This window comes from Pseudorca crassidens, chromosome 6, assembly GCF_039906515.1.
Source record: "Pseudorca crassidens isolate mPseCra1 chromosome 6, mPseCra1.hap1, whole genome shotgun sequence".
Taxonomy (NCBI): Eukaryota; Metazoa; Chordata; class Mammalia; order Artiodactyla; family Delphinidae; genus Pseudorca; species Pseudorca crassidens.
Window position 1 is genome coordinate 5,597,641 of NC_090301.1, and position 143,521 is coordinate 5,741,161.

The following is a 143,521-nucleotide window of genomic DNA, read 5'->3' on the forward strand; positions in this document are numbered from 1 at the left end:
GGAACTCTGAAGACTTGGTGCCTTGGTCACATTCTCCCAGAACCTGAGAGCTGGGCAGCTCCACAGTGCCCTTAATCCAGCCACACGGGGAGAAGGACCGACTGTCCAGACTCAAAATTGCTGAGGGGTCCACACCTCGTGCTCTTCAAGCGTCTTCCCCACGTCGTTGGGGCTTGACAGCAGCTCCCTGAGTAAGATAAAATGAGTTGAGGTTTACCTGGAACAAATCCATTCTAATGAGAAAGAAGAGAATCGGACAACTCTAGTAAGAGTGTTTGGGATCCATTGGCTGTTTGGCTGGAGAGAAGGAAGCAGGCTGGAGCTGGCAGAGGGGAAACAGACTGAGGACGGGGGCGGCCAGTGGCCTCAACGGGGCCATGGGGTCGGGAGCTGAGTGGGAACTGATAGTTTCTTAATTGTGAAAATGGGAACCAACACCTCTACGTTACTTTTCCAAAGATAAAATAAGCATCTATGTGAATGATTAGTAAGAGAATCCCGTGTCCTTCATTTCGCTGTTTCTAAGGTGCGAATAATTTCCCCCTGGGGGCCTTTTTGAGAGAGGGGTCTGGGACACAGGGCCACTCAGTGACAAAACCCTGCCTTCACAGCACTCCAAACTCAACCGTTATCCCCCTCTGTGCTCCGTGGATGTGTAAACGTTACTGCTGCCATGGTCACTAGCTGGAGTCCATCCCTGTGCCCCTCACCATTCCAACAGGGACTCTGTATTGGAATCCCCTCAAACCAGTAGATGCCAGAAACTGGTAAAAAAACAAAATACACCAAATTCCAAAACATGTCCTTGATCAGGACCTGTAGCTCAAGAGAGTTTCTCGCGGCAGGGGACGGAAATGCCTGCCTTGTAGTCGTTCTACGCGCTCCCCGTGGGGGAGGGGTGGGTGTGGCAGCAGTCACAACAGTGTTTCTCAAGTCTTTCTTTCCTACAAAGTCCCGCGGGGGATTTTCAACATTTTTCACAAAGATACCTGGATTACTAAGAAGATTTTTTACATTGTTTTCCTTTTAAAAAATCTTTCGGTAGCAGTGCCTCATAGCTCTGAAAATACCAACCACATTGCTCTATGTCACTGTTTAGTGGGGACAGGGTTCCCGAGGCGCAGACTAACTTGTGCTCATCCCAAGAGTCAGACAGATTTGGGCATGTCTCTGTGGCCTCTGGGCTGATGGCATCAAGGTCATGTTTGTTGAGAGCCTTGGAGCTTCCTGGGAGGTAAGTCATCTGAAGGGGAAGAGCACAGGGTGACCCAAAGCCAACTCGGGAGGGGAGGGGCCATTGTGATCCAGGACAGTGTCTATTCCACAAACTGCTCATGGCCCAACCCATACAGACTCAGGCCTGTGTCTTAGAAATAGGATCTGGAAATTAAGAAGTGAGCTAGGACTGAACAGACTTAATGTTCCACTAAACTTCTCCCATTCTGCAGTGTGGACCATGACAGGGACAGGATGTAGAATGGGTGGCTTTGTACCCTGTCCATCAGTGAGCTGGAATCAGGGGCTGACATCTCATACCTACCTGTGGCTCAGAATGTGGAGACCATTCCTAGGAGCTGTGCATGGAATGGTTTCTGCATCAGGCAGTTCAAAGGGCTTGAGGAGAAGGGCAAGCCAAGGAACAGACCAGAGATGATCAAGACCCAGCAAGGAGACCTGGCAAGGAGGCAGGGAGATGAATCATGGAGGAATCCCTTGACTTGAAAACTAAACAACAAATAACATCAACCAACTAAAACAGACGGCTCTCATTTCTCAGCTGTCGAAGTGGCAAAGGTAATTTAAAATGATCATTCCAAGGGGCAGCTAAAACCATTAGGGGAAGAGTTGACAGGCTGACAAGAGCTGATGCCTTTCATCTACCTTAATGTTGCCAAAAGTGGGGAAGCTAGACATCGTGTACCCCCTGAAGCTCTGCAATAGGAAGGTCTCAGACCCACCTGAGAAGTACTATTGCTGATAGATTGAACCTGAACCCAGTCAAGCCTTTAGACCTAGCTGCCCATTCACAGCAAATGGGAAGTTGAGAAGAGATTTAAACGATGCCCCAATGCGTCAGCCAGCCAAAGCCAGAAGTGAGACATTCTGTTGCACAAGTGACCCGGAAAACGGTCAGATTGTTTCTAAGAAATAACTGGCATGGAAAAACCAGAAGAGGAGGTAAACTGTTAAGATTACAGAAGAATTAAGAGTCATATTATCTGAAAGCAAAGAGTAGGGCAAGTGAACCATAAAGGCACTTCTGAGACAGTCAGGAAAATTAAAGGTAGAGTGGTTATCAGGCAATATAAAGAAATTATTGCTAATCTTTTGGGTGTAATAATGGTATCATGTGTGTGTGTTTAGCCTTGATCAACTATTTGGTAGAGGTGAACACTGCAGTATTTATGAGTGGAATGATATGCTATCTGAGATTTGTTTTCAATACTCCAGAGTTTTTTAAAAAGCTTTAAGAGGTCAAATGAAACACAAAGAGTAGAATTTGGGTGAAACGTTGACGTGAGTGATGAGCTCAGGGAGTTCATCATACTCTTTTCTATACTTTTGTGTATGTTTGAGATATTTTCATATTAAAAGATAAAAAGAAATTAGTTCCTCTGGATTGGCAAAGGCGTGGAGAATTTTTTTTTTGCGGTACGCGGGCCTCTCACCTTTGCGGCCTCTCCTGTTGTGGAGCACAGGCTCCGGACGCGCAGGCTCAGCGGCCATGGCTCACGGGCCCAGCCGCTCCGCGGCATGTGGGATCTTCCCGGACCGGGGCACGAACCCGCATCCCCTGCATCGGCAGGCGGACGCTCAACCACTGCGCCACCAGGGAAGCCCTATTTCAGATCTGTATTATCCAGCTTATCAGTTTCCTTTGGTCTTATCTTCTATTTCTCTCTTCATTATGTTCTTATTTTCCTTAAAATTCTTAAGCATATTTATAACAACTGTTTTAAAGTCCTTCTCTGCTAATTCCATCATTTCTTCATCATCTACATCATTTCTGGGTCTGTCTCCATGACTGATCTTTATCACGGTGATGTGTCACATTTTTTCACACCTCTGCATGTAGTGAATTTTGACTGGATATTGGACACTGTGACTATTGCATTATTGAATGTCCAGTTTTTTGGGGATTTCTTTGGTCTTCCTTTAAATAGTATTGCAGGGTTTTTCGGCAGTCTGTTAAGTTATTTTTGAATCAGATTGATATTTTTGAGTCTTGCTGTTAAGTTTTGAATGCCAGGTTTAGAGTAGCCTTTACTGTTGGGCTAGTTTTATCTATGACTAATGCACGACCTTCCCGAGCTCTTTTCTGAATGCCTTGTACATTCTGTGAGTTCTCTCCACTTGACTGGTTGGCACTGTGTGAGGTCTGGAAATGGTTAACCTTACAAACCCCCTAATGGTTGTTTCCCTGACCTTGGAGAGTTGGTCCTATGCAGGCACGTTATGATTTTCCCCCAGAGACTCAAGGGCAAAGAGCGTTTTTTTCTGTGTAGCTCATTCCACTCCAGTACTCTGCTCCACAAATTCTGGCCTCCTCGGCCTCTCTGAACTCCAATCCCTGATGCTCAAGTCAGCGAGATCTCTACGACCTGCTTGGATTCCCTCTCCCTCTGCTGTGGTCCAGAAGGTGCCCCCCGGTGGAAAACTGGGGCCATGGTGGCATTCACCTCCTTTGTTTTCCTTCTCTCAGTATCCTGCACTGACACACCGCTTTGGTCCAGTGTCTGAAAGCTGCCGTTTCCTGTATTTCGTCCAGTTTTCTCGTTGTTTATGGTAGGTAGGCAAGTTCAGAGCTGGTTACACCTCCTGGCTAGAAACAAGAGTCCAACTTTATCATTTCTTTTAAAAAAGTCATATAACCAAAAAAAAAGTCATATAACCAGTCTAGAAGCTTCTTCTACAAAATGAACCAAGACAGAAATGAGATCTAGTCAAAAATAGAATCAGTGTTTTATGTCCAATATGAGGGACACTGAAGGGAAGAAGTGACCATGACTCATTATTTCTTCATGTGTTGTCTTTAGAGGAAGAAAAAAAAAAAGTGGACGAAACGAAACAACAATAAACCAGAATAGGAGAGGGAATCAGTTCCTATATGCCTGAAAGACTTTTCAAGAATTCCATCCTTAGAATGAATAATCAACAAGCTCACTGGTTAAAAACAAAACCAAAAATAGAAACAGACGTACCCTTTGCTCTCCAGCCACTGACCAAGAGCAAGTCTGGAAGACTTGGTCTACTGCCCACATATGATAGTGTCTGGATTCAATACATTGCAAACTTGCATTGATCTCCAGGGCAGGCACAGAGGGCTTTGAATTTCCAACAACAGTGCTTGAGTGGAGAGGTGCTGGTACAAAACCACTTTTACTAAGAGTGTGAATTCAAAACCAATGAACCTGTTCGAGAGCAATCAACAAGAAGGGAGGATGAACAGCAAAATGCCCACTCATTTTCTCTTTAGGAAACTCCCCACTCTCCTCTCTCTCTCTCTCTCTCTCTCAAGTGCTCAGGTGCAGGGCAAAGCAGGCTTCTCTAAGTGCTGGGAGAGTGGCTGGCCTGGTGGAGATCACATCTGATCTTCCACGGTGGAAGTGGGTTTTCTAGAATGTGGTTCAGGCCAGCCAGAGGGATACGAGCTAGCCACAGCCACCCATGTTCGCAGCTGCAGCTGTATCTCCAACATTCTGAGCCGACCTCCTCATGGACTTCCACTTGTAACACAAAGAATCAAGTGTTTTCCCTGATGTGAGGTTCAGGTTGACTTTGCAGAACTCAGGCAACATTTTGTCTTTCTTCATTTAACACTGGATGTGTATGGATAACTCAGGAGGAAAAAGCAGCAGTGGAAAATATTTGTTTTGCACAGCCAAAGGCTGGTAAGAGCAGTTAAAGTTCCTAAGTTTTTCCAGAAGACTAAAAGGAACTTCAGCTGAGCTCCTGTTGGTCTATGGCAGCCCCTCTATTTTGGTGAAGTTGAGCTGTAAAGTCACAGGCAATGGTATTCAAACCAGACGCCTGTAGGCAATTTTCAGAAACGTGCCGTACATTCAGGTCTCTGGGTGTAAAATTATTTTTATAAAACGTGATGGCGGTTTCGTTCCTTTAAGCAACTCTAGGCACGACAGACGGAAGCTGCTTGAAAGCGACATTAAAAATGGTGCAGGAGCCGCAAGGAGGTTGGCCGAGTTCTCCAAATGAGGGAAATTCTTGCTCTCCGGCTGGCAGCGGCTGGCTGTCTGCCTTTGGATATAATCAAAGCACGCAGCCAAATTAATTCTGTGTTCAGCTCCAATTTTGAGCTCCGTAGGGGCTGTCAGACCAGACCATCCGTGCGGGAATTCGGGTGGCTCAGCAATGTGACCCCACCCCCGACCACCGCCCCACCCTGTCCTGTCCCCAGTAGCCCTCTCCCCTTCCCTTCCTTTCTTCCTCCACAAGTGTTTATTGTGCAGCCAGGGCTGCAGTGGGGAGCAGAGCCCCGAGTCTCATGGGGGTGCGGACGTCACGGAAACAATCATATTAGAGAAGGTGTAATTACAAAGTGAGATCAGTTCTCTGGAGGAAAGGGTCATGGGTCTAACAACGGAAGCAACCAAGGCCAGGGATGGAAGAGCATCTCTAGGACACGCTGGGGAAGAAGCTCCCTGGGGGCGGGGCAGGAAGGAGACGATGGAGAGAGACCTGTCTGCAAGGAGGGGACCCCATGCATGCCAAGGAGGCGTCAGGGAACCGAGAGCAGCTCCCAGATGTGATTTTTCAGGTCTCAAATGTGACCCTCTGTTCATCCTGTCCCCAAAGAGTTCTCTAAGGTATAGCACTCTATGGCCTGACAATGCGTTATTTTGGTCCTCCTGAGTCTGTCCAGATAAGGAAATTCTGACTGTCTCTCATCGGAGAGACCGGAGCACCTTGAGGAGAAGCTGTACCAGACACCCAGCACATGTTCGTGGGCTGACTTCGCCCATGGCACTCACGGCGCCTACATTTTTTTCTCGTGTGCAGCTCCCACTGGGACATTTTAAAGATTCACAAGCTGTCGTAGAATGCTTCGAAATACTCTTAAAGCATCAGACTACATGAAATCTACCTCTACAAAAATATTTTAGAGCCGTGATAAACAAAGAATATTTATGTTAAAGAAACAGGGATTTAAATTTATCCTCAGAAACTAAATGAAAGGCCTGACATTTCCCAAAATTACAGCTTTTGAATTACCTTACAGTTATTCCTTTGGGTGTAGAGAAAACATAAATCAAAGGTACTTCGGAAGACTTAAAACATACCAGCATGTGTCACCATGAAAGAGAAGCTATGACCTGAATTCGTTCTCCAATAATCTCTCTAAAAGGCTGAGCAAGTATCCATGTATTTTGAGTTTTCTCTTCTGGAAACAAAGACAATCTTACTCTTTTTTCTTAAGCTGTGGGTACTTCTGTAAGGATATTACACTCGGTATTTTTTCCCTCATGTATTATATTTTGATCCAGACACATCTACCATGTTCAGGACAACTATTATATAGTCATAAACAGGAGGGAAAATTTGAACACTGTATTTTCCAGTAGCATCTCTTTAAAATACAAGGTTTTCAAATGTAAAGCAAATGGAAGTTTCCCAAGGGAGAGAATGCTTTCAAGTTTATATTCATACTTAGTTTCTGGTGAAATGCTACCATTAATTAGTGGGTGCTTGGCCTTTGGAGAAACACCACATTGCAAAAGTTTCTTAACAAAACGTCCCCCAAAACAGAGAGAGAGACGGGCAATGGTAGGTGTGATCCCAGGAGGCTGGCTGTTATCCTGTGCGGAGAATGCTTTTAGTTAGAATTCCAGGCATCATCACAATAATAATGTCAGTATTATTTCCTTCAACTCAAATTCTATATCACTGTCTGAACAGTCACTCTCCGTGCATTTATACGCCCGTTTGGTCATTTGGTCCAAGACCTACATCTCATCACTCCCGGCACCCACTTTTCTTCCATCAAAATTCCTCGCGGGTGATCCACCGTCATTGCCGGCCCGAGCCCCAGGCGGAGGGTCCTAGCTCGGAGGCTCATGACATCTTTTGTTGATAACAGAGGTGCCCTGGAGAGTCTGCGCAGAATTGGAACTTTGGCTGAATCAGGCACAGGTGGTTGCTTCATTTACTCTTTTCTTGTAAGTCTTTTTTTGTTTTGTTTTTTTTTTTTTTGGCGGTACGCGGGCCTCTCACTGTTGCGGCCTCTCCCGTTGCGGAGCACAGGCTCCGGACGCGCAGGCTCAGCGGCCATGGCTCACGGGCCCAGCCGCTCCGCGGCACGTGGGATCTTCCCGGACCAGGGCACGAACCCGTGTCCCCTGCATCGGCAGGCGGACTCTCAACCACTGCGCCACCAGGGAAGCCCTGTAGGTCATTTTTATTAAAATGTATTTTCCATTAAACTTATAAGCTTAACTCGCTAAACTCATAAACCTTCAACTTAGACGGTGCTGTACGTCAATTATATCTCAATAAAACTGAAAAAGAAATGCAGTTTGCTTCCATCAGGAATTTTTCACCACGTCCCAAGCTGTGTCTTGCACTTTTGTTGGAGTTACATTGGAATAGTTTAAAATCATATGATATTCAGCTTTGACTCTAATGGCATTAATGGACGCAGGTCTGTAAGTTACAGCCCCAGGCTGTACTTTCACAATGAAAGTATGAGGCCGGTTTTCAGGCCCAACTGACCGAATAATGCATGCTTGCTACTTCACGGTGCAGGAATAGGTCCAGACACACACGCTCCCGTGCATATGTACGGGCTCCACTTGGGGTCGTGCAATTGGCACTGGTCCCTATTCCTCCATCCTATAACAGGATTTCTAGTTGGTTTATGGTTACACGACAACCAGTTAGTGAACAGAATGCTCCCCGCACCAGGCTCCCTTATAGCTGGGCGGGGGGCTGTTTGAGTGTGCGATAATGAAACACAAAGGAATTCTACTGAGTGCAGTTGCCAGGAAGGTTCTTGTTTCCCTTGCGAGAAAAAGACAACCGGCAGATCCCATACCCTTTGCCCTCTCCCCCTCTTGCTGACTGGAAAATGGACCTGGTACCCAGAGATGCAGCATGAAGCCACAGCCTAAGGATGGCTGTGAAGGGAGATGAAAGTCTAGTTCCCTGAGCTTGTGCATCAGCCCTGGACCGTGCACTCAGCCTGGGAACTGGTCAGGTTAGAAAAATAAACCCCTTCTTCGGCATAGCCGCTTTCCACCAGGTTTCAGCTGCATTCAGTCGAAAGTGGTCCCGGCAGACTGATCGAATGATGCATGTCATATATGTGATGTGCACGAGATGCACTTGCTAGAAACATCCGGGAAGGGCGTGCCCTGGGCGTGGGTGGGCTTCATTTGACCAAGGCCAGTACCTATGAGTCCCTCTCATACTCATTAATGCTCTGCATACGAGAGTCTTTTAAAAGGACATCGCCTTTTTTTCACAGCCTCTAGGCTAGTGGTTGTTGAACTTTGGAGGTCATGAACCTGTGTGAGAATCTAAAAAAGAAAACCTCCGACATCCTCCTCGGAGGACACACAGACCAAAGTAAAGAAAAAATAAGCGCACCATTTGAGGGTTTCAGAGAACTTCCTAAAACCCATCGAGGGGTGCTGGCTGCAAACGTTCTGTTCTGTTCAATCAGTTTTGATGATCCCTCTCTAAAGGCTGACCGTGCTAATTAACAGGATGCTAATTAGGTACTTGTCTGATTTTTAATTTTGCAAATTGGGGTATTCGTTTTATTCCTTGCAATTTACTAATTCTAAATTATTCTCATTTCATAAATCATTATCTATAGCAAAAAAGAAAAAAAATCACTGGTACAGCGTAGGAAATCAAATGGCACAAAAACATATACAATGAAAACTGAGTTCTTCCCCCAAAGGCAGGACTCCAGGCCCTAGCAACCCCATGACGGAGCTCCTTGGGTGTCATTCCAGGAATGTTTTGTGTGTAACTTCCATAAATGGGAGATTTTATAGTCACTGTTCTATTTTGTTTTCCCCTTAGTATATCTTGGAGATCCTTTCACACTAACTATTATAGATCTGCCTATTCCTTTTAATGGTCGAACAGTATTCCATTGTGTAAGCGTACTGTGATCTATTTAACCACCTTGGTACTAATGGACATTTCTGTTGAGGCAGATTTTAAAATCACTCTTGGTTCAGCAGGCTCTGTGCTGTCTCCATGCCAGCCATGGAAATATGTGGAGAGAATACAAACTAATTACATCTGCTTAACCGAAGGAAATTAAAAACAAAAAGCCTGTTACAAACCCCTCCCCACTTTTCATCACGTCCATGTAGAACATTCTGAAGTCAGAAATACAATTTTTGCTCTTTACCACTTTCAGTTATGCAAGTCCCCGTTTCCTCCTCTTGCTGGGGTTTTTGTCTCACAGGAAAACATCACCTGGGTATGGTAGGAATGGGGTTCAGCAAAGACCTTGGAGCTAGACTGCCTGGGTTTGAATCTCAGCTCCACACTTTGTAGCTATGTGACCTTGGGAAAGTTACTTAACCTCTCTGTGCCTTACTTTCTCATCTGTAAATGTGGATAATAATTTTACCGGTTGCACAGGGGTGTCAAGAGGATCAAATGAGTTACAATCTCTGAAGTTCTTAGGACTGTGACACACAGAGAAAGCGCTAAGTGTTGGCTGTTACTTGTCTAGGTGGCCGTGGAATAAAACTGAGGGGTCAGTGGCTTCTGCAGTGGTGGTGTTGCCCACGGTAAGGAATGCCTGGAGCCTGTCTCAGAAGCCTCCTTGACCACTGGCGCAGAGGCCCACATGTGTGCTTGCACACTTGTGCACACACAAGTACACCCCACACACACCGCCGAGGCCCATCCGAGGTCTATTGAGCCAGGGATGGTGTGCAGGAGGGAGGGACTTCTGCAAAGTCCTCCTGGGGACCAGCATTAACCAAATGAGAGACTGTGCGTCTGCCTGCACGGTGCCTCCCACGGGGACGGGAAATCCCTACAGCCCTGGACATTAGCCCCTGAATGCAGAACACGGGGTAAGGCCCAAACCCCGGCCTGGCCTGGGGGGCACAGTGACCAGCGGGGAGAAACATCACTGCCCCTGATGAATAGGAGGTCTGAGAAGGCCCATGGCTGAGCACTGCCCCATTTATTCCTCCCATCGGGGACAGTCCAACAAGCCCTAGAGACATCGTTCGTATCAGAGAAGCCTCCCTGAAAATAACTGCCTGGATTTTAATTAAGGTTCAGCAGGAGGTGACTGAAAAGTGGGCCAGTGAGGAGAAGCCAGGATGCCCAGGAGAGGAGTCTGGAGCCAAAGCTGGGAAATATTTAGAAATCACAAAGCGAAATCCATACCCATCCCCTCCTACTCAGATATCATTTACATTTCTTTTCTGTCTACTGTTTTACCATGAAATGAAAAACTGAGCTTGTCCTCATGCTTCAGAGCACCCAAGAATCAGATGGAAAGCTTGGTAAATACAGATTTCCTGCACAGGTCCCACAGCATCTGACTCAAAAGCCCTGCGAAATCTTGGAATCTGCATTTTTAATACAGATGAAAATGCCTGCTGGAGAGGCCTATTCAGGTGGTCCGTGGATCACACATAAAAAATCAAGCCAGAGCTTCCCTGGTGGCGCAGTGGTTGAGGGTCCGCCTGCCGATGCAGCAGACACGGGTTCGTGCCCCGGTCCGGGAAGATCCCACATGCCGCGGAGCGGCTGGGCCCGTGAGCCATGGCCGCTGAGCCTGCGCGTCCGGAGCCTGTGCTCCGCAACGGGAGAGACCACAGCAGTGAGAGGCCCGTGTACCGCGGGGAAAAAAAAAAAAAAAATCAGGTCAGTGGTCACAGCAATTACGTTTTTAAAAATGTCCTTAAATAGTGGAGTTATTTCATTTTCTCAAGGTTACCAAGCTGGTACCCACTTCACTTCCTCCCAGAGTTGTGGATCCAAACCTATGGGAATCCCAAATAATAAGGATATTTTAGCTAGAGCTCTGTTCTGATCTGATTGACTTGCAAAATACCCAAATAAGAGTAAATATTATAAACCTTTGAATAATGTATATATTTTGAAGGCATTTTGAGAATACTTATACTACTAAACCACCTTGTTTGAAGTGAAATATATGAGTACTGTGCAAAGTTATTTCTTTCAGGGACAGAGTGCTGCCTGACACATCCAAGGTATCCAATCATACTTCCAGCAGAATTTTGGAATATATCACGTCACAAACAGAAAATGGAGTCGCTCTTACTTGGATATGAATTTCGGAATGCAAAACCAATTTATTTTTGTTTTGACAGTTTTAGATACATTGTGCATGGCGTCGTGACACCAGCCATCAGGACATCTCTACGCGTTTTCCACAAAGCTAATATTTGAAAAATGATCACTGTCGCCCAGGTCCTGGGAAAAATACATAAACCTCCAAGGTCTGTGTAAATTATTTCTAACTAGGTCAAGTGCCCTGAGTCCCTCAAGACACATTCAGCACCTTTTCTGTCTTTAATTTCTCAACTCATCTACCACCTAGAAAATGTGATAATTAGAAATATGTAAAGGTGTTTTGAAAAATGACTTGCAGAACTGGAATATGATTTTCCAAATTATTTTAACCCATAATTGTTTTCCTATTAATTCGCTAGTGGCACAAAGAATACACCTTCATACAGCGCTTCCCTCTACACGCAGGAGGTCGCATTTGTACATTTCAATCTCACGTGTCATTAAGCTGACTTGGCAGCGAGGATTTTACTATACATTCTGCAGATGTTGATTCTGACCAGGCTCAGGGTCAAAAATGAAAGTGACTCGGTTCTCCAGACCCCTTCTCTTCTAGGATTCCTTAGAGTCGCCAGGCAACCACCCTGCCTGCCTGACTCAGGTGACCGTCCAGGGAGGCCTGTGACACCAGGACAGCTCACCTGAGGCTGCAGGTGTTGGCCTTGTGTACCCACGCCTGCTATTCTCACCTAGGTGTGACCATCCACACCTTGGGTGTGAACTGAATTTGTGCTTGGCGTGTAGAAAAATAGGCTGTTGTGTGAAAGATAAAACAAACACTCTTTTTTTTTTGTCCTAAAGTGTGAGCTTCTGCTGAGCTGAACATATGTAATGTTATAGTGGAAAGACCAGTGAACTAAAACAAGTAGAGATAGAACTTTCTAGAATAAAATCCAAAATGGACTCGCCCCAAAACTTACATTTGTTTGATTTTTAAACATCATCACAATGACACACAGACCTGTTCAGGCACTTGGTACTTGGCCTCCATCCTCCCAAGAGAATCGGTCAGCAGTGGTCATTGGGAAGTTGTTTATTCAACAAGCCATTCATCTAAGAATGTATTGAGTGTGAGTGTGCGTTTCTCGAGCGTGAGCTGGACACTGTCGCATCTTCCTTGCCCAGTTTACAGTCTGTGAGGGCACAACAAGCAAACACACGGCTCTAACATGGACAGATTCGGGTTATATTTGTGGTAAGGGCAGAGGGCTGGCACGTGGGCTTGCGTTTTCTGGGTTCCACGCAGAGCAAGCGTGTCCTCAAGAGGAGGGCAAACGGACCACCTGGAAAGCATAATAAAGCCGCTAGCTCAGTGAGGTCGAAACAGCCACAAGAGCAAAGAGCCAAGGAAACATAGTTCACCTTGTATCTCCCTTATTTGTCCAACGATAGGAGTTGTGAGCGACGCACGGGTGTTTGTCATCAGCCAACATTGTACTTTGCCAAGAAAGGCATTAAAACAACGACGACAATTTACTGTCTTTATCAGTTGCCCAAGTAAAGGACACGTTAACACTAAAAGGCTTAATCTCAGGATCAGGGAGCGTGATCTGCTCTCTGTAAATCTGGCTTTCATGACAGCCCTCCGGGCACTGTCCTCATTCCTCTCATTTTGGGGGGACAGGTGGAAGCGTAGCAGGGCCAACAAGAACCTGTGCGCCAGCATCTGGGAGACACCCCTTCGTCGGCCCGCAAGGGTGGGGGTTATGGGCATGGGTTTCTAGTTCACAAGGACCATGCTGGCGCCCGGGTGGAGGATGAGCTCAGGGGGCGCGGCTGGAGTTGCAGGTACACGGAGAGGTGATGGTGGCCAGGACCAAGGTGGAGCCCCGGAGAGAGAGGAGAGGAAATGAGGGGGCACGACACAGAAGCCTTAGAGGTCCATGTGATGGCGCGGGTGTTGAGAGGGGAAGCCCTGTGGAGGGTGTCCGTTCAGGTTTCCACACTGTCTGCTCCAGCTTCTCACTGGCTTTTTTGGTCTAAAATATCTCAGTGACGCCTTCCATTCTTCTGTTTGGAGCCTAGAACTGCTCACCCCTCACTGCTCCCCACGACAGCCACGTCCTCCACAGCTTCCCTCCCCGACCACGATGCTTAACCAACCCCTCCCCACTTCCCAGTGAAGCCAGTCGTCAACGCCTGGGACCCCCCAGTCCTGACCCGCCGTGTTCTCAGACGCCCCTCTTGGCCTCACTGCGCAATCAAAAGCCACACCGAGTCCATCTCCCCCTTCCGTCGCCCACACCCTCCGGCCCCTGACATCCAGGGCAGTGCAGGGGCTTTGGGACCCCCGGCTTCTCCGCGGCTAACCCGACCCACACCTCCTGTCCGGGTCTGTCACCTCCTCACCCCAGTCCCCCAAAGCCTTCCCTTCCCTCTGGGTCTAACCTGGCATTAAGCCTGCACACGACCCTTCGTAGAGCAGCGTAAACCCCAGCGCCTCTGAACCCCTCATTGTCCCCGGACTTTGCCTCTTCAGAGGCCTTCCAGGCCGTCCTGATCTACACCCGCTCCTTCCCCTAAGGTCACGGTTTTCTCAGTGTCCCTCATAGCGCTTAACCTCCACCTGACCTCACACTGAACATTGATCTAGTTTACCGGCTGTTTCCCCACTAGCGCGTGGGCTCCATGGGGACACGGATTACACCCCCAGGGCCAGTGCCGGGCAACAGAAGGTACTCAACCAGCATCTCTTAGTAACCCCCTTCCCCTGCCCCTCCAGAATCTTCTCAGGATTTCCCCTCCACCTTGGGGTTTCTTCTCAGAACCCCCAAATATACAGCCACACTCTCATTCAAAGCCCCGTCACCCAACAGGCTCCCCGCTCCCTGGAATTCTTTCTTGGTCCACTCTCATGACAGTGCCTCAATCTCCCTTGAGTGTTGAATATTTGCCCCTGCTCTGGGTTACAAACCCCTGGAAGCCCAGGAACTACTCCTCTCCCTTGATGGGTCGCCCTTGAGCCTCTGCGTGCCCATGACGGCACCCAGACCACATATACTGATGAGCAGCCTGCCAGCCCTTCTGCCAAGCTGCCTGTATCCCGCTGAGGTCCATGCTGCTCCCTCAGTTTTGGTGGTTCTTTTGCTGTCCCCAAACTGGAAATTGCCTTGAAAATTGTACCATATACATATGACATGAACATAGATATTCTTGTATTGATAAAAAGTAAACCAATTGAAATAGAAAGTTGAGAAAAATGACTTGAGATATTAAAAAAGTCATAGACACAACCAGCTAATTTCTTCCAGTTTTTCTTCTCCCCTGTTAGGTACGCTATTGGCTCAGAGAAGCAAAGCTTTAAAAAGACTATTCTTGCCAACCTGGAGCAGAAAATATTAATACAAGCAATTCAAACAACAGGTATAGCAAATCTTGGTGATTCACTTTCCTTAGGAGGAGTTTTTTTTTTTTTAAATAAGGGAAAAAATTGCATCTTTATTTTCATGAACTTTTAACTGAACATGAGCATTTCCTTCAAGTATGCATGGAGGCAACGAACCTCTGTAACATTAGAAATTCCTGTGATTTTGTAAACAACTGCTAAATCTCAGATATTTTTATGCCCATTAATGTTTTTGCAGCTATTGAAATCCTCATCACTACCTGGAGCTTATGGGGGTACGAGACCTGCTACTAGACAGTGCTATTTGGTGTGTAAAGCACATCACAATTTAAAAAAACCTTTGGGTAACTGGATGTAAGGATAATTGCTTTCATTTGTGATCCCAGGTCACGAATGCACATCACTTGATGCATTTATGTGATTCTGAGGTGTCTACAGACTTCAACACACTGTCAAGGGGGTCATGGCACAAAAAGAGTTAAGAGCCCTGAATCTCACTCCCTAGTTTTCATAACCAGACCCTGGGGGTGCAGGGAACTGGAGCTATAACTTTTTTCTTTCACATTAAAAAAATTGTGGTAGGGCTTCCCTAGTGGCGCAGTGGTTGAGGGTCCGCCTGCCGGTGCAGGGGACACGGGTTCGTGCCCCGGTCCGGGAAGATCCCACATGCCGCGGAGCGGCGGGGCCCGTGAGCCATGGCCGCTGAGTCTGCGCGTCCGGAGCCAGTGCTCCACAACGGGAGAGGCCACAGCGGTGAGAGGCCCGCGTACCGCAAAAAAAAAAAAAAAAAAAAATTGTGGTAAAATGAACATAAATTTACCATCTTCCTGATTTTTAAGTGGTTCCCCCAGTCAACAGCGTCAAGCACACGCATATTGCTGTGTAACCCACCAAGGACGAGCTCTTGGGTGGAAATGACTGGGTCTTAAAAAGGAAAACTTTGTCTGTATGTTCACTGTACCTCAATAAAGCTAAAATTCCAAAAACAAACCCAAAAGGGAAAACTTTGGCTAAGTGCAAATATTTTAAATACTCCTGATTTTAGGGAAACGGCCACAAAATAGTGATGCCCAGCGTGCACACACATCCCGCCAGAGATCTGTGAGGGCAGAGTGGAGACACCCGTCTAACCCTGACCCACAGCCAGGCTGTCAGTGAAACTGCCCCGGCTCTGGCTTTGGGCATTTGCTTCTCAAGCAATGGCCTTTACGCCGTTTCCTGCTTCTGATGTGGCACGGCTGGGGGTGGACAGAGCTGGGCGTTGGCCACTGGGCCAGCTGGGCCTGTTCGCTTTCCCTGAGTCTCAGGGTTCCCATTTGTGAAACCAAGGTGGTCCGGGGGGTTAAAGAGAACCAACCCTTCATAGAGCACTGGCGCTAAGCAAAGCCTGGGCACTTGGCATTCCCTTTTGCCCCAACATTCAGGTTACTTGACTATTTAGGATGAGGTCATTTCACTCTATTCTATGTAAAACTCAATTTTTATTACAGCAAAAACCAAGGTCCAAATATACGTTGCCCTTGTGCCAGGAAATGAATCATTAGGGCGTGTCATTGCTGTTGGTGTGCACTCCATTGAGTTCCATCCCTGCCATGCTTTTCCCTTTGAACTCTTTTTATTTATTTATTTATTTTGCGGTACGCGGGCCTCTCACTGTTGTGGCCCCTCCCGTTGCGGAGCACAGGCTCCGGACGCACAGGCTCAGCGGCCATGGCTCACGGGCCCAGCCGCTCCGCGGCATGTGGGATCTTCCCGGACCGGGGCACGAACCCGTGTCCCCTGCATTGGGAACGCGGAGTCTTAACCACTGGACCACCAGGGAAGTCCCTGAACTCTTTTTAAAATATGAGCTGGGTTTGATGCCTTCACTGCTGGACAAGTTCCACTTATTGCTAACACTGGTTGTAAACCCAACACAAAGCCCATCCTACGCACTCCAGTAGCCAAAGTCATCCACATTCTGAGATGCATTCTTATGGCAGAGATACGGGTAGTTCCCTCATGCAACACTCATTTATTGCACAAAGCTCTGGGGACTCAGAGACGAGTTTAGACACGGTCACTGCCCCAAGGAGCTCAGTGTGGCTGATGAAGGAAGGACAGGTGTTTCACCTCAAAAAGAGCCCAGGCAAAAGCAGGGAGCTCTGAGAAGGGGAGATAGTCAAGGGACCTCTGCAACTGGGGGTGGGGAAACCCAGAGCTGACTGCACAACGGGCACTAGGAGTGTCTCTGGGTCTTCCTTTGTATCCCATGGAGGGGGCAGGAGCCTGGGCAGGTGGACTTAGGTGAGAGGGTGCTGGAGTAGCTTGGCCATAAAAAGGAATGAGAGCAGAGACACAAGGCAGAGGTCGTTAAGTCCAGGCATGGCAGTAGGGATGGTTGGAGGACCAACTATGGGCTGCGGGGATCTGCAGACCAGACCCCTGGAGGGGAGGGTCCCAGGACTAAAACGGGGCTTGGTGACTGTGGCCAGGTGACCGGAGACTACCTGAGGGGTGAGGTCTTGGTGACCACAAAGCAAACGATCTGGTGCACGCCCCGTCTGACGTGACTGCTCGACAGTCAGACGAAGGCCAGGGCAGGAACTGACCATGCGCAAAATGGCCCTTTTCCTGGGAAACCAGAGCACAGCTTTTTTCAACGAAGTCTTTCTTCTGAATATGTGGTCCTCAAAAACACCTACAAATACCATAACTGTATATGCCAATTATTACCATTATCAATGTCAAAATCAACATCAATAAAGGACTGGAAATTTTAACCAAGCTTCTTGGAGTAGCCTAGAGAATATTCAGAACAAGTAGAAAAGTCGTTCACGTTCAGACTAGTAGTGGCCAATTCCGGACGTGCGCAAGCCAAGGAAAGCTAGTGTGACTAAGTTCTCTTCATCTTTACCTGACATCATCCAGGTGTGAGCGGGATGTCTCCCTTTTAAGAGCAAACCCGTCACCCTTCCAGCTTTCCCGTTTACAGCAGTGATCTGGGAATACCGGGACCTGAGATTAAAGGGATGCCGGCCGCCATAACGCCACAGCCTCCGGGGCCTGGAGGTAAACTCTGGTTGCTGCAAGGAAAGCCTTCAAAGGGGTCATTCGGGGACCTGGGCTTTGCTGCCTGACTCTTCCTCACCTTTAGGTCCCTGGAATTCCTTCTGTTCAATTGGGACAGTGGAGGGCTGCCCGGAAGGTTCTATGGGACCGGCCTGATGGCGCCTGTATCACCAACACTCATGTGCCACTCGCTGAGTCACTCGGCCACACTTACTTGCAAGGGAAGTTGGAAAACACTTGAGCTGTTTGCTCAGGAAGAAAGTAGGTTTGGTGACCTAGCCAGTCCCATCCCAAGTAGTTTCCCCTTTTAAAGATTTACCTTCCTCTGCCCCTCTGACTTTTGCATTAACCTGGGCAGAGACCTCCAGATACTTCCAGCTGGATTCCTTCCCTACCTTCCCCCAAGCAAGCCACATGCAAAGGCCTTGGAGAAGGAGGCGGGGCTGTGAGTTGAATTCTGTCCTTCAAGATCTGTTGGAGGTCCCATCCCCCCAACCTGTGAATGTGACCTTATTTGGAAATAGTGTCTTTGTAGAAGTAATCAAGTTAAGATGAGGTCACACTCAATTCAGGTGGGCCCTCATCCATGACTGGGGTCCTTAAGAAAAGAGAGGTTTGGATGCAGACACAGGGCAGACGGCCAAGCGATGCCTTGATCTTGGATTTCTGGCCATCGGAACCTCAAGAAAATAAATTTGTTATTTTACGCCACCCGGTATGTGGCACTTTGAGACAGCAGCTCTGGATTAAAACCTCCACTTCTGCCACTGGCCGTGCAAGTCAGTCAACTGCAAAATGGGTGTCAGGATACGGCTGGCGGGGCTGGAACTGAGAAGCACGGAGGATACAGGTCCACCCCGAGGTTCTTGCTTGTACAACACGCCCCAGGCCCATGGTGGGGAGGAGGTGAGCCTTTTGTGGTCCCTGTACTCTCTCGGTGCTGCAGACACCCTGTTCCCCAGGTCTGGCCTGGCCTTGGGCTCACTGGTGCCTACTCAGCCTTTGGCCTTGGATTCAAGTTACTTCTCAAGGGGGCTCTCCTTAGCCCTACTCCTCCCTGCCACCTGCAGGTGGGGCTGGTCTCCATCAGTTGTCCCCCTACCCTCATCCTGTTCTCTCCCTGGGCTTGGTGAGCGCAGGGCCCGTGGGAGTCCGGCCTGTTGTAACCTGATGAAGATGCCCGGCCCTGCCCGGCCCTCAGCTGTGGATTTTGGGTTTGGGATTGGCCAGTTCCAGGTACCCAGGACCAAGAAAAAGGAAAGCCACCCACTTGAACCCTTTGGGTGCTCTAGGCAACACTGATTCCCATTAGTTAGTTGATGACTGAGATCCCTATATTTCAAGAACAATTAAATCAATAGCAAGAAAACAGATACCCACTAAACCAACTGTCACACTGTCACCTAGGGGAGACCGGGTTGGGACGGAGCCATGGTTCTATGCACAGACACTTACGCTAGGTTTTGTGTTTTATTAAAAGTCTGGGTGCGTACGGAAAAAAAACACACACACTTATGTTAAAATATCCAAAGAAAATTTACTGCAACTTTCGTAGAATTGAATTTGTGCTACAAGACATGTTGCATAGGAAACTATTTAAAGCCCCTGAGGAAAAAAATCTCAGTATTTAAGGTGCGACTGGTTTTGTTTCTTCTTTGGGGAAGAGTGAGAGACGCTCTCTGGGAAGACTGAAGGCAGAGAGTGAAGAACCAGTACGTAAGGTGATTTCGTGTGATGATTTGGGGGAATTGTGTATCTTGGTTCTTGCAGCATAAAACGTGTAGTGTTTTTTTTTTATTGTTGTTTTCTAGTCAGTTGGCCTTCCGTATTTGAATCAATAGATATATAAGAATGTTTTAGCCCAGTAAGGGATTTACATTGATTATACTAAGTAATTAGCATGTTTCCAGAAAGCAGATTTAGAGAATGAGAGGCCAGAACCCCAGATGGCCCAGTATCACTCACGTAAGCACAGCACATATCCTGGCCCCTTCCTGGGGATCAGCTCTATTGATCTGCCAGTATTTCTTCCTCCCTGTCCCTCACTCCCTTCCGAGATGCACGCACAACACAACTGTAGAATTCAGCGCAAGTTGATCTCCGACCATCAAGGTTATCAATGCAACAGTCCGCCAAGTCCCAGATTTTATGTGGGAAACATTTTCAGACGACATTCATCCGGCACAGATAATCTTCATATTGTTTAAAAAAAAGAGATTCCTCTATGCTATTTATTTCCAAAGAGAGACGGGCACACCAGGAGGGGAGAGGGGTTACGTTTTAGGTGGAATGAAGTAGAGAGTTTGGCAAATGGCAGCAGGAACCTCTGGACATCAGCGTAGGGTGTGCTTGTGGTGACGTTTTCTTCGTGCCCAGAGGAGAGGCTTCGAGCTCTGCAGCGAGCACTCCCCTGTCCCCGGGGAGAAGCAGGACCTCTCAGAGCTGCAGGGGCTGCCTCTCTCCACGTGGCGTATCTCTTTTTTTGGATTAAGGGCGCACAGGCAGGGGCCATAGAGAATGCCACCTGCCCGCCGCCTTCTCATCTCAAGCGCACCCAATCGCTCCTGCTGGATTTCACTCCTCCTGCTAAAGCTCAAAAACGCTTCCCCTGTGCTGTGACCGTTCCTCTACTGCAACACGAGGCCACGGTACAGAAGGTAATAAAAATCACAGGGAATCGCAGGCCTAGGACAGCCTCAGGGAGAAGGCGCACGGACCACACTCATTGACTGAAACACCACGTTTCCTATTTGATTTCTTTCTTTTTTACAAGTACAGAGGCAAAAAGGTCCAACATCTGAACGAGTGTCTTTCCGTGCTAAGTGTTGAAATGCAAAGAGAATCCGGCGATCAGAAATGCCCCCATGACCCTTAAATACATATATACATCTGTAACATAATTTAAAAAGGTCTTTATAGAACATAAAAACCTCAACAGTATCTGCCCCTATGAAGTATTTTCTTTTTCTTTTTTTTTTTTTACCTTTATGGTCCATTAAAAAATTAGATACCACCTTTCTCATATGCCCCCCCCCATACTTTAAAAAAAAGTTATTTAAATTTATACTTAACAAATAGAAAGCTATTTGATTGGCAACAACCTGCAGCAGAAATTCCCTCCAGGTCTCTCCCGTGACAGAGGAGGCGGGTGGAACATCGCGTGTGCTCGGTCCTGGGTGTGGGTCCAGCCAGGAGGGACCCTGGGTCTGTCTGAGCTGACCTTCCCTCCCTCCCCAGTTCTAAGTGCCCGCCTGGGCATCCGGGGCAGACAGAGGGCACGCACCCCGGGGCAGCCCTCTGGGAGGGCGTCAGAAGGTCGCAGACCCATTCAAATCACGAGGTCGTCGTGGTCCACGGGACTGAAAGCGGCCGCTCGCAGGATGTCCAGGGAGTTGACCATGATCAGGGTCCCTGTGAGGTGTTTCCAGCGCTTGGTGATGGGGTTTTTCATCTTATCCAGGCCAGTGTGCAGCTCCTGGATGACATCCCGGTAGCTGTCCCCGACCTGGTGGCTCCAGGTGAGTAGAAAGTCGTACGCAGGCTTCCACATGGCCTGGGTAGTGGAGTTGTCCAAAACCAAAAGAGAGAGAAAAGATTAGGGGACACTGAGAGACTGGGTCCTAGAACCTCTCCTAGTACCAGTGTCTCTGTTCATCACTGACACAACTTTTTTTTTTCCAGTATGCGGGCCTCTCACTGTTGTGGCCTCTCCCGTTGCGGAGCACAGGCTCCGGACGCGCAGGCTCAGCGGCCATGGCTCACGGGCCCAGCCGCTCCGCGGCATGTGGGATCCTCCTGGCCCGGGGCACGAACCCGCATCCCCTGCGTTGGCAGGCGGACTCTCAACCACTGCGCCACCAGGGAAGCCCCACTGATGCTACTTTTTAAAAGTTTATTTATTTTATTTTATTTATTTTTGTTTTGCGATACGCGGGCCTCTCACTGCTGTGGCCTCTCCCGCTGCGGAGCACAGGCTCCGGACGTGCAGGCTCAGCGGCCATGGCTCACGGGCCCAGCTGCTCTGCGGCATGTGGGATCCTGCCGGACGTGGGCACGAACCCGCGTCCCCTGCATTGGCAGGCGGACCCTCAACCACTGCGCCACCAGGGAAGCCCCCTGATGCTACTTTTTAAAGAGTGAAATGAACCCAAAGAAGCCGCCTCCGTCCCGGGCCAGCACATTTCAGAGGGAAGAACCACATGCCTTGTGTGAGAGCAGGTGTTTAGTACCAAGCAGTGACCGCACAGATAGAAAGGTTTCTCTCTCCTTCCAACCTCCCGCAGCACTTTCCGTTTATTTAGAAACTCCTCACATCCATCAAGGATGCCCTTATTCTTGGGACTCCAGCTTCCGAGGTCCTGCAAGCCTGACCGTCTTTCCAGAAACTTAAAGTGACCACCACTAGACAAGTGAGAAAACAAAGACTCCCTGAGCAGGAACCCAACCAGCCTTGGCCGAAGCTGACAGCGTCCCAGGTATGCATTTCACACCGTGTGGGGTGGAGCCCCAACCAGAACTGATCACGAAGGGCTCCGTCAAGCACCATCGGGCGGAAGGTAATTTAAGATCAGGACCAGGGACGGATGGGCAGCTCCGAGGATGCTGTTCCAATGCCCCACTTGACGGGATAGTGGCCTTGCCGCCGCCAGGGCCCGGGCTCACAACTAAGGATCCCGGGAAGGATGAGACTTGCTCCCGCTCGGCGAGAGCCTGCTATGTGCCCAGCACCTGCCTTCACGTTTTACCTATGTTGTCCTCGTAAAAACGCTGTACAGTAGACATGGTCCTCACTGCATTTTACAGGTGGAGGGAAGGGCAGCCCCACTCACCTCGCTGTCCACCACCCCATTCCTGTCCCGGTGGGGAGACTCGTATGCGTCCATCTGCTGCTTGGACACCTTGGCGAGCTTCTCGGCCAGCTCCCTCCAGCGCTGGGCCACCTCGACCGCCGTGGTCAGAAGCACGAAGTCCTGGATGAGTCTGACCACCAGGCCCTGGCAGTCCATCTTCAGTAAGGCCTAAGGAGGAAGGAGCAGGCATGAGGCAAGACACAGGGCAGGCTCTGGTTTCACGGGAAGCCTGCACCGCAGAGACCACGAGCCAGCACCCTCAACACTGCAAGGCCTGAGCGCCAGCACTGCCGGGACTCCCAGGTGCAGGAAAAACCATGATCTGTGGGAGGTACTGGGTCCCCCGCCCACAAATTCTCGTCCTCCTGGAACCTCCCAACGTGACCGAATGTCAAAGTAGGGATCTTTGCAGATGTAATTAGCTAACATGAGGCCCCATTGGACTAGGGTGGGTCCCTCGTCCAATGACTGGTGTCCTCATAAAGAGAGAAACAGACATGCAGAGACAGAGAGAAGCAGTCCACGTAAAGATGGAGGGAGACATGGGGTGATGCAGCCACGTCACTGGAGCCACCAGGAGCTGGGAGAGGGGCACGGGCCAGACCCCCTCAGAGCCTCCAGGAGGAGCCAGCCCTGCCGACACCTCCAGACCTGTCACAGGATAAACCTCTGCGGCTCAGAGCCTCCCAGCTTGCGGTACTTGGTCGCAGCAGCCCCGGGACGCTGACAGGCAGGGTGAGTGGGATGACAGCTGTTCATCTGTTCCCTCCCCGACTGGGGCACCTGGAGAGGTGATGCCCTTTGCCCAGACAGCCAGCTCGGCATGGCCTGGGGCTCAGGGCAGGACAAGCTGACGTCTGCAGGTGGGGAGCCCCAACGGGCAGGAGAGGTGCAGGTGAGGGCTCAGACCCAGGCCCCTCACGTTCTCGAGACACACGAAGGCCTCGCGTGGGGGGGAGGCTAACAGGACCATCAAGAAAGTCTCCAGGATTGATGGGACTGTTCCCTCGGCAAAGCTGCGAGAGCCTTCTAGTGTCTCTAGGATGGGGATCACTAACTATGGAGGGACAGGGGCTCAGGAGGGAAACAAACGCCCGTCAGCCAGGAAGGAGGCAACGGCCAGAGCCTTGCCCAAGTCCCGGCACAGCCCGAGCAGCACAGGGCCACCTTGGACTCGATCTCCCATCCAGGAAAGGGGCTGGTCAGTCAGGTGGGCTTCCAGCACAGCGCTCGACGTCCTGCGGGTTCTGAGTGGCCCCAGGCTGGAGGCTGTGTCACATTAGCATTTCTGGCTCAAGGAAACAAAGCCACATAAGCAGCACAGACCCGCAGCCCTCCTGTCCGCACGCATCACCCCAAGCTACTAGCTGCACGGACGGCTGCTGCGTGTTGGGCTGCGGGTCCGGTGAGAGCCGGTACAGTGAGTGTGCAGCTTTGGGCGGCCAGGATGGAGCCCCAGGCAGGGGGAGAAGGCGCGGTGAGAACCAGACCCTCATCTGCAGAGCCTCTGCCGTCCAGCACATCCTCGGGCTACAGCCTGACACCTGCAGAAGCGGACGTCGAGGATGCAACCAAAGAGATGCTGCTACCAGTCACCGGGCCCGGCCTTCTTTCTGTCCCTCTATGCTCTGTCCAAGCACCTGACGTCACTTCAAGGCTCCGAAGAGAAAGTGTTAAAAACAGCAACTGACCAAGCAGCAAGGCCCTCCCCAGCTGAGCCAAACGCACGGCTCACGCGCTCCCTCCAACATCCCGTGAGGACGCAGGCGGCCTGGCGTCTGCACAGCATCAGTCTGCGGGGCTGCTACTTGAAAGAACGCCGCTATTTCTGAGTATTCTCACCTGTGTTTTATGTTTATTTGGGGGGAACTTAACAAATGAAGAAATGGTGACTTTTGGGGGAGTCCCTGAATGCAGAGGCTGATGCCCCAGCATCTCAATCTTTGCCTTTAAAACATAGGATCAATCTGAGGCCGTCCTGGGTCCGAGGGGGCCATAAAGGTGGGAAGGCAGAAGGGAGCTTGAGGACCACATGGTCCTTTTCTGATTTTTGTTTTTGATTTTAAATAAACTACCTTCATTGAGTTTTTCCAGTGAGCCGGGTGCAGGGCACATCTACCTCTCAGAACCCCCATGAAGGGAAGCCAAGCTCACCCCAATTTGCAGGTAAAATCGGAGGGAAAGGGAGGGGCTCCCATACCTGGTGAGGGGCTCCAGGCAGCCTGTCCCCAGCTGCTACCCACCATGTGGGTTGCACGGTGTCTGTTTTATAGACCCCGAAGAGGCTGAGTGGCTTGTCCAGGGTCCCACAGCTCGAGGGCACAGAAGTGGAGGCAGGCCCAGACCTCCCGGCGCTCAGGCCAATGGCCTTTCCAACTGTGTGGGCACCGCGTGACATCAGGAACCGAGCACGAGGCGTCATCTCAACGATTTACAGACTTCAGAAAATGGTCTCTGAACTTTGGTATCTTCAAGTGAAATTGTTTGAAAGAACTTAAATGTTTACTAGATTTGTGCTGCGGAAGATGTGAAGAGTATACAGGGGTGTGTGTGTGGTATGGGGGAGACGTGTGATAAACTGGTAGAATTCTGGATTGAAATTCTTTTGCCTGAATAAAAAACAACAACAAGGTCCTACTTATAGCACAGGGAACTACATTCAATATCCTGTGATAAACCATAACAGAAAAGAATATGAAAGCAATGTATATATATGCATAACCGAGCCCCTTTGCTGTACAGCAGAAATTAACACAACAATGTAATTCAACTCTACTTAAACAAATTAAAAAAAAAAAGTTTAAAAAAAATTCTTTTGGCGTGGTGTGGTTTGAGCCCAGACACACAGGAGAGGCAGGGTGCCCTCCAGCCACGCCTGGTGTCCTGAGAAGGTGTCTGGCCAACCTCCCGTGACAATGGTCCCACCCAGGCTTCCTGACAGTGTCCCAGCAGTGTCTGTGTGCTCAGTTACCAGGCTCCGCAGGTGGCCTTGTTTTCTAGGTAACAGAACACTTCAGAGTCACCTGCTTCTGATTCGGGTATCCCTGGCGGGGGCGATCAAAGCTGCTCTCTCCCAGGACACTGGGTGCAGGCACAAAGGTCCTGAGAAACTCAAACCCTCTCTCTGGCCCCGAGCGGTCACAGCTGGGGCAGAGCGCTGCCCACACCACCGCCAAGGGGTAGTTCATGCCTTTTTTTTGTCTGAACGGCACATTCTGGGTGCCCACCAAGTCTCAGCAATAGAAAATTTCTCAGGGGCAGGGATACGGTGCTGGAACCTTTTCCCTGTAGCATCCTCTTTGATTTCTGCACACACACCGGTATACACAGGTGATACCAGAAATAAAGCACAAGGCTGGTTCCAGCTGGACTCTCGCGAGCTGGAGTGACCCATGACTTAAGTCAGGGTGGCCAAGTCTGTTCCAAGGGCAAGACAGGACCTATTTTTGGCTTTGTGGGCATGGCGTCTCTGCCTCAGCCCCTCGACTCTGCCAGTGGGGCGTGAGAACAGCACGACAACACTTGAACGAGTGGGCAGGGCTGCGTTCCAGTAGAATTTCATTTACAAAAGCAGGTGGCCCGCGGGCCAGTGTGTCAATCCCTGTTTGAAGAGACATTCTTATGAAAATACAACAAAACATCACTTTGCTGTATGTTCACTTCACCCCAGCCGTGCTCCCATTCCTGAGATGCTGAAACACCAGAAGGGCAGTCACCATGGCAACCCTGCTCCTCCCTGTAGTAGCAGCCTTGGGCTGTGGGACCACCTGGCAGGAAGTCCCCAGGAACCTCCCTAAGTGCACAGCAGGTAGTTAACTGTGTCCTCTTCTGAAGGATAAAGAGATTTTGCTCCTGATTCAGAGAATCCCTCCACACTGTCCTCTCCAGCCCTAGCTCTCCCCGATCTCAATCCCCCCTTATTTCCATTAGTTTTCAAGGTTCTCAGTGTTGATTTCACCCCGCACCTCACTCCTAAAGCAACCACCCACCTTGACTTATATCCTACAGTAACTTTCCCTTTTTCAGAGAAACTTCTCTGAGAGCCCAGACAATCCATCCATCCTTCCTTCCTTCCTTCCTTCCTTCCTTCCTTCCTTCCTTCCTTCCTTCCCTCCCTCCCTCCCTCCCGGCCAGAAGGACAGACACTGTGCCTCTCGTAATCCCCAAAGTTGGGAATAATCTCTTACACTGAAAGCGTGTTGTTGAACAAAAATACTTCCAGTTCAAGGAGAGCTGGGTTCCTCAGGGTTCTGTCTGCCACCCTCCACACACACACACACACGAGATGGCCATCACCCAAATCCACGCAGCTCTACAGCACGAGCCAAATCCTCCTCTCTCCTCAGTGCTGAGTGTTGTCATTAAGTCCTGGTACAAACACATAGCAATGTCTTCTGCTTGGGCTTTCGACCACGCTCAGAAAACCCTTCCCCAAACCCACAAAGTGTATGAGAAGCAACATTAATGCCCTAAAAACAGAGGAACGTACTCTGTCGTTTCTTGCCTTCATGAAACAAAACAAAAACCGACATCGAAACCCAAGGCTCAGAGAGGGGAGGAGAGTTATACACACACCAGCAGGGCTATTCAGTCTGGTCGCTGCAGTGATAGCTCTTGACACCAGCAGGGCTGTTAAGGCATCCCCTGTCATTCTCAGGCCTTGCACGCCCCGAAGTGACACCCACTGCCACGCGCCAACGCTGGCTCCTCCTGTCTCGGGAGGGCTCCTACAGCTCGCAGAACGTTGTCACGGAACGGACAGGGACAAGCGTGCAGAGCCACGGGGCCGGGACCCGGCTTGGAGCAGAGCTGGTAATGGTGAGACCAGGCACCGCTGCCCTACCGGAGACCGAGGACCAGAGCACCTGCCCGGCTGCGGGGCGCGCAGGCTCCACGCAGACACAGAGCCGCTTGTACATGCTCTCCGAGCGTGTACAGGATGCAGAATATGGACAGCGCAGGGCAAACTCCGGGGACTGAGGAATATCGGCAGTGTCTACACTGCAGACCACTAACACGGGCCGCCTCTGGGAGACGGGCCGGGCACTTCTGCTGCTGGCCCTCAGGACAGGCAAACAGCACCGCAGAAAGCAGCATCTGCTGTTTTCACAAACAGAAAAGTCAATGAGGATGATCTTCATTCCGGAAAAAAGCAAAACCCGGGGTGAGCCACGGCAGCGGGGCCGACCCCAGGACCCCAGGGGTTCTGACGGTCAGTACGCGTGCACGTGGCCTGGGAACTGCCGCAACCCAGACCCAGGGCCGTCGGCCATCCAATCCCCACCCGCCAGGGCAGGATGCAAGAACACCCCGGGCTACGGCACAGGGCGCCCTCTTGCTAAGGTCGGCCAGGTCTGAAGGCAGATGTGGGTAAAAGCCAAGGGATCCAGGCACAAGCGTGTGAGGGGCTCCCCGCCTCGCAGCACTTCCGTTTGACCTGTACTTTCCATCTCTGACCTCTGCTAAAAATGACCCGCCCACTCATTGCCTTAACAAGAGGAGAATCCAGGGGTGTGTGTGAAAATTAGATCCTCCACTGCCAGGTGTCCCGGTATTCTGAAAGAATGACACTCAGAGGGTGTGTGGGGGGGAGGGGGAGACTGGCTGTCACCTGAGTGGCTCTGAGACTAGAAGGCAGCAAGGAGCAACACACCTGGGTAGATCCCCAAGGAGCAGGGACACACCTGGATCCCCAAGGAGCAGGGACACACCTGGATCCCCAAGGGGCAGGGACACACCTGGATCCCCAAGGAGAAGGACACACCTGGATCCCCAAGGAGCAGGGACACACCTGGATCTCCAAGGAGCAGGACACACCTGGATCCCCAAGGGGCAGGGACACACCTGGATCCCCAAGGAGCAGGGACACACCTGGATCCCCAAGGAGCAGGACATACCTGGATCCCCAAGGGGCAGGGACACACCTGGATCCCCAAGGCGCAGGGACACACCTGGATCCCCAAGGCGCAGGGACACACCTGGATCCACCTGGCTCCCCTTCACGTCCCCTAAACACTTAACACCCCCCTCCCCAATGCCCACAGAATAAAGCACAAGCATTATCCAGCCCAGGTGGCTGCGTGCCTCCCTCCCATCCCCCCATGTATCATCATCTTGATTCAACCCAGCCTCCGGCCTCTCCCAGCCTCTGGTTCTACCCCATCCCGTTCCTCTGCACCCTTGGCCCTTGCCCATACTGTACTTTCAACCCGACAGCCCCTCCCTGTTGGATGGGATTCTGCACACCCCTCCCTCAGTCAGGGGGGATGTTTGCCTTTCCCTGGTCCACCCATGCCAAGGGGATCTTTTCTTCGGGGCCCATTACGAGTCTGTCTTGCACTCCTGTGGTTGTTCACTCGGCATCTCCCTCAGGGGAAGGCCCAGCACCCAGCACCCGCACTGAGCACACAGTAGGCACCCAAGAAATGCTGAATGAGTTTGGGGCACAGACACCTGCCTGGCTGGCGGCGACGGCTCTTCCGAGCTCCGTCAGAAGCTGCAGCCTTACACCCGTCACCCGTTCTCGCTGTGCCCATTCCAACCCACAAGTCCCCCCAGCTAAGAGATCCCCAGGGGTTCATTCAATGACCTCTAATGCCTGGGGACTCTGGGAGCCCTGTCCACCCTGGTCACTCTTTGGGGTCAGCCCAGCATCATGCCTCCCCCCATTTTCATTATAGTCGGGGGGGCATCATCGGTGTTGGATGGCCATCCTCTGTCACAGACATGCATGGCTTCTACTGGAGAGCTGGGCGGACCGGGGACAGAGGGGCATTTTCCACGGTGGTCACACCATGCGGGTGAGCAACGCAGCAGAGGCACAGCAGGAGGTCACACGGGTACATAAGGTGCCCCTGGACCAGCTCTGAGATTGAAAACATGCACTAAAACAACAGAAAGAGGGGACGGAACCAGAGCACAGGAACATGTCTGACCTCACGAGACTGCGTCCAGATCAGATTCTTAGCCTGCATCCGTTCATTCATTCACTCATTCATTCACTCATCAACCATCTGGTTGTTTCCTATGGGCCAGCATCCCTTCCCTCGTGGAGTTCATATCCAGTTAGGGTAATGACAAGAACCATGAATACAAGTAAACAAGACCGTTTCGGATTCGAGAAAGCACCATGAAGACAATGCTACAGTAACACAGACGGTCAGTGACCCAGAGACACAAGGTTGCTTTATCCAGGGTTGCAGGAAAGGTCTGACAAGAGGACATTTGAGCTGGAATCTGAAGGACGATAAAAAGCCACGACGTGAAACTGGGGGAAGAGAATTCCAGGCAGAGGGAACAGCACGTGCAAAGGCCTGGGGCAGGGCAGCTGGGTGTGTCCAAGATACAGAGAAAAGGCCAGAGTGGCCGGTGTGCAGGGGCAGGGAGGGGCCCCCGGGCTGTGATAGGCGGCGCTGGGTCTTACAGGGCCTGTGGGGCAGAGGAAGGGGCTGGACCTTGTGCTGAGAGCAGTGGAGGGAGGGACAACTCAGTTCTTGATTCTTTCTTCCTTCCCATCTCCCCGCAAATTTACCATCCAAAACCTTCACCCCTTCTAATTCGTTCAATCACTGCTTCCAAACCAAGGAGCCATACTAAACAGAAAACTACCTTCAGAACGAGAGCGGTGGGGAAGAGGTGGTCTGGCTGCGACACGGCCGGAGCGGGGGCGGGTTAGATCAGTGGCTGAGGCCCCAGGAAGCCCGAGTGCTCAGTGGTTTGTTACGTCCCTGGAAAAAAAACACCTGGTTTCCAGTGACTCCTGAGACATGCTGGGATAAATCAGCCTGTGGTTTCTAGAAGTCTGGCCAACCATTCAAATCTGCCAGCCCACAAGATGAAGAGATAGGAGAGGGGGTGGTGGGGTGGGGGGTGGGGGGGGGAATGCTGCAAAACCGGTTTCACTTCTGTACCGCAAATCTAACCTGTCTCAGGGCCACGTTCCTGCCAAGGTCAAGGTTCATTTCCTCCTCTCTGGGAGTCCTGGTGGCTGTGGGCCTGGCGGGGGGTGGGGGTGGGGGGAGGGGGGGCAGGGAGATGGTCTTGGACGCACACAGACCCCCGTCCTCACACACAGTAACCCAAGGAAGCCACCTGAAAAACCTGCTCTCAGGGAAAGTTCTCCAAGTTGAATAAAACAAGATGGAAAGAAATGAGCAGGAAATGGAAGTGAGAGCCGCCTCTGTGCCGCCCAGGTTGAGGCATCCTGCACCTCTGCCGGTTGCAGGTGAGCATCTTCTAGCTGTGACGAAGGAACGGTCGATACCCTTTATGTTCCATGAATGCACATCATTCCACCATCCACGGAGGATCCCGGCTGGACGCTCACCCCGGCCCGCTGTGCGAGGTCCATCGCGAGGGCACCGGGCAGCTTGGGCTGCAAGCAAGCTCCGGGAATCGATCTCACAGGTGGGCCAGCGAGGCGAGCCCCTGAGGGGAGGGTCCTGGGTCCCAGCTGTGCAGGAGCCCCATCCAGCGCAGGGGTAGCCTCCTCTGCTGCCCATCCCTACCCCCGCCTCACCCCTCCCCATTGCCATGACAGCCGGCTTCCTCCCCACCTCCCCCAGCTGGAGCTGCCATCGCGACCCGTCAGCGACGGATGCCCCCAACGACCCCCTGGATGCCACCTCCAGTTCCCGTCTCCCTCCTCCGGGCAACGTCAGGTTCTCGCCTTGCTCCACGCATCTGGCACTTTCTAGTATCTTGGGGCCACCGACAAGGGGTCTTTCTTCATGCCCCGATCCCTTGCCGGACTGCAATGCATACTCCCTGCAGCAGGGGCCATGCCACCGTGGACCGTATTCCCTTCTGTCCCCCCAGCCCCACGGGGCAGTCCAGGACGTGCATGCAGTGATGACCCTCGGCTGTACACCTCTGCCCACGCGTGCATCCTCACTCACGCAGACACGCCTGGCCCATCCGTTCCAACAGGCATTCACTCAGGATGGCAAGTGCTGGGGGGAAGGAGGGGAGTTGAAGCGGCAGAAGTTCAGGGGCGCTGGGAGTCACACCTCACAGAGATAAGGAGGCGAAAAGGACTGTGTGGGGTCGGAGGAACATGAGAGAAGAGCCTGTGACTGAGGCCCGGGGGTTTCCCGTGGGAACAAAAACTAGGGGCGTGTCCACATCACGAGGACCAGGGAGAGACCCGAGTCGGCTTCTATCACAGAAAGAAGTCGACAGAGAATGTCCGGCACAGATCTGACTAGGGATGCCCAGAGGACATTAGGCTTCTCCCAGGTATAACTCCTCCAAGGCCACCACAGCCGAACTGTGGTGAACAGTTAAGAGTGGACTACCTGAGGGCGTCATGACCGGCGCAGAGCCCAAGCCTGTTGGAGGCCGTGATCGGGTCCAGAAAGCTTCCCATTTGGCTTGCGGGCCGGCTGTGCCCAGCAGTGGGACTCCCCCCTCTTTACTTCTTAGGGTCCAAGTTCCCAGTTGTGCTGGCAAAACAGCGGCCGTCCTCACCCCAACTCCAACACACGCAAGAAGGAGGAAGAGGAAATGACACAGAGAGAGGGAAGAAACTTCAAGTAAGGCCTGGAGAGAAAATCTCACAACAAGATAAAGTCAGACTTTGGGGCGAGTCACAGGTCCCGCTGGGAATCTGATGAAAGGATGGATCTTGTCCCAAGAGATCTAAACAGGGGCAGGTGGCGCACAGGGTCCCCCCTTGCGTCCCCAACCGGGCAGGCAGAGATGCATGCCGGACCTCCAGAGGAGCTCACAAATCCAGCAGGAGGAGACCTGGACGACCCTCGCCGCAGTGGCTCCGAGCTGTTTGGGGGCCCCTACCGGTCCCACGTCAATGCCTATCCCCAGCCGTGTGTGAGTTTCAGGGAGCAGAACGGGGGCCCAGACCCCGGCCCACTGACTCCCGACACCACACCCGTTCGCACACGCGCAAGGGCAAGGCTGAGGCTGGACCGAGCCCCATCCTCTAGGAACCCAAGCCCCACCGGGCACTTACCATCATGAGCTCCTTCTGGAAGGATTTCCGGTCTTTGTTCTCCGTGCTGTTGCAGTCCTCCTTCAGCTTCTCCAGGACGGACGCCACCCGCTCGGGCTCGCTGTCCAGCTCGGCCCGGCAGAAGAAGGTGAGCGGCAGGTTCCCGTAGCCCAGGGCGTCGGCGAAGGAACGCCAGCTGCTGATGTTCTCCATGAGCAGCGTGCGGACGGAGGCGTAGATGTAGGTGAGGAACTTGCACGGGCGCAGGATCTGTTCCAGCAGCAGCGACGTGCTCAGCTCGGGCCCGGAGAGGAGGCTGGGCCGCGCCTTGCCCACCACCAGCACGTTCTTGGCGTGCACGAGGCCGACCCTGCCCTGGTGGTAGCCGATGTACCACTCCTTGGTCCACAGCTGCCCCTTCAGCCGGATCTTCTCCTCGCTGAGCAGGGCGATGGCGTCCCCCTTCTTGTACTCCAGCAGGTAGTGGTTCTTGCTCTGCCGCACCACCGTCTTGAGTAACTTGCCGAACTTGAGGCTGGACACAGGGCGGTCCTGAAAAGTCGGGTACTTGGTGGTGGCAGCAAACGGGGACAGGATGATCTTCCCGACCTCGTTCTTCTTGAGGAACCGTCTCTGCCCGGATGGCTTGACGGCACTTTTCGGGGGTGGCTGTGGGGTCTGGACGCAAAACTGGGTCAGGATGGCCTCCTGGTCGTCTTTCACCTGGACCCGCAAGGTGAAGTCGGAGAGCTCGCTGGCGTTGTGGCAGCTGATGGAGAAGATGAGGCGGCTTACCTTGCCCAGCTTCACCTGGAAGCCTCTCACGGCCTTGGCCTGCTCGCTGGCTTTGACCTCGTAGTTGGTCATGTTGGAAAACATGCAGACTCGGAGATCCTGGGGCCTGGACAAGACGAACTGGTGCTTGCCCCAGAGCTGCAGTGCCACTGGGGCCGGGCTCGGGGCCTGGCGGGTGACCTCGCTGACCAGTAGGGTCTTGGGGGCACAATCATGCCCGAAAATGGTCACCACCGTCTTGAAGGATGGGTGGATGTGTTTGGGGCCATAGAGACCCACGGTGACTTTCTTATTGATGAAGTCCCAGACCGTGGAAGGGTAGAGGATGTTCGGGCCGTGGGCAACGATGGCCAGGTACATACAGGGCTCCAGGTCGTCCAGCTGGGCCTGGACCGTGTCCCCATAGCTGTAGGTGTGTGGGATGGGGACATAGGGCCCCTCCTTTGAGTCGCTCCTCAGGCACTGGAGGCCCACTGTGCTTTTGCTGAAAATGTCACTTTTCACCTCAGCTGAAACCTTCATCTCCAAGACGATGTGGGTTTTCACCTCCAGGGTGCTCAGCTTCACCTCCAGCACCGGGCTGATGCAGCTGCACCTGTCGCTGTTGAGCTCCAGCGGGGGGTCCAGCAGAGCCTTCATGGAGATCTGCTGCGTCTCCCCTGGAGCCACGTGGCCTTCGGGCACGTGGATGCTGATGCTGGTGTCGGGAAGCTGCACGGCGCCCCCCGAACTCTCCAGCTTGCACACGATGTTCGTCTCCACCGCTTGGGTCTGGCCCCAGCCGGGACTTTGGCCCAGCAAGTCCAGGTCGTGGCAAGACCGGGCCAGCTTCCGGTGGCTCAGCCAGGCAGCCCGGAAGTCCTCCCGGCTCTGGAACTGCTCGGGGGCCGGCGATTTCAAGCCCGTGAAAAACCCCGAGGATGCGGGAGTGTCGGACTTGGCTTGGAGGACGGAGAGTTCCGAGAGGCTGTAGGAACGCTTGCTCCGGAAGAAAGGGTTGTCCCGCCTGACCGTCGGCTCCGCGTGAAGGCGGCTGGTGGCCGGCAGCTCGTCGAAGATGTTGGTTGTCGCTGAGCTGGACTCAGTGAACGAAGATGTGCCCGTATCAAAGAGCAGCAAGTCCACGGTGCTTTGGGGAGTCGGTAGGTCCACGCTGGGCAGCGCTGGCACATTCCCATTGAGAAACGGGTTTGTCTGGACACCGTTCCAGAAAGGATTATTACTGTAGGTTTTGCTCGACTCCCTCCTGTCATCTGTCCATCCTCCGAGCAAATCTAACTCCTTGGCTACTTCGTCCGGGCTGTCTGGAAGATTGTCGATCATCCCACTGTCACTTAAGGTGGAGTTCCGGTAGTTTAAGGGCTGCACGTAAGAGGAAGGGATGTAGCCCATCTCCGTGGTGTTGTGTGCGTACCACCACTCCCCGCCTGACGTATCCAGGACGTAGAGGTGGTCGCCCTTGGAGAACTTGAGGGTGGTGAAGTTGGTTGGGCAGTAGTCCTTGATGGCGATCACTTCCTTTGCATTTCCAAAGGGCGTGGGATTGTCTACTAGCAAGGCACTGGGAGAAGGCACTGCGTAAACACAAAGAACAGGAGGTGAGGGCGGGCCCTCAGGGCGAGGCAGAGCATCGTCAAAACCAGGGAGAAGAGAGGTCTGGAAAACCATCACTCCCGACAGGGAGACAACGTGTCCGGCAAGGAAACGACAGAAACAAACCAAAGTAAAATCTGGTGGGCGATTCACCTGACAGACAGCCTAAATCGAGCGTTGTCTCCCCAGATTCTATCACATCCCAACGCACGGTCTGAGTCAGGTGGAAAGGCCACAGAGAGTCTCTCCACCATCCACAGAAACATGAATCAGCATAATGGGATTATCAATTATGTCCCAGGTTTTAAACATCTCATTTTGACCCAACTTTTCTTTACTGTTACTAACTTACCGGGACTGCTGCTAGGTCGAAAGAGAAGCTGAATGTGATTTACTTAGAAAACACAGTGATGCTGCGTTAAGTGACCCACTGCATGTAACCAGGGACTGGAAAAGACCTGCAACAGAATCTCTCGATGTCTAAGAGCTGATTCCATGTCCTGCCTTCAGCATAAAATACATAAACCAAGCGGAAGGTTCCCTTGACTATCAGGCCCGTTTCCTAGTTTCCAAGTTGAACCCATTCTTCATCAAACTGTTTATATGAAATAAGATTTTTGAGGTTGGTCTCTTTCAACCTCTTTTTTTTTTTTTCTTCTGTATGCAGGCCTCTCACTGCTGTGGCCTCTCCCGTTGCGGAGCACAGGCTCCGGATGCGCAGGCTCAGCGGCCATGGCTCACGGGCCCAGCCGCTCCACGGCATGGGGGATCTTCCCGGACCGGGGCACGAACCCGTGTCCCCTGCATCGGCAGGCGGACTCTCAACCGCTGCGCCACCAGGGAAGCCCTATTTCAACCTCTTTTAAACGATCATTCAGAACAACATGGAAATGGTCTCTCTGTTACCCCTTGAAAATCAAAGGTTTAGGTCTGGTTGTAATTCACATTCTTTTTGAACAACTCTTTAAGCAATCTGAAAAATGCCAACACTTTAAACAGCGACTCAAGCTAATTTATGGTTCTTGGCGTTCAACTGCGTGTTACCAAGGTAGACAGCAATTGGAACAGCAAAAAAAAAAAAAAAAAAAAAAAAGTCATCTAAACAAGTAGGGTGTGTTTTGAAAAATAACAGATAATTAGAAATCTAAGTGTTTTCTCTCCCTCCCATACATAACAAAGTACATATACTCAGAGGATGAAGAAACTTCTTTCTGATGGAAATAAGCCCATATATTTCTCTCCAACCGCCCCATCCCAACTGTCCCTTGTTTTACAGTGTTTGCTGCCTTCCTGTAACAAACAAATGAAAGTAAACTTTTTTTAATTGCTTATGTAAACAAGCAAAGAAAGGACTACATTTTTAGTGGAACAACACCTACATCTTGTCTAATATATGATTAAGTCAACAGACATCCTATTCTACCAAATTGGTCCTCCTCCCCCCAAAAAAATCATTTGCCAGTTTCCTTTTCCTTTAAAAGGAAACAATGAGGGGACTTCCCTGGTGGTCCAGTGGTTAAGACTTGGCCTTCTAATGCAGAGGTTGTGCGTTTGACCCCTGGTGGGGTAGCTAAGATCCCCCCCCCCCACAAAACCCAAAACATAAAACAGAAGCAATATTGTAACAAATTCAAGAAACACTTAAAAAAATAAAAAAGGTCCACATTAAAAAAAGATCTTTAAAATTCAATAAAAGGAAATAATGAAAATTAAATTGCACGTCCTCAGCAAAGTCTCAGGCAATAGAGTAGGAAGCTTCTATTTATTTACACGAACTAAATTACAGAGATATGCTTCTTAGCAGGGTGTGAACCTGGGCCTCGAAGGCTGTCACCTACCACCCTGTCTGGGGTGTCGGGGAGAAGCTGGTACTGGGATCACCAGACCTGGGATTTGAATCCACACCCTTAGCAGCGGTGTGATCTCTGGAGCCTGACATTCTTCACGGTGGATGAACCAACCACCTTCCCTCGACGGGCTCTGGCAAGGATTAAGCAAGACGATGGTGATGACGTGATTAGCACAGCGATGCTTAGTACAAGGTAAAGACTCACACAATGTTATGTTTAAAGAGACATCTCCGGCCCCCTCCTAATTTAATTTTTCTCCACAGCATTGGTCATGAACCAATATAAAATGTACCATACACATCTGTGTTGGTTTTGCCGGGGAGGGCGCCATTGCCCCACTAGGGGGTAGGCTCTGTTCAGGTATGTTTTGCTCGCAGTGGTGTCCTTGGAACAGGGCCTGTGTCACGTAGCAGGTGCCCAATAAACACCCGTGGAATGAATGCTCATCCTGTGCGCTTACAACAGAGACGCCATATCCGTGTCACTGGGACAAGGTGTTGTCCAAAGGCTAAGTTAGAATCCCCCTGGGCTGTGCCCTTCTGCTATAAAATCACACTTGACCCTGAAGGGGGGCAGTGACTAAGAACAGCCAAGTCAGAGATAATGGCTTCGAGGGGAGGTGGCAGAAGGCAGATGGGTCAGCTGGGGTCAGGGGATAATATAAGATTCCCCCCCCCCACTTTGTTTTCCAGTCACAGGCTCCAGTTTCCTGGACACATCTCATGAAAATGTCACGTCAAAATTAAAACCAAATGAAAGTCAAAGAAAGCTGGCCAGCTACTAAAATCTTGTTAGAATTCCTCAAAAGTTATATCCCTATTGTGTTCCTCCAGAATAGTTCCCTTACAGTAATATTTTTTAAATTAAAAACCAAAGCTATTAGGCAGGCTGTGTACATAACCTGAGAAAACGTATCAGTGCCAATGATCACTTTAGTCTTCTTACCAGACCAGAGAATAAAACTGGTTTTACTCAAAATTGCAAGCACTCTCCTTAGGAGAGGAGCAGTAATAGATATGTCACTCAAGGATGAGGCTTGTCTGATGGGAGACGGCGCCCCTTCCTGTTGGGCCCCCCGTGGGAGTGGACCGCGGCGTGAGCTCCCTTCCAAGACCAGCCCTCTGTCAGACAAGGGCCGCACAGACATCTGGGGTGTACACAAGGCTGGGGCTTCCGGCCAATCAAATGCAGGAAAATCCGTATCGAATTCCATCTTAATGAATTCTGAGAGTGTTGCCAGATTCCCAGGTACCTTGATTTTAATACAAGAAAAATATGCCTGGGTGTCAGGAGGTTCAGTTCGCTGAATAATACATTTCCTACCCTCTGCCTCGGGTCTTATGCAGGAAAAACACTCATTAGGGCAGAAGATTCTGCAGCAGATATTCTGGTTGGAACAGATTCCCACCTTGAAGCCGTTTCTACCGTCGGCACGTGTGGGGAGCAGCTGGGCCGAAATGCTGCCTGGGCCACAGCCTGCCCCTCGGCAGTGGAGTCAGGGGGTCTCTCTCCCCCCCTCTGACCCCCCCCCAAGCTAACCAGCCCCTCCTCAGCCTTCCTCCCCCAGCTGCAGTGTTCTTTGAGGAATGACAGCTCCTCCTAGATCAACATCATCATCTTTTAAAATCCAGCTCTCTGCCCCTCGTTTCAAAATCCCAGCCCAAACGGCATGACTTGAGCTCCCAGTTTCCCACTTCAACCATGACTAGCTGGGTTACAAAGTAAGAAAACAATGCCCGTCACCAGACTGCGAAAAACAAACGGCGCGATTATTCACAGCAACACCCAGCAGGTCCGCTGCTCTTATTAATAAAACCTCATGATTCCCTTGCTAGGCTTTTGTTTAAAAGAACATTTTAAGCGATGCTCAGGGCCACAAGCCTAAAGGACAGACAGGAAAGAAGGGGAAGTTGAGGATAACTGGAAGAGAGGAGAAGAAGGGCAGAAGCAGGCACGGTATGATTTCAGTACATCGGGGTCGTGCATCATGATTTTATCTGGGAGGCAGCAGATTAGCTCCGGAAATATTTATTTAGCACCGATTTTGTGCCAGGGGCTAACGATACAAAGGTAAAGCGAAAGCTCTTGCCGTTGAGCTGTCTGTGGGCAGCGCAATGGATCATTTCAACAGAATTCGGTGAACGCGGTGGGAAAGTCAACTGACGGTGGTGATGGTGATGAGGGTGACGAAGTACAAGATGCCAGGAAGCTCAGGGGAGACACTGACCGTGGCCAGTGAGGGCAGGATGGACTCTAGAAGGAAAATGACCCGCTGGCATCCACCTCGGTGTCCAAAAGATAGGCTTTATCACCAGCCCAGTTTTACGCGGCTGTTAGGGAAACCCCGGGGCCACCTCTAAACCAGGGGTTGGCAAACTCTGGCCCCCGGGCCAAATTCAGCCGGCCGTTTCTGTAAAGTTCCGCTGGAACACAGCCATGCCCGTGACTGCTTTCTCGTTACAATCTCGGAGTTGAATAGCTGTGACAGAGGCCGTAGGGCCTACACAGATTCAAGTATTCACTCTCTGACCTTCTGCAGAGAAAGCGTGCTGACCCCTGTCCCCGGACCCCCTTTTATTCTGCAGTGGCTCTCAGGACCTCATCGACTTAGTACGCTCTCCTTCCCCCTACTTTTGTACGCCACCAAGCTCTTACCTTAATGTCACCAAAACTCATGGAAAGAGAAACAAAGTCTGCATTAACAAGAAGTTTCATTACAAAGAGGAAAATTCAAAACAACCTCCCAACCCATCAAAACAAAACAAGTGGGTATTGTTCCAGGGCTGAATTCATAACGTGATGAAGTTTAGAGAGCTAAGATTTAATTCTCTGAACGTGAACTTGGCAGCCTGTAAGTAGAGGAGTCCTTGGGTCTTAGAGCTCTTGCAAACCCCAGCCAGTGCTATTCCCAGGAGCTCACCTTTGACATCATTAAAGCTTGTTTCTGAAAACCCTTCACTCAGGTCAATCAAGGTCCCCTCGGACTTGCACCGCGGGAGGCCGCTGGAGTTGGCAGCTCGGATGCGCTGAGCTGCCATCTTGAAACTCTCTTGCCGGGTGAACGGCTAAGGTTTCATATTTCCCCTCCAGTTATTCCAGCAATTGCTGAAGCTTCTGTCTCAGGCAACCATGCTGCGCTACGGCATCAGCTCTGCAACGTGCTTCTTCCTGTGAGCAGGGGAAGAAGAAAGGAATTTCCCTTGAGCAAGTGAAACACGGTTAAAGAGTAAACTGATGGCAAGTGGGAATCCTCTTTCTTGCAGAGGCCGTGTCACTTTTCCTGGCCCGAGGGAGCAGAGCAGGGCTCACTCCCCGGATTCTATGCCCACTTTATGCCCGTCTCATCTATTCTGTCGCTGCACACAGCCCCGGCAGTGTTCCCTATCCTGCTGTTTGCACTCCCTCTTCCTGGGGCACAATGAGGCTTGTGAGATCTGCTTGAGCACCTGGCCGGCCCATTCATTAGTCAAAGAGGAGGACAAAACAGGATCTGTCCACACCGCGAGTTCCAGGGTTCAGGGAAGGGGAACTAAATCTCCTTCTGCCCAGAAAGTGGCTGGTCCCATCGTAGGAACAGCCACCGCTGGGCAAGCAGCACTTGGCATCGCTGCAGTGGGTTTGAGGGGACGGCTCCCTAAATCCTCCCTGGACCCCAGACCAGATACCTGGTCACCGGGCTGTCACGGCTCTGCCCCGACCAGGCAGCCTGTGGCCGCGTGTGGAGCTGTTTACTGAGACGAGAGAACGTGAAAATACTTCGGATCCAAAAGATGAAGACTCGTTTCCTGGCGGGAATCAACGCAGAGGATAAAATGGGATTCGTGGGTGGGCGGGCGGGGAGGAGAGCTTTATGATGGTTTTGAGCCCGCAGCCTGTGTGTGACGGCTGGGCTGTCACATTAATGACAATTCCTACCTGAGATTCTGGGTCTGACCGGGCCTCTTGGGAGGCGGCAGCCGGACACAGGGGAAGGAGCTGGGAGGCGGCACAGGGGAAGGAGCTGTGGGTTACGGCCAGGGGATGCGGGTTACGGCCAGGGGATGCGGTTAGCTGCGGGATCTGACGGCCCCCGCCCAGGCCAGGCTGCTCCCGGGACTGGGACTGAGAGGCACGCCCAGAGAGGGGACCACCCTTCCTGCTGCACGTCCTCCAGGCCCCCCACCCCACAGGCTCCTGCTCAGGACACGGGAACCCCAGCAGCGGGGCGTGTCAGGACAAAGGACGCCAGGGCTCTCCCAGGGCAGCGCATCCTGACCACGCTTCGAGAGATGGAGAGAACGAGGCCCTGGTCCTGGCCCCCACCGCCCTTGGGAGAGTTACCGAGTCCCACTCAACATGGGGGTGCGGAGCACCTAGTGGAGGGTTTTAGAAGAAGCCCAGACGGGCACAGTCTCGAGGCCTTACTGCACAGCCCTGCTCCCGAGGACCCCAAGGCCTGCTGTAGCAGCGAGGCTCCGCAGAACCGGGCCAGCTGCCCGGAGGAGGTGAGGTGCGCCTGGGTTCTAAGCGGGGTGGGCGGGGGGCATAGCCAGGCAGCGCAGGGCACGCAGGCCTGGAGGACACGGCGGGCTGAGCACAGCAGAAGCTGGAGCGCAGGGGCCAGATTGTGACGGCCAAGGGTCTGGCCTCGGCCCTGGACGCTCCGGGAAGCCCCAGGAGGCTTCTGATGACATAAATGGAAGCAGCAATGCCGTTCTGTCTTTGAAAACTACTGACACAGTTTAGGAGAAGCTGCTGAGAGAGCTGGTGGAGGGGAGAGACACAGGTGGACATGCCAACAGACAGGGGCCATCCAGACGAGCCCCAGCCCGCCTCAAAGCCCCGCACAGACGGCCACGTCCTCAACAGAGGAGCTGGCTGAAGTCCGGATGGGGTGGATTTGACCCAGGGCTGGGAGAGTGATAGCCGAGAACTCAGCTGAGGCCCCTACAGGACACCGGGACAGCTTGCCAAGGGCGGCCAAGGAAAACGGAAATTAACATTTAAGAGCGATCAGATTCCTGCCGCCCCTGCCAACAAGGCAGGAGGGCTGGGGGCGAGGCGGGGGAGGGCCGCGGAAAGCAGGGCCTCAGGGCTGGGCAGGGAGAACAGAGCACAGACCACCACTGGGACTCTGCGAGACAGATCCTTGTTTCTGTTTTGTCACTGATGGGGGACACAGTGATTACCCTGAGCCGCTGTGTGCTAGCAGCTACATAAAGAGATGTGCAGTCCTTTTAAAACACAGATACACGCACTGAGCTTGCCATTCAAGGAAGGTGGAAGCCACTAACTGCACGGCCCTGACAACGTCGCCACTTACCAGCCGGCGACTGAAGTCTGAGTCTGATTCCCGGACCACCAGGAGCCTCGTTCACAGGAGCTTCAATGCGCCCATTCACTCTCTCTTCCTCGGGACCAGGACCCTTTTGTCCCGTGATGCTCAATGCCCCGTGGGCTGCCCAGAATGGCAACTTTTCCCAGGGGCAGGGGGAGACCGTCCTTGGAGCCAGTCCTGACATCCACCAATACATTTGCAGAGAGTGCAGACACCAACCTTCGCCTCGGGCATGTTATTTTATAGCAGAGAAAGACAGGCAGGCAGCCTGGCTGGGCCACGCCTGGGGGCTCGCCCCTCCTGGCACCTCCGCGAGCTGACACCCTCAGGGTGAGGGCTCAGGGCTGAGGCTCTCTGTCTCCACCTCCTCCAGACCCCAACGGAGGCGCAGCTACAAGATGCTGTCAGCTTCCCGCCGTGCTTCACAGAGCTCACCACACCTTTGCGGCTGCCTGTGGCAGTCAGATCCCTGAATACTCCCTCCCTGGTGCAATCCATATGTGACCTTAATTTTCTCAAAGGTCCCTCCTGCAGCTCAAAACCCTCCAGGTGTGACTTGCTTTTAAAGGTGGACATCCCGCCCTGGCACTCAGAGCCCTCCACTGCTAGGCTCACCTGGGCACCCAGGTTTATCACTTACCTCCACCCCCATGTGAACCAGGGACACACTTCTCAAGCATGTGTGTTTCACCTTCCGGAGCTCGCTGCCCTCACCTGTGGCACCAGGAAAAGCGCCTTCTCTCTCCCCACCCTCTTTCTGCTCCGCCCTCCTCCCCGCAGCCCTGCAAGCTCCAGGTTGACTCAATGTGCTGACCTCAGCTCTGTAGCCAGTATCCTGGAGCCTCAAATTCAAGTGGCCCAAGTTCAAGGCCACGCCACTTGAATTATCCCTGCTTCATTAGAAAATAATGAGGGAAACTGAGTTATTTGTAGTGAGGTGGATGGACCCAGAGTCTGTCATACAGAGTGAAGTAAGTCAGAAAGAGAAAAACGAGTATCATGTGCTAACACATACATATAGAATCTAAAAAAAAAATGGTTCTGAAGAACCTAGGGGCAGGACAGGAATAAAGACGCAGACGTAGAGAATGGACTTGAGGACGCGGGGAGGGGGAAGGGGAAGCTGGGATGAAGTGAGAGAGTGGCATGGACATATACACACTACCAAATGTAAAACAGATAGCTAGTGGGAAGCAGCCCCATAGCACAGGGAGATCAGCTCGGTGCTTTGTGACCACCTGGAGGGGTGGGATAGGGAGGGTGGGAGGGAGGGAGACCCAAGAGGGAGGAGATATGGGGACATATGTATATGCATAGCTGACTCGCTTTGTTATACAGCAGCAACTAACACACCATTGTAAAGCAATTATACTCCAATAAAGATGTTAAAAAAAGAAAAGAAAAGAGCGTGGGGGTAGATGACCTGATGCTCTAACATGGGGGTAGACGACCTGATGCTCTAACATGGGGGTAGACGACCTGATGCTCTAACATGGGGGTAGACGACCTGATGCTCTGATCTGCTCTACGATGAGCTCACAAAGGTTCACTAACACTGCATTTTACTGCATGGTATACTACTAGTATATATTACTATACGCTATGCTGTTTTTTCTATTTTTTAACCATGTCTCTATTTTCTTATTTAATTTTTATTATTATTACTTTCATTATTAATTATTTTTACCATTTTCTTATTTATGTACATATTTCAAAATGTTCACAACAAAACATTTTTTTAAATTAGGGAAGTAATACTAGGAAAACTTCATCACCTGCCTTTCCACGAGGGACGTGTCAGGAATGAAGGTGTGTGTGTGTCTGTCTTCTTTTGACTGGGAAAATCTCTAAGGAGCCCTAAATCCAAATGCCCAGGCGGTCTGAGCCCCCTCACAGCACAAGTGGACGTGGTTGGGTTCCCACTTACCGACAAGTGACCCCTGAACGCCAGATTCAATCACCGAGGGCTCCCCTTTAGGACTGATGGACATCCAGCACCTCCCAGGTCCAAACCCAACTTGGGGTTTGCCCCAAACCTCCTCCCCAACTTCACCATCTCAGCCCACAGGTGAAGGGCTCACTCAGCCAGCCCCAAAGCCCATGTCCCTCCCCAGCGGCCCCTCCCTTACCCCCTCTCTGTGGAGGGTGTGCACGCCACTCCACGCCACCACGGGCAGCTCCAGCTGAGCTCCCCTCAGCACCTCCACGCCACTGTCACCTCTCAACTCATCAATCAGCTCCCTTCCACCAGGTCTAACGTGTCCAGCTCTGCCTTCCCACAGTCCACCCCTCAATTAGCAAGTCAGGACTTTAAAAAAAGCCAGTCGGGACTCTGTTCAAAACCCTCCAAAGCTCCTTAGTCTTCGTGCTTACAGTGCCCTCGAGGCCAGCATCCTGGGTCCTGCTGGCTCTTTGCTCCCGTTTCTTGAAGTTCTCTCCCTCCCACTGCAGGGCCTTTGCACATGCTGTTCCTGCGTCCTGGGAGGCCCCTGCCTATTATTCCCCAGACTGGATCCCTCACTGTGTTCAAGCGTCTGCAACAGCAACATCCCTCAGCCCACCCTCTTCCCCTACTTTCCTTTTTAACACTAGATATATCCTGTGCTCTTCGCTTTCTAGCCTGATTTCTCCAAGAGAACATAAGCTCCCCGAGGCCACGGGACTCAGCCTGTTTCCTCGCTCCCTGGGTTGTGACAGGCCTGTACAGAGCAGGCTCTCAAACGTGAATGAGCAAATGAACTCCATTTAAATACAGCTTTGGAGCTATCTGGTAGGTATCCCTGGGATAATCTCCTTGAAAGAGCCCAAATCCCCCCAAAAGTGTCAAATGTCCCCCCAGATGGCTGATGTGACTTAACTATACTCAGCAGGCTAAATTTAGGAATCTTACCCTCTTTTGGAAATCCAAGTTATACATTTCTGAAACACTGGCGGGTTAGCTGCGTGGGCACCTGGGATGTACCTGGGCAGCTTGGCCTACAAGTCTGGCCACCCTCCACTAGGGTCTGGACTTCACCCACGGGCCCCAGGAGCCACCACCTCTCCGGGACAGCCCGCAGCTGCATGCACTCTCGGCCAGGGCGGCCGGCACTGGACCTCAGGGCAGCTCAGAAGGGTAGGCTGTGGAAGCCCCTGCATCCCCCATCCCCGAAACCACGCCTCGACTTGGGAAGCCTCCACTCCCCCCCTCACCTCCACGTGGTAGGAGCCGGGTCTAAGAAGTCAGGACGCTAAAGCTTACTAATGTCTGAGTCACAACTAATGAGGTTTTCTTATCTTTAGTATAAAGGCCAATTCACTTAGAGAGAAAAGAGCCTGCTGCCAGCTCCTCCCTGGTAACTACGGGGCTGGCCTCTGAACAGACAACACCGTTGTGCAAGGACAGACTTACTTACAGATTCCGGTGGCAAACTCGTGACCCCGCACACAGCCCCTCAGCTACCCCTGTGGATCTGCCACTCCCCAGATCCTAGAATCCCAGAATACTCTTGTGGGGGCCTGTATGCCAACGTTCTGCCCGAGGAGCAATTAAAAAACAAACCAACCAAGAAAAATAACGGGACACGAGCATCTGCAGGATGGAGAACACCCTGGTCAGGACCCCAGCGTGTGCACAGCCAAGCGCCAGGTCCTCCGGGTGGCCCAGACCCAGGAAGGTGCAGAAGGAAGGCGCTGGGCCTGGACCCCTCCCGCAGGAGGGCATCGCGCATCGAGACTGCCTTTGGCTACTCCCTGGAGAATTCTGTTCTTGCCTTGTTTAAGATGACTCATTCTCCACATTTGACTTTAATTTCTGGAGTAGGAGTTTCATGTTGATTTCATCAGCTTTCCTCCGGGTTAAAAAGAAAGCATGAGTTTCTACCCGCTCCGGGGGATGTCAGTCACCAGGCTCTGTGGACAGGCACTCCATCCCATCTGTCCCCACCTCACTCTCTCCCCAAGAAAGAACATGTTCCCAAGGATGAAAGTAATCCAGAGATACCCTCCCTCCCAAGCTGATCTGCTTCCTGTGAGCAACTGCCCGAAACCCAACGCCCTGGGCTCCCAACGGGCCGCCACGGAGAAGCCGACATGCCCGGTCAGGCTGCAGGGATGGACCAGGGACATCTGGTTTCACACCCCCCCACGTTGAGGAAGAGCCCGCGAGGAAGGTGAGCTGGTGGTGACCCAGCGGGGTGACAGTGAGCCTATCTGCGCGCCTGTGGACATCTAGGACATCCTTTTCCCTCCAAAGCAAACTGCCCTGGAGGGAGGCCCATCCCACAGACTCCAAACAGCACCCCAGCTCCCCCCGCCTCCTGATCTTTGACCCGACCGGTCTGGGCAACGGCCCAAGTGGAAAGGCAAAACGTGACTGGTGTCCCCTTTCCAGGCTCTCCTCTCTTGGCAGGGAAGGCACAGGCTCTGGTTTCGAGAGCACGGTCCTACACAGCGAAATTCGAACCTTCCCATTGCGGTGGCGGGACACTTCCTCCCACCTACAGGAGCCTGATCTCCAGAACCCTTCTGTATCCACCTGGAGCAGAGCCGAAAGCACTGCCCGGTGGCCTGGAGGAGGGCTGCCTCCTTTGGGGGGAAAGCGCATGGCCCCATCGGAGAGAGGGGACCACAGGGAATCAGCTGGCCATTCCAGTGTTTGGGATGTATTTCACTTTGGTTCAACAGTGACCTCAATTGATAAGCAGCAGCTATTGGAGGCCCCCAGCCGGCCATCTGGGCAGAGTGATGAGGTTCGCGGGCTGAATCGTGTGTCCTGGTCCCCGGGCACCTCCCGAGCAGGGGACCACATTGCCTGGGTGAGCAGCCCACGAGAGCTGCACCTACTTCTAGGAACAGGCTCTTGTGTGCAGGCGCTGGGCTGGCAACATGCACATGTTCAAGGCCTTCTCTGTCCACGCAAAGCCGGTGACTCAAGCTCAACACCCCCTCAGGCTCTACGGGGTGCGTGGGAGGGGACCCCGCAGTTGTGGGTGCCCGCTTCTCACTTGCTGCTTTTATGGTGTAAAGTGTGATCGTTGGAGAGAGCTGGCCCAATAACTCCGGGTGTTTTCACCAGCCAGTGACAAAGTAAGAAAATCAGTCTGGACAATCACGGGTTGTGGGTAAGGGTCAGGGAGGGGAAGGGGTGGCCAAGCCCCTCTCCACCGCCTCTGCGGGGCCTGAGCCTCTTACGCCCTGGCTTCTTGTCTCCAGCCTACTTGATGCCCAGCGGCGAGACTGTGCTTCAGGGTGGGCTGGACCAACCCCATCATTTTCTTGGGTAAAAACAACAATCTCAGACTTCCCTGGTGGCACAGTGGTTAAGAATCCGCCTGCCAATTCAGGGGACACAGTTCGATCCCTGGTCTGGGAAGCTCTCACATGCCGCGGAGCAAATAAGCCTGCGAGCCACAACTACTGAGCCCACGTGCCACAAGTACTGAAGCTCACACGCCTAGAGCCCGCGCTCCGCAACAAGAGAAGCCACTGCAATGAGAAGCCCGTGCACCGCAACGAAGAGTGGCCCCTGCTCACCGCAACTAGAGAAAGCCCGCGCACAGCAACGAAGACCCAAAGCAGCCAAAAATAAAATAAAATAAAAAATAAATAAATTAAAAAAACAAAACAACAACAATCTCAGCTTCTTCAGAGGCTCCTACAGTCTGCAGACGTCAATCCAAACCTGGCTTGTCTTTCCAGACCCTCCTTGCACTAACTCACCCTCCATGTCCGCGTCACATTCTCATTTGGATGCCCTGAGCTCGCCAAGCACAGCGACTGTTTCTTTCATTCTGCTCCAAACACCCCCACCATCCCCCGACCTTAAGCCTCCGTCTCTCTCCGCACCCCACTGACTTGAAGACCCAACAGTACCCCCAGTTTCTGCTACGTTAGAACCTACCCATTTGAGAGAGACCCCCGTCAAACAGTGCCTTTGCAGACGGAATCCTACCTCTTCTCTGAGCTCTCTGGGGACTCATCCGTCATCTTCTCTGGACACTTAACTGCTTGCAATCTGGGCATCACAGTTGTGATTCTGCACGTGATTTCTTAGTTCCCTGACAACTACCCTCGTTTCCTCGAAAGCCAACTGGATACCTGGCTCCTCTGTCATCCTCCAGCAGCAAGCACGGTGCCTGGCCCAAGCTGGTGTGTGGTGTCATCTGTTAAAGGACAAATGCTCCACCCAAACATTGATTCAGCATCACCGTGCAGCAGGGACCACCAAAGACACGAGTGGATGGAGACCTGGTCTTCTCCCTCAACTGCTGATCATTTAGTTGGGATGACAATGTGTATGAAACTGACCCCAGGAGGAGGGGGAGGGGTGATGCCTCCACCACACCTTCCGGGCCTGCTCGGGACCTTCTGGGCCTGCACGGACCTTCTGGGCCTGCATGGGGCTGGAAGCCCAGACACCTTGGTTTGCCCAACACACCGTGTGTGCTATGTGGATGCCTTCCACCCACATGTCCTCCTGTCCCATCACCCTGCTGCTGACAAACAATGGCAAGGAGTTCAAAGATGACCCGACACGTGCATGTCAAGTGCTCCCCAAGCATGGGGTTTAGGAGGTCTGGTGGGGTGGGGTCAGCCTCCCCGAGTCACATGGGAAGAGCTGCAGCAGACAGGCTGGGAAGTAAAATCTTGTGATCAGCCCGGACTAGAAAAACTTCCCCACTCTGGTCCCCAGCCAGCGACTAGAAAGAAAAAGCACGATTATCTCTGCAGATGTTACAAAAGACATGAGAAGAGAGGCCCATTCACTTGATGGGCTGGTTGGGGGTAGACTCAGATTCCTGACCCCCGTTTGATGAGTTCAACAAAACTGCAAAACACAAGCACTGGAAGGACTTGTGGTTTCCAAACATTAACCATTGATCTACTGTCTTCCTTAAAAAAAAAATCAAATTACTGGGCTTCCCTGGTGGTCCAGTGGTTAAGACTCTGTGCTCCCAATTCAGGGGGCCCAGGTTCGATCCCTGGTCAGGGAACTAGATCCCGCATGCCAGAACTAAGACCCGGAGCAGCTAGCTAGCTAGCTAAATAGATAGATAGATAGATAGATAGATAAATAGATAAATAAATAAATGTTTTAAAAAATCAAATTATTTAATATTTCTCTTTAAATCAACCTACTTTAACAATGTAAGTTTATTCAAGAAAGTTATTTTAAAGGCAGCTTTCTGTATCTTTAAAAAGGAAGCTTCTATCCTTTAAAAAGACAGGTCTTCCTTAGATATACTGATAAATCTTTTCTAGTATATATTAACTTAAAACATTTTTTTAAAGTTCATCTTAGCTACCATTCTGGGAAACACAAAGTAGCTGGTGCCACTCATTTTACAGGTGAGGAAACTGAGGGTTTTTATTGAAAGAGGTTTCCCCCGGGGTTCATTTCTGAGACTCAGATGAAAATGCCGGGTTCAGACAAGCTAGCTTGCCTGGGGAGGCAGCTCCTAAGGCTTCATGATGCCCCCAAATCTATTGATGGTTCTCATTAGTGATACATGTGCCACATCTGAGCTCAAGTTCAAGTTTAAGTGAAGACGGGGGAGGAGGCAAGAGTTGCAGAGACCAAAGTGGTAGGGGGGTGGGGGGCAGGTGATGAGCTGGGTGAGAACACTCCCCAGGCAGAGACCAGAGCCACGCCCACCAGACGGTACCACTGGAAACAACCAGCAAATACAGTGAGAGCCTGTCGATGGGCCCCCAGAGCTGGGAGAGAGACGGCTACGTGCCGCCCAGCTCCTGAGGACCGAGGCGAGGTCAGTGCTCAGCTGACTGGTTCACTGCTGCCTCTCAGCCACACCCTCCCCTGGATGGAAGAACTGTTCCAGTTTTATCCACCCATTTATCGAGGATCTGGCATCTAGCCCAGCAAGCAACCAAAGAAACTCATGGAATGAACGAATTTCTTGACAGAAGTTCTATGGTGTCCATGAACTACGAACTGAGATATCCAGGGTAATAAACCAATCACTGATCTATATACTTCATCAATATTTATTAAGGGAAGTAGAGAGGACAGGATTCTTATTGTCTCCCATCCCAATACCCCTCAAACGATCTGTCCTTGGGAAATCAAAGACGTAGGTGAAGTGACTTACGTACAGCACTGTTTACAGTGATCCAGGAGGGGTTCTACCTCCAGGACGGGTTACGCAGTTGTTAAAATTTGTTTTCTAATACTCAACAGAATGGAAAACGCACACGACAGAACGCTGAGGAAAATGAAATCCACAAACTTCACAATAAAACTCACTCCACTTTGTTCTTAGAAATGTATATTTACTAGAAGAAAGAAGAGTAATGTTCACACCACATGCTGACAGCAACCACGTCCAGGTATGGCAGTCGTACGGCTCATTTTGTTCTTTATTTTTCCTAAGTCTTCTACTTTTTGTAATTAAAAGAAAAAAACACACATTTTATAAAATCAACTTCCAGTCTCCTTCCCAAACACCATGTGTCCAGCAGGTTCTTTCCAGCCTTGAAAGGCCATTTTCTGAGCATGTATAACAGTATGCCATCTGTGGGGTTAATTCCGAACACTTTCCAACACTTGACTGAGCGCCTAGAAGGATGTATTAATCCCAGTGGATCTAAATCCAGCCTTCCCAATTCCAGCTCCATGACTTGGGGAAAGTCATTTTCCCAATAACTGAAAAAAATGCACTCCTATTCCTCCTGGCCTCATGATTCTACTAACTAGGAAACAGAGGATACCTGACTGTGATATTGTGATTTATAGTATATAATATATATAGTAAATAAATAAATAAATATATATATATATATTATATATATGTCTGTGTTCTATTTCTGGCACAGAGCTCCCAAAACCCTGGGGGATTACCCCAGGTAACCTAAGGATGGGGGCTTTCAGTCCTGCCCTCTGGCTTCTGCGGAGGGGAGAGAGGCTGCACAGTTCCATAAATTACAGGTGGCCAATGATTTAATCAATCGTGTCTGTATAATGAGCCCCCCTAAAAGCCCAAGGCTGGAGTTCTGAACGCTCTGGGCTGGTGAACACACGGAGATTTGGGGAGGGGTTGCTAGGAGAGGGCGTGGAAGCTCCCCACTCTTTCTCGATGCCTTGCCTTCCGTGTCTCTCCCATCTGGCTGTTCCAGAGTTATATCCTGTTATACTAAACCTGTAATCTAATTAGTAAAATGTTTGACTTCTGTGAGCTGCTCTGGCAAATTAATCAAACCCAAGGAGGGAGGGTCACGGCAAGCTCCAATCTATAGCCAGTTGGTCAGAAGCACAGGTGACAACCTGGACTTGTCATGGGCGTCTGAAGCGGGGAGGTGGGGGGCAGTCTTGTGGGACTGAGCCCTCAACCTGTGGGACCAGACTTCATCTCCAGGTAGAGAGTGTCCGAATTGAGCTGACCGGCTGGACAGCCAGTGTCTGAGAACTGGCAGTCGTTTTTGGCAGGAGAAAGCCCTTTGCAGGAAAGAGCTCTCTGCAGGAGGCCCCTCCGTCCTGTCACTAACCTTAAACCAGGTGCCCCCATGCACTACTCACCTCTGGCCCTAGCACACCTTTCAAATCTTTTGATCACGAAATACTCTGCCTAACCTGTTGGTTCCTTCCGTAGATGGAAGAAGTAGAAATGAAGAATAAGTAATTAACGGAAGACGAGATCTCTTCCCTAGCTCCCCCTTCAGTAATTTCGCCAACAAACTGTGAACAAAATAGTATCTAAAGATAGACCACGAGGAGCTGACAAGCCTGTACACAAGCCTGCATGCAAGCCTGCACACAGTGGGGGATGGCCACAGCGCTGACCCCCCTACCTCAGTGATTAACGGAGATGACTTCCCTGTTTCCCTTCAAAAGCTTTCATGGCTAAGCAGAATCTCTGGAGGTGGTTTTGGGGGGACGCTGAGTCCACCATCCCCCCAGACTGCCAGCACTCCGATTAAGGGCATCTTTGCTTTCTACCAACACTTGTGAGCACTGATTTCGTATGCGGCGAGCAGCGGGACCTGATTCAAGAACAGAATCATTCCTGATGGAAAGTCATCACTAAAGCTCCGACCAGCGGGGCTCGTTTTCAGGTCTGAGGAGGGGGGGCACCCTGACCTGCTGCTCACAGAAGGCTCCCAACTTTCCACCACTATAAACGGCAGGGTGGTTGGCGGCCATCTTTATCCTTAATCTTCCTCTGAATTGTGGATTCTTTTCTTAAGATGACTTTCTAGTAGGGGACAAAGCATTGCCAAATGCTTTCCTGGAAAGCTGCAGACATTCATCTTCGCAACAGCACCGGGGGTCCCTTTTCACCCTTCTGCCAGCCATTTGAGAAAACCTTCCCTAATATGACAACTGGGCAACGAAATACCAAGTTTAAATTCACATTCCTTTGACCATCGGTCAGAAACTTTCAAATATGGACGACGTCTTCTTTCCTGCTTCGTGACTATCATTTTGCATCCTTTGCTTGATTAGAGTCTGAAATTTCGTATCAGTTTCAAATATCTTCCCCACTGTTGCTCACGCACACCCATCCATTTGCTAACTTCAGGTAAAGTCTCAGCTCTCTGACCCTATCAATCCTTCCTTTGTAATTTCACCCTGAAGCACAGAAAAGGCTCCCCTGATGAAAAATTTGATAAACATTTCACATCTATTTTCCTCTATTTAAAAAAAAAATGGTGTGTGGACTGACATCAACGTACAAAGAATTTATTTTGCTGCTCAGCAAGGAACTTTACAAAATTAATTAGCAAACAGCTAAGCGATTACTCCTTTATCGGTTCCCGAACAATCTGTCCCCTCCGTGATGTCATCTTAATGCTTTTTAAATGTGTATAGAGACACCAGGGTTTGAATCTGGCCAATTCCATGTCATGAGTCTGCCTATTTTTATAACAACACCAGCCCTTATGTAACTCCGGGAGCTTTACCAAGTTTGGCCATCTGGAAGGACCAGCCCCCAAGAACCATTCTATTTCAAAGTCTCCTCCTATCAGTTATTTGAACCTGTTTTTTTTCCCTCCAAATGAACCTGGGAGTAATTAAGTAATATGTCTTCCCACCTCTTCATTCCTTCAAAAAAGTTACCCCACTGGGTTTTTGTTTCTGTTGGCACAGCAATGGTAAGAACTGACATCTTTATACTGTTGTATCTTTTCTTCCAGAAATATGGTGGGTCTCTGTTTATTTAAAAATGAGTGCCAGGGGGCTTCCCTGGTGGCGCGGTGGTTGGGAGTCTGCCTGCTAGTGCAGGGGATGTGGGTTCGAGCCCAGGTCTGGGAGGATCCCACATGCCGCGGAGTAACTAGGCCCGTGAGCCACAACTACTGAGCCTGCGCGTCTGGAGCCTGTGCTCCGCAACAAGAGGCCGCGATAGTGAGAGGCCCGCGCACCGCGATGAAGAGTGGCTCCCGCTTGCCACAACTAGAGAAGGCCCTCGCACAGAAACGAAGACCCAGCACAGCCATAAATAAATAAATTAATAAAAAAGAAAAAATGAGTGCCAGGACAGTGTATAGGGGCTGGCACACTCTTTCTGTAAAGGGGCAGAGTGTAAATTACGCTCTGGGGACCATACGGACTCTGTCAAAACCCCTCAAATCCAGGCAGTTCCACAAGTCCAAGCGATTCCACCTCCGAAGTATGTGGATCTGACTTCTGCTCTCTGCTCCTAGCTGAGCACCTCATCTCTCTCTGGACTCACCTCAGCAGCCTCCCACCTGGTCTCCCTGCTCCTCCGACCCCCAAAACACACCACGAAACCATTCTCCTTAGAGCAGCTGGGCCCCTCAGCAAAGTAAGTCTCTCCAGGGGCATTTCCCTGCAGTCTCGAACCTCCTTATTGGGACTACGTGACTATGGCCCCACCTGCTCTTCCATGGCCCCGTTTCCTTCTAGTGCACTCAGTTTCTGAATTTAACTCATTTCTGTCCCAGGACCCTTGCACCGGCAGTTCCCTCTGGCTGGCAAGCTCTGTCCTGCAAACTTCACTTGCTGACAACTCTTGCCACTCAGGTTGACTCAGGTCAAGGTCACACTTCAGAAGAAACCCACCTGACCACTCACCAACGTAGCCATGCTCAGTCTGACCTTTGTGCCTCACTGTTCCCAAGTGCAAGAGGACCAGAGAAAGAGCTTGCACGTGGGAATCACGTGTGCACACACAGGGCACGGGGGCCCCCCAGGCACGGTACACACCCCCACAGAGTTTGTGGTCATGCTGTTTACACTGACCCAGTTCACGCATAAGCCCTGTACTTTTCACCAAGTTCGAGACACACCTGTTTTTTTTACACACCACCGTGGTCTGGAATGCTATGAGTTTCACTGCAGCAAAGAACTAAACTTCCTTGGCTCACAGGTGCTTTACTAAATGAGGTAGTATAATTTCTTTATAAACCACTAATCACTCCATAAATTCTATCTCCATTGCTAGTTACAACAACTGTGCGTTGTGGGTCGTGAAAGTTCAGTATCACTGTACCTTATTTCCATTTGCTTGAGCTATTTAAGGCCTGACCACGGGGTTCAGGTCAAGCACTTAAGCAAGCATCTTTTGGCTAAAACCTAAAAGCCACCAGGTTGGGGAGAGGACGGCACTGAGAAGTCACATATGGTCACGTTTTTCTAATACCCTCTTGTTATGAGTTGAACTGTGTCCCCCGCAAAGGATACTGAAGTCCTAACTTCCATACCTGCAAATACCACCTTGTTTGGAAACAGGGTCTTTGCGGATGACCATGTTCAGATAAAGTGCTACGGGTGGGCCCTCCTCCAATAGGACAGGTGTCCTCACAAAATGGGGAAATGTGGGCACAGGGTGAAGATGACATGGAGACAGGGAGAAGGCGGCCGTCTACAAGCCAAGGAGAGAGGCCCGGGACAGCCTCTCCCTCGCGGCCTCAGAAGGAGCCAGCCCTAACGACACCTCAATCCCAGACTTCAGGCCTCCAGAGCCAGAAGGGAATGAATTTCGGTTGTGTTGAGTGACCCAGTTTGTAGCAGTTTGTTCTGGCGGTCTCAGGAAAGTCACACACCCTCCTAGGGGTGTGGACACAGATTCCGCTTCTCAGACCTTCCTTCACTCTCCTTGGCCGGCGTGGCCCCCAGCGAACTTCTCCCCGGCTTCCTCTCTTTCTGTCACATCTAACAAAGGGAACTCCACGAAGCAAATGAAAGCCAAGACCCCAAAACAGAGTTCCGGCCTCTGCAAAGTGTGGTCTTGCCTCCACACTTCCGGAACACTCTCTCCTACGATCCCAAACTACCTGGCCATCGCCCAACCGCCACTCACCTCACATTCCTGACGGCTGAGTCTGATGCCGGGGGCAATCGGACCTCTATATCCCGAGTGTTACTGTGGGAAATCTTGCTAAGTCACCGCAAGCGCCCCGCAGAGGCATTTCTCGGTGGCAACCAAGTAAGTCGGGGTGTGCAACAAGCTACTCTCACCAAGATTCCGGAGCTCTCCTAACATTTCGACTCACTGAGAACACACTAGAACCATTAGAAAATAGGAGGCCAGTGCCCCCTAAGCTGCGGGGAGAACCGGGGACAGCCCCCCGCCCCGGGCTCCACCGCAGGGGCTCCGAGGCCACGAGATCAGGTTCCTTCTGAGGGGGCCCAACCGGTCTGCAGCAGGACATGAGCCAAAGGAACAAACATTTAGTAACACGGAAAGACACCCAACGTAGTGACAGTGAAGAGGCACAACCCCGACAGAAATTTCCAGCTGCTTAGAAGCCGAGTGGGAAAGCAGCTGAGGGTGACAGATAAGCCTGCAGGGGGCACTCGGGCTCCCCAGGGACATGGAGACGGAGCGGGCAGGGGAGCACAGCTCCGGATACAACAGAGATTCCATGGGACCCGCTGTCCGGAAGGAGAAAGGCCGGCTGAGGGAGTGACAGGCCGGCGGGAGGGCAGAGGCCTGCAGGCCAGACAGTCTGCTGCTGGGCATTTAGGGCGTTAATATGTCTTCTGGCACAAGCCGGATCCCACCTTCCCTCATTCCTCGACTTACAAGAATACTGGGAAAACACCAGGGAGGAAAAGGCTGCTTTGGAAACGTTTGTTGTGAGCTCATCCTCTCCCAAGCTCATCCTCTCCCCCCAGGCCAACCGTCTCTACAGCCTAGGAGATAAGCAGTTCCTTTCATCCGGCACCACAAAGGGGAGACATGGCAGGTTTGCACGCTCAGCACCTTGCCTCCAGCCTGGATGTGGAAAGGCCCAGCTCTGTTCCCTGAGGCCCTGCTTGGCCTTCTAGCGCGTTCCTCACCTGATCCTTTATCACCAGAGTCTTCCTCCTCCGACTCCTCCCCTGTAGGCGGGACTAAATTAAGGCTGACAGCATCCTCCAAAGAAGGAAGAAACACAGGGTTTTGGGGCCAGATCAGAGTGTGACCAGCAGCTCCAGCTGTGTGCTCTTGGACAAGTGACTTAACCTCTCTGAGCATCTATCTGTATCACCTGCAGCAGGAAGATAGGAAAACCTGGCTCACCAGGTGAGCGCATAGGAGGCGCTCAATAAGGACCATTCCTCGTCATCGTGCCTGGAGATGAACGCCGGCCGGCCCAGCACTGATGTCCCCAAAGAGGGATGTACCAGGGACTCGAACCAACTTACAAAGTCTCCTGCACACCACAAAGTCTCTGCATTTTCACTTGGAGGCGTTGGCACTTACTCAAAACCCAGGTCACCACCCGCTCACCTTCGATGACTTCCCCTTCATCCCTGGTGGAACCCCTCAGATGGGCGTAACTTAACTTCCTGGGGCCTCCACTTCCTTGTCTATAACTTGGGGAAAATTACACTCTTGACCTCTTCAGAGCGTGTGGATAAAATCTGCTGGTTCATGCCGCGTGCTTAGGGAAGAGCCGGCACACAGCTCTCCCCAAGGCAGGGTTTCCTGCTCTTGGTGCCAGAAACACTCTGGGTGGGACCATGCTCTGCGGGGGACTGCCCTGCCCACTGCAGGATGCCTGGCAGCACCCCTGGCCTCCACCCGCCAGAAGCTGGGGGCATCCCCACCCCCAGACAACCCAAATGTCTCCAGGCACTGCCAAGTGTCCCCCAATATCGCCCCTCTGATAACCACTGTCCTCAGTGAGGGCTATTGTTATTAATGTTATTTATCCTCTTCCTTTACCTTTAAGTCTGAGCCCCGCTGGTGTGTTGACACCTCTTCTCTCTGGCTCCCTTCCTTCCATTTCCAATCTCCACCTCCCACGCTCCACCCCATGGTCACGCCCGGCACCCCTGCACCCCAAAGGGCTCCTCTTAACAGTTTCCCCACCCTGGATGCCAACGCCAACCACCTGGAGAGGCTTTTGAATAACACGGTCCCACCCTGGAGATTCAGCAGTATTTTTAACAAGCTCTTCCGGAATTCTAATGCACACACAGGGCAGAGAATCACTGTGCAGCCCGGACTCACTCACCAGCCACCAAAGAACCTACAACAGGCCTTTCACTTAGAACCCAGGCTCCATTGCCTCAACTTCAAATGGTGGTCCGAGGTGCCCCCCGACCTCGTGGAAAAAAGCCCACTTGTTCAACCCCCTGCTTCATTCGCACCCAACCCCCAGCTACAAGGGTCCCAAAGGCCAGCTAACAGGTCCCCTCCCCAAATTCGGCACACTCAGCTGGGCACGCTACTCACCTTACCTGGAAGGTTCCCTCTGGCTCCTCTAACCCTGGCCAAACCCATCTACCCTTCAACAAATCCTTCCCGGACGGCTCTGCTGTCACTGATCCCACACCTCCACCCATCACAAAACCACCCAAGGGCAGTTTCTGGGTCTTACACACAAGGTCCTGGGTCAACACACCCAGGGAACTAAAGTCCTGGAGGCAAGTTCTGCAGACATACACGAGGCACAGACACAGGGACGCTCCAGATGGATGACTCATCCCCCACAGGGCACAAGCCCGCAATGCGGGTGATGTAAGCTCTGCGAATCCATGGGCCACTGTGCCCTAGAAAACACTTGACCTTGAAGGGATCAACATGTGTTTTTATTTTTAAAAATTAATTAATTAATTTATTTTTGGCTGTGTTGGGTCTTCGTTTCCGCGCGAGGGCTTTCTCTAGTTGCGGCAAGCGGGGGCCACTCCTCATGGCGGTGCGCGGGCCTCTCACTGCGGTGGCCTCTCCTGCTGCGGAGCACAGGCTCCAGACGCGCAGGCTCAGTAGTTGTGGCTCACGGGCCTAGTTGCTCCGCGGCATGTGGGACATTCCCAGATCAGGGCTCGAACCCGTGTCCCCTGCACTGGCAGGCAGATTCTCAACCACTGCACCACCAGGGAAGCCCTCCACATGTGTTTTAACAGGTAAGTGACGGCTGGAGGCCAGACAGAGGGCCCAGTACGGAGCAGCCTGATGTGGCCTCAGGAATCCCAGGACCTCTTCATGGCCTTCAACCCCAATTCGTGGTGTCAGTGTTGCTGCCTCCAGAACAGATCCAACTGCACTTCGCTGGGCGTCGAGTCTGAATTGAAGCAGCTCACAGGAATACCAAGCACCTGGGACAACTCCCCGCATCAGAAGGGCCCCGGGAGCATCAGGGCTTTATTTTTAGAAGCAGGACACATTCTTCAAAGAAAATCTTTGCAGAAACCTTGAGCCAGAACTAGGTAAATACGAAGCAGCTCTGTCAGAAGGGCGGAAAGGGGAGGCGTGAGAACAGGTCTGGGGAGGAGACGGGTCCACCCGCTAGCCCACCTGCTGCCTGCCCAGCCCCATCACTTCCTACCCCAGATGGAGGACTCATTCACTGACCATCCACCTGCACGAAGGGCAGCATGAGCACTTTACATGCACCAGACATAGCCATTCCACCCCAGGCACACGCACTCAAGGGAAAAGGAAGTGGATGTCCACAGAAGGGCTCGCGTACAGATGTTTGGACTGGATTCATTTTTCATAATGGCCCCAAACTGGAAACAACAGTGACGTCCAGCAATAGGATAAAATAAACCAACGGCAGCACATTCATACGGCACCACTGATAGGAAATACACGTCCACGCCACACCGAGGTGGCCCACAGCCATGAAGGTGAACACGGAAGCCAAACCCAGGAGCACGCGTCTTATAGGATGTATGAGAACAGGCAGGTGGACCCTCAGACGTCAGCAAGAGTGGATGGCAGGAGGAGGCAGGGCCAGAGGGGGAGGGGCACAGGGAGCCACTGGGTGATGGGAACGCAGCTTGAAGGAGTGTGGGTGACGCAGGCGTCAAACCTCAAGGATGTATGACGTACGGAAGTGCAACGATGACATGACACGCCTTTCAGAGTATAAAGAAGTATAAAGAAGCAACCGAAGCAGAAACGTGGGGTTTCTGCCTGCAGTTCGGGAGCTAATCACAGAGCTGGGCTGAGAACCAGGCCTCCGGGGAGCCTCCACGGACTGGAGGGTTTCACTGCGCCGGACGGAATTGTCTGGCATCACCTGCGGCCGAAGCCCCAAGCCTGGCCCCCACGTGCCTACACGCACCAGGGTCTTCGATGACCTGTTTCCCATCCACACAGACAAAGGCCTACCTGACCGCCCCTCCCCCTCCCTCCCCCTCCCCACGTGGCCGCTCTGAGTCCCCAGGGGCCCCCGGGATGTGCTGTGCTGGCTAACACCTCGCCAAGGTGCCCTGGGGTCAGCGAGGCCTCGGACGGGCTGGTTCCCAAGCTGCTGTAACAAGTCACCCAAATGTGGTGGCTTAAAACAAAGAAACCGTTCTCTCCCACCTCTGGATGCTGGAGGTCTGCAGTCAAGGTCTCTGCCGGGCCCTGCGCCCAAAGGCTCGGGAAGAATGGGATCCAGGCCTCTCTCCTGGCTCGTGGCGTCACAGGCAAGCCTTGTCTTTCCTTGGCTTGCAGGTGCCCCCAAATCTGCCTCCATCTCACGTGGCCTTCTGCCCTGTGTCTCCACGTGGCTGTCTTCTGAGGACACCAGTCATGGGATTAGGGTCCACTCACTTTGACTAAGCCAGTTACATCTGCAAAGGCCCTATTTCCACAAAAGGTCACATTCCGAGGTGCCAGTAGACGTGACCTTCCGGGGACACGATAGCACTTGGACATCGAGTAACAAGGGAAGGCAGGTCGGGGGAAGGCCAGGCAAGAGGCGGGCGGCGGGCTGGTTCCTGCCCAGAGCAGCCCCGCGGGGACTTCGGCCCAGCCGGCCGGGCAGGTGAGACCTGAGCCCTTGTGAGAGTGGCCTGGGACTTTGTGGGACGCTGGCTGGGAGTTAAGGGAACGTCCCTCTTGTCTAGTGAAGTGGTCACATGCCCAGTTAGACGCAGAGGTGTCAACCCCTTCGGGGCCTTCTTTACCTAAGACATGCACATAAGGGAATCCAGTAACAATACGGGTGAAAACTTGGCAGGTAACTCGGGTTTCACCCTCAGCTCCAGTTAAAAGAACTTCAAGGAGCACGTTCTTAACTGTTACGCTTCTCACCGGGGCAAACGGAGCCTACTCCGATGACAGACTGTCTGGCGAAGATGCTGGGTCAGTCGCTGCGTCAGTCACTAAACTTTGCCGTACCGCGGGGGCCCACGGGACCCGTGGGCAGGTGCAGGGACGTTCCCGTCCCGTGTGCCCATGCTAGGGCAAACGGGGAGCCTGCCAGAGTCTGAGGGACGTCCCAAGTCCTTAAAGCAGTAGGCTGCCCTCTGCCAACACCACATCTGTGGTCACCAGCCCCGGCACCCCGGGCTCCCCTACAACAGGACCTAATCGCGCGACTCTAACTGCTCATTTAATTGTGTGTCTCTCCAACCAGGCCGTGAGCTCGAGATCAGCAAGGACCTCCAGCATCCCTGGCACACAGCAACAACCTCTCAATGAGTAGCACTTACACCAACCAAGGGCTTACAGGTTGCTCCGATCTCACAGTATATGAACGGGGCGGCTTCTCCAAAGCAAGATTTCTTATGTTCATAGCCTTCTTCACGTCTGTCCTGAAAACCTGAAGGTTATCAGAAGTGGAGTCCTTTTTTTTTTCTTTTTTTGCGGTACGCGGGCCTCTCACTGTTGTGGCCTCTCCCGTTGTGGAGCACAGGCTCCGGACGCGCAGGCTCAGTGGCCATGGCTCACGGGCCCACCCGCTCCGCGGCATGTGGGATCTTCCCGGACCGGGGCATGAACCCGCGTCCCCTGCATCGGCAGGCGGACTCTCAACCACTGCGCCACCAGGGAAGCCCAGTGGAGTCCTCTTTAATTTAAGTCACTACAGGGGTGCTAAGCACTTGTCATGCACCTTGTTAGCTGCTACAAGAACACAAGGAAAAGCAAGACCACCCTGCTCTTAGCAGGCTCGCGGAAATGATGAAGACACAGACGTGAACTACAACAGAAACCATAATACAGGTAAAACAGCCAACCCCATCCACTGCTGTCAGCTGAATGGTGTCCCCCCAAAAAAGATATGCTCGAATCCTAAATCACGGACAGGCCCTAGATCAATCACTGGTGTCCCTATAAGACACTGGGATACAGAGACACAGACACACAGAGAGAAGATGGCCACGTGACGATGGAGACAGAGATGGAAGTGACGCAGCTCAAGCGTCAAGATGATGGGTAAGCGACCAGAGCTAGAAGGAGGCCAGAAGGAGTCCTCCTTGAGCCCTCAGGGGGAACCTGCAGACATCTTGACTTCAGACTTGCAGCCTCCAGATTGGAGAGGATCCATTTCTGTTGTTCAAAGCCATGCAGTTTATGGTCATTTGTTATGCAGCCCTGGGAAACTACAGGTAGACCTCCGAGATAACACAGGTTCAGTTCCAGACCGCTGCAATAAAGCACATATCAAGATAAAGCGAGTCACATGAATTTTTTGGTTTCCTGGTGCACAGAAAAGTTACTCTACACCCTGTACTGTAGTCTACTGACTGTGCAACAGCATTGCCTAAAAAATGTACAGGGGCTTCCCTGGTGGTGCAGTGGTTAGGAATCCGCCTGCCAATGCAGGGGACATGGGTTCGAGCCCTGGTTCGGGAAGACCCACATGCCGCGGAGCAACTAAGCCCGTGCGCCACAACTACTGAGCCTGCGCTCTAGAGCCCACGCGGCACAACTACTGAAGCCCGTGTGCCTAGAGCCCATGTTCCGCTCCAAGAAAAGCCAACGCAATGAGAAGCCTGCGCACCGCAACGAAGAGCAGCCCCTGCTCGCCACGAGAGAAAGCCCGTGTGCAGCCACGAAGACCCAACGCAGCCAAAAATAAAATAAATAGAATAAGTACGTGTATTAAAAAATAAAAATAAATGAAAAAATGTGCAGGCCTTTATTAAAAAAATACTTTATTGCTAAAAAATGTTAACCATCATCTGAGCCTTCAGTGAATCGTCTTTTTGCCACAGTCACATCAAAGATCACTGATCATGGCTCCCCAGCACAAATATAATAGTTATTATGTGAAATAGTTAAATAAATATTTATTTTAAAAAGTAACAAGAAGTTTGAAATAGTTGAAGAATTACTGACACGTGACTCAGAGACACAAAGTGAGGAACTTTTGCTGGAAAAAGGACGCCAACAGACTTGCTCGATGTGCGGTCGTCACAAACCTTCAATTTGTTAAAAAAAAAAAAAAAAAAGTATCTGCGAAGTGCAATAAAACGAGGTGTGCCTGTCGCCCCGCCCTACCCCCACAGCGTTTGTTGGTCGTGTGTCAGGCACTATTCTAAGTGCTTCTTAGAATCAGGCACTGATTTACATGTCACAGCCACCCCATGACACAGACGGTTGATCATTCCCTCCAACCACAGTCGAGAAAACCGAGGTGCAGAGAAGCTAGGTCACTGGTCCAACGTTTCCCAGCTGGGTGGCCGCAGGGCCTGCTGCGTGAGCCCGAGGCTGGTGTGAGCCCAGCACAAAGATGGCAGGGTTGGAGCAGCTCCTTTCTAGACCATTCTGAGACCACCAGCTGCTCCTCCCCTGTCCGCTGGGCCAACAGCAGCCCGGCTCCTGGAGACCAGAGCAGGACCCCCAAGCTGGGCTGCTGGGCAGAGCTAGCAGGATAGTCTAAGTGTCTGCTCTGTGGTTTTGTTCTGTTTTTGTAATCAAAGCATAAATTAACAAACCTGGCGTGAAATCACTCCCTGTTTTTCTGCAGAGGCTCTGCTACAAGTCTGTACCAGGCAGAGATGAAATGGAATCCAACCGACCTGACAGGTTTCCTGCGGGGAGGGTGAGTTCACCAGAGGCCCTGGAATCCAGGTCCCTGGCCTTTTGATAATCAGCTAATTTCCTTCCAGTTCTGAGGATGACACGGGAGAGGCGCTTGGCCAGGGAGAAAGTGTGACCTGGTTCCAGAGGGCAGTCGGAGAAGCTTTCCTTTCGCCTCCAACTAAAAAGTGCCCGGGGATGATTATTTTATACAGAGGGTAAGAAAAAGGATCAGGGGAAGAAAGAAATGACCCACCGTAGAAAGGGGCTTCTCCTCAGCCGTCCCGTCCTCTGCTTTGCTTTGTCACCGTTCATACCCAGCCGTCTAGCGGCATCTTCTCCCTGCTGCCACCCCTCCCCCATCCTTCCTCCTCCTCCTGGTCCGCAGGAAGGCTGTGCCCTCTGTCACCCAGAGCCTCGGCTGGGACCAGAGCCCCGGGCGGCACCGGCAGCTGGCTCGAGCCCAGGGCTCATTTCTGCATGGCCCCTGAGCTGCTGCTCTCCTCCCCTCACCTCCCCCGAGGCGGCTCCTGCCCCAAGCCTTGGACACACTGCTCCCATTGGGGTTGGTGACGAGGCCACCAGAGCCCCAGGTCCTGAGGGCATTTTCCTGCGTGCGTCTCACCGGGCCGCTTTCTAACCACTGACCTCTCCATGGCCTCCCAGGGTGACGGCCCTCTCCTTCCTCTCTGAGCTGGCCTTTGAGGCTTGTCTTGCAGGTGTCTCCCCAGCACCTGCATGGCTGGTCCTTCCCCCTTCCTTCCGAGATTTCCCCTCCTCTGTCTGCCTTCAAGTGTCCAATGTCCTTGTCCTTCTGCTCTTGTCGCTTGCAGCATTCTCCTTAGGGGGCCGAGCCACCCCAGGGAACAGGGCGGGGATGGGACCACCTAGTCTCTGCTGATGCCCAAAGCCTGGTCTGCCTGGCAGCCCTGTCTCTGCAGCACCTCCCACATGCCCTCAGGATGGCGACCTCAGGGCCAGCATGCCTGTCTCATCTTCCCCCACCCGAGCCTGCCCCATTTCCCGCATCCCCATTCCAACAAAAGCACCGCCCACCTCCCCCGAACCAGTCCGTTCTCTAGTTGAAACAGGAATTTTTTTTCTGGAAAGCATCGTTTCTCAACCTTGGCACTACTGACATTTGGGGCCGGATCATATTTTGCTGTGGGACCCGTCCTGCGCACTGCACGTGGCCAGCAGCACACCTGCCTCCACCTCCTAGATGCCAGGAGCTGCCCCCAACCTCAGCTGTGACAAGCAAAAATGTCTCCAGACGCTGCCAATGTCCCCTGGGGACACCACTGCTGCAAAGGGCCAGACAGGGAAGATCGTGGGCTTCGTGGGCCACTTGGCCTCAACTCCAGCCACTCAGCTCTGCCCCTGAAAGGCAAAGACGGCCAAGACGGTGAGTGCGCATGGCTGGGTCCCGATCAAACCTTACTGACAAAAGCAGGGTGCATGCAGGATTTGGTCCTGAGGCCACACGCCACTGGCCCTACTCCGGGCGTCACCTGCTCTCTGGCCGGCTCCCATCCCCTCCGTGCCTTCTTCGGGGCACTACCCATGCCTCACCTGGACACCCACGTCCTTCAAGTTGCCTGCCACCTGGACCCCCTACTCAATTACTCAGGTACGAGCCCACCCTGACCCTACAAAAACAGAAATCGTTTGAATCCTAACTAGGAAGGTAACACCCTTTATCGTGGGCCAGGCCCCGTGCCACAGGCTTTATCAACTAATTTAAATCTCCAAAGCGGATCCGGTGAGTAGAGATAACGAAGCAGATGTGGAGAACCAACTTGTCCTAGGACACACAGATACCACGCAACTGGTCCTAGGACACACAGATACCGCGTGGACCCCACACCTTCATCCTACCTGGATCCCACGTGGACAATTCGCTGCTGTCACTGCCCGACACTGCCCCCCCACGGTGCCCTCCTCCCCCATCTCCTGTCTCGGCCCCTCTGGGTCCACAGGCAGGGCCACGGGACCGAGGGGTGGCGCTGGAGGCCCGCCGCAGCACAGACCAACACTCGCATCCTCGCAAGGGCTCATGCCCTCCTGGGGACACAGGCCCAGCAGATATCCAGGCCGGCAGCCGCGGGCAGCATCTCAGAGTGAGACCCATGGTTCTCAGCATCCGGTGGTCCTGGCTGCCTCTGTCCAGCTGGTTTCCTTTCTGGGAGGTTTGTATTACACTTAAAAATCATTAAAAACAAAAAAGAATATACTTTGTTTCCCATAAAAATGCTAAGCCAGAGGTTTCTGGTTGATCTATTCTTTATCAAAACCTAGGAATGTCAGGTACAGTACTCCCAAAGCAGCAAGTCGCCCTTCTGAGGTTTTCTGAACGTGCCCAGGCCCAAAGGAAAAGAAACAAGAAAAGAAACGAAGCAGCAGCTCCCTATGGGAACAAAGCAGGAAGAGATGGGGGGGGGCGAGCCTGAGCCCCCCTCCCACATGCCGTCCTTTCTCTGTTTCGCGCCCCCCGCAGTTAGAGAGCAGGCTCCCAGCACAGCTTCCCAGTACAGAGAGGGCAGCTTTCTCGGGTGCCCCCGCTCGGCCAGCCCAGGACAGGATTAGGGTCGGAGCCAGAGGGCTGGAGCCGGACAGCGGCAGGGAATCTACCCGCTCCCCACCCACCCGGAGGTCAAAACCCCTCCCTCGCAGGATACAGGCTCCTGGGCCCACCTTGAGGTTCTCACTGGGTAGGGACAGACAGGCTGAGCTGTCACTCAGATTAGCACCATTTGAGTTGAATTTAGTAAAGGGACAATGACAGCAAGGTGGGAGGTTGCAGGAATGCCCCAGGGTAGTGACAGCAGGGGGGTGGTGGAGGGGGAGGAAGGTACTGGAATCTGGGGAGCCAGGGAAGGGCTGCTCCAACCTCCCCACCCCCCGCCCGCCTTTCTACTGGAGGCAAGGGAGCCCACCTGATGCACTGATTTCAGATGAACCCCCCGGGCCAACACCCCCATTCCCCCGCAGGTGTGGAAAGAGCACGAGGGGCAGCCCCAAGGCAGTCACCGCATGCGAGGCCCAGGAGGCTGCTTTCTCGCAACAAGTCTCCCTGCGGTCCTGATGCAGGCGACCGAGGGGCCACATCTGGAGAGACGCCTGGCCTGATGCCCCTCACTCAGTAGAGCAGCCCTTCCCGGCACTGCCGTGTTAGCTCACAGATGGGTGAATCCACAGGACCTGCCACCGCATGACAGTGACCCAAGCCAGTCCATGCCAAGGGCGACTTCAAGTCCAGGGCAAGCCCTGGCTCTTGGAGACCCATAAGATGCCAGGGACAGGCGTGCAGGTGGAGGGACAGGGCTGGTGGGGGCAGGGAGCCGGAGTCTAAAACTAGGGTCTCGACAAGAACTTGGAAATGAGAGAAGATGGCTCTTACAATTAAGTCAGAACATCACAGGGCGATGGATCCTAGCAGCGCTATTCACAACAGCCCAAAGGCAGAAACAACCCGAGCATCCGGTGACAGATGAACAGACCCACACAGCGGGGTCCCTCCATACGGCGAATATCACTCAGTGCGAAAAGGAAGGACATTCTGACACATGCCGCAACGTGGGTGAACCTTGAACACACTACGATAAATGGAAGAAGACAGTCACAAAAAGTCACGTATTGTGCGGTCCCGCTTATAAGAAATACCCGGAAGAGGTAAATCAAGACAGACAGAAAGCAGGTCAGTGGCTGCCAGCAGCGATGGGAGGGATGCCCCGTGGCTGTTCCCAGGTATCCTGTTGGGTTGGTGAAAGGCTTTGGAACTAGAGGTGGTGGTGGTGCAACTTCGTGAATACACTAAGTACCACCACATCGGGACACCTGAAAACGTGCCCACCAGAAACCCAATTCGGGCTAAAGTGTGTGTGCACGGAAAATAGTCTGCAAAGATACCTTTACTTAAAACATTGTACACGTTGAGATATAGCTTTGTTATAAGCGGGGTAAACTACTAAGGGATGGAGAAAAAAACCCCTACATGTGGTCAGGAGGGAGGCTGGTCCAGCAAAGGGAAGAAGCCATAACAGGAGGAACCAAGGCGAACTGCACCCCAGTTACGGCCAGGAGGCAGCCGCTGGGCAAGGGTGCTGACCCAGAGCCCCCAGGCAGTGTGGTCCCACTAGTGCAAGGCATCCCCAGTAGGGACAGGTGCGGGGAATCGGGGGTGGGGTGGGGGGGCAGCGGGGTGGACTCTGAACACGCAACTCAAACGCGCTCAGCAAAGATGGGAACAGACTGGGGCAGTCAAAGCAAGCTGCGGGAGGACGGGATGGGGGCCTGGAGGCACCTGGATGCAGAGACTCAGGCCTCCCAGCCTGCGGGCCCTCGTCCTCACCCCTGTGGGTTCACCTTCAAGACACCAGATCCACTGCTCCACCACGATGTGGGAGCGAACTGTGAAGGCACCGCCCTCCCCTAACTGCAGCCCCCATCCCCATTCTGCAGAAGAGCAAACTAAGGCACCACTGAGGGCCAGTGGGCAGAGCCACACAGCTTTACTGACTGAGATCTGCATGCGGACGGGCTTGTTTCAGAGTCCAGGCCACACCCTGTGGCCAGGACCCCATCAACCGGAGCTTAGTGAGATTCACTCTGAGGCCCACTCTTGAGTGGTACCCTGAAGAATGTCTACCAAAACTTAGCATCCCAAGGAGAGCAAACTACTTCCTAGCGACATATGCAAACCTGCCTCGTGACAAATATTTATGCCCAAGCAGATGGAGGCCTGGTTCTTAAGTTACATTAGGTCCACTGGGAATCTAGAGATCCCTGGGGTGTCCTCTGATGGAGCCCGATGGTCTGGGCCTTGGCCCATTGAACACAGTCTTCATCAGTAACAGGTGTGTCCCCGTGGGGTTTATGGACCTCTAGCTGTCAGTCCATTTAGAGGGTCCTCAAGACCCCAAAATGATAGGTACAACTTTACAGGTATAGCTGAGTTTCTAAAGGGAAAGCCCATAGCCCTTATCAGAGTCCTCAAATGATTTTTGCCCTCGAAACCCCTGACTTGGAGGAAGGCCTAAGACCGGCTTGGAGATAAGGTGACCGGGAGATAAGCCCGTGTTGGGTCTGACTGAGAGCCTGAAGGTCTGCCCTTGACCAAGAGTGTTCAGCCCAAGCCCAGATGAAACTCTTCTTTCCTTTATCTGGTTATTATTTCTGTTGCTTTTTGTTCAGTCCCAATGATATTTGCTCCTTTACAGAATGGGGAGGACCTGGCTTATGAAAATCACCTTTGGACTGTAGCTGACCTGGGTTTGCTCTGATTCATACCTGAAAATCGGAGATGCTGTGCGGGTGGTCAACAGGGGCAGCTGAGCCCGCGCGCGCTGCAACTACTGAGCCCTCGAGCCGCCTCCTCACTCTCCTGGGGGTTTCACTGCCCGGTCCAGGCACACCCCCAGCCTGGACACCCCATGGCCCCGTCCCCTCCGATGGGTCAGCAGCAGATACCACGTATAGGTGAACCAATCCACTGTCTGCCTGCCGACCCAGCAACTGAGGACCAGCTCAAAAGGGTCAGCGGGGCCCAACCCACTTCTAAGAGCAGGGAGTTGAGAAAGTCAGAAGTGGCCCAGGGGCACGTCCTGCATGGGACGTGCTGGCTGGTGGGCATTCCTGGGCCAGGTGCGCACTGGCTGAGCAGCAGAGGCCGGGTGACAGGGGAACATGCAATTCGATTCCTGAAGAGCAGTTTCACTTCTCAGATCCCGGTTCCCAGGTCTTCTGTGATCTGGGGGCTTGATCTCTGGATCTTTCCAACAATCCTCCCACTTTTTCTCTTGAGCAAGTTTTGAGTGCATATTCGATTCCTTTTTATCTCTGAGAACCTTCTGAGACTGGCTCCATCTTTACAGATGAGGAAACCGAGGACAAGGAAATTAATTGATGCAGAATGCTTATGTGCTCCTAACTGAAATTTGTCTCTGCTTGGAAAAGACCAATGCGATAAGCTCTCTGCATAGACATTTTTCTGACCCAAGAATGAAATACAGTCACTCAGTCCTTCCTAAATTGCAGCCAGCCCAGTCAACTTTAAATAATGAACAAAAGGGGAAAACTCCAGCCAGAGATAGGGAAACTGGGGTTTTCTGATTAGATTGGGAAGTTCTTTGTAGTCTAAGCAGGTTTCATCGACAGACTGGAAGGCTCTGGGAATAAACAACAGTGGAATCTTTCTTTGACTCACCTCTTTTATCTCCAGAGCCTCAAGTATGTTAAAAATGTCTCAGCAGTCCTAATGACACGCCTGCTTTTAAGAAGGGTGAAGAGGCAGGCTGGTGATGAGATTAAAACACAAGACCTGTAAGGATGCAGACGCCGTTTCTGGGGGAGCGCGTGGGTTTCTCACCCACCCGCATTCTCCAGGCTTCACTCCGTGGCACCTGACCTCACAGTCAACTGCAGCCTTTATTTAATGAGGCAGCACTTACGTGAGGCTTATTCATACAGAGGTTTTGAAAGAGGCTGAGCGCTGCCTTACATTCAGGCAGTGCGTGGCCGGGTCCCCATCCCCCCAGTGGATCACCTGCCGACCACTGTGATGTCAGACCTCACCTCCAGAGGGGCCCTGCAGGCCTGGGAGGCCAGCCTTGGTTGCTCTGTCCTGAGGACACCTGAAAGCCAGGATCTCCCTTACACATAGACCGGCCCCCAATTCAAACCTCAAAAGTAAACCAGTTAGTGGTGGCCAGGGCATGGGGACAGGGGGCAATGGTAGTAGTTACTTAATGGGGAGGGCGGTCTTCTTCTGGGGTGATGAAAATGTTTTGAGACCAGAGACAGGTGGTGGTCACACAACACTGTGAATGCGCTACATGCCAACCAATCTGTACCCTTTTAAATGGTCAATTGAATGCTGTGTGAATTTCAGATCAAAAAACAAGACAAACTCACACAATCAGAAACTGCGGAGATCCCGGGTCTGAAAAGTAACCCCTGCAGAGCAAGAATTTGTCAGTGACTGTACATGTGGTCCAGACGGTGCCCAGCCAGAGTCCCCTGACAGGAAGCGTGGACAAGTCCAGGCAGCTGGACAGCACCAGCCTTTGAGATCAGCCAGCTTACTTCCTAACTGTATCCTGTTCGAAGGAAATATACCGTTCTAAGAGAAAAACTTTAATTCCATCTGTTTATTTTGACTCTAAAAATTACCTACGTGGCTCACGTTTCTGACTCACAGTTGACAGCTACCGGCCGGAATGGGACTCGGGGATACTGGCCCACGTAGCTCATGTGTCCTCCCAACAAGGAAGGAGGACTTGGGGCACACACACAGGCTTATTAATAACTCTCTGAACTTGGACTTGAATGAGGCACTCTCTGACCTCACTTCTTGTCTGTAAAATGGGCAGGACATATGGAGTGTTCCTGGGCTGGAGGAGATACGCCAGAGGAGGGTGAGCGGAGGCTGGAGCTCCCGCTTCCACGGCCACTGGCAGGATCACGGGAACCAGCCTTGACCTCCGTCTCCCCACAGAGTTCCTCCTTGGCTGGCACACCCCCCCCCCAAGGAGCTGTCGGGCCAAGTTGTTACTTGCCGGTTACACTGGTCCTTCACAGGGGTCTTAAAGTGACGGGAACTGGAGCCAGGCATCTTTCCTGCTCCCTCACCTGGTCCATCACCTTGAATAGCAGCTTCCACCGGCCCTTCAATAAACTACTCCTGACAGTGATAACAGAGGGGGAATTATATTCAAATCACAAAATTAGGCACCAGCAAAACCCTGGGAAGCTCTGCCTCACAATGAACTTGAGATAAATCAGATCTTGAATGTTAAGAAGCAAAGAGGAAACACTGCATTTATGTTTCTGGAGGAAAAAAAGCCACACAAATTGGCCAGATGTCAAGATCCCATTTTGGTCACAGCCAGTGGGTGGTCTCTTTAAATGCTGGGAGACACATGCCCACTCCCCTAAATTCCTCACAGGGCCCATCTGTCATCTCCAAGGCAAGCAGAGGTGATCCTCCAGACTCCCAGGAACCCCTAAGGACAAGAGGAGAACAGCGGGCACTGCTCCAGCTCATCTTGAGATGGAAGGCTGTCCACCTCAACCTCCTGTTTCCTCTTCCCAGAGGTCCTGCTGCCCCGGGTATCCTGGCTCAGTGCCGGAAAAAGCAAACCACATAAATGACACCCAGGGGAGTGCCAGAGCCAGAGAGGGGTCCCAGGTGGGGCCCCACTGACCTCCTTTTCTGCTTTGCTCAGGAGGGGCTCTGCACCAGACCCCCAATGCAAACGCAGAGGTGGGATCCTGTGGGGGTCAGGCAGGGAGCCCTGCCGCACCACCGCTGGCATCTATCACGTTTATCTACAGAAAAGAACCCAGCTGCATACTTGCTTGCTGGACTTCAGAAACCCCAGCGTTCAGGCCCATGCCAGTCCAAAAGAATGTGAGGAATGTGGATGCCTTTCACTGGGTTTCACTGCAACCCAAACAGACCACAGCCTCCAGGGCTGCTTCCTGGGCAGAAATATTTTAAGTCTCTAAGACCTCAGCGGGGTGAGGATTAGCCCAGGGACAAGAACACCCCTGAATTCCTCACTCACCATTAAAAGTCCCCGGGTCACAACCTGCAAATGTCCCCAAACATTCTTTCGGTCCTAAAGCCCAGGCTGATACCGGAAAACAAAGAAATGTGATATAAAAGGTGGGGAGGGAAGAAAGTTGAACCAAAGCCAATCATCTTCCCCCAGGTGAACAGGAGGCGCCCAGGACGTAAAGAATAACCTTCACTAATTCAAGCACTTTATTTGGAACGGCTTTTATCATTCAAACCTGACCCTGAAAGGAAGCAGCCTCTGAGCTGTTCCGTCTCAACTCCCCTCTTCACCCCGGGTCTGCAAATGACCCCTTTAATTTATACCCACTCCTTTCACCTGGAGAGGAAAGTCTCATTTTTTTTAAACACATGAAGTCTGCACTGTATTATGTAGATGATCTTACTCAACTGATTTTACAAAAGATGGCTTTTCCTACTCGTATTGCCAGCCGCAGGAATAAAGATCAAAAACGGCTGAGAACGTATCCCCGAACATTCTACCCGGCCACCCTTTACGCTCCCTTCTGCTGGGAGTTGCCAGATGCCTCCCATTCTTACTCCTGAACACGGGCTAATGCTTCCTGTTAACATTTTCTGCCATCGCACTCCTTCCCAGGACTAACCTCTCCCAGACCCACACAGCCAAACGCGCGCACCTCGTCACTGGTGGCCATTGTTCGGGAAACTCAGAACCTCTTAGGTTTTAAGAATAACTCCTTTGTGTAAACACACAGGACAGCCAACCTGGGCTCCTCCGTCCCCAGGCTGTTCCGGGAGGAGGACAAGCTGCCCGGCTGGTTTCTGGGGAGAGCGAGAACGTTCCACCGGTGGCCACAGAGAGGAACGTCGCGGAGGTAAACAGAAACCAGGGGCTGTTCTGGGAAATCGCCGGTGCCAGGCACACCGGCGACATCTGACCTTCCCACGTGGGGACACGGACAGCTGACGAGGATGTGAAGACAGGGCTGCAGAGCCGGGAAGGGCTGAGAAGGGTCATGGGGAAGGGACCTCTCCCTCCCGAAGCTCTGCGGGCACACGGGGCCCATCTCCCAACACGGGTCTGTGCCTCTCGGTCACGACACAGCCACCTCCATGCGGCAGGCCCCAGTCCGGCTGCTCATCAGACGCCTTGCAACCGGGCCCAGCGACGTCAGAGGACCAGTCCCAGGGCCTGGCCTTCTGTCCACAGGAGGAAGATGCTACCAGACAAAAGGGGGAAACATGACTAAGATTTAGAGTCTCGTTCAGCTGAAGAACTCATTTCCACCTCTTCCCTCCAAGACTCTTCCACACCAAGAGCAGATTATGTTCTAAACTGCATTTATCGGGAAGGTGAGGACGGCAGTGGATGGCTGGGATGGGGCACCGGGACCCCTTTGCACCCCGGCTGCTGGGAGTGTGGCCGGCTTCCCAGAACTGCCTCCTGGAAAGAGGCACTCCTCCCCCCAGATCATGGCCCCGCCCTGGGGCGGCTACGAAGGGGTGAAAGGATGCCCGCCACCCCTCTCCCAACCCGGACGAGTAGGAAGTGCAGTCCCAGGGCCGGAGTGTCTGTGGGGTCTCCAAGGGCTTCCCTCTGCCCCCAACCCCCAGTCTCTTCCAAGGGGGCCGACCCCAAGAGGGCGTCACAGTAAACCTGCATGGTGACCTGTGTCACCGTTGGCTTCTGGGAGCCCAGCCTGCCACAAGGGCTTTTTTTTGCTTGTGTCTCCCGGATGCTGCACCGTCTTCCTCACCTGCTGTTACTTCTGCTGCAGAGACGGGCAGTGTTGGCTCAACAGAATAATCTTATCAGCTGAACCCAAAAGATGTATTCCTGGTGCCTTCCCAGCAGTGGGGTTTCCTCCCCACTTGCTGGTCATTTAGGAGGTGGTTACTAACAAGTAACCATGGAGGCCATGTCCGTGACAGATTCCTTAAACAAGGATGCTGATGGATGGTGGAATTGAAGGTACCACCACCGCATGGCAGCCCCCCGCCACCCCAATGTTCTGGACGGCAGTAACAGAGCTGCTCCGAGCTTTACAGGAACGCTGCACCTGGCCAGACTGTGAAACAGGAGGAAATTTCATCCTGGATACCTTCCCTAAATCACTGTCCTTGCCGGAACAGACAGCCCAGAACTGACCCTCGGCTGCGAAAATGATTCACATGCAATTACAAGGAGCATCACCAGAGGGCAAGAATTACCCCCTGAGATGCCGGGGCAGCTGGCCCGTCCTCAGAACATCGTTTCCCCTTGGGACTTCCACGGTTCAATGAATTCCGCATGTACTGAAAGCCCAGAGGGAGGGAGAGGGAGGCACGGAAGGAAACCAACCAGAAGCAAAGAGAAAATCCGGCAGGTGTACAGTTAACTCTCGAGGTAGAGACCGACCTAAGCGCACAAGCAATGTACGAAACCACAAAGGCAAAAGCAAAAACTCCAGTGAAATCGATGAACGCCACGAAAAAGGCAGCAACGACCGAGGAAATATATTCAAATGTGACAAAAGTTTAGATCCTGAGAAGATGAGAAAATGCGGGAATGAGGGAGAATGTTCAGGACTCAGAGGCCGCTGTCCACCCATCGCGTGGATTTTGGATGCGTCCGCCACACTGCTCTCGGGTCCAAGGACCGCGGGGTGTCATCAGATGACTCGCGGTACCCCAAAGACTGTCAAGACAGAGCAGGTGGGAACCTCGTTGTATTAAGGGGGCGGAGGCACTGAAAAGGCCCGGGGCAGGTGAAACATTGCAGAGGCAGCCTCTCCGAAGTGGGTTCATGGTTTTTGTCTGCTTTTCCTGACTTCTCTAAGCTTTCCACTTTGTTCTATGGTGAGAATAGTATGCATTTATTGTATTCTTTTTTGTTTTCAAGTCACTATACCAGCCTAAAAGCTTGGATGTCTCCTTTCCTTTATAAACCCCAAAGCCCCCGTAACTAGGCTGGGGGATGGGACTTTCTATCTACCCTACATCCCGACCAGGGGCCCACACTGCTGGGCCTCTGACCCCTGCACGGGTCCATCTGCAGGCCCTTCAGGAAGGGCAAGAAGTGGCTGGGGGCTGGCGAGGCCACGGGGTCTCCCTGCAAAGAACATCTCCGTGCAGCTAACAGCCTTGGCCTCTGGCATCCACGTTACTGCTCACGCTAAAGCCCATCTCCCAGACACAGAGCGTGACCGTACACTCTGCGGAACCAGAGCAGACCGCCGCCAGGTCTTTCTGAAGAGAAAAGTATGTTTCCCCTCTCAGTCCTCTTGCAGCATCCTCATTCACTGCGGCTTTAGGCGCCGGGCCGCTCAGCACCTGGGGCAAGGGCCTAGGGAGCCACTGGGCTTTTCTCTTGTCTACTCCAGCAGGCTCCTGGGTACAGAGCTTCTGTTTACAGCCCAAAGGCCCTGAAGCTGAGCTCTATTCCCTCAAATGGACCCTGGCAGGTTCCTGGATGGGCCATGGGCAGGTACGAGTGCACACCTGGAGCGCTCTACCCACTCGGTGTTCACAACTCTGGTCGTGAACAGTCATGCCGATGAGGTCCAGGGTGGGGGGCATTAGGTGAACAGGACCGGCTGGCCCCTTTCCACCTCCCCAGCTCCAGGCTCTACCTCTCTGGAAGCCCCAGGCTTCTGCACAAAGACCAGCTTTCCTGACAGGACAGGGGTGTGGTCCTTCGCCCAAAGAGGGAGCCGCCAGTCACCAGGGGGCCCATCAGTCCCCATGGCCCCCAAAAGAAAACACGGGACTTAGTGTATGTGGACCAAGTTAGCCCAAAGCTCTGGAGTGCAGAACGTGCCTAATTCCCTGATCTTCTCGTTTGTTTCCAGACACATCAGTGCTTTTATTAGCCGAAGTTTGGGGGAAATCTCCGAGAACCAGAGAGCTGTAAAAAGCAATGCTGAGAAGACTCTGTTGTCTTCCAGAGCCTCCAAGCATGAGTGCGGTCCAGTGAGAACAGCACTGAGGGCACCCTCACGCATCACTTAGCAGTTGTTTTAGCCACAGCTTACAATCTCGGCTGACGATGTACCTACAGAGTTAATCCTACCTGAGGAAGTCTGGAAAGCTCCGTAGGTAAACTTAGAGGTTCAAGAAACGTAGACAGTAGACTCTATTCCAACAAAGACAGAGATGACGGCCCTGTCTTCAATTCTCACCCCGGGACAGGCCCCAACAAGACACTCAGCCATTCTCTCCACTTGCCCTATGTCATGAATCAAATTATGCCCCCCAGCCCACGCCTATGTTGAAGCCCTGACCCCCAGACCCTCAGAATGTGACCATATTTGGAGGAAGGGTCTTTATAGGGGTAATCAAGTTATAATGAGGTCGTTAGGGTGACTCTAAACCCAATATGACTGGTGTCTTTACAAAGGGGTAAACTTGGAGGCAGATACACACACACAGGGAAAACTCCACATGAAGGCAGGGGTCAGGGTGATGCCAAGGGTTGCCAGCAAACCACCAGAAGCCGGAGAGAGGCCTGGGACAGCTTCCCTGGGACAGCTTCAGAAGGAACCAACCCCGCGGACACTCAGTCTTAGAGTTCCAGCCTCCAGAACTGGGAGACAATACATTTCCGGTGTTTAAGCACCCCCGCTTGTGGTCATCTGTTACAGCACCCTGGCAAACTAATACAACCTATCTGCAAAACGGGGTTAGGAATTCTCACCATGCTGCCTGTCTTCAGAGCTGAAAGTGACAGGTTCAAAAATGCTCTGTAACCCCGGATCCACCTGGACCGACAGCTTGGCCTGTGTTAACCCCACGAGAGCCGTCCGTGCTGCAGGACCAAGGCTCTCGGGGCAGGACCTACGTGGTCCTTTGATGTCACTGAACACCCACACCTGCGTGCTTTGTTCCTACGATCCCAGTATGCGCTCAGTGGCCCTATATCCACGCAGACGCCCAACACAGTTCTTCAAAGCTGGAGGGGAAGCGTTTCCAGGGGGGTTTTGGGGAGACTGGAAAACCAGGAAGCGTTTTCCTTAGGTTTCCAACCGTCACGATGGAGACAGACGGATCCACCAGCCAAAGCATCCTTTCCATCCCGCATCTGACAATAGCTAGACTAGATCTCTCCGCGGCAGGGCTCGGTTCTCGCCCACCCCGACCCACCACACCTGGAAACACCAAAGTAGCAGCGCTAAAGCACACAGCAGAGGCCAAACCCAGCGCGACACACGTCTCTGCCCGTGAATGAAGAACAGTTTTCAACAGCTGGAGGAGAAAATCAAGACTATTTCATGACATAAAAACTATATGAAATTCAGGTCACAGGGTCCAGAAATATAGTATTATTGAACACAGGCACACCCGTCGTTCCTTTACGGTTTGCCTGTGGTTCTTTTGTGTGTCAATGACCGAAACACTTACTGCCTGGCCTTTTACAGTAGAAGTGGGCCGGCCCCTGCTCTACACCAGCCCTACACAGGCCACGGGGCAGAGGGCCAGGCCGGGGTAGGCGCAAGCCACAGAGAAGTGGGCGGCACCCGCGGCAGGTGCGGAGCCGAATGGCCGAGGGCTGGCCAGGTAGCGGAAACAGGAATGGCCCAAAGGTAAACTCATCCACTGGAAACTGTTTACTGGAGCTGGCTCCAACCTCCAGTGAGGAGGGTTCCCGGGCCCCAGCCCTGAGCGCAGGTTAGCACCACTGTAGCTCTATGGGATGCTCAAGGCACGTCGGGGTCCTGGGGCCTGGCCGTGGACTTCACCCTCGGTTTTTCATTGTTTATGGAAGAAACTACAAGGCCACCAATTGACAAAACTGAGAAAAATCACGCTTCTGCAGACTGACCTTTGTATTTAATGCTAACAAAATAAACACTAGTAAAACTGTTCACTGAAACGGTATTTAGGTACGTGGTGGGTGATGCGGCCTAGTGAAATCGTGCCTGATCTACGGGGCAGAATCTTCTTACACAGAATACGGAACTGGTTCACCTACCTCTCCTAAAATTTCACCACATTTCAAATGGTATAGATGGTGCGGTAAGGAATACCCTTTCCTCTCTCGTGTATGAAACCAATATTGAATATGAAGCACAAAGGGGGTATTACTGAGACACACATCAACCAGACGCCCACAGTGGTTTCACCCTGTACATCTGTGGGTTCCCACCTGGTGCCTGACATGGTATCAAGTGGGTGGTTTAGTTCATTGTGCGCGGCCGGCGTTTCTGAGCATCCTTCCTCCCTGGCAGGGCGGGGAAGAGGTCTCTCAGGTATGTGGACGCCCACACCTGTGGCCAGAAGGCTGCAGTCTCCTCCTCCTTTAGGCTTCTGCTCCCACTGGATGGAGCTGGTGGGCCTTGTTACGGACATTTTAATGGATTTAATTATCACATAAATAATTATGTGAGATGAGCAGTTTCCAGGACTCATCAGGTGGAATATTTTGTAAAAGACTCGATAATGGGGAATCGCTTAAAAACAGGCTGGTAAACTAGACCACGTTAAACATTTAAGGAAAAAACAATAAAACTCCAGAAGAACTCTGGACTCAGACAGCTTTGCCAGCCTTTGTGTTGTCACTTAACTTTAAATGGGGAATCAAGAGGATGTACTAGGTTGTGGTCCATGCCAGACACAGCCATGAAACGCACACTCGGAGAAAGACCTTCACCCCATATAGGAAGACCGGAAGATCCACATACACTGGCTTTTTCCATTAAAAAAAAAAAAAAATTCTATTTCTTCCAGGCTTAGACTAACTTCTTCTACTCACTGACCAATGACTTAGGGACTTCTACAATCTGACCCGGGGCACAGTTCTGGGCTCCCAGCTGGGCTGGAGGCTTAAATCCAATGTCTTGATGATCACCACTTAAAAGCTGATGAGGGGGCTTCCCTGGTGGCGCAGTGGTTGAGAGTCCTCCTGCCGATGCAGGGGACACGGGTTCGTGCCCCGGTCCGGGAAGATCCCACATGCCGCGGAGCGGCTGGGGCCGTGAGCCATGGCCGCCGAGCCTGCACGTCCGGAGCCTCTGCAACGGGAGAGGCCACAGCAGTGAGAGGCTCTCGTACGGCAAAAAAAATGCTGCCGGGGTAAGTCCTAGGGTTTTCTTTTGTTTGTTTTTTACATCTTTATTGGAGTATAATTGCTTTACAATAGTGTGTTAGTTTCTGCTGTATAACAAAGTGAATCAGGTATACATATACATATATCCCCATATCCCCTCCCTCTTGCGTCTCCCTCCCTCCCACCCTCCCTATCCCACCCCTCTAGGTGGTCACAAAGCACCGAGCTGATCTCCCTGTGCTATGCGGCTGCTTCCCACTAGCTATCTCCCTTACGTCTGGTGGTGCATATGTGTCCATGTCACTCTCTCACTTTGTCACAGCTTACCCTTCCCCCTCCCCATAGCCTCAAGTCCGTCTTTATTACCTTCTTGCCTCTAGGTTCTTCGTGACATTTTTTTTTTCTTAGATTCCATATATATGTGTTTGATGCTGACCGTAACCTCCTCCTTTGAATAATCGGGGAGCCGGCGCCAGCCCGGGGCTGGGTGTGGGAGCTTCCACCTGAAGAAAGGCAGCCTGGAAACGGAGGCTTCTGAGATGGTCCCCAGTCAGACCTGTGGGCTCACAGGTCAGCGCCGCCCTTCACTGGCCTGACGACCTTTGCTCCATGACCTAAGTTGACTCTGGGCCTTGGCTTCCTCAAGTGTAAAAGGGCTCTCATATCACGCGAGAGATTACTCTTTTCTCTCTTTTTTCCTACTTTATCATCTTTTTTCTCCGTATCACATGAAAGTATACTCTTTCCTTCTCTTCTACTAGCCTATGGACCACCTCGAGGGCAGGGACCCTGCCTTTCTCTTCCTTGAAACATAAAAGTCCAGAGATTTAAGCCAAATACACAGCGGAAAACTCACGAAATGCTTATGGCATAAATGGCTGAGAACTTAACTTCTTACACGTGAACAAAGCAGTGGTTCTCAAACACGGGCACGTATCAGACTCACCTAGAGGGTTTGTTCAGACCCAGACTGCCGGTCTCCACCCGCCGAGGCCTGAGCCGGGCCTGAGAATATACATTTCTAACTTGCACCCAGGTGCTGCTGGTGCAGCTGGTCCCTCGACCACACTGTGAAAACCACTGATATCATGCACGGTAGCTGACAAGGTGCTTCTCCATCTGGCCTCCTGGTGGTTGGAGGTGGGCAAGGCCGGCATCACCGTGTCCTTTTCAGCAGACGAGGGAACTGAGGTTCAACAAGGGTTTCAATGACTGATCGAGGTCAAGAAGTGGGAAGCTGGGATCATAACCCCCGGTGCAAAGCAGCCCCCATGACCTTGATGAACAGACTAACAGTCCAGTGCAGAGAAAACAAAGGCAGAAAAAGGAGATTGCAGGGACTTCCCTGGCAGTCCAGCGGTTAAGACTCTGTGCTTTCCATGTAGGAGGCGCGGGTTCGATCCCTGATCAGGGAACTAGGGTCCCACATGTCACGTGGCTTGGCCAAAAAATACAAAAAGAAAATATTAAAAAAGAAAAAGACAAAGCAGGCTGCAGTCAGAGCAGATGTCTCCACGTGAGGGTATAACATGCCGGCCTGGGTTCCAACACTGAACGCCTTCCTTCTTTCCTTCTTCCAAGACAGCAATTAGAACCACACGCCCCCTTCCCAAGTCTACTATAGTAGGAAGAAGTGCAGTATCCTGCCTGATATGAGCCACAGGAAGGGAGTTTCTGCGCCAGTCCCGGGAGATGGCACAGAGAGAGCCTCCCGACACACGCAGAAGAGGCTGAAAATCCTGGGACAAGTCGGTGGTGGAAGCTCAGCCTCTGTTGGAACAGGGCCTCAGATCCCAGCTCGGCCCCTGAACGTGTGACCCCGGGACGTGTACCCTTGTTCCTCGGTGCTGGGTGGGGCGGGGAATTACCCGGCCTGTGTGAGTGGCAGCCTCGGCCCCTGCACACGTGGTGTCCAGCGCTGGTCCCTTTCTGCCAGAATCCCAACAGCTACCTCCTTCCTCAAAGCTGCCCTCCTGCTGGCTCACCCCTCCTGACCTCGGGCAGAGCTGGGCAGAGCTGTCACGATGAGGACCACCCACCCTCTGACCTATTGGATTCTTCTTCCTGGGGACCTTCACCCAGGCAACCTCTCACCTTAGCAACTGTGAAAGAGGCAGGAGGGGGGAATTGCAGCTGGAGCCTCCCTAGCGGGCCTTTCCAGCCGACCCAAATTCCCCTCCACGCCCGACTCACCCAGAATAAGGCCCCCGAGAGGCCCCTTCCCCGCTGAGCTTTGCAAAGAGGGCTAATTTCAGTTCCATAAGCCTAGTCGAAGCGGTGGAGAAAGGGCGGAATACCTGCTTTATAAGAGCATCGAGTGATTGGTCATTCGTTAATCCGCTATGTATTGCAATATCACAGACCACCCCCTACTTTTAGATAACAAGTCCTGCTCTCAAAGACAGGTAGAAACTGGGTCAGAAACAGAATCACTGCAACAAACATTTTCGGAAGCCCGAGACCTGATTCTGGTTATAAGAGGACCATTCTGTATTTTTATTTTTTTCCCCCAAAGTGAATCCTCAGCTTCTTAATCACTTCTTTGAGATAAGCACAATGTTACGCAGAAATGCAAGGCAGTCCCCAACCTCGGAATATCCTACTTTTTGAACGAGACTTTTTAAAAAAATGCAATCTTCCCCAAAAAAGTTTAAAAAAAAAAAACAAAACAACTTGAAGAAGCCATTTCAATGGCCGGCTCTCCACTGGAGTGGTGGGCATTTGGGCAGATGCTTGCATTAGTGGACACAGGGCTGGGGGACCACACTTCCCCACCCCCAGCAAGGCTGGGCAAAGGGCGCAGCTCCATGGGGTCATATCTCTCCCATCCCCCAGCTCCTAACTACAGGCTGGAACGCGTGCGCAAGTGTGGAATCAGGTCCTGGTCAGAACCCTCCAGCCCAGGTAGTTATTATGCGACATGGGAGGTGGGTCGTGTTTACCATCCCTCACTCCCCGCCAGAGCCATCTGAAGCTCTGTGATGAGTCTCTCCTCCCACTGACTGCTCTGCATACCTACTTATCCTTACCTTCGTCACAAGCAACCACCAGTTAGGTGTAAAAGGATAACACCACTTTAAACACAGTTCAAGCTCTCCTGGCTGGTGCTCGTTTGGTTTTGAGGGACATGAGGTTAGAGTGTCAACAGATCCCTCCGCCGTCTCCCAAATCCTCACTCCGGCTCTGTTCCTTGCAAGCTACAGAGGGATGGACAACATAAATACAACACGTGGGTCCTGCGCTCTAGAATGGAAGTTTAAGAGAAAGCAGGTACCTAAGGCTGAAAACAGAAGATGCCAGGACGTAAAGCTGCTGGTGTGAGTACAGAACTAGATGGAGAGAGAACCCCTGGGTGGAGAAGGGGTTCCTGGGACATGGAGGGGGTACCATCTGGGCCGACTGGGCTCCAAACAGGTATCGAGAGGATGCTACGCACAGGGGTCAAAAGTCCTTCTGCGGGTGAGGTGCTCAGTACCTCTGGGTCCCCATCACTCCCCACACACACCCGAAATTTCTCCGATGATCTTCTGAAAACCCTTTGCTTTGCTGGTGACTGACAGTCGTGAGGACAGACCTTGGAGGCTGTCTCAGCTCTCGCTGGGCGGGGCTGAAATACCTGCCTTTCTCACGACCCACAGGGAACAGTCAAGCCTGGATTTCGTGGAGGCCACACCGTACTGGACTTGTGTGCAATCAGTTACCCCCTTGGTGTGCTGTCAAGATGCCCTCCAAATGGGCGGCTACAACCCCTCCACAGCAGCCAGGCCCACAGCCCTCACTCAGCCTGCAGGGACACGCTCCCCAGGACAGCCCCTGTCCTCCAGAGGGACGACGCTAAGGTTCCTCGGGAGCGTCCCCAGCAGTCACGGGGACCACGAGCTCAGCAGTAACTCACCCTGCACTTGCTTCCCCAACTTCCTTATGTCGCCCTCCTGCATCCCATTCCTGCTTCTGGGGACCACCTCTCCCCAGAATACCAATCCCCAAGTCCTCGCCTCAGGCTCTGCATTCGAGGGTCCCAAACGAGAACAGACGGCCAACGTCAAGCTCGCACTAGGCCACTGGGGGCCTTCTGGTCAAGACACAAGCCCAGCTGAGTGATGCGTGTGCACATCCCTGGTCATTTCTGGTCAAAGCCGGTGGGCTATTTCGTACTGTTAGAAATTCCCGATTTAGAAAGCCAAGGAAATATTTGGTTCCATTAATAAGATACACTTACACTCAGCTAAAACTGGAGAAAAGCAAAGGGTATTTATATCCCGACTGACATTTTTACATTAAAAACGTAAAAAGGCACTGCGGCTCACGCAGGTCCAGGCTGGAGGCCATCAGAGTTCATGGTTCCCAAGGAACTTCTGACTCTAAGCTGGGCCTGTATCCCGGTTCAGGCCCCGTGGTCCCAGCGCACAGGTCAGCAGGGAAGCCCACCCCCACCTTCTGAAAGCATCATGAGTGAGGACCTTCGGTCACCCACACCGAGGGCTCTGCTCGAATGTCACCTCCTCAAACCCCCAGGCTTCTGTGTTACTTTCCTAGGCTACTGTTACGAACTGCCACAAACTTGGTGACTTAAGAACAATTTATTCTTACCGTCTGGAGGCCAGAAATCTGAAACCAGTTTCACTGGGCGAAAGTCAAGGTATTGCTGGGTCTGGTGCTTTGTGGAGGCTCTAAAGGGAGAAGCCGTTTCCCTGCTGGCATCCTAGCGGCCACCTGGATTCCCGGCGGGTGGCCCCTTCCTCCATCTTCAAAGCCCATCACTCTGTCTCTGTCTCATCACATGGCCTTCTGCTCCGTAATCACATCTCCCTCTGCCTCTCTCATAAAATGACAACGGTCATTACGTTACATTCAGGGCCCCTCCGGATATACGGGGTAATCTCTCGTCTCAAGATCCTTAAATTATCACACCTGCCAAGTCCTTTTTGCCATCTAAAGTCACATGCACAGGTTCTGGGAATTAGCATGTGACTACCCCTGGGGGGCCATTATTCAGCCTACTACACACCCTCTCAAAACAACACAGCTTTTCCGCCCATGCCTCCACCTGGCTTCAGGGATCACTTCCAACATTCTTTGTTTATCACCTGTTTATTTCCTTTCTCCTCCACCAGAGAAAATGCTCCTTGAAGGCAAGGAGTCCATGCTGTACATCCGGAACCACCTGGAACACAGCAGGCACTCAGCAAATTGCTACAGAATCCCCTCGAGGAATCAGCATCTGTATCTTTCACGAGCTCATCTGTAGGGTCCATGGGCAGGAATCCACCCTCCTGACTCAGTGTTGCATCCCAGCCACTGCACGGAGCACGAGGTAAGATGCTCTGAGTACCTGCTGCCTGAACATAAAAGAAAAGTCCCCCCAGGTACCTGTGATCTGCACCCCAGTTTTGGAGCAAATGATCAGCTATCTCCCGGATGGTCCCAGCCGCACCTACACCATGCATACTCCGGCTCCCTCACCTTCAGCGATTATTCCCCTACCCATGAACACGAAGTGCCCTTCTGCCTCCTGCCACCACCCCACCTGGGGGCCAGGCTTCTCTGCCCCGGCTTAAGCTCTCCCCAGCTTGGCCCCATCCCACCAACCTCCTTAGCACCCACTGCCAATTCCCTTCACTCCGGCCAGATCAGCCGCCCACCAGAAAACTCCTACACACACATCCCACCTCCTCCTTCAAGGCCCAGTGGCTAGCCAGGGCTCCCACAAAGAGACCTGTCATTCCAGGTCTTGGTGACATGCACGCCCCCACCCCCCCAGCCCGTTAAGGAACGGCACTTCCGGGCAGTCCGGTGCAGGTGAGCTTGTGATGCCTCTGGTTCCCTGGGTGTGAGCCTCTGATGAGCACTTCTGTTCTCCAGGGAAGATGATGCTCCATTTCTCCTGTGCCCTCCAGCCTCTGGGCTTCGAGTGACAAAGCAGGAGGACTCTGACGTTTATGAGCTACTCGAGCCGTCCGGCACGCCCTCCGTCCATAAAATGGGCGCAGCATGGTCCATGACCGCCTGACCGCAAGCTTTACCCCAGCAGGTGAGAGCGACCGGCCCAGCGCCGGCACGAATAAGTGTCCAAACACAAAAGGGACAACCCTGGAAAAGCCACAGGTGTCACCAGCCAGCCAAGAGCAGGCGACATCCCTCCTCATCTGGGAGAGACCAAGAGAGACCAAGCCCGAGGACCACAAGGTATCACCGGGGGTGAGGTGGGGGAGGTGTTAGGGCCTCCAGATAAAATCCAGGACACCCAGTTAAATTTGAATTTCAGATACACAACAAATAATTTTATTACTCTAAGTATGTCCCAAAGAGTCAAACATACTGGGATGTAGTACATTTTTACTTGCTAAACCTGGAGGAAGGGGGGTGTGAGGGTGGGCCCCCAGGCTGTGCCAATCAGAGGGGGCCCCCCAAGAAGTCCAACCTCAAGGGGAGGAGAGGTGGGAGGTGGCCACCCTGGAAGGGGGCAGGGTGAGCCAAGCCCCCATGGGTCCAGGTCCTCTCCTTCCAGAGTTCACTGACAAAGAGATGCACTCCACGGTATCAACTTCCCATTAAAGAGCTTTCTCAAAAAAGAAAACCTTTCTTGCTAGCTATAAAAAGGAGTTGTTTCAAGCATATTTTTTCATGCTGGCATAATTCTACAAGAAACCACAAACAAAGTCGTGATTCTGACAACAAAGATTGCCATGGAAACGAATCACCTCCATCCTGAAAATCATGACTTCACCTCGCATTCCACCAGAAACCGACCCCAGATTGTTACCAGAAGAATCCTTGTGCAAACAAACACCAGCCAACTGTGGCTGAATGGCAGGAAGTGTAGCCGCTTTTTCTAATTTTAACTTCCTCCAGGAATGCATTCGTTCTAAACAGGCTGCGCCCAGGCTCCCCAGACCCCGCGTTCCTTCAGTAAAAACACCCACCTCCAGGGGCCACAGTGAAATGCAGATTTAAAGCTGCAGGGCCGGGAGGAAGTGCACCCCGCGCCCGCCCGACGTCCAGTGCTGACTCAGATTTTCTCCAAAAATGACTAAGAGACTAAAGCAAGCAGTTGGAGCAGGAAAGCCTCCCAGACCAGAGGGTGAGCCAAGAGGGGAACAGAAAGGGAGAGACGCCTTGCGAAGGCAGCAACAAATAATTGCAATAAGTGGGACCTAATCTCCCAGCCGCGACGCCTTGGCCAAGACCGAGGACCCATGGGCCAGAACTGGAAACGCCTGGAAAACAGTTCTGCAAATTATCGCCCAGGACTGGATTCGGGAAGTGCCTCGCTGGATTTCTGAAGCCCGTGTGGGCAAGTAAACTGGGAGGCAATGTTTGCAATGCTCACAGCCAAGAAAGGCTTATCTTCCAGAAAATTCAAAGAACTACGATACGGTAAGAAAAATAGGAAAAACCATGAAAACGATCTTCAGATCAGAAGAAACTGGAGCGGCCAATAAACCTTAGTTTATGGCTGATAATGAAGAAAGCATAAATTAAAAGCCCTCTCACCTCCGTCAGGCCTCCTCCCAAAACGAACAGTCAGACAACGTCAGGGATGGAGGGACGGTGAGGACGTGGCACCACATGAATGACCTGGAATGTGGTTGGTGGGACGTGAAGGGGACACCCTCCATCCCATGGCCAGATTTGTCCCATAGATGGGTACAGAGATGCTGTGCTGAAAAGGTGACTTGTAACAGCAAAGTGCTGAAAAGAGCTCTGATCCCCAAGAGCAGAAGGAATAAGGAAACTGAGGTCCAGTACACGGAAAACCATGTCAGAGAACTGCAGCTGTGGACCTCAAGAACACGCGAGCCAGGAGGGAACACTCAGAAGGGCGTCCATCAGTTACCTACTGCTGGGTAACAAAAGACCACAAACAGGAATCCAGGTGTGACTTAGCTGGGTCCTTTGCTTCAGGCTGCGGTCAACGCCTAGGCCGGGCTGGGGTCTCACTGAAGGCTCGACTGGGGAAGGTTCTCCTCCTACACTCCCATGCTTCATGGCAGCACTCGGTCCCTGGCTGGCTGTTGGACTGAGGGCCTCAGCTCCTTGCCATGTGGGCCCCTCTATATGGAAGCTTGCTTCGCCAAAGCTAGCCAGAGAGAAAGTCCGTTCTCAAGAAGGACGTTATAATCTTACGTAGCCTGTTCGGGGCAGGGACACCCATCACTTTGGACGAATTCCGTCAGTTAGAAGCAGGTTGCTAGGCTGGCCACATCCCGGGGAGGATGACACAAGGCTGTGAATGCCTGCAGGTGGGGACCACAGGGGCCACGTTAGGGATGGCCAGCCACAGACAGAGAGCGCGTGGCTCCATTTACATAAATGAGAAGACGTGAAAGACAAACGATATTGCTTAAGGAGACGATGCTAGCTATGCTGTACAACTATAAATAGCAAGGGAATGACAACCACAAAATTCCTGAGGGACTACTTTGAACACCTATAGGGCATATCAGATAAAACACATTCGGAAGGGGGCAGGTGAGAGGGTGTCGGGATTGGGGAGGGGCAACAGAACTTCAAAGTCAAGGGTAAAGTTCCACTTCTTGGCCTTGGTAGAGGCTATACCAGTCTATACAAGTGTTCACTGTTTCTGCAATTTGCTATTCATCCCAGATATTTAAGTTTTATTTGTATCTATTCAAGATTTAGGGACCACATGGCTTGGCCCCTGATACCCCACGGAATAGAAGGGGCAAAGCACTGCAGGGCTGGGGATGGAGCCACTGCTTCCCGTTCGCCTCGCCCTGCAGAGAAACAGACCAGCTGTGACCTGAAGTAGGGCCCCACCTAGAAGTCCTCCTCCCAAACCAAACTCACAGGCCTCCAGCTTCACCTGGAAGCCATGTCCTCCCGGGCTGGATTAGGACTCTCAGAATTCACCCCAGCTCTTCCCACTCACTCCCCTGCAATTAAAGGCGCAGGTCCTAGACGCTGCTGAGCTGGGCTCTTCATTAATCCAGGGCTCCCCACAGGGCCCTGAAATGCCCTGTGATTGTGGGGTTTGTCCCTCTTCAGGCAGCAGAAAACAAGAACCTTTGGTTGCTGGAAGTTGGGAGTGACCCAGACCACATCCTGTTTGGCTACGGCATGGATTCAATCATGGCAATATCATGGAACAAAAGAACTTTCTACGCGGGCTGATGGGCGAGACTGCAGCCTGCAGCAGGGAAGGAGCCCAGCCAGAGGTCAGCGCACAGGGTGACCCTGTTCGGTGAGCACACACGGCCAAGTAAGTGCACGCCAGCTGGGCCTGGGGGGTCGTGAGGTGCAGGGAAAGGGTATCTGGTCCCTGCTGCCCACGGACGGAAAGCAGACTGTGCAGGGAGCCCTGCCCTTTGCCCACGCCCTACACCCCCGGACGCAGCGGGCTCTCAAATACTTGTTGAATGAATGAGTGACAAAGCACGTTCCAGATGGAGTGAGGAAGGAAGGTGAAGCTGCTCTTGGCCGTGAGAGCAAAGCCCGAGGACCACGGCAAGGCGGCCACCCTGCTCCTGGGGCTCCTGTCCCACAGCCGGCAGAGGCACAGGGAACATTCAGTACCGAAAAATCAGGCTCTCTGTAGAAAATCCTCCACAAGCTGCACAGCCTGCTTGCACTGAAGAGCTGAAAAGCCCAGAAAAGGTGTTTTCACAGCACACCCGAAGCGTGTAAGGAATCTGGAGGAGTTTTTTCCAGGAAGGCCTGGGGAATGTGGTGGTATTATCTCAAACGGGGGATGAGATCGGCACACCTGAGTTTGGGAAGCAAAGAGTGAAGAGAGAACCTTTGGGAAAGCCCAGACAGCAAGGAAGAGGCCCCTGGTGGGGTCAGAACACCAAAGCGGCCATCCCGGCTCTACGTCCATCATGTACGAGAGCCTCCGGACCCAGCGCTCGTCTGAGAGAAGGGTGACCCCAGAAGTTCCCAGGACCCGGAGCTCACCCAGCGCAGGGACCCTAAGCTCCGGTTTGATGCTCGTCCGTGTAAACACATCGGCTGGGAAACCCTACCTGAGCGGGTGCCGGGCTGGGTGGGTTGCCCGGGGTCCAGAGGCGCAGCTCCCACCCTCGTCCCACCAGTGGGACTAAAGCAAGGAGCAGACCTGCCCTCATCTCTAAAAAGGTGCGAAAGGGGCCTCCCTGGCAGTCCAGTGGTTAGGATTCTGCGCTTCCACTGCAGGCGGCACGAGTTCGATCCCTGATCAGGGAACTGAGATCCCTCATGCTGCACGGCATGGCAAAAAAATTAATTAAAATAAATAAATAAAAAGGCGCAAAAACGGCATCCAAATGGACATCCAACTCGCAGGCTGCTGCGGGGAGCGCATGGTACACGTGAAGCGCTTAGAACAGCTCCGGGTCCTCGGTCGACGCTACATAGGCGCTCGCGGTTTTACTCTCCGATGAGGGACCACGTGTGCACACAAGGGCCGCCCAGGACGGCTGCCATCTCTCCTGCTCTCCCACCTGCCAGCCCCTGGTCGCTTGCCAGCTGAATCTCATCCCTGTTCTCACGTTCAGGCTTACCTCCCGATGTATCCACCTGAAAACATTGCAGTCCCGGCCCCCAAGGAGAAGCACGAACCCCACTCCTTGCAGAAGTCACCCCCCACCAGCCCAGACTGAGCCTCTGCCACTCAGAGTGCGGTCCCCACGCCGGCCACCTCCTTCCTGTCACTCAGGAGCTGGTCAGGAACGCCCGGGCGATTCCTGGGCACGTAAGATTGGCCGGAGGACGGCAGGTCCAGCTGGAGATGTGGACATTTGTCCCCACGCCGTCCTGGAGCTCGGTCCTCTAGGAAAGCCTTCTGGCCTAAGAAGATTCCAAGCTCCAGGGCATGCAGGGGCCCTGTGCCCGCGTGCGTGTGTATGCGTGTGCATGTGCGTTCAGTGACTTTCCCAGTGCTGGGCGTGTAACAGCGCTCACTCCCTGAGCCCTGACTCACCGCATCAGCAGAGAATATCTAAAGGAGCAGATGCCTCGATGCAGCCGTGCATGCTTTAACCAGCCATCTTCGGAGGAGAGACACTCTCACCATCTCATGCCATTTTCCATGCATCAACCCCTGAGCCGCTAACAGGATTAGGGGGACCCTCGGTCACCACTGCAACTCCCACCGCCAGCCTAATGCTCCACATTCTGAATTTGAGAGCAGTTTATACACAGGCCCATTGTTCCCGCTGCTCTGCTGCCTTTCTCAAGTTCACCTGGCAGAGATGACCCGTGTTTGTGTTTGGAAGCCGGCTGCCTCGCTGGCTGGGAGAGCAGCTCACCGTTCAAAGTCTGGTCCAGGAGAGAACAAAGAACACGCTGGCCGGAAGAGACAGGCCATGGCCTGACCTCGAGGGGGCTGGGCACCATGTTTGGCAGAAAAGGCAGCTACTAGCCCCGGTGTGGAGGCCTGGGCTTCTCCCTGGCAGGGGGGGGGCCGGTACCACTGGCCGGCGCTGCAGGGCACCCTCCGGACACCAGCTGCGGTCACTGTGCAAAGCAGATGCAAGAGCAGAGGGCCATTCCTGGCCTGAGAGCCGTGCCATGGAACCCCTGCCACCCACTGGCCTTCCCTTCCGCTGCTTTGTCTCTTTTCTAAAATAAACTTTCTTTCAGAATAGGTTTAGATTTACAGAAAAGATAGCACAGGGCATTCCCATACGCCAACCAACACCTAATTTCCCAATGATTAAATCGTGCACTAGGACAGCCCGTTCGCCAACGAATGAGGATGACACGTTATTACGATCTAAAGTCCGTCCTTTGTTCAGATTCCCTTAGTTTCTCCCTAATGTCCTTCTTTTGCTCCAGGATCCCATCCAAGTGCCACATGACATTCAGCCCTGTCTCCTGAGGCTCCTCTGGGCTGTGACAATTCCATAGACGCTCTTTGTTTTCAACGACCTTGACAGTTTTGAGCAGGACCAGGCAGGTAGCTTGTAAGTGTCCCTCAGCTGGAATGTGTCTGATGGTTTTTTTCATGGTGAGACTAGGTTTGTGGATTCAGGGGACGAAGGGGGCAGAGGTGAAGTACCCTCATCACACCGTATCAAGGGCATGTACTGTCAACAGGACTTAATACTGGTGATGTCAACCTTGGTCACCTGGCCTGGCCTCTATGAGCCCCCTTCTCCAGGTCCCTCCCTCCTTCTCCGCTGAAAGTCCCCCTACATCCATTGCCAGCCAGAAGGGCCAAAAATACAAGCTTTTCTATTTATTATAAAACAAGCAACAGAAGTGCTCAGCCCAAGTGCAAGAGAACAAAAGCCTAGCACGGCTGCAGGAAGCTCTATGTAAAGGCTTCTCAACCACACACACACTGCCCTCCGCTCTCCTGAGGATTTAAGCTGGCGACTCAGAACTTTCAGCTGACTATAACATCAACAGGAAGTCACAACCTGAGAGGCCTGGATAAATAAATAGAGGTGAAAACCAGGCCTGTATTGATAAAAAAGCAATTTCTAGGAGAAGGGCCCAAATACCACCTGTCCTGTTTGGGCCTTTATACATACCTGGCCAGGTGACCTGGAGGGCCCCCCTGCACGGATGGATGGATTACCTGATGAGGTCCCTCAAGTCTGTGGGCGTCCTTCAGAGGGGTCACTGGATGAGAGCTGGGCCCCGAACCCTAGGAGACGCCGGCACGTATGGGGACATACACTGTCCCTGACACTGAACTCTGCCCCAGACCCCTGTGCTCTGGAGTCATCAATCAGTTTAGAGAATTGCTCAGCGTCTGTGTGCGACCTGGAAACTTTGGGTGGAGGAGCCCCGAGGATGAGACGGGAGGAAAGAAACACATCCTCTTTTAGCTCCTTTCTGGAAGAGAAGCAGCAAAGTGGCTGGGGGGTGGGGAGGGAAGAGAGAAGCCTCCAAGTCAAACCACTTTTGTTCGATTTTTGACCCTCAAAGTTTGGGGGAACTTCTTGATGCCTCGGTTTCCCCAAACGCTGCATGAAGAGGCTCACAGTGCCTGCTTCCTAGGTAGGATTCTAGAACCAGGCATGAGCCTCCAGGCAAAGGAAGGTAAAAGCTGGTTACAAGATGAATTCAGGCCCTGGATGGAAGGGGCCCCAAGCTCGGGGGCAGCAGGACGTCTGGGTTCAGGTCTGCCACGGTGGCCTTGGCACGTGACTGAACTTCCCCAGGGAAGTTTTTCCAACTGTGAAAGTGACAAGGGGCAGCAGCTGCGGGCAGAGGGCTCAGTACTGCGCTGCCTCAGAGCTCACAGGCCGGAAGGATTCCTGTTGGGGAAAACAACTCAACCCAAACCAAGCTCCTTTCTCCCGAAGAGCTCTCCACAGCAGAGCTGCTGGACACTGGCAGGCACGGCCAGCTCTGCACCAAGCCAGTCCCAAGGAATCACCGTACCCCCAGCCAACGCACACCCACGTCCCTGCCCTGTCTCCTCGGGGGGCCAGGCCGCTACCAGCTGGGCTGAGATGTGAGCCAGGCACACTCCACACGCGCCTGTGATCGGGGTTAAGTTTTACGATTATCCCCATCGCAAATCACCACGTGTCTCGGGCAGCAGGCCTGAGCGGCTAAGGATGAGCTGCGTGCCCCGGGGTGGGCACACAGACTGGCTCAGAGCCACCTCATTCCTGCCCCTCCTCCCACCCAGCGGCCAAAAGCAACCCAGTACCTGCCAGTGAACGGGGAAGCCAGTGGGGGGGCTACAGAGAAGCCGGAGCAGCTGTGCTGGGCAGGAACCCCTCACTCTTTCTGAGCTAAGGAAGCTGGTCCACGCAGCGAGGGAGCAGAGCTCCAGCCTCGCAGAGCAGCTGAAGGGCCAGCCCATCAAGGCAGGAGCCTCAGGGCCAAGTGGAGCTAAAGATTCCAGAAGCTTCTGGGCTCCCAGCGGGCCTGGCAAACCCAGAGTTGCACTTCAGGTTAACTGTTAGCCAAGGGCTGCGAGTCCACAGGGCCGCCCACCCTACCCGCCTCCCACACTGCACATTTTAGGGGGCAGCAAAGGATCCAGTTCACGCCTTTCCCGAATCTCCAACTGACCTTCCCCCAGGTGAGGAGCTGACCCACTGAGGTAAGTGAAAACATTCCTTCTCGAAGGTTCCAAAGCACACCTACCAAAGTGGACGCAGGAAAAACACTTCGAGATTGGCTCGCACTCGGGTGGGCAGTGCGAGCTACAGCCCCCAAATTCGGGCTTCAGAAAAAGGAGGGGTCTCTGGGAAGCGTCCAGCTGAAGGGGCGAGGCAGCCTCCCTGTCCCAGAGGGTGTGTAACGTGCATTTCTTCTCCGGAAGCTGGAATCGCTTTCAGCCTGGTGCCACCGCAGAACAGGCAGTGATGAGATAGCTCCTTGCCGGCTCCGTTTCGGAACAGAGCACCGAAACTACCAACCTGCAGCTCATCCTGCAGAGAAGCGAAGGGAAGGTGCTTCTCCTGCCGGAAGACGCCTGCTACAATTCCACCTTAGGCAGCGAGGCTGGGAGGGAGATGTCCAAACTGGAATGCACAGGAGTGGGTGAGCTACTGCTTTCAATCAATGCAGGGGTCGTGAAGAAGTGCTGACATCACCTCCTCAGACCACGGCACTCAACTCGTCCCAGGGACGGCTAAGGAGCCGCGTGGCATGGGTGACACTGGTGTGGCCAGAGAACGCTGTTCCGCACAGCTGCCGAGTGAAAAAAGGCTGCAGGAGTGAGCATGAGTGACCCCGTTCCTAACACCACATCCGTGTGACAGTGATGGGGTGACAGGCAGTCAGATGACCTTTCATTTCTCCTGCAGGCTGTATTTTCCAAATCTGTGATAAGCATGGATTACTTGTAAAGAAACAGAGAAGACAACCGATGGCCCCTCTTTCAGAGGCACTGGGTGGCTTCAATTCTTACATTTCAAGTCTACAGGGTGACAGTCGTCACAACACACTTGAACTATATCGACTCTTTAAACAACCCGCAAAGGGGAACGTGGCTTTCTGGGATGAATGCGGGGAAGGGGGGGGTGGGAGCGGGGGTGTGCCCACTTTTCACAAGGAATTCCCCCTTCTAGATGGTCTATTCAGAAATAAGCTCCCCCAGCACATGTACGTGGGAGAATCCCTCAAACTCTGCATCAATCCACTTGAGTTTTCATTTTTACCACAAGTACCTATAAAGAAAAAGGCGCCTCAAAAACGCTGTAAAGAAAATCTAACTAAATACTGTTTAAAAAGGGCAGGCTAAGCCAATAAGCGTAGGAAAAGATGCTCAGTACACGAATCTTTAGAGAATGCAAATCAAAACCATGGGCCGTCACCTCACACCCCTTAGGCTGGCTACGGGCAAAAAACGGAAACTGACAAGTGTGGACGAGCATGGAGAAACTGGAACCCTTGTGCGGCGTTGGTGGGAATGTAAACTGGTACAACCGCCGTGGAAAATGGTATGGAGGATCCTCAGAAAGTTAGACATAAAACTATCCTATGATAAAGTAACCCCACCTCGGGGTATCTGTCCAAAGAAAGTGGAAGCAGCATCTCAAAGAGATATCTGCCCACCCACATTCACAGTAGCGTGATTTGCAATGGCCGAGAGGTACAAAACAAATGTCCAAGAACACAGGGATGGATAAACAAATTGCGGTCTCTCCATATAACAGAATATCTTTCAGCCTTAAGAAGGAAGGCAGTTGTCACGTGCTACAACCTGGATGAACCTTGAGGACATTATAAGTGAAACAAACACCAGTCACAAAAAGACAAACACTATATGATTCCACTTATCTGGGCTGTGTAAGAGTCAAAGTCACAGAAACAGAAAGTAGAACGGTGGTTAGTTATCAGGTGGTGCTAGGGGAGAGGGGGAAATGGGGAAACGTTTAATGGGTAAGTTTCAGTTTTGCAAGACGAAAAAGTTTTAAAGACCTGTTGTACCACCATGTGAATACAATTTACACTACTCAACTGTACACTTTAAAGAACTGTTAAGATGGTAAATGTTTTACTAGGTTTTTTTTTTTAAACCACAATTCAAAATAAATAAAATTTTTAAAAAGAGAGGGAGGGGGCTTCCCTGGTGGCGCAGTGGTTGAGAGCCCGCCTGCCGATGCAGGGGACACAGGTTCGTGCCCCGGTCCGGGAAGATCCCACATGCCGCGGAGCGGCTGGGCCCGTGAGCCATGGCCGCTGAGCCTGCGCGTCCGGAGCCTGTGCTCCGCAACGGGAGAGGCCATAGCAGTGAGAGGCCCGCGTACCGCAAAAAAAAAAAAAGAAAAGAGAGGGAGGTCCTATACAGTAGCCTATTTTGTTTTCTTCACGTAGTTTCTGGAATTTCAGTCTGGCCACGCCCCGCGGCAGCACACATGGAACTCCTTTCCACTGGAGCCTGGGGCCCCACAAGACAGGCCCAAAGCAGTTTAAAAAAAGTCTCCTTGCCAATCGCTTTACGAGGCAAAAAGTGATCCTGACCCCTAAAGCTAACAAACCAGAAAGGAAACTATACCTAAGCCCCGCTTGGGAATACAGACTCGGAAACCTGAGCGATACAGGTCGGCAGAAGAATCCACAACACAATGGAATTAGCCCGAGGAAGGTGGTTAAAAGCAGAGACACAGCCTGCTCCAGTGGGGACGAGTGACTCACTTTTCACTTGCCAGGTGTCGGTAATATTTGGAATTGTCACAAAAGCACTCTATTCTGACGATAAAACAATTTAATAAGCACCGTGACATTTTTGAAAAACCATCATCTAAGGAATGATGCCATTCAAGACATGGGTTCCAATGGGGGTCACTCTAAGCTGGGCATAGAGTCACCTAGGATGCTTTTAAAACGAAGGACGCAAGGGGCCCAGCCCAAGGCCAACTGACTCTAAGGGAGGGACCTGAGCAACCCTCACAGGTGAGTGTGACGCTCGGAGCACGAGAGAAGCCCAGCTGAGGTACAGAGGTTCACCAAGACCCCCCCTTAAGTTCAGGAGAAAGGAAGGATGGCATGCAGGCCAGTCCTCAATACCAATGACTGCAACGGTTGTGACCAACGTAGCTGGAGCTAACACAGGAAGACGTTAGGGGTTACAGTGAGTGAGTGAGAGAGAGAGAGAGAGAGAGAGAGAGAGAGAGAGAGTGTGTGTGTGTGTGTGTGTGTGTGTGTGTGACATTTAGCCTGAAGGCCTGAGGAGGAGGGTCCACACGCATCAGGTTGGGGACCACTGTGGCATCTCAGGGACCAGCGGGCAGCTGCAGAGACGGGCAGGCCAGACAGAAAGCTCGAAGGCCGGCCTTCCAGACCCAATGCCGTGCTGAAGAGCTCAGGCTTACTCTGTGAAACCAGGAAGGCCTCGGAGTGTGCAGGTCAGGAAGAAACACGATCAGCTTGTGTTCTCAGTTCTTGGCAAAGGGCAAACCGTGTCCAGCACGCTGAACCGTGTCCAGCACGCTGAAGCCACCAGGCGTGTCTGCTGAGGGAACCAAGGAATGAGCAGCAAGGACGGGGTGGGGTGGGGGTCCGCCTCCCAGGCAAAGGCAGGTCACAGAGCCACGCCAGGCACAACTGAGGCCAGCACCCAGTGCCATGTGACCACGGGGTCCCACCGAAACCCTGTCCACGTGACAACACACAACCTCCCAGACGCACAGAAGGGACCGAGCGCTGGGGAGGGGGCCCCGAAAGTCTACAGGCCAGGCTCTGACTGCACCTCAGTCATCCCCAGATCCAAGTGTTACACAAAATCAAAGCACACTCAAGACTGCAAACCCCAACTGATTAGAGAACCAGAGAACTCGGCAGCATCACTGATGCAACGTCACAGGAGGAAAACGGCGCCCATGGACCCTGGGAAGAGGGGACCTGGGGGAGGAAGCCTGGCTGAAACGCTCACTTTGTCCGGGGAGCAGCAGACCCGAGTCCTGACACGGCTCTCAACACGCACCAGGCACTTACAGCAGGAATTTCTCCTTTTCAATGAATGCAACTAAGCCACGGGCCACGGGTCTGCCTTCCAAACCACAGTCAGCAAGAGGACACGAGAAGCAAGCCCTTCAAGGAACAGGGCAGCAATGGAACCGAGCGTACGAGTTAGTACAACAAACGTGAATCACCCAGGAAGGGGCTCTAACCCAGTGAGGAGAAGCATTTGTCTCTGCATGAAACACACCTGAAAATGACCCAGAAGGGGTGACAGTAAAGCGGTATCAGAAAAGGTAAAATTCAGGCCACAAACACTGAATACACACACAAGCGCATTTTTTGATTGACAAAATGGTGAAGCGATCAAAAGATCCAATTATGCTGAAAGAACAACTAACACGTACGAAGGAGAAGCTGCTAGAGTTGATCCAGAGAACTTGACAAAACCGCAGTCACGTCGGGAAACAGGAGCCCGACCCTCGAATCTGACAGCGCAGCGGACAGAGCATCATCTGGTTACAACATGAAACATAACATAATCAACGAGCATAACTTAAATGATCCACACCCACCTCCACGTCCTGGAGAAAATGCAAAAGGCCGTGCGAGTATCCAAGGAACATTCGCAAACACTCAGAAGCATTCTTGACACCCGAAAAACTCTCCAAATTAGAAAACTGTATGGGACAGCCCCTGGCCCCAGTGCAGTCAAACCAGAAGTTAACTAGAAAGTAAGAGGGAGGAAAAAGGGGAAAATAGACAAGGAAAAAAATTAAATACTTAAACAAATAACTCTTGGGTTAAAGAGGATATTAAAATAGAAACGAGAGATGCCTTAGAAAACAACAAGGACGGCATTGGGGTCCACCTGGCGCCAGGCACTCAGGTGCTTCTCCAGAGTACCATAGCACGGAAACACCGCTGTAAACCCACCCACCCCACGGCCCACCAATGGTTCTACTGATGTTGCTACTTCCAAATATCCCCCCATGAGTTCAAGCAGCCAATGAGGCAAGATCTGGAACCTTTCATCAGTCATCACTGTGGTCACCAAGGTAACCGGGGTCCCAGATCCCTTGGTGGACCAAAGCCCACCTTTCATCCCGTCAGCCGTGGATGGATGGGTCCCAGAGGACCAGATGGCCACCCTCGCTTGACGGAGGGAAGTCCAGTGCGGCTCCTCCATGGCTGGCAGGCAGGAAAACCGGAGGCACCATGACGGTAAGCAGGGAGCTTCCCATACTGCACTAATTCTTAGTTGAACATGTCATGGCTAATCAGAAAAGCACCATAAAACAGAGTTACTTGAGTACAAGCTCTTTAGGTACAAAGATTTACCTCTAAAACATTTACCACGCAGAGTCACGAAGACACCTTGACCGAATGTCTGGCACAGGGCCTGATGGGCGCAGATCTTGATAAACGACAGCTTTGAAGGAGGCAGGAGAGGACTGGGCCACAGCAGGAGGGCTCACATGTGTGCCAAGTGTGACAGTGCAGTGGCGGGGGAGGGGGGGTGGATTGAGACCCCCCCCCACCTACCCAGCTCCCCTGCCGCCCCCCAGCATTAAGGTCTCTCTCCTGTGCTCAAGCCTTGGCTCCGGCTGGGGGTCGGGAATCGTCCCCGTCAGACGAGCCACCTGGCTGTTACCTGCCCATCCTCATCTCACCTGAGACCTCACGTTCCCTGACCCGTCTGCCCCCCGCCCCCGGCCTGGTTCCCATAAGCACCTTGTTGGCCCCAGGATTTCCCCGCCTGGGGGAGACCTGGCCCCCGGTGTGGGGCAGAACAGGTAAAAGTTGATGGCTCAGACCCAAATCCTGGCTTCTGCACTCATGGGTCAGACAAGTCCCTTCCCCTTTGGCACCCTAGCTTCCCTGTGATCCAGACATGCTAAGTGTCCCTCCCATCATAGGATGGAAAGATGAATAGTTTAGAGGTAAAATGCTGAAGACGTTGGCTGGCATACGGCATATGCTACTGGTGTCCTAATTATTACCATCGTTATGAGCACAGCATAAAGGTGCTACGCAAGAACGCCAGACAAGGACCCAAAGGAGAGGGGATACGAAAACACAGTTTGTTAGCAAAGTGGGATTACGTATCTTTGTACTACTCCTATTATCAAGGGTAATGTCAGCTTCGTTAAGGAGAGCATGTATGCTTTCTCCACGGACAGGCAATGTGTACATTAGTTTGATACGGGCACCATTTGCCATCAATGAAAAGAACTATTTCCGAGGTTTCTGATCCTTGTAATTCAGAGGAAGATGAGAGAGTCAAGGCACAGGCATCCTCAAATGCAGGATGTCGATATAACATTAAAAACAAGATGCCGCTGTCTAAGACGGGCCCACAGGGGCGAGAAGTGGGAGGCGTGTGGCAGCGCTGATCTGACAGGTGCTCGTGAATGAATACCCTCCAGGGCAACGTCTGGTTCTGTGTCATTTTCAATCACTTAATCCTCCCACTCCAACAGTCCACGTATCCACAATGGGACAGCTGCATGTACGGCCTGGCATTCATGTTTTGGGTCAATAACCCCCTCAGTTAATATCCAGGCATAGAGACCACATAAAAGTTTACTCCCTGGTATATTCCGATACTCGCTGTGTCCATGGACACAATAACTATCCTCTTGGTTTCAGTTTCATCATCGGTTAAGACGTGAACAAGGCCACCTACCCCTCTGCGTTTTGGGAGGATCTCATGTGTGAGTGAGAGGACCTGGTATGCTGACTGCCGGTAGGTGTTTTACAAATATTAGCCATCATTTCTCCTTTTTCTCCCCAAAGCATGTTAAATTTACAGTTTACTTTGTTTTGTTAAAGACAACGGAGGGGCTTGCGGTTGGGTGGGAGATGACAGCCCCAGACCCGCCCACCAATTTTCACACCCAAACCACTGTTATTTCTGTTCACTCCCTTCCAGCCCTGTGTGCAAGCTCTACGGAGCTGCCCATCTCAATTCCCAGCACTAAAACCTGAAGGCAAAGGACAACCGCAAACAACCTGACATATTCAAAGTCACACACGCTCAAGTTTTCCCCTTATGCCTAATTTACAGTCATCTGCTAAGCCGTAACGGCGTGTCCTGAATGCCTTACTCACCTGTTACTCTCAGGCTGCCAACACCGGACCCCCAAGGGAATCACTGCTAGTCTTTCCATTTTCCTGCTCATCAAAATAACCCCGCTTCTTTCCAGAACAATAATGACCCTCAATTTAGCAAGCAGCCAACTTCTTGACAATTTCACTAATGACAGAAAAAGTGGTGTTTATGACATCATTTTCCAGCTTTCAGTTCTGTCCCTTTTAACCTTGATAAAGTCACGGTGTTACCCCGAGCAAGTTGAGGACAGCTGGTTGTCCGACTGGAGCAGAAGTTTTTCCCCAGAAGTAGACACAGGATTAGCCAGGTTAACGTGGGTTAAATACAGAAATCCTCCACAAGGCCAGCAAACTCTGCAGCGACCAACTCAAGTCGGGTAGAGAAGGGGGATGTCAGGAGGGGAATGACTGCCCGGCCTGGTGAGGTTTGCAACCTGACAAGGAAAACCAGGACTGGCCCTGCCTGTGCTCCCGAGCCGTGTCCTGGGGGGACAGCCACGCTCAGAGACCGCCAGGGACTCAACTGACCAGGGCAAGTTGCTATCATCTGTCTCACTGGGTCCCTCTGACGTTGTTTTATCTGGAAAATCTCCACACCTTCATCAGTACCTTTTCCTTTCTGGAATATAAGATGCTGGGACTCTTTTAACGACCCGACAGTTGGCTCAGTTTCTAAGTGTCATTTTGGGTAAGAAGCGTAACTCTTAAAACTGAACACGTTGGTCATTTAATCCATCGGATGATTCTGTGAGACTCTCACAGCAGGTCAGGAGGGAGAGGTGCCCCGTGTGGGTTGCAGAGTGGGGCGCCAGGAGCCCCAGGAGGGGAACCCAAGGTGGCTGTGGGGCATCAGGGCTGTGAGAGGAAGGCACGGTCATCAGCTCACCTCCCGGGCCCCTTGCAAGTCAGGCTCACACGTGTAATCGTCTTCCTGGTGGCCTGAGATAAAAGTTCAAAGCTGACTGAAGCCCAGAAGGACCTGCCCTTCCAGCCACCTGCCCCCTGCCTCAGATCCCCACCCGGTGCTCCCAGAAAGCTGGCACCCCTATCGGTTCCTGGCACTCACTCAACCACCCGCTGCCCCCAAGTCCCCCCTGTGGGCACCACCCAATTCCTTCCAGTCCCCCTACTTAGTAGGGCTTCTTTGGGGAGCCAGTCCCGAACGCCAGCACACCCGGGGAAACTTGACCTCCTCTCCTGGGGCACTGGTGGCCGATTCCCTGCACAGAGGCTGTCCCTGGTGGTCTCTCCATCCCCCCAGTCCCCCACAGCCCATCTGGCACACACTGGATTCGGAGTGAGGGAGGGAATGAATGAGTTCAAGTCAAATACGAGCTAACGGGGGGCGGGGGGGGGGCGGCTAGGGCAACGTCCCAGAGAGTTACAAGAGGGCCCGGCTCTCAAGCCCCCCAAAACTCCATGAGGTGGACCTGGCACCCAGCCAGCACGAAAGGACAGCCCGAAAAGTGCCGCCTCATCTAACACCAGTGAACAATGACTCATGGATACCTCGGAGCCAGGACAGAGGAGGCAGCCAGGCCCCCTGCAGAACCACACGCAGGACACAGGCCAACAAATATTCCGCCCTTAACTCAGCTTCCCTCTCCTGGCAGAATGAAGAAGTTCTGTGACACCAGACCACAGCTAGAAATCAAAATTACAGCCTTACCATCAGCGGAAGGTACTAAGTACTTTCTCCTCTGACTGAACCCAAAGGTCTCAAAAAGCAAGTCTGTGCCGTCACCGTGTGCCAAATCAAACTGCAGCTCATCAAGGGACGCAGCTCCAGGAATCACTCAACGCCCAGTGACAGGACCCTGGGGAGCTTGGAGTGCCAGTTCCTGAAGCTGAACGCGTGGAAATCGGACTCGTCCGCTTCTGGGAAGGAGTGAGCCCTGAAGACGCCCCCCAGAAGCATCTCCTAGGTTTTAGGACACACGGTTTCCCCCATATGTTACTGTTTCTGAAAGTGGCATGTATGTGCTCTCCCTAAAATTGAGATGTGCACTTCCAACCCCTGCCCGCGAAGCTCACGATGCAGAGAACATTAGCACTCTTGATCAGAAATCAGTTCCCCCCAAAGGAGTCCCAGCAAGGCTAAGACTGGTCTCAAAGTTCACCAAGTCTTCTTCAAAGTACTTAATACCTTCCACTGATGGAACTTTCCTGAATATCACTACCTTTGGACATGCTTTTCTGAGCAGCAATTATACAGTTCACTCAACCATTAATATAGTTACAAGTTCTTTATACATTTTAAGGATAAAAGAACAAAACTCATTGGAAGAAGCAGCTTGCATGTATTGAAAGATGTTCACTGCAGTGCTGTTTATAATTTCAAAGTCACTGGAAACTGCCCATGAATGCAGACTTGTTAAAGAGGGTGCATCCCCGAACAAATGTGACGCAAAGTACAGGATGCAAACCTGTACTTATTGATCTGGAGATATGTCAACAATTTTCAATAAAAAGCATAATGTTCATTCAACAATGAATGACTGATTGAAGGATTACTACACATCAGGTATCTAGTGAACTAAAAACAAGTTCCCACTCCACCATCCTGTTTTGTTTGGAAGAGTCTAGATTTACATGTGAAAATACCTGAAAGACACAAAAATGCCCAGAGCAGTTACCGTGAGTGGCAGAATTCCACTGATGAAACTTTTTTCTCCTTTTGCATTTTCTAAGGTTTCTAAGATGAACATACGATTACTTGAGTAACTGTGGGGGGGTGGGGGGGACTTAAGCAGACAGGGTTTTTTTAAGAAAAGAATGAAAAATCACAGCAAACTCTTTCCCTCTTCCCATACAATTCATATATCTAGAAAGGACGTATGTTGAACACAAGATGCTTCACCTCCCTCCCCCACCCCCCAAGGTAGCTAGGGCAGGTAAGGCCTTCTTGCAAAGAGGCACAGAGGCCTCCAGCCACTGGCTGCTGGTCCCCCCAGCCTACCAGCCAGGGCCATTCTGGATCCCAGGTCTCGGACTGGGGTGTCACTTGCTGACTCCACCCCTCTCCTCACTTGTCACCTTCCAGTCCGTGAAAACTTATTTCAGCTATTTCTGTTCCCTGACGATGCATTGGGTACAAACAACAGTGTTTAGAAGAACACGATGGACGGTTAGTCACTTAATTCTTGAATCACCTACAATGAATTTCAGTTGTGCAAATCATGTCGCTTCATATTTGATTGACGGAAAAGAAAGAGCCATGTACAGAAGACTCCAACATGGGCCTGAAATGTGACCAAAATTTGAAACGTTGGTTTCCTAATCCAACACCTAAAGTGAGGCAGCCAAAAGGCTGCTGAACGGCACAAAGCCAGAATAGAGCTGCCCTCCTAGAAATGTCGGAAACGCTGACTTCCGAAGCCACAAGGGGGAAACCCACAACTTCTGCAAGAGGATATTTGGGACGGGATGATGGGGAGGAAAAGTGAGACCGGACCATAGTAGGTGACTGCTTTTACACCATCACTACCGCCACCACAGGCCGCCGAGGGGCCCTGGACCACGGGCCCTGGCCCAGCCCTTCACACGCATTACTTATATGGGCGGTCAATACACCAGCTCCAACCATTATTCCCAGTTAAATTCAAACACGGACCTTTATTTTCTACTTCTGTAAGGGACGTATACAAATATCTGACACCACTTGTCAAAACGACGATTCTCAGGGTAATTTTAAACGCTTAAAGGTACCTGTATTTTTCAGATACTCCATTTACAGATGGTCCCTGACTTACATCTCTTGACTTTACGAGGGTGTGAAAGCACTATGCATTCAGTAGAAACAGTACTTCGAATTTTGAATTTTGCCCTTTTCTGGAAGCTAGCGTATGTGGGTTTGACGCTTTCTCATGATGCTGGGCAGGGCAGGGAGTGATCACCGGGGCCAGGAACCGACACGCTTAAAATGATTCTGCACCCCGACCATCATTCTGTTTTTCACTTTCTGTACAATATTCAATCAATTACGTGAGATATTCAAAACTCGATTACCAAACAGGTTTTGTGTTCGATGATTCTGCCCAACTGTCGGCTACTCTAAGCGTTTGGAGAACGTTTAAGTTAGAGAAGGCTAAACTATGATGTTGGGTAGTTTAGGTGTAATTAAATGCACTTTCAACTGACGATATTTTCAGCGTACGATGGATTTATCGGGACACGACCCCATCCTAAGTTGAGGAAGAGCTGTATTTCTCTGTATCCGAAAGCTATAAACATTAAAATCCTTCCCAAAAGGGCCACAGCATGAACGGGTAAACAAAGGCGGGAAGCCGGACTCAATGAAACGGTAAAGGGCAGAGCTGCGAGGGGGCCACTGGACAGCGTTTACAAGTCAGCTGATCATTATTCACAGAAATTACTTCTATCCTTTAGCGTCATTTTTAGCTGTGAAGATGTCTAAGAAGGCTCTCAGCGCTGCGGCTGTCCGGTCCCTTGGTGGGGCACCACCCTCGGTCTTCATCCTGGCTGGTCCCTCTTCACTCACCGAATGTGCTGTCTGTGCAGCGAGGATGCAGAGATAAAGACGCAGCCCCATGCCTAGCAGAGCCCCGCCTAGGGGGACAACGGACAGGTGAGGAAGCAGCGGTCAGCTCCTGGCCTGGGCAGTCAGGAAAGCCTTCCTTGAGGAGCCTCAGGGAGCTGGGACTTAGGGGCAAATGAGGCCCCCAGCCAACCCCCAAAAAAGGCTGGCGAAAAGGCACGGGGGTGAGGGAGTCTTCTAACCAGTTGCTCCCAATGACAACCACTCACACCCACCTCTATCCCTGACAGTCCACGGGGCCGCCCACACCCCCTCACTGGACCCTCCATCGCTCCGCGCTGGTCCTAACACCCCGTCAGCCCCCAGCCAGGCCTCCGCAGCCCGGAGCATCCCAGGCCCTCTGACTCAGCTCTGGATCCTTCCTGCCTTGATATCCTCAAAAGACAGTCCTTTTTCTTTTATCACTAACTCAGTGGCCTATACCCCTTGTCCTTGGTTTTCTAGAAGCTTCCCCACTACCACAGTCACATGGCCCTAACAAGCCAAACCCAGTGGCCCCTAGACTTCCGGGGGTTAATTCTCTGATGATTTGTAACCAGAACTGTCCTGTTTGCACGGGGCTCCCTTCCCCCACCCCCCAACCTTCTCCTCGGCTTCAGGGACACGCGGCACACATTCTCCCACCTCCAGCTGCTTCTTTCCCCCGCCCCCTTGGCCTTCCCGCCCCATCTTCATGGGGTGACTGAGAAGCGTGCTCCCAGGCCCACTCCACACTCAAGGCTGCAGCGAGCTCTTCCACGATCACGGGTTCGGCTCTAGGGAAGTGAGGCCCGAGCCAGCCCTCTCTCACACGGGTGACCCCTGACCAGCAGGGAGGACACTGCGTGTGTACAACCCAAGGGTGATGCCTCCTTAAGTCTGCACCTGCGGGCCTGGCTGGCCCCTTCCTGCTCACAGGCCTGGCTCCGAAGTTCAGTGACACTCCCCTTCCCACGCGCCCGCTGCCTCTCAAGGAAGCGCTTACATTTTAAATAATTGGACTGCTAATTACGACAGAGAGAAAGTAATCAGCTTACGTGAGCAACCAAGCTCAGACGCGTGAAGAGCCCTCAGCCGTTGAGCTTCTCCTTTCTTCACTCGGACGGTCCTGGGAAGCTCCCCTAGATGCCGGCTGTCTGCTGCGACATCCGAGGTCAACTCACCAAACCCACCCAAGGAGCCATCTCCCCAAGGAGCGCTCTCTCACTTCATCCTGAACCCCCCCTTCCTCCGCAAAGACCCGTCTCCGTTCCAGACCAGCAGAAGCAACCAAGGCAAAACAATGTCGTCCGCCACCGCGGAGGGGCCACCGGAGTCAGACTGGCGACTGGCAACTGGGAACATGTGGGCCCTTCCTCCACTCCGAGGCTTCTGCTGGAAAACCTTCCCTCACCCCACACGGAAAACGTTCAACTCCTTGGCCTCACATACAGGGTCTGCCATGCCTAATCTCAAACCACACCTCTAATTTTCTTCTTGCGCAAATTCCCTACATCCGTGGAGTTCAACCCTGGATACACACAGAATGCCCATTCCACTGGGCAGCTTTTAAAATACCCCAGGTGATTTTAATGTGGAGTCTGAGTTTTGAAGCACTCTACTCTTGCTGGCCAAATGAGGCTACTCGATGACATCCAAATCCTCTCAGTACGTCTAGCTCCTGGGCAGCCATGGTCCAAGCAGAAGCCCAGGCAACCATTCCATCCATTCTACAAGGGGGGCTGAGCTGCTGAGCTCAGTGCGATGAAAGGCAAGCTGCAGCCCACTCTAACTGGCTACACAGATTGTCAAATACTCAGTAATATTGCCAGGCCCGACTGGCAGCTTGAAATCAGCCATGGTGGGAGGATTTACACCAGGGCAGTTGACGGATGCTACCATCAAGACGCTTTGTTTTTTTTCCGGGGAGCAGGTTGCCCAGCACACTTCGGGCTCAGGGACCTGCAACATGGAAAAAGCCACGAAAGGGAACATGTGAATTCCTTCCAGGCCTACAGAGCTTAGGAGGCTTCCCTGTTTCATAAGAACAGGGCAGGGTTGTCCTCAGTGAAGCAGACTGGGAGAACAGGGAAGGGGAGAGAGATGAGAGGGAGATCTAGTAAGAATACGGAACCACAAAAATCCTTTCTCGGAAAGGATTCTTTTCAATTTGTTCAGAAGAGTTGGGCTACCAGGCATCAGCTCTGAGAGTTCCCCGAAGACCTAGCTTTGATGGAGCAGGTAGGAATAATCTCATTAGTATATCCTTTATTTGATTGTAAAGTGGAAGGCGGACCCTTAGCTTACATTTACTCAACAGCCTTTCCATAACCTTAATCTTATTCTGCCCTCATCTGCCCAGAATACCCTCTTTTCATGGTACGAGGACAAACTTCAGAGCAGATTCTGTCTGAGTTGTCCCACCTCCAAAATCGCAATCTTCCAAATACATCAAACTTTACCTTGCAGACCGGGCGCAAGGGCACGGCTCCCGGGGAGCAAAGGTGCAAACGGGTTACTTTCCATTTAGACGACGAAGATTCCTAGGGTTTTAAAGATTTCATCACCTTTTTTTGGTCATTGTGTAAGGGAGGCAGGCACTCTGCTATCTCCATCCCTGTGTCTTCACGCTCCCGAAGTTGTGACCTGTTTCTTTCGTTCTGGCACACTGGGAGTTATGATGAAGAGCTCTGGGCCCAGGCAGGTCCAGAATCAAATCAAGCACTTACTGGGACGATTAGATTGGAGCAACGACTTCAATTCTAGCTTCCCTGTAAAATGGAACCCCTAGCTGTTTTTGCAAGGATAAAAGTGTGCACACCGGGGCTTCCCTGGTGGCGCAGTGGTTGAGAGTCTGTCTGCCGATGCAGGGGACACGGGTTCGTGCCCCGGTCCGGGAACATCCCACATGCCGCGGAGAGGCTGGGCCCATGAGCCATGGCCGCTGAGCCTGCGCGTCCGGAGCCTGTGCTCCGAACGGGAGAGGCCACAACAGTGAGAGGCCCGCGTACCGCAAAAAAAAAAAGCGTGCACGCCGGACCTGGTCTATCACAAACCCTCAGCAAGCTATGCCCATTAAAAAACACCCCGAATCTCGACTTAAATTAGTTGAACTCAGTACACCATTCTATCCCCACAAGCCCACATCTTCTTACTGAAGGTTTGGGAAGCTACTTTGTACACCTGGTGGATGGGAAGCAGTGAGGCACGATAAGGAATTTCACCCTTCCTAGAAACACATCACACACCCTGTTTCTAAAATACCTTCGGCATTCTCTTGCCTTCTAAAGGCTGAACACCACAACACCCTTTCCCCTGAGACGCTGATACTCATGGCATCAGACACGTGGTCCAGTAACACACGATGCCCTTGGGGCCCACGGAGAAGCAAGCTCGGGCTCCCGGAAGACCCTGAGTAAGTAGCTGGATGGTTCCCTTGTGTGTGAGGGCTGGCTGAACTATTTTTTTGTTACTCTCCAGGGTGTGATGGGAGAACATGGGACTTCTATTGTGCAAACAGCTGGGGAGGCGGGGGACCCAGCTCGCTGGAAGCCCAGTGCAACACTGGATGGCCCCCGGGTTCCCCTCCGGGCCACGCAGTCACGGTGAAGTCTACTTAGCTACACGGTGACCCTTCCTAGTTCCTGGTTATCAGGCAGTGACCTCAGGGCAAAGAAGTCCTAGTGTCCATCTCCAGGGCCTTAGGAAATATCCCAGGGGCCTGAATCCAATTCTCAGAAGAAAAACTGCAACGTGGCCCAATTCGGGTGTCGAATTTGAAAATAACAAAGCTAAGGGAAACCCACGTGGATGGAGCAAGGCCCACTGGCTGAACAACGGCTTCTCCTCAGTTGAGTATCGGGCAGGCACGCGGCTGGTTCCTCAAACACGGAGCCATGGAGGTTTGCCCCGAGCATGGGGTGAGGTCAGCCAGGGCCCAGCACAGCGGTTAACTCCTAACCTTGTTCGGGCCAAGGGCTCCCCTTAAGAAGCTGAGGGAAGCCAGCTGGCCTCCTCCCCGGGAAGAAGGAAGCGCACACACCCTCCCACACTTCACAGGCCTGAGTGCCAGGATTTAAACTCAAGAGTGGCCTCCCAGAACCCGGGGTGCAAACCCCATTGACGTTAGCAAGTCTTATCCTCACACTAGAACCATGAGAATAAGAAAAAGGTCTGTTGAAGCAGCCGGCAGGAAAACAATTCCAGGCTGCTGGGTAACCAGAAATCCAGTTAGCAAAGAGCAGCAGAGAAGAAAATCCAGGAAGACTCCCCCTTTCCCCCCTACGCGGAGAAAATTCGGGGCACAGTACTAAGAGCTGATGAGCCCCGGAAGGACACTTAACAGCAACTTGCCCAGACCATTTTCTGGGTCCCCCCTGTGTCTGGGCTGTGGTCAGCTACTAGACATTGGGCAGAACAGAGTGCTGGTGGGAGCGACAATAAAAAAAAATGAAACTATCAAATGACAACTGGAGCCCTGGAGACCTGCTAAAGAAAGAGGAGCTTCGTTCCCGGCGGCTTTGCAAGGGGAACAAAAGGCAACCTGTGTGGCACCTCCGGCTTTCGGTATCAGACGCTAACAAATGATACGAGTTTCTCCCAATTGTTTAAAAAGCCCCGTAAAGCACGATGCCAGAGGCTTGGGACAACAGGAAAAAAATTAAAGCTCACAGAAGCTTCTCAGGCACCGCAGATCTGAGCTAGTCATTGTTCGTTTCGTAAACAAGGGAGCCATAAAACAAATGCCTAGGAAGCCAGGGCTGCTCACAGCCTGAGCCCTGCTCCCAGAACTAACTGTTCCCTCTCGGATCAGCAGGCCTCGGCATTCTGGATGGCCGGGCATCAGGCCTGTGAATCCTGGGGCCCGTCTGAACGTCAAAGCCCCCTTACACATCTGCCCACGTGCAGAAAGCAGGCAGGGAAGGTGGACTGGGGAGTTCTGTCTCCTTCCAAGCCCCCCATTTTCTGAGGGGCTTAGCCTGGGCCGACTGTACTGAGCAGGGAACCAGGAACCTTCTCCAGACCCCACCAGTCACTCCTGGCGCCCGTTTCCTGGTCAGGATGGCCAAGTAGGAGATAGATTGTTTTATTTGATGACGAAAGCAAGGGACACCCCCGCCCCGCAAAGTACGGCGGCTGTCCACCCAAGGGTGTCAAAACGCTTTGCAAACCACCCATTAACTTTTATGGTGCTCTGAGCAGCAGACTGAGAATCATTACCTTCATTTTTTCAAGGCAAGGAACCAAAACCACAGCCGATCCAGTCTGAGCCAGTGGTCTAGCCGACTGCTGGCTTCTCTCTCCACCTCCAGCCTACAGAAGGCATGGAGAACACCACACACTGGAAAGGGGACTCAGCCTGAGGAGGGAGCCTGGCCGATACACCCAAACTTTGGTGCTCGGAGACAAACCCATTTAGAAGGGTGGGAAGGGGAGAGTTGCACAAAGGGATTGCTTTCATTTAGTCAAGAGAGGCTCCACTGGTAAACTTATCGATTAGATCGGCAAGCCTGTGAAATGTGACTATCAAAGAGTGTAAATACTGAGGCCGGTAGGAACTGTGGGATCAATGATGGTTTGTTTTACTGTTTATACTTCTGATTTCTACCCAGAGAATATATTGCTTTTGTGATCGGAACAAAAGTTATGCGAACTTCTTACTACTGACAAAGCACACGGTACCGATCTGCTGCACTAACTTGGAAAGAATAAGCACGGATAAAATCCAGCCCGGCGTTCCCTTTTTAAATCTCATTGACCGGTGAGGCTCCACCGGCCTCTCCGCACGCAGGAAGCCCGGCCGCCGTCCCGCTGCGCCCCCCTGGCGGCACCGCCGGCCGCCCAACACCCCGGGGAAGGGCCAGCGCGGCCTGGTCCCACTGGCTGCACGACCGGCCCCGGGCTAGGAGTCGCCGCACTCCAAGGCAGGGATCCTACAGACCACCAATCCGCACCGCGGAGCGGGCTTCCCGGGAAACTCCACTCAGCAACGTGCGTCTCTGCCGGCCGTCCCCACCCGCCCGCCGCCGGCGCTGTCACCTCGCGGCTGCTCGGTCCCCGGACGGCTAAGCCAGAAATCGGGGTTTTCATTTCCATCCTAAAATGAAAGGTCTCCGAAGAAGTTGAAATATGCATTGTCACCAAGTTTAACCCGGGACCGCGCGCCCTTCCCTCCTCCCCAGGGCCGCGCCAGAGGAAGCCCCGGCCCCTCCAGCCCTCAGAGCGCCCAAGCCCCCCGAGCCGAGCGCCCCGAGGACGCGTCCGGTCGCCGAGGCGGGCCACCCTTCAGGGCCAGCCTCGGGAACTGCAAGGGCCAGGGGAGAGGGATCCCCCGGGCGTACGCGGGGGCCATGAGTGCCGCTCCGGGCCCGTAACCCCGGCTCGCCCGCCTGCGTCGGGGTGACTGGGTCCCTGGGGAGCACGAGGAGCGCGAGAGGCTTCCCGAAGCCGTCCGGCGCCAGCCGCGCCCGGGTACCCCGGAGCCCCGAACTCAGGCGGCAGGGGAACGAGCAGCGCCCGCGAGGCGTGCAAACCCGCCGAGCCCCAGCAGGCGCCGCGGGAGGGAGGCTGGGAGCGGGGCTGGAGCGGCCCGCAGGGGACAGCCCGGGGTGCAGCCTGCCTACCTGGCTCGCATTGCGTCCCACGGGTTCCTGAGGCTCGCCTCGCGGTCTGAGAGCTCTCCCGGCCGGCGGCGCGCGCGGATCCGCGGGAACCACCGCGCGGCGGCGGTGGCGGCGAAGGGCCGGGACAGCCGAGAGTGCCCCGAGCGCTTGGCCCCCGCCTCCGCGGGCGGAGGGTGGTCCCCGCACCGGGGCGGGGCCGCGGGGGCGGGGGCGGGGCGCGGGAGACCAGGACCAGGGAGCCAGCTGCAGGGGTGGTCTCCCGACCCGGACCGGGTCCAGGGGGCGGGGGTTCGGAGGCGGGGCCGCGGGCGAGGGGTGGTCCTGCGCCGGCGCTGGGCCTTGGGCGGCGGGGGCAGAGTCTGAGCCGAGCCCCCTGGGGAGACTGGGGTGAGAGGAAAACCTGGAGAAGGAGGTGACGGGTCCTAGCCTGGACCTCCGGGAGGCAGGGGCGGAGTGTGGACTAGCAGGGGGAGGGGCAAGCTCAGAGGGGGTGGGGTCTAGAAGGCGGCCGAAAGGCGGGGCGGGGTGTGAATAATTAGTGGGCGAGGCTATAGTGGAGGGGCGGGGCCTATCTGAAGCTGCCGAGGGGAGGGCGGGGGTGAGGGGTGGAAAAGCAGGGGGTGGGGCCGAGCCTTTGTCGCCTGGAGGCTGGGGGAGGGGCAAGCGGCGGCGGCCGGTAGGCGGGGGTGGGGTGTGGTCCGCGGGGGGCGGGGCGAGGGCTGAGGGGCGTGGCCGAGCCGGGGCGCGCGGGGAGGCCGGGCGGGGGAGAGCGCGCAGGCTAGGTCTGGCGCCGCGTCTCCCCGAGCCCCGGCGGGGATCCGGCCTGGGCGTCTCCTCCTCTTCCTCCTTTAGGCGCCGGCAAGGGAGCGAGGTCCAGGCGGCCGGGCGCCTCCGGGATCGTGGTCCTTGATACCGAGCAAATCTAGAAGTGGCTGTTGCATATCGACATTTTGGCAGCGCTCATAAGCCCCTGGCATCTCCATCCTCCCACTCCTTCACTGGGAGCCCCAAGCGGAGACCCCTGGGTGAGGTTTGGATCCGCAAGCTGGCGTTGACCAGGCCGCGGACGGTGGCGCCTAATTCTCAAAATCCTTCTTACAATACACTTGTCTAGGACCGTGGAAAAAAAGCAGGTGCGAGACTGCGGACCAGCGCAAAGTTTAAGAAGTAAGAACTAGAAAAAGGCAGTCGCATCGAGAATTACAAAGAACTTCCTGCGAAGCAGATCGCAAATGGAATACATAGCGTCTAGCCATTTACACTTTCAATGGCTGGTACACCGCTGGGTCACCAGCGCCTAGAACATGCCTGGCACGTAGCAGGTACTCAATAAATGCTCTGTGAATGAACGCACCACTTACTGTGTGGCAAGCACTTTCCATGGACTGGAACATTTAATCCTCAAGAAATCCCACACTTGGCTACCCTCCTTAGTCCATTTCACACATGAGTAGCCTGAACCTTGGAGAATTAATTTGACAGCAACAAACTGGTAGAACCAGAATTTGACCCGAGGCCACTCCAGAGGTTGGGCTCTAACCACTTCGGGGACCACCAACTACCCTACTGCAGGCCTGGAAGCCCCCTGCAACGCAGAAATCAGAGGGAAGCACAGGTCTTTAGCAGGAGAAACGCCAACATTTGTTGTTCCGTGGCCAGAACTAGACACTCCTTGAGTCATTCATCACCATTACCTAGCAAAGCCAAGAGTATTACTATTCCCATTTTGTAGGTGACTTTAGACCTATGTACTGTGTCATGATCCCTTGGGGCGTGAGTCTAAATTTAAACCCAGTATTTTCTGGATCCCAAGCCCTTGCAGCTCCGTTGGGCTTGGAGACCTCCCTTTACCTCAGGGATCTGGTTTTCTACCACCTCAACTTGAAGTCCGTGTTGAATTTTCAGAAGGAGACACAGGAAGATAGAGACATGGATCTGGAAGGGTGGAGACTGGTGTTCTGATTTGGGTGTCATCTATGTGTTAGGACAATTGAATTTCTGAAAATGGATACAATTAGCCCTAAAATATATGTTGCAGATTTCAAAAGGAAGCAGTCACCCTGAAAGGACAGGTAGAAAAACCTCGGAGAGGAGAAGGGTGTCTAGGGTGTGTGAGGGCCCAGGATGTCCTTAGTGGTATAAGAACACGTTTGGAGCACTAACCTGGGAGCCAGACTGCTGGGCTTGAATCTCTGTGACTGAGGTTCCTAGATGAGAATGAAAATTCAGTGGAGCATGCAAAGCGCGTAGCGGAGGACCTGGCGCAGAGTAGCATTCGTTATGCTTTGGCTACTATCATTACTGCTTTTCCCAACGACTGATAGCCTTACTGTGTAAAAATGCCTGTAAAGCGCTGAACAAGACAGGCCAGTAGAGAATGGACAAAGGGTATGAAAAGACAATTCCCAGAAGCACACAAATGGCCCAACGCATGGAAAAGTTTGCAAGGGCAAAACACAAAAACAATCAAATGAGAAAGTCAAGGTCCAGTCTGGGAAAAGCTGAGTTCACTGATCAGTGAGGGAGGAAGAGGTGTTAAAATTCACAAAGAGGGCTTCCCTGGTGGCGCAGTGGTTGAGAGTCCGCCTGCCGATGCAGGGGACGCGGGTTCGTGCCCCGGTCCGGGAACATCCCACATGCCGCGGAGCGGCTGGGCCCGTGAGCCATGGCCGCTGAGCCTGTGCGTCCGGGGCCTGTACTCCGCAACGGGAAAGGCCGCAACAGCGAGAGGCCCGCGTACCGCAAAAAAAAAAAAAAAAAAAAAAAAAAAAAAAATTCACAAAGAACAAATTGCGGTACAGGGTACAGTGCAGATAAGCAAAGCACCTGCTCCATTCACCTTGAGGGACAAATAGCATGTCTCATGGTATCCACAGCTGTCCCAACCCAGCACTTGGTATTGTGGTGCCATGAGCATCTTCAAACCAGCCGGCATCCTTCGAGAGGATGAATTTATGGAAGTCAGAATGTTTTGTTTGTTTTTGCTTTTTGCGGTACGCGGGCCTCTCACCGCTGTGGCCTCTCCCGTTGCGGAGCACAGGCTCCGGATGCGCAGGCTCAGCGGCCATGGCTCACGGGCCCAGCCGCTCCGCGGCATGTGGGATCTTCCCAGACCGGGGCACGAACCCGCGTCCCCTGCATCGGCAGACAGACTCTCAACCACTGCACCACCAGGGAAGCCCTGGAAGTCAGAATGTTTAAAGAGAGTTGCGAAAAAGACATGAACAGATTCTCTTGTACTCTCTTACTGCCGAAGATCTTGGATTTGAGGCAGGAATGAGCTGGAGAGACAGTGTCCCATGGCCAGGGGTAAGTTGTCTGTGGACTGTTCTGTCTTTGCTGTTCTGGAAGGCAAGGAGGTCTCAAGATGCTGCTCCTGTTAACTTTATGCTTTCTCATCCTGCCAGTTTTTCCTACTTGCCCTTCCAAAGGCAAAAGAAAAGAAAAAAACATGAGCCATACTTAACATTCAGTGACTCAGTAAGCATTTCTAGTGGAGACATTCAGCAAAATCGATAACTTGGTTTTTTAAGTACAGAAATAATCCATGTTTGTTTCAAAGGATTCAAATGATTAGAGGAGTAGGGTAACAAGTAGGCATCGACCCCCAATTTCATACCCTTTCCCACAGTTAACAGAGTACTGTGTCCACCCAGAAACTTTTCTTAAGCATTTACATATATGTGAGCATGTGTGTATGTATATATGATACATGTGTGTGATGTGGGTGTGTGTACATATACATATAGGAATGTACATATGCACAAATAAATAGAGTACTGAAATCAAGCTGCCTGGGGTCGAATGCCAGCCCCACCACTTAATGGCTGGGTGTTTTCTCATCTTGAGATGGGCACAATACTTGCAAGGATTAAATGAAATATTTTGTGAAGATTGCTCAGCGTAGAGCATACAGCATTTATAAATATAAGCTATTGTTATCATGTATACACACACACACTTACAAGTTATTCTTTCATTCCTGGTTTTTTATCAGCTGTACATAGACATACCTTTTTGCCAGCCACCTTAGTTCCCAAGGAGCCGACCTCATTACCCTGAGGGAAAAGTGTTGATGAGAGAGTCCAAGAAAGTGACCTTCAGACTTCACAAAATGACTTCACCTGCCAAATTTCTCCAGGAGTGTGGGCTCCTCTATTACGGCATGTACTCAGTGTATCGGAGAAAATGCCGTTTTAGGAAGTCTCCTGTGTGTAGGAAAGTGAAGTTAGAGGAGGCTGGAGTGGATTTGGACCGTCAATATGGCAGCGCTTTTTAAGGCAGCGGTGGTGTGGCCAACCATCACCACCAAAGATTCATTCCTGGGGCTTCCCAAAGTACATACAGCACAGCCAGAAATAGCAGCTCAAACAAGAATAACTCCTAAGGGATGTATACTGCCCTGAACTCTACCAAAGCTTGCTAACGTTGCAGCATTCTAGCCACCTGTAAAAATATTCTTCACATTAGGAAGTAACTACCCAGAAATCTCAGGTGGGCTCATGGTGAAAGTACCTTTCTCTGTACAAGGACATTCTCAACAAGGGAATCCAAAGAATAATGTTCTTTTGGTGAAGTGAAATCAGTAATGACCAAATGGCCACGTCATGGGGAAAAGAGAATAAAAAGATCCAAAACACACCAGCTAAGGGAGAAAAGACGAGCGTGAGGCACATGGTATTTTTCCAGTGGAATCTATATCATCAACGTGGCCGAATGGAATTGCAAATTTGCTGTTTCTGACTCCGAATGTGAAGAGGGGGTCCTTGGGAAAACCCTAGCCTGGCTGAGTACCCTCTGTGGATTTCAGTTGAGGGAGAAGATGCTCCCGGCATGAGCCACAAGCCTAAAGAGTGACAGTTGTGCACTTGAGAAATATTTATTGAGCACATGTGTGCTAGGCCCTGGGCTCAGCCCTGAGAATCGGAGGTTGGGCGAGACAGCATCAGCTCTGCTCTCTCGGTGCTGAGAGTCCAGTGGTGGTTTGAGACAGAAGGAGAGGGACAGGCCTGTGGGTGGCACATGCTCTAAAGGACATCACTTGAGCCAAGAGATAATGAGACGCCTGACTTAGGTAGGACAGCTAGAGAGGGCCCTCAGGGGAGGGGACATCAGACCCAAAGTGAAAGAAATCAGGGAGGGGCACGCCAGGCAGAGAGAACAGCATATGCGAAGACTCTGAGGTGTCGATGGAAAAAAATGGCACAATCTAAAATTTGAGTGTTATGTTTTATTTGGCAGACATTCCGAGGACTTCAAGCCCAGGACACAGCATCTCAGATGACGCTAAGAAACTGTTCTGACGAGGCAAGGGCGGTGGAGGGAGCCAGGATATATAGGAGTTTTTGCAACAAAGACCAGATAGTCGGAACATCAAAAGATTACTGTTAATAAAGGAAAACCAGGTATCTCGTCAAGGAACGTAGTGCATTTTTACGAATGGGCAGGTGCAAGGGTCTGGGCGCACTGAAGTCATTCCTTTGATACGCACCTCAGCTATCTGGGGCCAGCATCCTGTGCTCTCTTATCCTGAGTCTCCCCGGGTGCACCATGCGTGGGATGGGTGGCTGCAGCCTGATGATTCGATGGGGGGGGGGCATCCTGCCTCCATTCAGAGTTCCCTCGGGGCTCACCATCAGGGCAGCGTTAATGTGATGGCTTGATGACTGCAACCTCCTTTGTTTACTGATACAACAGGCAATATTTTAGTTCACAGAGGCTAGAAAAAGCTTCATGCCCCTCTGGAACTGCCATGACAGCAGTGCAGTTGGAATGAAAGAGTGAGGTGGAGAACCGTGAGAGGTGTCGGTGGAGAGGTTCACAGGTGCTGGGCCCCCAAAGCCCAGCGACGGTGCAGGGATGCGGGGAATCAAGGGGCGTTCAGATGCTGCTCCATCCTCAGCTGCTCCCCCACTCAGCTCAGAATTCAACAAGTCACGAGCTGCAAGAGAGTCTCTGTTTGGTCAGAAAACGTTGGGTGACCTATTTGCCATTCTCGGAAGCCTCTGTCCTTCCCACCCTAAAATGCTGTGACACTGAGCCCTCCATCCTGCTGGGTGTCCTTAATGAATTCATACGCACAGGGGCATGACTAGGATGTCACAGGTGCATGTGCAGAATCCAGAAGGGAGATAGACAAAAAAGTCAGCTGAAAGGAGTTCTGTGGCTTTCTGGAAACTTCTAGAAATACTTCTAAATAAATATTCATTTCCTTCCTCATTTATTCAGTTACTTATTTAACAAATATGTCTAGAATTCTTATTATATAGCAGGCAGTGTGCTAGGAGCCCGGGATAAGAACATAAGTACAACCTAGATCCTTTTATCTAAGAATCAGACAGCTGTGGGAACAAGAAATTACTCTGTAGGATGTTAAGCAGTCAGTTAGGTGTCAGGGTGCACACAGGGCAGCCACCTGACCCAGCCTGGACGCAGGTCGGGGTGGGCACCCTCAGGGCAAGTATAATTTGTCTTAGGCTTAGAAGCCGGGAAGAGGGGCAGAGTCCCAAGCAGAACCTGCTCTGGGAAGGAAACAAGCTGTTTACTGCGTGTCGTGCCAGGTGGGATGTGTGACCCCAGGGACGCTGTGGCTGGACAGACAGGCTAGCTCCAATCCTGGGGTGTCCTGCACAGCACAGAATCCCAATTGCATAAGGCTGTCCTCACCACAGTGAATATTTCAATGTCAAACTATGAGAGTTTAACAAAATTCAGTCAGTTTGAGAATTTAAGGGTGAGGTCAGTTTGGGAATTGCAAGCGGTGCTTAGGAAGCAGCACGAAGAGCAGAAAAGTCTGCCTGGAGGTCTGAGATTTGCCTGGACTTGTCCCTATTGTGTGCACATGGCTTTCCACGTGACCAGGGGCATGCTGGTTTCTTCTTTTTCAAAAAAATCAGTTCCTACTGGTCATATCAACATGAGTTTAAATTAGGCTTAAATATAGGTTCAAATTGGGATTAGAATTTTCCAGAACCAGTGAAAATTGTTGCACTGCTGCTGTAGGGAGTGCTGATTCCTTTTCGCAGTGCCCTTGCAGTAAAACACGTAGTCCACTGCTTTATGTTCTGGAGTCCTTCGGGAAAGACCCTTGGGTGGATTTCAAATATGTCAGCATGGCGGGAAGGAGAGCCTTAGAATCCTTAGAATCCTAGGTGTCTAAAACCTTCCAGGGGGAAGTCATTGTTTATGAGAATTCATTGTTTGTACGAAAAAGAGAATTACACTGGAAAATAGTACCTTGGTCCAAAACCCACCAAGTCTTTCATAAAACTCAACTATCAACATACATTCTTCAATTTTTATAGAGCATGAACGGCCACAAGCAGCGTTAGACTCTCTTCCTAATGACAGAGAATTGATGTGGACACAGATTCCTTAGCAAAGTTTTTCTTCTGTTTTTCTGTTATGTCTCCTGGTGGAGTGGGTTTTTCTATGTATAAGATTTTAAGAAGAGCATTCTTCTCCTTCCCTCCCTCCCTCCCTCCTTTCCTTTCTTCTTCTTTCCTTTCTCTTTTTCTCTTCTGTGATAAGAAGCTTTTCTTCACATTGTACCCATCTTAGCCACATTTTTGTTTTCATAGTCTTTTTTTGGGGTCAGAGAGAAAAATGGACTTGAGGTGACTATTTAAATAGAATGTTTCTCACTGGATAGAGATAAAGTTCTGGTCATCATGTGGTTTTTAACCCTTCAAAAGTTAACAACAACCATTTGAACTACTGGCTTCTAGTGTGTGCTTGGATTATCTTATCTACCATTTAAACCCCCTCAGTTTCTTTCAGGGAATCATACTCTCATATGTGTGCTTCTAGTAGGGCTCACCCCACCCCCAGCTCCAGGCCCTGCCAATCAGAACTTCCAAATCTGGGGCTTCCCTGGTGGAGCAGTGGTTGAGAATCTGCCTGCCAATGCAGGGGGCACGAGTTCGAGCCCTGGTCCGGGAAGATCCCACATGCCGCAGAGTGACCAAGCCCGCGAGCCACAACTACTGAGCGCGTGAGCTGCAACTACTGAAGCCTGTGCGCCTAGAGCCCGTGCTCCGCAGCAAGAGAAGCCACCACAGTGAGAAGACTGCACACCACAACGAAGAGTAGCCCCCGCTCGCCACAACTAGGGAAAGCCCACGTACAGCAACGAAGACCCAACACAGCCAAAAATAAATAAATAAAATAAATTAAAAAAAAAAAAAACACTCCAAATCTTAGGTATGGACACAGAACAAGTCAGCCAACAGGACATAAACCTGTCACTTTTTCTGGAAGCGTGGCCCTGGGATGTAGAGGTTTTCAGGTAATAAAGATGGTAATAATTGCCACAGTGTATCAGTCCTGGCAGGGGCCTCGCGCCAGCACCTTAGGTGGGTGACTATGCTCAGTCCCCACAGCAGCCCTAGAAGGTGGGCATAATCCTCATCCTCCCCACTCTGAAGTTATGGAAACTGTTTTCAGGGTACCCAGGATTTGTCCTAATCATGTATGCTAGGACATGCAGATGCGGAAGTGACAAAGACAAAGAAGCCTATTATACTCACAGTTCCCTAGAAACAGGAGACGTGGCACACAGGGCCATATGGAGAGGCACCAGGCTTTGGTGGGAGGCAGAGGGAGTAGGGGGATGTGGGCAAGAAAGCTGTACTGTGCTTTCCAAGGAAAGAATGGGCATGGCAGGGTAAGCAGGCTTGGACTGGCTATTTTGAATAATTGCAGCAGGTTCTGGGGCATAGAGCTGCCCCTAGCTGTCTGCTATCTGGCCCTAGTGTAATTAGGGCAGGTGGATAATAGCCTGGAATGTGAGGGCCTAGTAAATGAGGTGGTCGAGTGTGAACTCTGGACTGGTTGCTCTGCATTTGAAAAGCATGCTTCAGGGCAAGTTGTTTACTATGTCGAGGAATTGGCCCCAGGTGTCAAAGTACCACATGGTTAATCCAGAAACAGAGACTCAGAGAATTTGAATAACTCCGACTAAGAATAGACATAGACTTTGACTCTGGGTCTGCCCCACTCTAAAATCTGAGATTCCAGCCACTGACGAGTGCACGGGCTCTATTTCTCCAGTCCACTTGTCATCAACGGAGGTCATGCTCATTGGGCCTCCACAACAGTCTCAGTCTTTTTGTTTTTGTGGTTCGCGGGCCTCTCACTGTTGCAGCCTCTCCCGTTGCAGAGCACAGACTCCGGACGCGCAGGCTCAGCGGCCATGGGTCACGGTTCCAGCCGCTCCGCGGCACATGGGATCCTCCCGGACCGGGACACGAACCCGCGTCCCCTGCATCGGCAGGTGGACTCTCAACCACTGCGCCACCAGGGAAGCCCTCAGTCTTGACTTCATGATTCATTCTTCCCCAGACACCAGCAGACCTTATTGCTTATCTGAACGTCCTGGAAGTAAATCTGGAAGCTGTCAGGTCAGCAGCAAGTCAAGTGTCCTCAGAACCACTACACAGGAGGAGAGGATGGTGCTGGGAGGTGGCCTGCTCTGGGCTTGGCCCTGGGGTGACCCCCACCCGGGCTCCAGTGCCTCCCTTTGAGCTGATTGTTCAGCGTATCAGCCTGAGGGGCTTCCGCCACTGTCCCCCAGACAAGGCCAAATTAGGGTTAGGGGAGGGCAGAGGGCAAGCGGCAGTTGATCTGCCCTCTCTCCAGATAACCAGGTATGTTCAGAGAGAACCGTCACGAGACAGCAGTCCGATAGATTCTCTGTCCAGAAGCACTTAGAAAGAGGGCCCGTGGGGCTTTTTTGTTTCCACTCTGAGCATAAGAATCTAAACTTTCAGAGATGGGGGAGGGGAGCCATCTGTTTCTGAGTCGAATATATTAGAGACTCTTTTAGACAGCAGCAAAAGCACTTGCTCTTGAAGTATGGATCAAGAACTGTCACATGTTATAAGTGTATAACCATATACTGCACACACAAAAAGATGCCCAGGTGTCTGGTACCCATTTCTGGTTCTTCCTCCTAGAGGCCAGGGTGTGGCCTTAAGGGAGCCAGATGCTGGTTCCTGTGTTGTTTCTTAGTTCTTTGCTGAGCTGATCTATTTTTTGTTGTTGTTTTTTTGTTTTGCGGTACGCGGGCCTCTCACTGTTGTGGCCTCTTCCGTTGCGGAGCACAGGCTCTGGACGCGCAGGCTCAGTGGCCATGGCCCACGGGCCCAGCCGCTCCGCAGCATGTGGGATCTTCCCGGACTGGGGCATGAACCCGTGTGCCCCGCATCGGCAGGCGGACTCTCAACCACTGCACCACCAGGGAAGCCCTGAGCTGATCTATTCCATCTGCACTAGGATCCTGTGGCTAGGTCCTTGGTACTACATCTCTCAGATGAGGACTCTTAGGCCCAGGTGATTGGCACTCTGTTTACACACTTGCTCAGCATCCAGCTTTGGATTCCAAGTCTTTATCAGTTGTTTCCATGGGAAGCTCCTCCTGCCGTTTATTCTGCTCTGCACCGTGCAGGTGGACCACCTAGCCTGAGCTTGGGGACTCTCTGATCCCCTCACCTCTGGGTCTAGCTTCACAGGCAGCTGCAAAGAGTCAAAGGCACAGATGATCTCCATCATCATAGGATCCCGAGCACGCTTTCCAAGGCAGTTCTTCCCCAAGAAACACTGAGTCAAACTTGACTCACAGTTCTTGAGTGCTTCTAGCAGGCCAGATGTTATGCTACATGCTTGACCTCATATTATTTTCATTTTTACAAAAGTCATTCTAAATGATTAAATAGGTGCTCAAGATCACACATAGCTAGGAAGTGGCACAGTGGAGACTTGAACCCAGGTCTGTTTAACATCAGATGTTCTTCACCAGCCACTGTTGCACCTGCTACTGCTTCCTAGCAAGTGAGACCTGTAGTCCTAGGTGTGGCCACCACTGCCTCTGTGACCATGAATGGTTTACTTTTCCTCTCTAAGTTTGGGTCAAATAAGCAGATGGCCCAGACCATCTCTGAAGTCCCCTCAAGCTCCAAGATTCTAGCTTCATTTATTCACTTAACAAATATTGAAGAGCTGTATGGGCTGAATTGTGTCCCCCATGCACCATATTCCCAAGTTGTAGCCCTAACTGACTGTATTTGGTGACAGAGGCTTTAGGGAGTTAATTGAGGTTAAATGAGGTCATGAGGGTGGGGCCCTAATCTAAGAGGATTGGTGTCCTTATAAGAAGGGAAGAGACACCAGAAAGCTCTCCCTTTCCAAGCCAAGGAAAGGCCATGTGAAGACACAGTGAGAAGGTGACCGTCTGCAAGCCAGGAAGAGAGCTCTCACAAGAAACCACATTTTCCACACCTTGATCTTGGACTTCCAACCTTCAGAACTGTGAGAAAATAAACACCTCTTATTGAAGCAACCCAGTCTTAGATATTTTGCATGACAGCCCAGTGGATTAATAGAAGAGTTTTCTATGTGCCAGGGGTTGTTGTAACCATGGGGAATATAGCTGGGAGTATGCACTCACAGCATTAAAAATCTGGTAGAGGAAACAAACAATAAGTAACTACATTAAAAAGTCTAGGTTGGTTGTTTTTCTTTCTCCTTTCCCCAAACATGACAACCATTGCAAAAGAAGATCATCAATGGTTCAGAGGGAAGAAAGAACAGTTCAGAACAAGGGGTGGCTACCATCAACAGAGGTGCCCTGGGATGCAGGTAAGCCCCCATCAGGGGCTGGACACACCTGAAAAGGTGTGATGGAAAGAAGGGAGATCTTCCTTCAGGCTTATTTTTCATGCCCATGTGTCTCCCAAAGGATTTAGACAGTTTATGATAAATAATACATAGACCATAAAGCGATTAAAAGGAAAATAAATGTTTAAGAGTCTTGAAATATTATTTAAAGATGGAAGTAGTTTTTCCCCTAGCAAAACTTGACCGATCAGAGTGCCTGCAATTGAGTCTAGAATTGAACTCTGTGCTCCCTGGCAACCAAAGAGAAGGGAAAACCCAGGAAACCATGCATAAGTAAGTTATCTGTTAACAAGAACTTTATCACTTCATCCAGAGAGACCAACGGTTTTTACATCTAATGTGCAGAGCCCATGTTATGGATGTATATTTTTTCTCTCTCTCAATGTACTTAGAAACTTCTTTGTTTCTAGGTTGTGAAATTTCTTGAGCTCTCTCTTGATGTTTTTCATCTATTCTGGTTTGTGATGGATAATTTAACAGCCCTTTCAATCTGGAAACACATATCTCTAAATTGTGGGAAATTTTTCTGATTTTTTTTCTTTAATAAACCGATAGTCACTCCATTTTCTCTTTCAGGAGCTCCTATTATTCAGATGTTTGACTTCCTGGATTGATGACCTGTTTTTCTTATATTTTACCCCCACCTATTTTCTATCTCTTTGTCCTTTTGCTCTGTTTTTTTCTCTTTTTGTGTGTGTGTGTGGCTTTTATTCTTTTTTTTTTAACATCTTTATTGGAGTATAATTGCTTTACAATGTTGTGTTAGTTTCTGCTGTATAACAAAGTGAATCAGCTAGACATGTACATATATCCCCATATCCCCTCCCTCTTGTGTGCTCTGTTTTTAAAAGATATCACCTTCATTTTCTTTTTCAAATATTTTACCAAATTATCTTTACTTCTGCTATTGTATTTCTAATATTCTTTTTTTGCCCACAAATGATAGCATCCCATGCACAACATTCTGCAGCTTGCTTTTTTGCATAAACAGAATATCCTACAGATGCTTCTGAAGCAGTTTACAGAGCTCTGCCTCCTTCTGTTTAATGAGAATAGTGTTTCTTTATATGGATGTGCCGGCATTTACTTAACCAGCTGGGGATGTATTTTGAAGAATGATAGGCATAAATTAATTGAAGAGGTTCCAGGCATTATAAGCAGAGGAACAAGGGAGGCGGGTGGGGGAAGGCATGGGGATACAGAACAGCAAGAGATAAAGCCAGGGCTCACTGGTGACTCAGGGGTGGGATGGAAGAGTGTGTGTGCGTGTGCGTGTGTGTGTGCTGGGGAGGAGTACACTTAAGAGTCAAATAATGGACAGATCCCCTTTCCAAGTGATTTGGACTAAAAACTCTAGACTTAAAGCAGGGTAGGAATATAGTGAAATCAGTTCTTCAAATGTCTCCTCTGTCAGGCATATACAGGAGGGACCAGAAGAGGATCAGATTTAGGTCAGAAGAACAGTTAACTGATTGTTACATTTGTGGCGAGAAGCGCTGAGTACTAGGACCAGGATGGTGACATTGTAACAAGGCAGAGGGCACAGGTGGAGGTGGTAGATCTAAAGGAGCAGAAACTATACAGTTTGGTGGTTGCGTGGGGGGGATGAGGGAGGAGGGATCTGGAGAGAGGCCTCAAGTTGAGCCTGGTGGCCTCAGTGGACCATGACTCCTTTCCTGGCACGGCAAATCCTGGATGAGGAGAAATTCTGGGGGGAAATGATGTAATCACGTTTGGACATGTTGAGTCTGAGATGCATATGGCACATCTGAGTAGAGCTGCCTTAACTAGGATCTGATTTTTCACTGCGAAGTTTGAGCTGGAGTAGACTTGGCTTCACTGGGATGAAGGTGGTAATGGAAGTTCTAGGCTTGGATGATGTCCCTCTCTGAAAATATACAGAGAAAAAAGGCTAATGGCAGCTCCCTGGAGAACACTGGTCTTCCTCCTTGGTGTGCAGGTCCCTTTGTCATTTACCCCTGGACACCTTGGCTTTCACTTTCCCTCTCGTCTTCCTTCTCCCACCATATTCCCCCTGCTGCTCTTGGAACATGCCTAATAGACACCTACCTCAGCATCTTTGGACTTGCTCTTCTATTTTCCAGATGCACGGTCCCCCAGGTCTTCACATTGGTCACTCGCTCCCATTATTCCAGCTCTGAGGAAATGTCTCCTTGGAGAGGTCTTCTCTGATCACCTTAATCCAATGAAAGACCCCATCCCACTGTTACCCTCTATTAGCTTTGCCTTGATTTATTTTGCTGCCTAGAACTTATGACCCTTTGACATCAGATGACATACTTACTCATTCATCACTCGCTCCTTGCTCTTCCTCCCTCCCCCCACATCGGATTGTAAGTTCCACTAGAGAAGAGACTATTGTCACTGCTCTATCCACCGGCCAATAGTTGGTGCTCCATAAATATTTGTTGAGTGAATGAATGAGTATCCAAAGAGTAGTTAAGAGAAGCCTAAGAAGGGACAGACAAAGTCATAGAAAGGAAGTCAGGGTAGATAAGGGTCTCTCAAGGAAAATAGTGAAAATATTTCTAGTAAGAGAAAGGGTTTGGCAGTGTCAAATGTCAGAGAGATGACTAAAAAGATGAATGCAGGAAAACATTGGCTTGGCCACGGGAAGATCATGGGTCACTTTAGTGATGGCCTGGCAGAGTGGCAGGGGGGAAGAGGGCAGACTGCAGGGGATTGGGCAAGGCACAAGAAGTGAAGGCGGGTGACAGTGCTCAGGACTTTCTCAAGAAATTGGACTGAATGAATAAGGACACGAGGACACTAACAAGAGGGTGACCAATTTTTTTCAACTTGCTGTATGTTGGTTTTAAGGGCAGCAGCCAGACAGATGAGAGGGTGCAGTCTGAATGGGAGTCTGGGGGCACCATTTCAGAGGTGGAAGCATTTGGGATGGTGGTCACAAAGGTGGGTGATGGGAGGGACCATGGTGGCTCTGCCTCTGCTTTCTTCAATATTCATCCCTCTGAGGTCAAGTCAAGATTAGAGTCTCCTCCTGCTTCATCCCTTCTGCTGCTCCTGATTTCCTTTTAAGTGGTATGCTGACAAAATTGACTTCTGTAAATATCTATTTTCTGCCAGGGACAGTGCTGCTAGAAGCAAATAGAAGAAGCACAGCCCATTGTCTTATAAAGGGGAGTGTAAGTGTGTGTTTTTGTCCCCCTAAAATTCATATGTTGAAACCTTAACCCACAAGGTGATGGTATTTGGAGATGGGGGCTTTGGGAGGTCATTAGGTCATGAGGGTGGAGCCCTCATTGTGGGATTAGTGCCCTTATAAGAGATACCCTAGAGGGCTTCCTCATCTCTCTGCTCTCCACCATGTGCAGACACAGTGAGGAGGTGGCCATCTGCAAACCAGGAAGAGGGTTCACACCTCACCTGACAGAGCTGGTTCCATGATCTCAGACTTCCAGCCTCCAGAACTGTGAGACATAAAAGTCTATTGTTTAAGTCACCTAGTCTGTGGTATTTGTCAGAGTAGCCTGAGCTGACTAAACTAAGAGAGAAAGAAAAACTATATGAAGGACAGCTCTAAAGATTACAGATCATAGCCTTTCAGAAAGAGAGTGCAGAATGGAGATGGAGCAAAACCAATAATTAAAGAAGTAATGGAATTAAAGAAATTTAAAAAATAGTGGAATAAAATAAAAATCAGCCCTAAAATAGAACTCAAAATTGAGGAAATCATGGCTGGAAAGAGCAGAGGGTGAGCAGAGTTAAATACTGAAATAAAGGTAATTTTTAAACAAACCCACTGCCTTCCTCAAGGGATATTACAATGTCTGCCTACCTGCTGACTTTGGTGGCTGGTTTCCCTTAAGGTTAAGAATGAATTTTAACTGCATTTTAAAAATCTATGATGTGACAATTAACGGAGTTAAAAGGCTATTTGCCCTACAGATCACAAAGTTTAGTATCACAAAAGAAAAAAAAGGAAACACAAAAACCTATCCAAACAAAATAGACTAGAAAGCAAACAATCAGAAAACAAAGAAAAGAGCATAAAACAAGAAGACAGAAGCAAGTTGGAGTATAAATGATGATGCTGAGTAAAAATGGGTTATTTCTCTAAGTTAAAGAGGACAATTGAATTAAAAAACCAAAAAAAACATGATATGCTCCTTACAAAATCAGGCCTAAAATATGATGATGAAAGAAGTGGTACGTAGAGGCAAACACATATCAGGTAAACTGCAACTGAAAAGGAAGTGAGGGAAGATATGTTAGTAACTGTCAACAAGTTTCATGTGAGAAGCATCCCCAGGAAAGTGGAGGTCAGTTCACTTTGATGAGAGAGAACTCATCTTCTCTCCCTGCACCTAGTTCATTATCAGTCATGGGCTAACCACCCCTAATTTACACCTCAGGCCCGGATCCATCCTATCCACTCCATACAATTGTCTGCTCACCACCCCTTCCCAGCAGTGGCCACTCCTACCTGCTAGGTGACCAACCAATTTCCAGTTTGCCCGAGACTGAGTGACTTTTGGCACTGAACTGGGACAGTCTCAGGCAAACCAGGATGGTCGGTCAGCCTGAGTCCCTCCATCACAAGATGTCACAAGTCGCTCACCGGATTGTTTTCGTTCCAGGCTTACTTCTGTTTCCTTGTCTCTAAGTTCAGGAGGGCAAAGCCTGTGCTTGGGTGTGTTTGCCTTTGTGTGCCACCCTCTGTCACAGTGTCTGATGCTCAGTCAGTCCTGGTTGTATGAGAGAATATATGAATGATGACATTATAGTCAGGAACCTTCCTGTGTTACATAACAGCATCAGAACATGCAAGGCAACTTCCAAATAATTTGCTCATTGAAATACATTTCTAAAAAACAGTACAAAATGACAAAACATAACTGCGTGTGTGTGTGTGTGTGTGTGTGTGTGTGTGTATTCCATTTGGCCATCTTCTCTCACAGAGATCATTCTGGAACACTTCTGTCTCCACAAAACCCATCCCCTGCCCTTCAGTTGTCTGCATCCCTTTGTTTTGCTTCCCCAAAGCTTAACTTTTGCAGGCATTTTAGTTTCCTAAGGTTTTGGAATGTCTTCCACTTTGTTGAGTAAGTTCGGATTCCCAAAATCAAGAATTAAAATAGATTCACCGCTTATTACCAACTAAAGATTTTCCTCTTGACGTAAGAATTGCTCATCTTCGTCCCATTTACAGAAACACTTTCACTTCCCTAAATATTTATTAATGAAATATTTTTATCGGCCAATATGCCTTCTAAATATTTACTTCTTAGGAATCCTCTTACAATGCTCTGTTTAGAAAAGTGCTCGGAACAGGCGAGAGCAACTCTGCGTTCACGGGACCGGAGTGACTTTGACAACCGAGGTGAAAGTTTGTTTGGCTGTTGGCTTCGCTGCTATTTTCTGAGTAGATCTGATGCGGTCATGTTTTGTGCAGTTGTTCCAATGTTTAGAAATACTTATCCAAGAATAGATGCACGCAGATTCTCTGGAGGGGCTCTCCTGTTAGTCCCAAAGAGGAGAGTGAAACGTGAGACTCAGGACTGGGGACTCTAATTTTTGGTTCACAGCAGTGCAGGCTGGTGGACACAGCCCCGTGCTGCCTCGCCAGGCACAAAGACGCACCTACCACGCACACCTCATGCTCACGTGGATCGGGCAGCTCCCTCCATTCTTCTCTGGGTCTCTTTCCATCCCTAACTGTCCACTTCTGTCCCCATTTGGGCTGAGCATCTCAGTGCTTCCCTGACTTCACCCCATCTTAGATTTTACAGGACCATCTTGAATTTAAATATTTAGTCTGTTTTTTGACCATCTGCAGCAGATGTGTTCCAATCTGGGGCTTGGAAAATGTGATCTTCCCAGAGCTGGGTGCCTTTCAGTACTGTACTTGGTAAAAGAGAAGAAATTCTTCAGTGTGCCTATCCCCACCTCCCTAGGAGACGTTGGGCTTAGATTTAATGTGTTTAGTTGCTTGTAAAATAACTGCCTTTTTTTTTTTTTGGAGTGTGTCACTTAAGATGACGAGGTTGTTTTATTCTATACTCTGGGTCAGCTCGTTTCATCTGGGCTGTTGCAACACGCGGGGGTAGCCTGCCTGCCTGGTGTACTCCAAGTCATTTGTTACAGGCAACGTGTAAAGGACTAAAGTTGGTGAATGACTTAACTTTACAACAAGTCAGAGATGCTACTTCCAGGATGGAATCCTCACTGACTCACATGTGTTTTGTTTTACTGGAAGGGGTGGAGGGTTGGAATGACAGCCAGCAAGCAGGGTCTTGCTCCTACACCCGGGCAAAGCCCCGGGACTGTGTCAGTGACTGTGTCACTGTGTTCACGCCTGTGAGCGTCATCTGGTCAGTGTACCTGGGGGAGCCAAGCTTGAGGACGCCTGCATTATGTCACTTGTTTTCCAGAAATGCTTCCAGCTCTTTTCTTTCTCTCTGAGGTGAAGGAGGCAGTTCTGGGAAAGGTGCTGGATGTCTGATTGGAAATGGAAACCTTTAAGCAGAGCTAAGGAAATCGTTGATTACAAGATTCATAATAGTTTCGATGTACTTTATACAACTAAATTATTTGTGCTAATGGAGGGGGTAACAAGAAGACAATGCAAAATGGGTGCAAAACCTAACGGTCTTTATTTTTAGCTTTAGATTGAGTCTGTGTGTCTCCAACCAATCGTCCTGCCCAATTCTATTTTCTTAGGTCAGTGTTACACTGAACGGGCATTCCCACTTGTGGTGAGCAAGCTGTAGCCAACCACAAGAAATGTGTCCAAAATGTCTATACAAGGAAACCTAGAACTTAATGTTCATTATAGAAATCCACGAATTGGATACTCTGCGCTCCCTTAGTTGCGTGTTAGTTAAAAACAGACAGGGGTGAGGGGCTGGGAGGGATAAATTAGGAGCTTGGGATGAACAGATACACACCACTATATATGAAATTGATAAACAACAAGGACCTACTGTCTGGCACAGAGACTGTATTCAATATCTTGTAATAACCTGTGATGGAAAATAATCTGCAAAAGAATATAATGTATATAAAACTGCATCACGTTGCTGCACACCTGAAGCTAACACAACATTGAAAATCAACTACACTTCAATTAAAAACAACAAAACAGACAAACAGAAACCAGCACTGTGTCCAAGTAAATGGAAATGTAATAATTTATGAAGGCTCTAATAATGAGTGATGTCATCAAGATCTAGTGAAACTGACCACTAAATGAATTTATCCTAATTACTCATTCTGCTGAAAAATATGTCTTCTAGATGTCTATAGGAGTATGTCTAAAATTCAGTATTCTTCAAATAGCAATTTTATCTTTAAAATTCACCTAGCAATTATTCCTCAACTGCCATAGGGTATCCACCCAATTGTTTAGCCGCTATTTAGAATTTTAATTATTCAACTTTTCTCATGCTTTCTTTTCATCTGTTCAGTATTAGGGATTATTTTAGTAACCAGAACCCTCTGAAGGGCCGAGAACAATGTCTACACGGGGTAAAGTTCCAGCCAATTTTAATTCGATTTGCTTCTCTCCTCTCAGAGCACAAGGTCTCCTCTCCTTTCAAGGTCACGTGTTCACAGAGAATGTTAAATACCATCTCTTTACACAGACAGGACTCACCCCAGACGTGGGGTTCAGAAAGTATCACCTCAGGGCTGGAGAGCGGACCACAGGGTGCGCTGGGTTAATGGAGCACCTGTGTGGTTGATGTTGTTTTTAGCTTCGGCCACTTTGAGGATGTTGTTGGGAAACCTGGATGATTCTCCGTCTCGCAGCCCCGTGGGGGGTTGAGCACCACCCGCTGCCCTCCATTGCTTGGCCCTAGAGCTGAGCTCCTTGTGGGCGCCCACCATCAGCTCAGTTGTCTTTCTTCACTGCCTTTGTCTCTGAACAACGGTGAGCCGTGGAGTTTCACTGTAAATGCTTTGTCCCAGTGATGTGCTCTTGACCCAGCTGTATATCCAGGATCTGATATGGGCAGGCCAGACAGACCGGGCAGCTCTCACTGATGGAAGAGCTGGCTCCTTGAGTTTTCCCTGGGAATTACAGGTTTTCCAGCAGGTCATGGGGAGCGTGTCTTTTGTGCCCCAGTCTGGCATGGGACTCGAACACGTTTCTCAGTGTGCCCAGCTCGGTCGTGAAGGACTAGCCGGAGAACCCCTGAGGCCACCTGTGGACACTTGAGATCTACTTTTCTTGTCTTCTTTTTAATTCCCCCATGACAAAATTCATACAGATGAATGCATTTTCTAGAAAAATGGAAAACACACCAGGAACAAATTACAAAATGCTCATGATTCCTCCTACTTTGTTTCCTAAATTAGACTGAATATAAAACGATGTATATTGGAGTCTTGTTGTTCTAGTAACAGAATTTATGACTCGAGATTATGTTGAGAAGCAAGTCTTAAATATGTCTCCCCTGGTATTTCCAGGAATTTGCCCTCTAAAATGGACTTGAGGGACTTCCCAGGTGGTCCAGTGGTTAAGACTTGACACTTCCAATGCAGGGGCCTCCGGTTCCATCCCTGGTCGGGGAACTAAGATCCCATATGCCGCGTGGCGTGGCCAAAAAAAAATAAATAATAATAAATAAAATGGACTTTGAGATGGAGGCTGTTTATACCACCCTGTTTTACTGTGGATGACTCTGAGTGAGCCCTGAAGAGTGCTAACCCTGCATTCCTATTTTCTGAATATTTAACATCCCACAAATGTGTTTAATGTACCATCTGAATGCATAACCATTTATCTTTCACCGTAAAATGCATGGTCAAAATGATGTACTGTTCACTGAGCTGTGTGTGTGTCAAGGATTTGATATCAAATATCTTAGTCCAATTATAAGGGATCTCAAACAGGCAGGTATGGCTGGAGGTACTATATCACCATAGAAACTGGAAGCTTCTAACAGAGAGTGAAATAATTAGCATCATGTTATCCTGAAATCTTGAAAATTCATTATTGTTAAGGAAAGTCTACATTTCCATCTATCTATCATCTATCTATCTATCTATCTATCTATCTATCTATCATCCTCCATACCTGTAGGAAGGTGTAAATTTTACTAGCTTAAGAATTAGGACTAGAATTTTTCTTGGGAAAATAGCTGCCTGTTGAAGAAAATAGTGTGATAAGCCACTTGAAAATCTAAAACCCTGAGAGTATTGGATGGTAAAGTACAGAGAGACAAAAAGTTAGCTAATCTGCTTCATTTTAAAAGGATATGCAGGAAAAAATGGATGAGAGGACTAAGGGAAGGTGAGTGATGTAGGCAACTATGCTAGAAGCTAAGTTGTGAAAATAGGTAGAGGACTTCTAAGAATTGGCACATTGGCCGTTAAATTTTTAAAAACGAATTTAATATTATAAAAATATACATACATAAGTATTTATAATAAGTCTTGAAATCAGGCAGTGTTAGCTCTTCAACCCATTCTTTTTCCAGTATTGTTTTGGCTATTCTAGATTCTTCGCATTTCCAAATAAATTGTAGAATTGGCTTGTAGAATCCCAGCTCCCAAAATGCTTGTTGGGATTTTGGTTGGGATTGCATTAAACCTATAGATCACTCTGCGGACGTTTGACGTTTTAACAATATTGGATTATCCAGTTCATTAGCCTGATATACCTCTTTATTTATTTCGGTCTCTTTTAATTATGTGCAGCAGCACTTTGTAATTTCCAGCGTAGAGATCTTGCACGTAGTTTGTTAAATTTCTCCCTCAGTATTCCATAGTTTTTTGATGCTCTTGTAAATGGTGTTGTTTTTGTTTCAAATTTTATTTTCCAATTATTTGTTGCTGGTATATAGAAATTCAATTGCTTTTCACATACGTATTGTTACTTTATCCTGTGATCTTGCTAAATTCACTTAGTAGTTTTAATAGCTTTGTTATCATCAGATCTTTGGACTTTCCCTATGAATGATCTGCAAACAAAACAGCTTTACTTCTTCTTTTCCAATTTTTTTTTTTTTTTTTTTTTTTTTTGCGGTACACGGGCCTTTCACTGTTGCGGCCTCTCCCGTTGCGGGGCACAGGCTCCGGACGCGTAGGCTCAGCGGCCATGGCTCACGGGCCCAGCCGCTCCGCGGCATGTGGGATCTTCCCGGTCCGGGGCACAAACCCGTTTCCCCTGCATCGGCAGGCGGGCTCTCAACCACTGTGCCACCAGGGAAGCCCTTCTTTTCCAATTTTATACTTTTATTTCATTTTATTTTCTTGTTGCATTGGCTAGAAACTCAAGGACAAAGCGGAACAAGACTGGTGATAGTGAAAACACTTGCCTTGTTCCCAGTATAAGGGGAAAGCGTCCAGTTTCTCACCATTAAGTACAGTGTGAGCTGTAGCTTTTAATAGATGCCCTTTATCAGCTTGGGAAGGGATGCTTCTATTCTCAGTTTGTTGAGGGTGTTTTTTATGTGTTCTTTTAAAAAATAAATTTATTTATTTTTATTTATTTATTTTTGGCTGTGTTGGGTCTTCGTTTCTGTGCAAGGGCTTTCTCTAGTTGTGGCGAGCGGGGGCCACTCTTCACAGCGGTGCGCGGGCCTCTCACTGTCACGGCCTCTCTTCTTTTTTTTTTTTTTTTTTTTTTGCGGTACGCGGGCCTCTCACTGTTGTGGCCTCTCCCGTTGTGGAGCACAGGCTCCGGACGCGCAGGCTCAGCGGCCATGGCTCACGGGCCCAGCCGCTCCGCGGCATGTGGGATCTTCCCGGACCGGGGCACGAACCCGCGTCCCCTGCATCGGCAGGCGGACTCTCAACCATTGCGCCACCAGGGAAGCCCACGGCCTCTCTTCTTGTGGAGCACAGCCTCCAGATGCGCAGGCTCAGTAGTTGTGGCTCACAGGCCCAGTTGCCCCGTGGCATGTGGGGTCTTCCCAGACCTGGGCTCGAACCCGTGTCCCCTTCACTGGCAGGCAGATTCTCAACCACTGCGCCACCAGGGAAGCCCGAGGGTATTTTTTTAAAATCATGAATGAGTATTAGATTGTGTTAAATTCTTTTTATTTCTTTTGCCTCTCTTCAATTTATTCTGAATGTATTCAGAATATTTTATTCTGTTAATAAATTATGTTGATTGATTTTAAAATGTTAAATCAACCTTTCATTCCTGGAATAAACCCAACTGATCATGATGTAGTTTCCTTGTTACTGGGTTCAATTTGCTAACAAAGATGGTTGTATCTATGTTCCTAAAGGATATATGTCTGTACTTTTCCTTTTTTTAATGTCTTTTTTGGTTTTGGTATGAGGGTAACACAAGCCTCACAAAGTGAATTGGGGAATGTTTACTATTTTTCTATTTTCCAAACAAATGTATGGAGCTGGTCTTATTTCCTTCCTAAAGTTTCTCTAACATTCAGCAATAAAGCCATTTGTCTGGTGTTTTCTTTATGGAAATAATTTTTATTGCTTTGAACTCAATCTCTTTTTTTTTTTTTTTCTTTTTTGCGGTACGCGGGCCTCTCACCGTTGTGGCCTTTCCCGTTGCGGAGCACAGGCTCCGGACGCGCAGGCTCAGCGGCCATGGCTCACGGGCCCAGCCGCTCCGCGGCATGTGGGATCTTCCCGGACCGGGGCACGAACCCGCGTCCCCTGCATCGGCAGGTGGACGCTCAACCACTGCGCCACCAGGGAAGCCCTCAATCTCTTTAATAGATATAGAGCTACTCAGATTTTATATTTTTTATTTTGTCAGTTTTGGTTATTTGTGTTTTTCAAGGAATTTATCTAAGTTATTATTGGCATGAAAATGTTCATGATATTTCCTTATTATTCTTTTAATATCTCTAATATCTATAGCAATGTCTTCTTTGTTATTTCTGATATTAATTTGTATGTTTTTGTTTTCTTAATGACTTTAGCTAAGGTTTATCCATTTTAATAATTCTTTTTCAAAAATCAGCTTTTAGTTTTATCAGTATTCCCTGTTATTTATCTGTTTGCAATTTTATTCATTTTTACTCATTTTTTAATTTCTTCTACTTATTTTGGTTCTAATGCTCTTAATTTTTCCCTTATGTTGGAAGATTAAATAATTGTTATTAGACTTAAACTTTTCTAATATAAGCATTTAAGCTATAAATTCCTTTATAAGTGCAGTTTTGACATATTGTATTTTTATTTTCATTCATTTGGAAATATTTTCTTGTATCTCTTCTTTTTCCTTAAACCAATGGGTTATTTAAAAATGTGTTATTTAACTTCCACATGTTTGGAAGTTTTCCAGATTTCTTTTTCTGATGGATTTCTAATTTAATTCCATCATGTTTAGAGAACACACTCTGTGATTTCAGTCCTTCTGTATTTATTAAGGCTTGCTTTATGGACAGCACAAGGTTTTTCTTTGTGAATGCTGTATTCATTTGTAAAGAATGTTTTGTAAATAATTGTGAAGAATGTAAAGAACTGCATTTTGGGGGTGGACTTTTCTAGCAAAGTCAATTATGTTATGTTGGTTTGCAGTGTTGTTCAGGTCTCCTATATTTTTACTCATTTTCTGTCTATTTGTTCTATCAGTATCACTTTTTAAGTTGCTAGCACTGCCACAACATAACTATTTCCATCTTCCTTAACACAAATGCCTTTTCTAAATGTTTTATGGACGAATCCAATTTAAAAGGCTGAAGTTCAATGCCATCAGAAGAGAGACAGCCCAAGGAGCATGGAGACAAGGGACCAAAATTGAATTGTTGGAAATCCCAGAGGTTAAGAACCAGAAGTATCCATGGAATATCTAGACCTCCCTAGAAAACCTGGAGAAGGCTTGGGGGAGGAGGGGTCATTGGACTATTATATAATATATGGAGAGTGATTTAAAGCAACTCTATCTGTAATCCAAGAGACGGAGGGACACTAACGTCTATACATCAAGCCAGTGTTTTTTAATTGTGCACTTACTATGTTGCAAATACTATTCTGAGCTTTGAGTCACAGTAGTGAAGAGAGTAGTTACTCCCTTTCCTAGTACAGATTCCATTTTAGTGGAGAAGACATCTATTAAGCAAATAATTAGATGTATAAAGTACAGGTGATAACAAACCTATGAGGACAGATGAAGCAGAATATGAATATGGAGAGTAATGGGCACATGTGCTTTTAGACATGTGATTGTGGAAGACCACCCTAAGGAGGTAACCTTGTGTGGAGGTCTGAACATAGACCATGTGAAGGTTTGAAAGCAGAGAGACTATTTCAGAAAGAGGAGCTAGTGCAAAGGGCCTGAGGTGGCAGCTTGCTTGAAGGGGAGTTATAGTTTGGTTATTGCAATACCACCAGAAGAGGGAAACTTCTGTGTCCTGATAGAGGTTGCAGGAGTAGATGAGGATGGAGTTCTCATGGTGGTGGGGCATACATACTGATTTTGAACGAGGGGTAAGGCTGTTTCATGAAGGAGATACTTTCTCTTTGGAATACTCTGAGGCCTTTGGGAAAAAAGCTAGGAAAGGCCTCCCACCATCAACCCAGGGTCTCTAAGGTAGGGAAGAAGGACACAAAAAATGCAGGTATGGTGACTAGTTTTCTTGTTTGCCCAAAACTAAGTCAGTTCTCAGGACACGTCCTGGGCAAACCAGGACCAGTTGGTCACTCTGGGAGCAGATCCAGGCTATGGGCTGAACCTTCTTGTCCCCTGAGGCACAGTCCTCTGCTAGGGATCCTACGACCTGCTGACCACCCAGCCGTGACTCAGGATACTCCACGCTTGAGGTTCTTTACAACTGGGTGGAGCTGAGCTCCGTGGCAAGGAGCCTGCTTTTTGCACAGACCATGGCTGATGCAAGGGGTCTCATGAGGCCCCAGTGACGTCTCTTAAGGGAATCGCCTGCTCAGCCAAACCTTGTTGAAGAGTTAGGGAAGCTGGGAGCTGATGCCAGGAGGGCTACTGAGAGCCCATTGCAAAGATTGCCCCTTATCCCACCTCTCCAAGCAAAAAAGGATCCTTGGGCCAGGAAAGAAACATTGGCAAAGGACAGCAAAGTTTTACTCAGGAAGGGGAACCATGGAACCTCAACTTGAATGTGAGTTTGTCTATCCATGGCTGGACACTTAGCTGCACATCACCATGGAGACCAGACTCTGTCTGTGGTCTCCACGACGTTTCCATTGGGGGATTCCCAGCAATGACGGGGGGGGGGGGTGAGGTGGGCTGGGAGCTGACATAGCAGACAGTGGCCAGAACAACAACAAATTCTATGAATGATCATTATTGGGATCAGAAACTTCTCTCCAGGGTGGTGTTATCTGGATCCCTTACCTGTGTAGCTCTTTGTCATTCATGATGCTGAGTCATTCGCCATACTACAGTGGACATGTGCCAGAAGCTCTTATTTGCTCTTCACCACATTTTTGCATCAGTGAAGAGTACTCTAAGTGTGACACCTACAATTAGAGATCAAAAGGAACAGCAAAAGAAGCAGAAAGGAGAAGGACCCCGACTTCACGGCTTCCACTGGATGTGGCTGTAGGCGTATGTCAAACGGGACTTGGAAAGACAGCTCTGGGTTAGAGGGACTGCCGTTAATCCAGGTAGAAATATGCACTCCACCAGACAAGGGAAAATGAGACCCATCTGCTGGTTAGCATTTCCCTATTTAATGACTCCTTCTTTATGGAAGATTTAAGGCCTGTTAAGAAGCGAGTCGTAAAAGATACACAGGTTCTAGGACCAGGAATTTTGGGGCTCGAGGGACAATTTAAACTTATGACAGTGAACTTTCCTCTATAAGATGTGATTTTTCCTAGGTTAGGTTAGTGAATATGCTGAAAATATGACTCTCCTTAAAGAGTTGTTTGAAAGTATATTTCACGTTGATTCATGAGGCAAAGGGAAAGGAATAAAAAAAGGGAGGCTGCTCATTTGAACCATGAATACAGAAGTGACTGGACATTTTTCTCATGGAAAAAAAAGAAAGATAGTAAATGAAGCCAAGATAGAATTATGCATAAAGACTCTGAGAACTTTGCTGTGTGTTAGGGATGTGGTTACGCACCTCCGCAGGTCTGTGTGCTTGCCGTGCTTTCTGATGAGAGTGGCCCTGGCAATGAGGGGATCCAGGCCACTGTCACCTTAGGGACCACTGAGGTGGTTGCTCCAATCCTTCGTGTGGCCTGAGGGCAGGATTGGACAGTGCCCCTTGTCACACCCAATATCTCATCTCCTGTCTCTGGGCATCCCTGCTGTCACCAAGGATGGACCATGGGGGAACCACCAGTGTCATGCGTGCCCCAACCCGAAAGTTCAGGGCCGTGATGCTCTGATGAACAAGTTTTGACCAACAGGGGTGGAGGCTGGAGGATCCATTTTTCTCCACGCCTCCCTCTGGTTGGACAGTTTGGATCTGCAGTCACTCTTCAGAGTACATATAGCTGATTCATTTTGTTGTACAGCAGAAACCAACACAACGTTGTAAAGCAAATATACTCCAATAAAAAAAAAAGAGTCTCTCTAAAACTGTCCCGTGAGACACTCAGTCATCTTGTCCCAAAGCGGTGGCCAGCTGGGTAACAGGATCTTTACACCCACTGCTCCCCTTCTCTGCCAAGTTAAATCTGGACCACTAAGTACTCAATGAGGTTTGAAAATAAATAATTTTTAAAAATTTCATAGGGGGTGCCTTCAAGATGGTGGAGGAGTAAGACGTGGAGATCACCTTCCTCCCCACCGGTACATCAAAACTACATCTACATATGGAACAACTCCTACAGAACACCTACTGAGTGCTGGCAGAAGACCTCAGACATCCCAAAAGACGCCCTCAGGCGACCTACACGCAGAGGCGGGGCCAAATCCAAGCTGAGCCCCAGGAGCTTTGTGAACAAAGAAGAGAAAGGGAAATCTCTCCCAGCAGCCTCAGAAGCAGCGGATTAAATCTCCACAATCAACTTGATGTACCTGCATCTGTGGAATACATGAATAGACAACAAATCATCCCAAAATTGAGGCGGTGGACTTTGAGAGCAACTGTAGACTTGGGGTTTGCTTTCTGCCTCTAACTTGTTTCTGGTTTTATGTTTATCTTAGTTTAGTATTTAGAGCTTATTATCATTGGTAGATTTGTTTATTAATTTGGTTGCTCTCTTCTTTTTAAAATTTTTTTTATATATATATTTTTTCTTTTTGCTCTTTTTGTGAATGTGTATGTGTATACTTCTTTGTGTGATTTTGTCTGTATAGCTTTGCTTTTGTCATTTGTCCTAGGGTTCTGACTGTCCATTTTTTGTGGGTTTTTTTTTAGTATAGTTTTTAGTGCTTTTTATCATTGGTGGATTTGTTTTTTGGTTTGGTTGCTCTCTTCTTTCTCTCCTTTTTTTAAAATTACTTTTAAATTTTTTTATTTTTAATAAATCTTTTCTATTTTAAGAACTTTATTTTATTTATTTATTTATTTTCTTTCTTTCTTTCTTTTTTCCTCCCTTTTCTTCTGAGCTGTGTGGCTGACAGGGTCTTGGTGTTCTGGCTGGTGTCAGGCCTGAGCCTCTGAGGTGGGAGAGCCGAGTTCAGGACATTGGTCCACCAGACACTTCCTGGTCCCATGTAATATCAAACAGTGAAAGCTCTCCCAGAGATCTCCATCTCAACGCTAAGACCCAGCTCCACTCAACGATCAGCAAGCTACAGTACTGGACACCCTATGCCAAATTCATTCTACAAGGCGACCATCACCCTGATACCAAAACCAGACAAAGATGCCACAAAAAAAGAAAACTACAGGCCAATATCACTGATGAACATAGATGCAAAAATCCTCAACAAAATACTAGCAAACAGAATCCAACAGAACATTAAAAGGATCATACACCATGATCAAGTGGGGTTTATCCCAGGAATGAAAGGATTCTTCAATATAAGCAAGTCAATCAATGTGATACACCATATTAACAAATTGAAGGAGGAAAACCATATGATCATCTCACTAGATGCAGAAAAACCTTTTGACAAAATTCAATACCCATTTATGATAAAAACCCTGCAGAAAGTAGGCATAGAGGGAACTTACCTCAACATAATAAAGGCCATATATGACAAACCCACAGCCAACATTGTTCTCAGTGGTGAAAAACTGAAACCATTTCCACTAAGATCAGGAACAAGATAAGGTTGCCCACTCTCACCACTATTATTCAACATAGTTTTGGAAGCGTTAGCCACAGCAATCAGAGAAGAAAAAGAAATAAAAAGAATCCAAATCAGAAAAGAAGGAGTAAAACTGTCACTGTTTGCAGATGACATGATACTACACATAGAGAATCTTAACGATGCTACCAGAAAACTACTAGAGGTAGTCAATTAATTTGGTAAAGTAGCAGGATACAAAATTAATGCACAGAAATCTCTTGCATTCCTATACACTAATGATGAAAAATCTGAAAGAGAAATTAAGGAAACACTCCCATTTACCACTGCAAAAAAAAGAATAAAATACCCAGGAATAAACCTACCTAAGGAGACAAAAGACCTGTATACAGAAAACTGTAAGACAGTGATGAAAGAAATTAAAGATGATACAAACAGATGGAGAGATACACCATGTTCTTGGATTGGAAGAATCAACATTGTGAAAATGACTCTACTACCCAAAGCAATCTACAGATTCAATGCAATCCCTATCAAACTACCAAGGGCATTTTTCATAGAACTAGAACAAAAAATTTCACAATTTGTATGGAAACACAAAAGACCCTGAATAGCCAAAGCAATCTTGAGAAAGAAAAATGGAGCTGGAGGAATCAGGCTCCCGGACTTCAGACTATACTACAAAGCTACAGTAATCAAGACAGTATGGTACTGGCACAAAAACAGAAATATAGATCAATGGAACAGGATAGAAAGCCCAGAGATAAACCCACACACATATGGTCACCTTATCTTTGATAAAGGAGGCAAGAATATACAATGGAGAAAAGACAGCCTCTTCAGTAAGTGGTGCTGGGAAAACTGGACAGCTACATAGAAAGAATGAAATTAAAACACTCCCTAACACCATATACAAAAACAAACTCAAAATGGATTAAAGACCTAAATGTAAGGCCAGACACTATAAAACTCTTACAGGAAAACATAGGCAGAACACTTCATGACATACACCTCAGCAAGATCCTTATTGACTCACCTTCCAGAGAAATGGAAATAAAAACAAAAATAAACAAATGGGGCCTAATTAAACTTAAAAGCTTTTGCACAGCAAAGGAAACCATAAACAAGACAAAAAGCCAACACTCAGAATGGGAGAAAATATTTGCAAATGAAGCAATTGACAAAGGATTAACGTCCAAAATATACAAGCAGCTCATGCAGCTCAATATCAAAAAAACAAACAACCCAATCCAAAATGGGCAGAAGACTTAAATAGACATTTATCCAGAGAAGATATACAGACTACCAACCAACACATGAAAGGATGCTCAACATCACTAATCATTAGAGAAATGCAAATCAAAACTACAATGAGATATCACGTCACACCAGTCAGAATGGCCATCATCAAAAAATCTAGAAACAATAAATGCTGGAGAGGGTGTGGAGAAAAGGGAACTCTCTTGCACTGTTGGTGGGAATGTAAATTGATACATCACTATGGAGAACAGTGTGGAGGTTCCTTAAAAAACTAAAAATAGAACTACCATACGACCCAGCAATCCCAGTACTGGGCATATACCCTGAGAAAACCATATTTCAAAAAGAGTCATGTACCACAATGTTCACTGCAGCTCTATTTACAATAGCCAGGACATGGAAGCAACCTAAGTGTCCATCGACAGATGAATGCATAAAGAAGATGTGGCACATATATACAATGGAATATTTCTCAGCCATAAAATGAAACAAAATTGAGTTATTTGTAGTGAGGTGGCTGGACCTAGAGACTGTCATACAGAGTGAAGTAAGTCAGAAAGAGAAAAACAAATACCATATGCAAACACATATATATGGAGTCTAAAAAAAAAAAAGTTCTGAAGAACCTAGTGGCAGGACAGGAATAAAGACATAGAGATAGAGAATTGACTTGAGGACATGGTGAGGGGGAAGGGTAAGCTGGGACAAAGTGAGAGAGTGGCATGGACATATATACACTACCAAATGTAAAATAGATAGCTAGTGGGAAGCAGCTGCATAGCCCAGGGACATCAGCTCAGTGCTTTGTGACCACCTAGAGGAGTGGGATAGGGAGGGTGGGAGGGAGACACAAGAGGGAGGAGATATGCAGATGTATGTATATGTATAACTGATCCACCTTGTTATAAAGCAGAAAGTAACACACCATTGTAAAGCAATTATACTCCAATAAAGATATTAAAAAAAAATTTTCAGAGATATTTGGAACATTTCACTGTTAGCTGTTTTGAATATTTATATGTATATATACATGAAAGTATGTATATCTGAATATGTAAACACGCACATATACAAATGTATATATTCAAAGCTAATGTGCTTCAATTCATCAATTCAGTTATACCTTTATTATTCCTTTATTTCAAATTGAAATTTGCAAGGGCCGTCACGTCTGTTGATTATTTGGTTGACTAATGATAATTTGTAGGTCAGGATGGTTGCTCTTTCTACTGTAGGGTAATTGCATTGAAACGTCTCTGCTGGACATCATCACTGCTGGTCACTGAAGCCTGGGCTGTGGGCACAGCCATGCCCCTCCTTCCCATGTGCCCCCTTTTTTTTTTTTTCGGTAGGCAGGCCTCTCACTGATGCGACCTCTCCCGTTGCGGAGCACAGGCTTCGGACGCACAGGCTCAGCGGCCACGGCTCACGGGCCCAGCCACTCCACGGCATGTGGGATCTTCCCGGACCGGGGCACGAACCCGCGTCCCCTGCATCGGCAGGCGGACTCTCAACCACTGCGCCACCAGGGAAGCCCCCATGTGCCCCTTTTAAGTGACCAGAGTCCAGTTGGTCATCCTGGCAGCTCTTTCTCAGGTGTGTTCAGAGTGTAGCCTGCCTGCTGACAGCAGCCCGCACTCCTGTTTAGTGATGGGTAAACAGAGGTTTTTGCTTTATATTGAGAAAACTTTTTCAACCCAATATTTGATGATTTAGATCCGTGCTTTAGGATTTTACCTTTTTAATTGATTATAAGCCCCATGTTCAAAGCCAAATCCAGTTGAATTTAATGGGGTGGAATCACAGAAATCAGAGCTAGTGTAGTTCACCTTCATTGCCCCCGAGGGGAATCTGAGTCCCAGAGTCCCCTTTACACGGACTTACCCAGGGCCTCACGATCAACGCCAGCCCTGAGACTGTAGCCCAGATCTTCAAATGACCAGTTCACAGTTCTTCTGTCACAAATGCTGTTTTTTGTTTTTTGTTTGTTTGTTTTTTTACTTTATTCGTTCATGTTCCAGTACATGTAACTTCAACCTTTTATCTTTCCATATGACTGAGTATTCTCAACTGTTTTGCAGTATTAAAAGAGAATCTTTCAAAAGAGATATAAACATGAGTCATACTGATTTAGGAGAAACACTTCCTGCTATTTAACTCATCAATAAATGAGGGAGCCAGTGAGATGTTACGACCTGTTCAAAGGAGAATTCCAAGTGCCACACGTATAACGGCAGATAAGAGATACAGAAAAGATCCTACAGATAGATGCAAACGGGTCAGTAATCAATTGCATTACGCCACGTGCAAATAATTTACATTTTTAGGGGCAAAAATAATTTGTATTAGTGTCAATTTTCTAAAACTTACAAAGTTGTAAAATAATTCAAAGACAGTGAACAGGGGCCTTGGAAGGGTGTGCTAGACGGGACACACAGTAATTTTTTCCCCCACTTTAAAGTCTTTTACAATTTTCCCTAACAACAGTAGGAACTAATAGGTGTGATTCAAGAACTGAGAGTCCACAGTAACAGGTTTTTAAGCAAAGTTCGTTTGTGATTTTCTTCTCTTGGTATATGCACTATTCACTGACTGAACAGAAATCTGATTTTGAAAGCAATTGAGTTTGGGAACAAATACT

The 143,521-nt window shown here is 50.7% G+C and overlaps 1 protein-coding gene and 1 long non-coding RNA gene across 6 annotated transcripts; one reads left to right on the forward strand and one right to left on the reverse strand.

Moving 5' to 3' along the window:
* Positions 1 to 19,228: 19,228 nt before the first annotated feature.
* SH3BP4 (SH3 domain binding protein 4) lies at positions 19,229 to 111,236 on the reverse strand. 4 transcript variants are annotated; one of them, XM_067740153.1, is made up of 6 exons: positions 110,844 to 111,236; positions 57,700 to 58,690; positions 39,674 to 39,921; positions 32,537 to 34,884; positions 22,546 to 22,734; positions 19,229 to 21,269 (listed from the first exon to the last, which is right to left on the reverse strand). In XM_067740153.1, exons 3-6 carry the CDS (start codon positions 39,789 to 39,791, stop codon positions 21,045 to 21,047), a joined length of 2,880 nt encoding a protein of 959 aa, XP_067596254.1. In that variant the 5' UTR covers positions 39,792 to 39,921; positions 57,700 to 58,690; positions 110,844 to 111,236; the 3' UTR covers positions 19,229 to 21,044. The 4 variants fall into 4 exon arrangements, with proteins under 4 accessions (XP_067596254.1, XP_067596255.1, XP_067596253.1 ...); XM_067740154.1 differs by lacking the exon at positions 57,700 to 58,690 and adding an exon at positions 97,166 to 97,317; XM_067740152.1 differs by lacking the exon at positions 57,700 to 58,690.
* LOC137225734 (uncharacterized) lies at positions 63,062 to 65,399 on the forward strand. Of its 2 annotated transcripts, none has more exons than XR_010943994.1 (4): positions 63,062 to 63,232; positions 63,300 to 63,428; positions 64,321 to 64,615; positions 65,190 to 65,399. It is a non-coding gene; the product is annotated as an uncharacterized lncRNA (long non-coding RNA). The 2 variants fall into 2 exon arrangements; XR_010943995.1 differs by having other exon boundaries at positions 63,062 to 63,216.
* Positions 111,237 to 143,521: the final 32,285 nt, after the last annotated feature.

Coding starts and splice junctions, on each gene's coding strand:
- SH3BP4 (XM_067740152.1), bottom strand. CDS start 39,791: ATGGCAGCTCAGCGCATCCGAGCTGCCAACTCCAGCGGCCTCCCGCGG. Junction 34,885..39,673: donor AAGCTTTAATGATGTCAAAG/GTGAGCTCCTGG, acceptor GTGTTTACGCAG/TGCCTTCTCCCAGTGCCTTG. Junction 22,735..32,536: donor TCCAGAAGGAGCTCATGATG/GTAAGTGCCCGG, acceptor CTTCCTCCTTAG/GCCTTACTGAAGATGGACTG.